General features: G+C 54.3%; 3 protein-coding genes and 1 pseudogene across 6 annotated transcripts; 1 reads left to right on the top strand and 3 right to left on the bottom strand.

Moving 5' to 3' along the window:
* Positions 1–6,361: 6,361 nt before the first annotated feature.
* EPHA2 (EPH receptor A2) lies at positions 6,362–34,679 on the bottom strand. The gene is made up of 17 exons (XM_066270346.1): positions 34,484–34,679; positions 29,963–30,030; positions 27,457–28,126; positions 18,816–18,971; positions 18,377–18,709; positions 17,178–17,293; positions 16,581–16,734; positions 15,538–15,637; positions 15,014–15,069; positions 14,621–14,746; positions 14,341–14,526; positions 14,095–14,156; positions 13,782–13,991; positions 13,399–13,548; positions 12,416–12,609; positions 11,686–11,841; positions 6,362–7,308 (listed from the first exon to the last, which is right to left on the bottom strand). The coding sequence occupies exons 1-17, from the start codon at positions 34,563–34,565 to the stop codon at positions 7,203–7,205; spliced, it is 2,925 nt and encodes a 974-aa protein (XP_066126443.1). The 5' UTR covers positions 34,566–34,679; the 3' UTR covers positions 6,362–7,202.
* Positions 34,680–34,802: 123 nt separating this feature from the next.
* LOC136331596 (keratin, type I cytoskeletal 18-like) lies at positions 34,803–38,544 on the top strand (annotated as a pseudogene).
* A 32,220-nt stretch (positions 38,545–70,764) lies between these two features.
* On the bottom strand, positions 70,765–85,524 carry ARHGEF19 (Rho guanine nucleotide exchange factor 19). 2 transcript variants are annotated; one of them, XM_066270343.1, is made up of 16 exons: positions 85,227–85,524; positions 81,463–81,906; positions 80,780–81,061; positions 80,533–80,641; positions 80,382–80,458; positions 79,787–80,049; positions 78,155–78,315; positions 77,895–78,047; positions 77,529–77,658; positions 77,309–77,383; positions 77,046–77,135; positions 76,713–76,873; positions 73,583–73,741; positions 73,198–73,277; positions 71,732–71,836; positions 70,765–71,314 (listed from the first exon to the last, which is right to left on the bottom strand). In XM_066270343.1, the coding sequence occupies exons 2-16, from the start codon at positions 81,875–81,877 to the stop codon at positions 71,157–71,159; spliced, it is 2,418 nt and encodes an 805-aa protein (XP_066126440.1). In that variant the 5' UTR covers positions 81,878–81,906; positions 85,227–85,524; the 3' UTR covers positions 70,765–71,156. The 2 variants fall into 2 exon arrangements, with proteins under 2 accessions (XP_066126440.1, XP_066126441.1); XM_066270344.1 differs by lacking the exon at positions 85,227–85,524 and adding an exon at positions 82,922–83,195.
* A 6,511-nt stretch (positions 85,525–92,035) lies between these two features.
* On the bottom strand, positions 92,036–100,158 carry CPLANE2 (ciliogenesis and planar polarity effector complex subunit 2). 3 transcript variants are annotated; one of them, XM_066270341.1, is made up of 7 exons: positions 100,003–100,158; positions 99,518–99,631; positions 98,114–98,266; positions 97,406–97,530; positions 96,935–97,071; positions 96,642–96,723; positions 92,036–92,484 (listed from the first exon to the last, which is right to left on the bottom strand). In XM_066270341.1, exons 1-7 carry the CDS (start codon positions 100,046–100,048, stop codon positions 92,353–92,355), a joined length of 789 nt encoding a protein of 262 aa, XP_066126438.1. In that variant the 5' UTR covers positions 100,049–100,158; the 3' UTR covers positions 92,036–92,352. The 3 variants fall into 3 exon arrangements, with proteins under 3 accessions (XP_066126438.1, XP_066126439.1, XP_066126437.1); XM_066270342.1 differs by lacking the exon at positions 92,036–92,484 and adding an exon at positions 95,161–95,900 and having other exon boundaries at positions 100,003–100,157; XM_066270340.1 differs by lacking the exon at positions 92,036–92,484 and having other exon boundaries at positions 95,937–96,723; positions 100,003–100,155.
* Between the last annotated feature and the right edge of the window lie 2,634 nt (positions 100,159–102,792).

Genomic DNA, 102,792 nt, shown 5'->3' with positions numbered 1-102,792 from the left:
CTTTCTCCAGGTCCCACAGTTTCTGTGCTGCTCAAATCAGAACACTTATCTTTTGAGTAATCTTGATATTTCCATGGGTCTCTCTCCCGGGCAGACTGGGGACTCTGCGAGGGCACCAGCTGGGCTCTCTTCCTCCCTACTCTTCTCTCGCACCAAGCACCATTCACCGATTCCATCATCAAATATGTGGGGGCACCCTGCGAGTCAGGTCTGGGGAACCAGGAGCCACGAAACAGGTCTGACTTTGCCCTCATGGAACTGGCCACTGGGCACCAGGTGGGTGTCAAAAAGACAGTTGTCACATCATGTGAGCCATAGCTGCAAAAAAGTCAAAAGCGTACAAAGAAAACACGGCCAGGGTCAGGGGCACCTTTAAGCTGGGTGATGGGAGGATCCTCTCTGAGGCTGTGACCCAGGAGTTGAAAGGTAGGAAGAAGCTGGTGGGCTGTGCCCAGGGTGTGGAGAAGCTCTCCAGGCGGTGGTGGCACACTGTTGGCCCTGGAGAGCGCTTAGGTTCATTAACTCTGAAACCCATCAGCATAGAAGAGGGCTCTGGGGCTGGGTACCAGGTTCGAGACCTGCCTCTACCACTTTCTATGCTTCACGGCTTTGGGGCAAGCCCTTCTCTTCTCTATGCCTCCTCGTAGGGTGACCAAATAAAATGTCATCCAAATAGGGACAGAGCATGAAAGGGGACGCTATTACTAATTATACAGAATAATAGACCTAAACTGGGTCCTGGGCAAATGGGCTGTGTGCACAGTCCCGCGACCCATGGGGTGGATGTAATCATTCCGGTTCACGGAGTTCTTGAAGACAGGAATGGGGAGGAGGGAACTTGGGCTGCTCAGGGAACAAGCCAGACAGACGGACACATCTCTGAGCGTGGTCCCTGGCCTGCTGGCTCCGTGTGCTGACAGGGGGGCGTGGGGAGGTGGGGCTGGTTTTCCCCAAACCAGCTGGCAGCAGCGATGGTTCTGGAGGTTTCTTGGAAGGTGGAGAATTTGAGCCGGGCCTGGAAGGGTGAGTATAGTTTCTACAGGGAGAAGTAAGGGGGGGGGGACGGGAGGGCTCAGACGGAAAAGTGAGGACGGGTTTTGGGGGCCTGGATGGAAAAGATTGCAATGAGGGGTGTGGAGTTTGAGGGCAGTGGGCGGCAGAGCTGTGTCCTGAGGATCTGGGGGTATAACTATGCCCAGATGCTGGGATTGGTCTGCCTGGCCCCTGAGGCCTGGTCCCTGGGGGGAGGACCCCTCCACCCAGCAGGAGATCTGGTCATGAGCTGCTTGGTTCTGCCAGACCAATGTGGAAAGTGCATCCGTCGGTCCAGGCTGCCAAGGCTGCAGGGGAATGTGATGAGGCTGCTGAAACAGGGCCCAGGCCCGGAGGGAGAGGGGCCCCCACCCCAGCAGGGCAGTACACGCCACAGCTTCCCAGAAACCTGGTCTGGTTCTGCCGACAGGGACTGGTTGACAAGGTTTGGATTGGAAAGCCAGACCCCGAGGGGCTGGAGCAGGGCCTGCTGCCTGGGGCTGCCTGGGTAGAGGGTGTCAGGGTGGGGAGCAGGCAGAGAGGCGGTGGGGGCAGGGGCCTCTCATGCCAGCCAGGATGGACTTCCTCCAGCGATCCATGTCACAGAGCGATGACCTGAGACCCAGAGACACCAAGGGTCCCACAGCAGAGTCAACAGGAGATGTCTGATGAAGCCTGTCTCCCTCTTCCAGCCCAAGCATCTTCCTGCTGCCCTGCTTCCTAAGAACCCCCAGGATTCCCAGGTGTCACAGCTGCAAGCAGTGGGACAAGAGAGCCCTTGTCTCACATTCCCCTGTCACCTCCTCACTGTGGGATCTTGGTCTGATACCAGAACCACATGTAGTTAGCCTTAGTGTCACTGTCTGTAAAAATGAGGATAAATCCATGCCTTGCAGGGTCATTGTGATCCTTCAATAAGACGCTGTGGGTGTTGGGCTTGGCACGCTGACTGGCACATAGTAGGTGTTCAGTCCTGGCCAGTTCTCAGGAGCTGGGCATTTGTGTAGCACATAACCCCACACCACCGACAGCTTGGGATACTCAGTGATCTGGTTTCATACGACCTCACTGGGCCTCCAGGTCCCAAAAGTCTGGCCCTTGTGCCCCTCATTCATTTGTTTATGAAGGGCCTACTGGGTGTAAGGCACTGTTCTGGGGAGAGGACAATGGCGAGATGAAGCCTAGCAGGGGCGAGGGCACAGAGCCGAGCTGTGAACTCAAGCACTGCACGCATGCGTCCATTCAACCTCTGCTCCAGCGGCACCTGCCGCGTGCCAGGCCTTATCCTCCGCCCTGGGCCACAGCTAGAAGTGGGGCAGGGGCAGAGATCTGGCCCATTCCTCTAGGGCAGTGGTAGTCAACCTGGTCCCTACCACCCACTAGTGGGCATTCCAGCTTTCATGGTGGGCGGTAGCGGAGCAACCAAAGTATAAATAAAAAAAATAGATTTAACTATAAATTGTTTTATAACTATAACTTTAAGTTGTTTTATAAAGATTTATTCTGCCAAACTTAGCGAAAATCCGACACAAAGTACTTGGTAAGTAATTATTATCATATGCTTTAACTTGCTGTAACTCTGCTTTATAAATTTTATAAAGTAAAGTTACTTCCCTACTTTATAAATCACCATTACTGTGGAACCGGTGGGCGGTTAGAAAATTTTACTACTAACAGAGATACAAAAAATGGGCAGTAGGTATAAAAAGGTTGACTACCCCTGCTCTAGGGTTTGTTGATTAAATGGGAAATCCAAGACCGATGCCTGGTGATATGGCTTTAACTCGCCACTCAGACCAGGAGCAGTGGAGAAAGAGGGCGACTCCCCACCAGGCACCCTCATGACTGCGGCCTTTGCCTCCTTCAGGCTTTTGCTGGTGCATCAAAGGGTTGCCAAGGCCCAGGAAGGGCTGTGGGTTACAAAGCCATTTCCCTCCTGGGATGACCGAGGTCACAGAGGAAGGTTCTTAGGGTGGGAAAGGGAGCAGGGCTGGTGTCCTCTGCTGCTCATGACATGAAGCCAGGGGCGAGTGTGGCTTTGGAGCTGCAGTATGTCTTGTCCTGGTCAAATGGGGGGGGGGCTTTATCCATAGGGGTCTGGAGTATGGAAGGCAGGGACAGGATCTTCTGGGGTCACTTCTCTCTCCACCTGGTAGAGTCCTACTTGAACTTGACCTCAGCTTGGATGGCTCTTCTTCCTACAGTAAGCCTGCCTGAACTGTCCAGGCTAAATTGGTGTTCGCCTCTGGTTCCTCTAACATGCAGCTCCTGCCGCTCTTAGCCTGGGTCCTGTTGTATTGCCACTGCTGCCCCCACCCACCTGAGGGCAGGCTCTGGGATGGCAGAGAGGCCCTTCCTCATCTCTGTGGCCCCGTTGTCCCACCTGGCACAGAGCAGGAGACGTCCACTGAGGGGAAGAGTCCAGCAGCATACCTGCTTCCTTCCTCTCCTCCCTCCTCCCCTATGGGGGTGCCTGGGTCACGGGACACTGTGGTATTTGGAGACCTTGGGCAGGTTACTTGGCCTCAGTTTCCCCAGAACCAGTGCTTCTCAGACTGTATCTACAGAGCTGTCCACAACAGAGAGGAATGTCCTATCTTGGCCGTTGAGAGTAGCAGGTGGAAGACCATTTTATCGGGGGCTCTGTGGCATGGACCAAGGCCATCTGGGCTCGACTCCGGTCCCTGCTGTGCATAAGCAGGTGGCTCTGGCAAGTCACTTAACCTCTAGGGGCCTCGGTGTTCAAATTTGTAAACTGGTAATAATGACCCACCTTGAAGGGGCGTTGGAAGGATTCAGTAAGTAAACGCAGGCAAAGCACTTAGAGCCGTGGGTGGCGCCCAGTAAACCCTATCTGCATAAGTGTTTGCTGATACCTGATCTTATATTCAAGCAACATATTTCTGCTGCTCTGGGTTTGTTTGTTTGGTGTTTCATGTTCACTTGGTTACTGTGGTGTTGGCCAGGTTTCTCCAACGTGGGAAAAAATATTTTTTTTACCCCTTTCTACGCTTTCTTTCTTTCTTTGGAAGGGTATCGCTAGGTCCAGTCCACACTTGAAGCGGTGGGGGACTAAGCTCCGCCTGCTGGAGGGGGGACTCTACATGGATTGTTTGGAAGGGAGATTTTTCTGGTTCCCCCAGTTGTTTATTTCTTCGATCATTATGACAGTATGGACTCGTGGACATTTATTTTCTACTTCGGGTTATAATCTAGTTCTAGGCTATTTGTTGTTCAATCTGGTCTAGGTTTGGCCATTTGGGGCCGCTTTCCGGTGGGCTCCTGTGTCTGACACCCACCCCTCTGTTTATTTGGTGAGCATTCCCTTCCTCTCTAGAACAACAAGAAGCTCCAGGCTCACTTTGTGCTTTCCCTGCCTCAGCCCTGGAGCCCGTCATTTCTCTAAGGAGCCCTGGCTCCTTTTATTAGAGAGTGGTGTTTAGGAACCAAAATCTGGGGGCTGGATGTGCTTATTGCTACCAGGGTGTCACTGCTTCGAGGCTCTCTAGGGGACTGTTTCCCCTCTTGGCAATTATAGGGCCTCTTTAGAAACTCCAGACAGCTACCTTCCCCCCAGCCTTTGAACACGGACCCCACAGGCCCGTGCAATCTCATGTGACCTAGGAGGGCACTTGTCTATCAGGGCTCTGAGGGAGAGAGCACGTGAAGTCGCCTCCCCCCATGCTGAGCCACTTCCTGTATCCACTCCTGCTCACTGGTGGGGCCACTGGGTGGCTGAGTTGCTTGGGGAACGGGACTCAGGCCTGGCCTCAGGTGCCCCTGCAGCCCAGATCGCCGTGGGATTGCAGGCTTGCTTCCTGCTGAAATGACAGCTTTGTCAATGGTGGTGGCAGTAGCTATAGCTCAGTAACAGAGACACAACCTCACACAGGGCAGGCCATGCACATGTTAGGTCCCAGGGAGGCCTGACTCAGCCACACACCCAGCATGCCCAGGTGGCCCAGCGCTAATGGGAGGAAGGCCTGGTGAACTGACCCCTGTATTCCCAACCCGTCCTGCATGACAGTGCACAACCCGCTGATGCCCAGGGGGCCAGGACCAAGCGCTGGTCCTCATGGAGGCACCTCTCCTGCATGGCAGGACATCATGGCAGAGTCTCAGGCCGGCCTTGGGACCTCAAGGCAAGCTGAGGGTGGGCCCTCTCATTTTTGCCAGAATGTCCCATCTCCCCACAGGCTGCGAGCCAGGAGGCCTGTAACTTGGGCCTGTCTTTCCCAGTGACTACTGTCCAGGGCACAGTAATCATGACTTACCTGTGTAGAATCTTCAGTGGCTCCCCACTGCCCTCAGCTTAAAAGCCCTGCTCCCAGATTGGCCTCGCAAGGCTCTGCGAGCTCTTCGGCTCCCACATTCCGCCCTAATAATACCAGATCGCTCTGGCTCCCCTTGCGCAATCACGTGGTTTCACGCCTCCGTGGTTTACTCTGCCTGCATTTCCCTCTTCCACGGCTTCCTTGTTGTCCCTGAGATCTGGGACCACCTCCCACAGGAAGCCTTTCTCCTGTGCCCCAGATCATGTCTGCTTACCTGGTCTTGTCCCTGTTCGCCTGTGTGCCATGCCTTTCTAAGGTGCGGATGACCTTTGGCATTTAGGACAGCAGCCTGGTATCGTAGAGAAGCCTCAGGGTTTGAAATCGGGACTCTGGCTTCTCTCAAGACCCCCACTCCTTTCCACTAGGTGACTTAAAGCAAGTCACGCTACACATCTCTTGAGCCTTAGTCTCCTCGTCTGTGAGAAAAGTATATACAATTGGGATTTCTGGCCCTGCTCTCCATTTTGCCCTGTCTCCAAACTGCTTATGTGGCTGTGGGCAAGCCTATTGGGTCCTATTGCTGGACCCAGCCTCAGTTTTCCCCTTCTGTAAAATGGGGCCACCCATAAAACGTAAGAGTGCTGAGGCTCCAACAAGCCAAAACTTGTGAAAATCTTTTGTAAACCACATAGCAACACGGACCGTCGGAGAGAGTATTTCAACAGCTCCATGGAGACGTGTAGGAGGGAAGCCTATGGCTGGTCTCACCATCCTCCCGCCTCCCAGCCCTCTAAAAGCCTGGAGATCAAAGGTGACAGAGGCCTGCTGGCATGGAGGCCGGGCCTGGCCGGGCCTGCTCCCTGGCTCCCTGCCTGCCTCCCACCCGCCCCCTCTCCCAGGGTTACATGACATGTGTGCCTTGCGAAAGAAGCTGTTTAAACACTCAGGGTGAGGGTGAGCCTTCCCCACCCCACTTTCAACACAGAAGGCCTCTCTACCCCCTCCCCTCCCTCTCCCACTCCCCCTCCCAAACTCAAACACAGGACCAGTTTGATCCATCTGCAACTTTATTCCAGAGCAGAAATAAGTCATTTCCTAACAATAAATATAAAAAAATAATAATAAATTAAGGTTCGAAAAAAAAATTTCCAACAAAACAAAATCATTAACACTGACCAAGTAATGGACGTTGTCCAGAGGCGGAGATGGATGGACCAGCCCCCAGCCTGGGAATGTCTGACACAGGCCAGCCTCTGCCCCAAGCCCTAGCCAGGCCCCCTGTCACACACACATTCTCTCCACAAAGTACAAAATATATAGTATTTAAAAAACCTCAACACAACCAAGCATCCTGCGAGGGCCCTGGGGAAACAACAGTTTGGCCCATGGGGCATGAGGACAGGGCCTAGGGTCTGTAGAAGGCACTGGAGGGTGGGGAACTACTTCCGGTCTCACCCAGCTGAGTCTGCTGTCTGTCCTCTTCTTGTGAGTGGGTGGGGCTTGAGGTACCCTGTTTCCGTGGTGACGGGGTAACCCCCCCCCCTCTGCCTCCTGAGACAGTGAAAGGGAGGTCAGTTTGGAAATGTCCCACATACGAAGACCTCAGCAGGGCTCCCACCCCAGGATGCTGGGACCATTATGGTGCCTGCTAAGTGCTTGGCTGGCTATTATTTGTGGGCAAAGAAGCCCCCCGGCCTGGGATCCCTGAGCATCTCCTCAGTTCAGGCCAAGGTGTCGTCCAAGAGCCACCCCCCTGGCTGAGGCCTTGGGGAGGTGTTTCAATAAGACACAACTAGAAATAAATAAGGTTCCTAGTGGCCAGGCACGGAGCTGGCAGGAAGGCCACTGTTTCTTCAAGTATTCTTGGCCGAGCGAGGAGCGAGGTCCTGTCAGAGCTCAGATGGGAATCCCCACTGTGTTCACCTGGTCCTTGAGTCCCAGCAGGCTATAGGCGATGCGCTTCTGGTGGCCAGGCAGCCGCACCCCGATCTTCTTGATGTCACTGAGGGTGGGAGCGAGAGAGGGAGGGTGAGGGGCTGTTGTGGGAGAGGTGGGCAGGGAGGCCGAGGTGGGGAGAAGAGGAGGGGTCCTTGGGGACCTAAGGAGCTCCAGTTAGGCAGAGGCCTGACAGGAGAGTCTATGTCCTGAAAGCTTGCTAACGTTGACAAAGTTAAGAAAATGATAGAAGTGCCAACTCCGTGAGCACTTTGTTTTTCTTTAAATCAAATCTGCAGGATTATCTGTGAAGTTGGTGTTCTCACGTTCATTTTGCAGAATGGAAAACTGAGGTTCAGAGAAGTCAAGTGACTTGCCCAGAGTCACACAGCTAGGAGGTGGAATTGCTGGGAACTAAACCAGCTGTGAACATTGCATTCCCTCCCCTTACCTTGGGTCTGTTGCCAATGTCCCTTGGCAGCCCTGACACCATCACCAGGGGCAGGTACCCTCTAAGACTGTTGCTCAAAGATCTCTTCCCGGCCCTCACCTACTTCGCCCCCCACTCTCCTCCAGGTTCCCACCGCTGCTAACTGAACAATGACTCAGAAAATACTTGCTGAGGGACCATCAAGGTTAAAGCTCAGTTGTAAAAGGGGATAGTTGTACCCAACCGGAGGGTGGGAGACCCCAGAAACCAGTGGCAGAGGGGGAAGGAGGTGTGGGTACCAGATAGACAGGTGCGCCCAGGAGCCCACAGCCCCGCCCTGCGCCCCCTTCCGTGCCCCTCCATCCCCTCGTAAAACCACTTCTGCTCCAAGAGCCCTGGAGCAGGACGGTTATTGCTCACGCTGGGAGTTTTCTCCTTCGTTGTCCTCACCCACCAGCCCAAACCCATGAAAACACCCAGGTTTTTATGGGCCGTCTCCTGGTTGTAAATGGAGCTAATTATATGGTGCAAGCTCCTATTTGCAATTCTGGAGACATGACTTTCCCACCGGCTCTGGGAGCCCTTGGAGGGATGCTGAGCAGGGAGGGCAGACCCAGGTGGGTGGGGAGGGGACCTCCAGGAGGGGCTGGCGGCTCCCACTGCAGCAGGAAGGCCAGGAGTCAGACATCTGGGAGGACTTCCTAACCCTCGCTGCAGTGCGCCTGCCCCTGAAGGTCTCGTAGTGTGGCTCGCAGAGAAGCATTTGCACCACGGGGGAAAGAGGTGGGATCCTGGGCCCCCCTCCAGACTCCCTGGCCTTAGAGTTCTGAAGGTGGGGCAGGGAGTCTGCATTGTATCAGCTCCCAAAGACTGTGATGCACGGTTTTAAGAGCCAGTGGGTGATGTGAGCTTCGGAGGGCAATGGCTGAGACCTGGTTCCCTGGGCCCATCCTCTCATCTGCATGCCCTCCCAAGGTCTAGCATAGGCCTGGTACACAGTGGGTCCTCAAGGAGTGTCTGCTGAATAAATGAAGAAATACTGAGCCGCTGCCCGGGCCTCCTGGGGCCTGTTTCCCAGACTGGTGTGGATTATGTGACAGGGTGGGAGCTCAGGTTGCTTTCGAGGCCCATCTAGGAGCCAAAAGTCCAGGGCTGGGAAGCCGGAGGACTCTAGTCTTAGACTCCATCAAAGCCTTGGCTGGCTCTTACCTGTCTTCAGGCCTCAATTTCTTTCTATGTGAAGTGGGAGGCTTTGGTCAGATGTTCTTGAGCTGCCTGCCCCCGCCCCCCACCCCCAAGATGCCCCTGCCTCATTTCCCAAGCACAGAGACACCATCGGCTCTGTTTTCCCCTCGGGGGTCCGGGGCGGTCACTGCCATCAACTCCCACCACGGTGTGGAGACACATGGCTGAGCCACCTTTTTCCTGAGCACTTGCAATGCCAGGCCTGGCCCTGGGAGATTCAAAGGCCACATGTTCCTGGGAAGCACCTACCATGTGCACAAGGAGAGGAGAGCAAGAAATGGCTTCACATGTCCGATCATTCATTCACTCAGCAAACATGCCATCAGCACCAAGCCTATGATGAGGCCATGTGGAGACCCTGAGGTCTGTCAGCCTGTGTCTCCCACCCCCTCACAGGACGCTATAGGCAGCAGCAGCCTCAGACACGGGACAGGGCCTTTTGTGAGACTGAACATTTTTCCAGGGTACAAAACTACCACTTCCGTTAGCTCCATTTAGAACCAATAGTCTCACCGGAAACTCGGGGACTTCAAAATAACAACATTATGAATGCTCAAGCTGAGAAGAAGCAGCCACTGTAGGACCACAGGGAACATGCAGCCAGCCCCTTGGGACGGGTCTAGGAAGCAGGGAGTCCCAAAGGCGGGGGAGAGGACCTTGCGGCTTAAGCCCAGACCCCATCAAGAAAGCCAAATTCTCCCGAGACCAGCTCAGAGCTGCTCACTGGGACCCACAGCCTGTTTAGACATAGCCTTCAAGTTGAAGAAATGCTTTGAGATCCCCATTTATCTCACTTATTTGAAATGAAAAAGGAGGCAGTGGTGATGTGAGTCATGCAGACCCCAGCTCCGAGCACCAACGGGTTGGTGGGAGGAGGAGGGAGCGTGAAATGACTTCCTGCCTTTATCTAGGCCTTTTCAAAACACAGCGCACACACATGCGCGCGCACACACACACACACACACACACACACACACACACAGAGCCTCCATCCATCCAAGATAGCCCTGTCCCTGCTCGTGGGAAAGGAATTGGCCGAGGAGCACCCCGGGCTATTTCGGGAAGCCTTTGAGAACATGTGTTTCCTATAAGCACTTCTCTTGCTCTTGGTACTGCTCACCCAGAAGGGAAGCTGGGCTGTCCTTGGTGGGAGCCCCTGGAGGGGCCAAGGGGGCTGTTCCCGGTTCCTAGGGAAAAAGAGGGGGGCCCAGAACCCGGGCATTTGCCCATGGACTGCAGGTAGAAAGCAAGGGTATAGAGGGTTGAGCAGCCACTGTGCACCAGGACTGCCATCTGAATTGTACCCATGCAACCCCCACATTTGGGAAATGAAACCAGGACTCAATGATGGAACCTAATTTGGTCAAGGTCACCTGTCAGGAAGTGGCAAATGTGGGCCTTAGACCCAGCTGTGACTGCAGAGGCCAAGCTTAGGGCCCTGCAGCTGGGTCCTGTCTCCTGTCCCAGACATCCTGGGATCTGTCTCCTCTCTCCACTTCCACTTCTCTGTCTCTCCCTCTGGTCAGCTCTGTCCTTGCCTGACTCTCATCCCTAGCTGTCCCTTGGGATGGGCCATCGTGGGCCTGATCTGAGAAACCGTGATTAGTAGTTGGGACGCCCCGCTGGGGGGGTTTCTGAGGCCCTGGAACATGTTCACGCACAGGCCCAGATCCCAGAACTTCTGTGACCCAGAACAGTGGGAGCCAGGGTCATCCCCTCCACTTGGTTCCCAAAACCTCCCAGCCCCAGGGCCCATTCCCACCATGGCCTTGGACCCTATACAAGTAAGGCTATTGGGACATAACACTATTTTTAGAGGCATAAAAGGCTAAGAGGATAATGTCTTCTCCCTCCCGGGATGGGAAGAGGTGTCTCTGCCAAGGGCATGCTGGGAAAGGTTCCTGCTGCTGGAGCTAGGAGGAGAGATGAGCTCCCATAGGACAGTCTGACAAGGGGCAGAACCGAGGGCTGGGCAAGGGGTAACTGGCTCTTCTTGCCAGGCTGGACCACAGGGCTGACAGTCTACCATGTGGGGAGAGGAACCTGTGCCCTTTCTCCTGGGCATCAGCCAGGATTGGCCAAGGGCTCTAACCATTGCTCTCTGGCATCCTGGAGAGGAATGCTGCCCCTAACTGGCTGTGTGACCTCAGGTAAGCTATATAACCTCTGAGCCTCAGTTTCCCCACTTGTGAAATGGGGGAGTAACAATAGCATCTATTCAAAAGGCAAACAGGAAACTTAGTCAGCCATGTCTGTGAAGGGAAGTCATTCTTTCCCCAGCTTCTTCAGCTTCTTGGTTATAAATTGTGTGGCCTGCAGTAAGCCACGTAATCTCTGAGCCTCAGTTTCTCCAATGATGACCTCCATGGTCCCTGAGCTCTGGACCCTGACTGACGGGAGCCTGGGTCACTGCACTTCTCTGCACCTGCTCCTTACCTATCCAGTGAGAACACGGCCAGCCCTCACCTGCAGAATCAGCATGAGGACACGTTCAAGGTGCTCACGCACAGAGCCGGCATGGAGCCCACCCTCGATAAATGCTACTGTTATTATGACAATTCCTATTACTTTCCCACTGTGGAAAAAAGATGCTAGAAGAGGAAGGAGCCAAGTAGAACTACTGGCTGCTGGCTTGGTTCTGCCTTTCCTGCAAAGCCGTCTCCCCCTAAATGAGAAGGAGAGAAAGAGAAAAGAGAAGAGGGCAGAGAGTAGAGCAGATGGGTGGTGGAACCAGGGGGGTGGGAGGGGCACGGGCAGAACCCAACTCACTCGTTGGTCATCTGCACCACCTTCTCGATGGCGGTGTAGCCGGCCGCCAGGAAGTGCTCCGTGTACTGCTGCATCTTGATGGACTCGAGCCACTCGGACACCGTGCGGAAGGGCACCCCCTCCGAGCCACTGGTGCTGGGCAGCCGGATGGACACCCTGCAGTGCAAACCACCAAGCCTCGGGTCAAGCGTTGCAAGCACCCAGCCCTCTCTGGGCTCTGAGCCTACAGCTCCCTAACCTGGGCAATTCAGCTAGCTGCCCCGGGCCTCAGCTTCCTTACCTGGGCAACATGAAAGCCAAATCAGGTAGGTTACTGCTGCCCTCTGTACCCTGACTGACAAGACCACCACCAAGAACCACAAAACAGCAAAATGTTAGCAGAGAGATTCAGGTTCCTAGAGTCAGAGTCTCAGCCCAGCCTCTTGCAGCTGATAAGAGACTTAATCTCCCTGTCTCAGTTCCTCATCACAAAAGGAGGATGATTACAGGACCCCTGCAGGTTGTTTAAATGAGTTAAACCATGGAAGGGCTGGGCACAGTGCCCAGCACACTTACCGTTATGTGTTGATGGCTTTTATTAGTGTTACCCGCGCCAGCCCCTGCGCCTGCCCAGTCTAAGTAAAGCCCGTGCGTAACTTCTGAGCCCACTAGCCCCGGCTGGCCCCTGCACCAAAGTGGCTCGGGTAAAACTGGTGGCCGCCACTGTAATACTGGAGAGCATGGGACTCACCGGGGGTCAAAGTCAGCCAGGGTCTTGAGGGACTCGGGAGCTCGGATGAGCTTGTCCAGGATGCTGACAATGTCGGCGAACTTAGGGCGGCGGGCCCGCTCCTGCTGCCAGCACTGCATCATGAGCTGGTAGATGGCGGAGGGGCAGTCCATGGGCGTGGGCAGCCGGAAGCCGTCATTGATCGCTTTCATCACCTGGTGGGGGGCAGGGAAGGCCAGGATGGTCAGGGTGCCTTCACAGCCCCCCAACCCATGCAGGTCCTCTGGGGAGCGCCAGTACATGGAGGTGGGCAGAGGAGGGGAGGGGGGCCCAGAAACAGACAGGATGGGCCTCCTTTCTGGAGCCAACACACCACCTTCAGAGACATATGAGGAGCAGGTGCTATGGGACTGTCCCCAGAATGCCGTGGAGGAAGGGACTCCCAGCCCTGGTCCCTCACAGGGCTCCCCAGGCAGCAGCTGTGCTATGCGCCCTGCAGCCAGCCTCCCTCTGGTCTCTGGACATCTGCCCCCTTCGGCTGGAGCACTCTTCACCTCCCTATGTTCGCCTGGCTACCTTACTGTGTTTTGTCTCAACAAAGACACAATCTCCTCTGGGAAGCCTTCCAGACCTCCAGGCCGGGTGAGGCACCAGCCATATGCACACACATGCATGCATCCACAGGTGTCCACACACATGAATGGACATGCATGCATGCACCCACAGATACACACACAAATATGCACACATGTGCACACACACACCACTAACTGGTTTCCTTGTCCTTCCATTGACCATAGACAGAGACTGGGTCTGGAACCCAGCACAAGGTCTGGCACATAGTAGGCCCTCAATAAACATTTACTGAATGAACCCAGGAATGGTCTATACCAGATGATGACTGGCTCCTCAAACCCTTCTCTGCCTAGCCCTTAGGGTTTGGGAATGAGTAAAGAGTTGAAGTTCAGGCCCAGGGCAGGTCTGGGCAGGACGAAGGGGCTTACCTCATGGTTTGACAGCTCCCAGTAGGGCCGCTCGCCATATGTCATCACCTCCCACATGACAATGCCGTAACTCCACACGTCACTGGCCGAGGTGAACTTGCGGTAGGAAATAGCCTCTGGGGCTGTCCAGCGAATGGGGATCTTGCCGCCCTACAGGGGACCATGGCCCGGTCACCACTGTCCCCTCTGAGCAGCCGCAGGATTACTGCAGCCAGACCAGACTTGGCAGTCAGGGTCTGTCCTCTGTGCTCCCTTACAGAGGTTCTTCCTTCCCAAGGGCCACATCCCAGCTGCGCAGGGGGTGCGAGAACCCCACATCAGGGCAAAGGCTGCTTCATCTTGAAGCCCCCCCCCCCGGTGGTGACAGCTCCTGTGGCACTCACACTGGTGGTGTAGGTGGCCTCAGGATCGTCCTCCAGCACGCGGGACAAGCCGAAGTCAGACACCTTGCAGACCAGGTTGCTGTTGACGAGGATGTTGCGGGCGGCCAGGTCGCGGTGGACATAGTTCATGTTGGCCAGGTACTTCATGCCAGCCGCGATGCCCCGTAGCATGCCCACCAGCTGCAGCACGCAGAACTCGCCATCCTTCTCCTGCCAAAGCACAGGCCTCAGCCACCAGCTGAGCCCGAGCCCAGCAGGGCACCCCCACGCTGGCTGCTGTGGGTCCCGGCCCACCCCCAGCCCACATCCTTACCCGAAGGAATTTGTCCAGGGCCCCATTCTCCATGTATTCGGTGATGATCATCATGGGCTTGTCTATGGGGGGTGGGGCATGGGTGTAAGGGGATGGCACAGATGGGGCGTGGGCACAGCCGTGGGTGGCGGGCACGGCTATGGACAGAGCCCTTGTTTCCTGGCTCTAGTGGGCAGCCCTTCTCCACCCCCCTGTGGGTCAGGTCCTCAAGGGTTCCCTACCCCCACCTCTAGGGACAAGACTCACATTTGGAGACGACGCCCTCCAGGCGGATGATGTTGTGGTGGCTGAACTGGCCCATGATGCTGGCCTCGCTGAGGAAGTCCACCCGCTGCTTCTCCGTGTAGCCGGCTTTCAGCGTCTTGATGGCCACAGGGACCTCCTTCTTCCCCGACGCCTTCAGCGTCCCCTTGTACACCTCCCCAAACTCTCCTGCAAGCGGGCAAGGTGAGAGGAGCACCCCAGTTAGCCCGGGCCATGAACACCCAACCCGTACCAGGCCCCCCAGCAGGCGCGCCAAGCTCACCGGCTCCAATCACTTTCTGCCGCGTGACACAGGACGGGTGGATCTCAGTGGTAAACTTGAGCACGGCCTGGTTGGGGTCCTCGTATGTGTGAGGGTCTACATACATCTTGAGGGGCTTCAGTTGCTCTGGAAGGGGGAACAGGGGCTGGGTCACAGACAGGTCAGGGAGCGTCCCTGGGAAGGGTTGCCCTGAAGGAGGAAGGGGCAGCTACATGACCAGGGGCCAGGAGACTGGGACCAGGCCGTGCGGCATGAAGCTTCCGGATGAGCCCCTCTGAGCTGCCCTGGGAAGTCCTGGGAGTGCCCTGGCTGCCGGCCGGCCCCATTCCCGCCGCAGAGCTCGGGAGGCCCTGTGGGGACAGCGGGGATGGACACGGAGGGGCTGCATCTCACCTGACTTGGAGAAATAAACGTCCTCCGAGGACTGGCGGGTCCGCAGGCTCTTCCTCCTGAGAGTCCCCCCAGAACAAACACACAGGGAGGTCAGCGGCCTGCTCCGGCCAGCAGCCTCCTGACCCTGCTCTGGGCCTGGGTGGAGACTGAGTGTGCTCAGCACCCTGCTCCGTTGGCAGAGGGCACGGGGAAGGCTGGGGCGGGGCAGAGAGGAAGTGAGCAAGCAGGCTCTCTCCTTGGGACTGGTGCCCTGTCAAGAGCCAAAATGAGGGCTTTCCTCCTTAGGGCTCCCTGCGGCTTCCTGTCTACGTGTCCAGACGCAGGACACAAGGGTAATAACAAGAGCAAAGATCATGACCGCCACGTCCCAAGCCCCCACAGCGTGCCAGGCACTGTGCTGAGCACTGGGTAGCTCGTTGCATCTTCATCTGCTCCAGAGGCAGGGACTAAATCACTATCAGTCTGTTTTCCAGAGAGGAAACTGAGCTCCCCACCCCTCTGTTTCCCACCTAGGCCCAACAAACCTGTGGTGGATGAAGAAGCCGATACCCGCCAGCACCAGGAGCAAGACCACACCGACAGCCACGCCGCCAACCAACGCCATGTTGGCAGATCCTTCCACAGCTGTTGGGGAGACCAACTGATGACAAAGGAGCCCCCCCCCCGACTCCATTCCCCCTGCTGCACCCAGGGCACTTTTGGGACCCAAGAATGTGCTGAGTGGTTTTTTTTATTATTATTTATTCATTTTAGAGAGGAGAGAGAGGGAGAGGGAGGGAGGGAGGGAGAGAGAGAGAGAGAGAGAGAGAGAGAGAGAGGAGAGACACAGGGGGGAGGAGCTGGAAGCATCAACTCCCATATGTGCCTTGACCAGGCAAGCCCAGGGTTTCGAACCGGCGACCTCAGCATTTCCAGGTCGATGCTTTATCCACTGCGCCACCACAGGTCAGGCGTGCTGGGTGTTTTTTAATTGTGATGGTTCATAAGGATCTTTATTCCCCATGTCACAGATGGGCAATAAAAGGCCTTCCCCTGGCGGCCTGACCTGTGGTGGTGCAGTGGGATAAAGCATCGACCTGGAAATGCTGAGGTCCCCGGTTCAAAACCCTGGCTTGCCTGGTCAAGGCACATATGGGAGTTGATGCTTCCAGATCCTCCCCCCTTCTCTCTCTCTGTCTCTCCTCTCTCTCTCTCCCTCTCCTCTCTAAAATGAATAAATTAAAAAAAACATTAAAAAAAAAAAAAAAGGCCTTCCCCTGTGAATACAGTAGGTATTTCCAGGTATGTGGGACTCTCTCCACGATGCAGGATTTCAACGGGGTCTGCAATGCCAGAGCCCATGCCCTTCTTGTCACAATCCTGCCCCGAATAGATGTCCCTGGGCCTCCTCCCCTAGCTCTCAATGCAGCCCTATCTGCAGGCTGGCAGCCCACACAGGGCTGTCCTAGAAGCAGGCTGGCCAGGAAAGAGGATTTCTAAGTGTTCCGATCCATTTCCTTCTTGTGGGTTGTCCCAGCTGTTCCATGTCAAGGGTTTGGCCTGGCTCATGCCCTGGTCCCCAACTTACACAGCGTCTGGAACTCGAGCACCTTGCTGCCGGCACCCTGGCCCTCCTGGGTCAGCGCCTGCACTTGGACCAGGTAGGTGGTGTCCGGAGCCAGGTCATCCAGGGTCACAGAGAAGTCCTCAGTGCGGCGCACATTGTAGCTGTTGGAGTCCCCCTGTGGGTGGCCAGCGGGTGCAGAGGCAGACAATGTGGGCAGGCAGGGGCATCAGCTCTGCCCGCCAGAGACCACCCCAGCTTAGCTCACCTATGCTGGCAAACTCAATGCTCTCCTTACAGAGGAGGAAAGCGAGGCTCAAAGAAGTCAAGTGACTCACTCAAGGTCACAGCCAGCAAATGCATGACCCGGGGCTCAAACCCAGGTCTGCTTGATCCTTAAGACCTGGCTTTTCCCCACCCCACCCCCAACAATCTCGTCTGGGAATTCCAGAACACTGTGTCTTTTCTCTCACAAATCTCTACTCTGCTGGCCTGGGAAAGGTGTCCCAGGAAGAACCCAGACCTCAGTTTCCCCATCTGCAGAGCGGAGCTTCTTCAGACGGCCGTGTCATGCGGTGAGCATTTACGTGACCAGCCGGGGCCTGCCCCTCTGTTAGTTACCTTCTTGCGGTAGGTGACCTCGTACTTCCACACGCGGCTCTGCTGCGGCAGGGGGATGCTCCAGGACACGCTCAGCGAGGTAGCGCTGCGGCCCTCCAGTTTTACCTTGGGGGGCTCTGGGCAGAACAGTGGGTGAGGGAGGGGTGTGAAGAGCTGCCCAGGGCAGGGGCTGAGTACCCCCAAACCTAGCCTCATCCACAGCCCAAGCTCTTTAATTTTTTAAAATTAATTAATTTATTTATTCTTTTTTTTTTAGAGAGGAGAGAGAGTTAGAATGAGAGAGAGAGAGAAAGAGAGAGAAAGGGGGGAGGAGCAGGAAGCATCGACTCCCATATATGCCTTGACCGGGCAAGCCCAGGGTTTTGAACCGGTGACTTCAGTATTCCAGGTCAACGCTTTATCCACTGCGCCACCACAGGTCAGGCAGCCCAAGCTCTTTAGATGCCCCCCCCCCAACCTGGGATTCTTTTATTTTTTATTTATTTATATTTTTAACAAGAACAGAGAGTCAGAGAGAGGGACAGATAGGGACAGAGAGAGATGAGAAGCATCAATCATCAGTTTTTCATTGTGACACCTTAGTTGTTCATTGATTGCTTTCTCATATATGCTTTGACCATCGGGCCTTCAGCCGACCGAGTAACCCCTTGCTCGAGCCAGTGACCTTGGGTCCAAACTGGTGCTTTTTTTTTTTTGCTCAAGCCAGATGAGCCCGCGCTCAAGCTGGCAACCTCGGGGTCTCGAACCTGGGTCTTCTGCATCCCAGTCCGACACTCTATCTACTGTGCCACCGCTTGGTCAGGCCCCTGCCTGGGAATCTTAACTTCCAACCCCAGAGCACAGAGCCCCAGGCCACAGCGGCACCCCGAGAGCATTTATGAGTGCATAAACAATAAAAAGAAAACAATAGACGACTAATGCTCTCTCCTTCATGCACCAGGCACTGCTCTGGGATCCTCATATAGAAGAATTTATTCAATCCTCTCAATAGCCCTGTTACTCCATTTTACAGGTGGGGAAACTGAGATTCAGAATGGTTCTGTAACTTGCCCATAGTCACAGAGCTTGGAAGTGACTCGAGAGACTCCTTTAACTACTTGCTGCTGCCTCTCTCTGAACACAGCTGAGCCCTGGATGGCTGCCCTCTGGAAGCCCCCCACCCCCCGCCCAGGTGACAGCCACCACCACCCGGCACTCACCTGTCTGGTTGATGCTGACGCTGGCGGAGCGGAAGCTGCGGCTGGCCACCATGTCCGAGACACCATTGCGGGCTTCTACGGCAAAGGTGTAGTTCATGTGGGGCTCCAGGTCGCTGACGGTCACGCTGGTGCCGGTCAGCGTGTTCGGTGACTCAGAGTAGCGCACGCTGTCCTCGCAGGGCCTGCACTCGCCTGTCTCGGGCAGGCACTGCTCGCAGGTGACCTTGTAGGTGATGTCTCCGCGGCCCCCATTGTCCTGGGGGGCCCCCCAGCGCAGCTCCACTTTGGCACCCATGCCCACAGCTGTGAGGTAGTGTGGGGCAGAGGGCGGGCCTGTGCAGAGGGCAGAGGGCAGAGCTCGAACCCAGGGAGCCCTGGACGTGTCCCCCACCAGACAATGCCCACCTCAGTCACCCTCTCTGACCCACAGCAAACTCACCTGTGCAAGGCATGGACAGCAGGTCCTGCGGTGCCCGGAAGTAGGCATCCTCACACTCACAGTAGGTGGCCCCCTCGGAAGATGGCAGGGTGTGGAGAGGGCACTCCAAACAGGGGCTCTCAGATGCCTCAGACTTGAAGAATCCAGACGAGCAAGCTGGTGGGCACAAACACAGACATCCATCAGTTCACTCAGTTCCCACCAGGAGCGACTTTCCCACACCCTGGCCGGGGAACCCTGGGTAAATTGCTCAACCTCTATCGGCCTGTCTTCTCATTGGTCAAATGTCTTGTGATAAGAAAATGCATGGTAAGCACCTAGCTCACACTGTGCACTCAGGAAATGCCTCATCTGCGTGCTCCAAACCTTTGCATCGCTCCCCACTGGCTCTCACAAGAAGCGCCATGCCCCTAAGCTGGGCATTCAAGGCCCATGTCTCACTCTCAGCTTCCTCAGACTCCTGTCTCCCACCTGGCTCAGCACTGGACCGAGCATGCTGTATCTCCTTTCATGTGTGTGGACCAGCCTGACGGGTCCCTACCAGGACTTCAGGATGCCCAGGGCAATAACTGTGTCTTCTTCACTGTTTGTTCTGGTGACGATCATCAGCACCTTGACTGATCAGCCTGGCACACCGGGTCAGGATGCCACCCCTACAGGTGCTCCCCAACTCCAAGATCCAACCGTTTTCCTGTTCTAGGGCTGGCCAACCAGGAAGCAGGAAAGGCCAGGCCCCCAGCCTTTTCTCTGGATCTGTTTCCAGGACCAAGTCATTTCCGCCACTCACAAAGGCAGCCCGGAAGCAGCTCTTCCTCCCCGCCGATGGTAGGTCCTGTCCTGGCTAGCCGGCTAGAGGCTCAGGCACCTGACTCCAGAGGCTCTTCCTCCCACTGCCCTATCCTGCCCCTGCCCCAAGCCCCTTCCTGACCCCACAGGGCAGGAAGCTGCTCAGACACAAGGCCCACTGTGCAAGGCTGTCTAGGATTTGAAGTGGCCAGAGTAGAGTGGGGTCACCCAAGGGACCTCTTCTGGGATCCCTATAATTTCCAACACTCTCCTTCAGCTTAATCTGTGCAAAGGGTCCTAAGATACTTCCAACCTCAAGTGCCGTGTTCATCACTCATGGAACCTCTACTCTGTGCTCAGCCCTGCCATGGACCTGGAGATGAAGCAAAGCCCCCAACTCAGGGAGCAGGAGCAGGTGACAGTGTCTACCATAAGGGAGTGGGCAGAGGGGTAGGGGGTGGAAACATCCTTGGCCGAAGGTCTGAGGAGTTACAGAGGAGACATTTCAGCTGGGGCTTAGAGGCTGAGTAGGAGTTCGGCAGGGAAGTAATACTGGCAGGAGGGGCGAGAAACAGCAAGATGTACAGAAACTATGAGTGGCTTCGTGGGCACAAATCACGGGGAGCAGCAGACAATAAAGACTGACAGGTCTCCGGGAAGCAGAATGAGAAAGGCCTTTAATGCTAGGCCAAGGAGCTGAGGCTTTAACCCGGGGGCAATGAAAGCCATGGAAGGTTTGACACAGAATGGCAATCAGATCTACCCTGCTAAGAAAAATCTTGGACGGAGTCTGCCTCCTGTCCGGTCCCCTATGTGAGCAGAGGTGGGAGGGGGACTGGGAGTCAGGACAAGATTCAAAGGACACCCATTTCTTAAGCTCTTGGACAATGACTTCCTGTTAATGATTCTTATAGGGGGCACCTGGGGACCACCCCAGCAGCCTGTCACCTCCTTCCCTGTCCTGCCAAGTCAGAACCTCAGCACAAAAGAAGAGAAAACTTGGGCACACGCTGTAGGGAAGGGGGCTTGTCCAGGACAGAGGGAGCCTGGCACCCGACTCCTGCTCTGTGCAGAGCCTGGAGCACCAGTAACAAACACTGACCATTGCCTGACCAGGCGGTGGCGCAGTGGATAGAGCATTGGACTGGGATGCGGAGGACCCAGGTTCGAGACCCCGAGGTCGCCAGCTTGAGCGCGATGTGAGCTCATCTGGTTTGAGCAAAGCTCACCAGCTTGGACCCAAGGTCACTGGCTCGAGCAAGGGGTTACTCGGTCTGCTGTAGTAGCCCTGCGGTCAAGGCACATGTGAGAAAGCAATCAATGAACTAAGGTGTTGCAACGAAAAACTGATGATTGATGCTTCTCATCTCTCTCCATTCCTGTCTGTCTGTCCCTATCTATCCCTCTCTCTGACCCTCTCTGTCTCAGTAAAAAAAAAAACAAACCACAATACTGACCATTGACTAAACAACTGCCATGCACAGCTCCCTGGCAAGCACTTGACATTCATTTGTCCTCACACTAAGCCTGTTACACGTGGGCCCTGTTACCATTCATTCCTCTCCGGAGGTGGGGAAACAAACAGGCAGAGAGGCAAAACAACCTGTCCAAGGTCAGCAAGCTCCTGAGACACACAACCAAAACCTAAATCCAAAAAGGCTCGTCTTTGGGCTCCTCTCCTATCGCACGAGCATCTCAATTTAGAGCAAAGAGGAATGGATGTTCTGGAACAAGCCCAAAGAGAGAGAGATGGAGCCTGACCTGCCTCAACAGCCAGGAAATCACAAGACTGATTTCAGAGCAGCTGAGAAAGGATATAGTGGCGCGATGGGGGGGGGGGGGGGGGGGAGATCCTAACATATAGGTCTTCTCACACTGGACATATTTGTGTTCTGTGGAAAGAAAAGAGTGGAATCAAACCTAGAAGGCTTGGTCGGGGTGGCCAAAGTGGTCTCCTTCAAGCCCCGAAAGTCCTTCAAGACTCCTAGTGTATGTGAGAAACCCACGTACAGTTTGCATTTGTCCCCATAGCTCTTATAATACAAAAATGGCTCTCTCCTCTCCCAAATCTTCGAGTAAAAATGATACGCCAGAAAGTTGGGGCCATGTTTATCCTGGGATTTCAATTCCCCCAGATGTTTTGACTTGTCTGCCCGAGGCCTACACCCTGGATAAGTGCTGGCTGCAGGAGGTCCAGTCCCAGCAGAGTTGGGGTGCTCCAGCTCTTCTAGAATCACAATCACACCTTCGGAGCCCAGGCTCTCAGGCTGGGGAGGGGACCACAAGCCCCACAGCTCAGGCTTGGTTCTGCTAACGGCTTTAGGCACCTGCAAACCCCAACAATGCTCCCACTCCACACCACGTGGCTGCTCCCCAGCCCCCCCAGCCCTATGCCAAGAGGAGGAAGTGGGGGAAGAGTCGGGTTCCATTCTCTGGCCCCAGAGCCTGGGGGTGGCCCGCCTGCTGCCAGCAGGAAAGAGGGAATTTGGAGAGATTTCCGCTGCGGATATGCCAGATAATACAGTGGAGAGGCAGCGTCAACAGAGCATGTGCTTGCCTGATGAGAATGTGCTGCCCCCTCCTCCAAACACAGAACTCCAAGGGGCCGTCCCCGGGGCCACACCAGAGTGTGCCAGTGCTCAGGGGCCTCAGAGTTCATGTGCAGGACACCCGAAAGCGCCTGTGTCTTCCTGACTTTGCCTGATTAGGTTTCCTGGCATTCTGGGCAAGCAAGTGGGGACAAGGGTCACACATGAGATGTTCACACGCACTCAAACACAGCCACATACACAAATTACTCACAGTCCCTTAGCAAACCAGCAAACTCTTATGCATCCTTCAATACCCAGCGTGGCTATTATGGAGCTCCGCTACGCAGCCTTCCCAGACTGCCCTATTTCCAGCTCCCTTCTGCCCCATTAGGGCATCTATTACCCAATCTTATATTTACCAAATAGAAATTGAGCACTTCCTACGTGTCTGGCACATTGCTGGGTGCTGGGATACAATGGCGAGATAGATAAACACTATTTCTGCTTCAGGGGAATTAGCAGCCAGGCTTTAGTGCTCCATCAGAAATTATTTCTGCGCATAGTAGGAGCCTCCGGGAGACTGGCAGCTCCTGGAGATCAGGAGTGGAGTCTGATTCATCGGTATCTGATGGCCCAGCCCAGGGTCTGGCACACAATAGGTGTTCATCAAATGTTTGCAGACTGGATGGGTGGATGAACGAATGTATAAGCGAATGGCAAAACCTACGATGTGCACATTCAACACGTGCTTAGGACCAGAGGAACGAGCAGTGTTTCCGTGCTCAGGGAGACCCAGTGGGCATGGTGCACTAGGACATCCACCTGCCTGGCACACCTGTGGAGATCTCCTCTGACCCCAGTCACCTGGCAGTCCTGGACCACTCTGCACAGGGGAACTGGGGCATGGTGCTTGCACCCTGGGCTGCACCCCGGTTTTTCCAGTTCCCAGTGCTTGCCTTTCAGGTGGCGGCGTGGGGTGACTCAGGGACAGACGCCCTCTAGTGTGACGCAAATCCAGCCCCTGGCAGAGCTCCTCCCCCCAGGCCCAAAGACCTCCCAGGCCAGTGGCAACAAGGTCATAAGGTCAGGAGGTCACCATAGCAATTCACCTTGGGCCAGTCACCTTCCCAAGCCATGCCCAGCTGGTGTGCACCACCTCTGCCCAAGGATGCAGAGTGTGGACTTTGTCTCATCCCCGGACAGGCAGCCAATGGCAACCCATAAGTTACTGACACAGCAAATGAGGGGAACTGATAACTCCAGGCCAGGGGGCTTCTTGCTCCCCAGCAGGCCCCGTGGTCCCTACAGAAGCAAGCTGCCCCATGGCCCAGATTACTGCCAGCACCTTGCCCCTTTCAACACACGCCCTGAGGAATTATCTCGGGGCACATTCCTCCACCGCTGTGATAAGCATGCCCCCCTTCTGCCCAGCTTCCTGCTCTCTCCCTACCACCAGCCTTTTATCTTCTGTTTGCTCTCCCTCGCCTCCTTCCTTCCGTTCTAGGGACCCACTCACCTCCGGTGAGGGAGGGTGGAGCCTCCCCAAGGAGCTGCCAACACCTGAATCTTCCCCCAGTGTGGGCTGAGGGCGGGGCAGACAGGGCTTGGCGGGAGGGGGGGGCTGCCACGCATGGGGCCAGATGGCACTCCCCAGGAAAGGGACAAGCCCCAGAGTCAGGAGCACACAGAACCGCCCGCCATGTCCCGCCAACGCAGGGCCCCTGACAGCACCTGCCTAAGAGCTACCTCAACCAGAGCCATCTCCTGCCCAGGGGGTCCTTCCTTTTCAGCTATGGACCCTGAGCTAGGCTTGGGCCCCTCAGACTGCCAGTGCCAGGACCCTGCTCCTTGCCACATGTGGTAAGGTCACACAGTCAACAGTCTGCCAGGGCGATCCAGGTTCTCAGACTGAGCCACAGCAGAAGGTCACAGGATGCAGACCCTGATCATGGAGGTCCAGAGGGGACTCACCAAGGTCACACAGCTGTGGGTAGAAGGACACATGCCAGGGGCAAGTGGACACAGTATACTGCTCTCCTCATGACAGGCCCCAGCTCTTTTGGTCACTGATCACTGTTGCCATTCTCTGGGCCTCAGTTTCCTCATCTGTAAAGTGGGGATAAAGCCCTCAGCCCCTCTGGGTTGTTTATGAAGATGGAAGAAAACCTTGCTTGTGAAATGCTTAGCATGGTGCCTGGAATGAGGTGTCCCTACGAACCAGAAGTAGAGAAACTAGAGAGGGGACATTCCCAAGGTGCTGGGCCCCTTAAAAGAGCAGGAGTGTCACCAAGGAAGGAATTCCCAAACCCCCACCACCCCCACCCCCAGCTCTGGCCTCCCAGCTGCTGGGCTGAGCCTCTGGCCAAAGGCGCTGGCCACCTGCTCACCTGGCCAGCAGTCTCCACGGCAGAGGCGCCAGCCAGGGGCCCACCCGCTCGGCTGCCGATGCCAGCCAGCACAGGAAGCGGAGACGAACAGGGAGACAAAGCCGCCCCAGGGGAGATGACGGTCAGCCTGAGTGACTCCACTGTCCTCGGGCAGGGATGGGGGACAGAGGGTGGGGGGGCTGGAGGGAAGCTGGCTCATTCCTGACATAGCTCACGAGAGCTCTCCCGGGCAGTGTGCCCACCTGTCCAACACCACACCTGGGAGGTGCCTCCCTTCCATTGTCCAGTTAACTCTTTCCTGAGCTTCGAGCTTCCTGGGGAAACAACCATGAGGAGAAACAAACTGTGGGGATAACCTGGACCAGGTGCTGGGTGACCTCAGGGTGCCCACACCCTCTCTCTGGGCAAGGGTTATCATCAATAGAAGCCCCAAGGGGATCTATTGTCCACGACCCTGGGGAGGGTCAGGTGGCGGGGGGTGGGGCAGGCCCTACACCTTCCTCAATTTCTTTCTCATTACGCTCAGTAACTGCCCCCCAAATCACCCCACCCCTGCATCAGGACCTGCCATCCTGGGGCTGCCCTGAGGACTGGCCCCAAGGCCAAGAGCTGAGTCAGGGATTCCAGAGGAACTGGTCATTTCCCGCCCCGTTTCCTGACCCATCATCCTCTAGCCTGGATGCCGCTGCGTTGTCTGGATGCTAATTCTGGACTCACATCGTAGCTGGGCGACTCCAGGTAAGTCTCTGAGCCTCTCTGAGCCTTAGCTCCCTGTCTGTTAAACGGGATCAAAAACAGTCTCGACCTCACAGAAAGGTGGTGCGAACCCAGCGAGAGTGTCCAGGTAAAGCGTCTGCCTCGCGCGTGCCTGCTCTTGGAGAACACTTTGCCTGTGGGTGTTACTGTTACTCTCTCCCCCAACGCCACGGTCAGGGGCTGCTGGGAAAAGTCAGGAGGGAGACAGAGGAGCCAAGCTGGAGGTTCGCAGCCACACAGAGGGCGCCTAAAGCACACTGAAGGGAATTTTGGTAGAGGGATCCCAAGGAGGGTCAAGCAGGGCAACAGGTGGCTGGCAGTCGAGAGGGTCTCACCAGCAAAGTCAAAGATTTCACTCTTAGAAACCAGTCGTCCTCCCTACCCGGGGCTTGCTAGCTCTTCACAAACAAAGCCTGCCAGAATCCTGACACCCCTCCTTCAACCTCCGGGGGAGGAAAGGCTGCCCCCCTTCCTGGAGAGACCCCCCCCCCACGGTCCACTTATCTCTGCAGGGCCTGAATTACCAGCCTGTGGAAAGTTTTCAACTGCCCCTCACCCCACCCCCGCATTCTTGTGTGAGGATGTCATGTGGGAGGAGTCTGTTCAACCCACTGGGCCGCCTGGGGCCCCCCCATCCCATAGTCATTGTCTGAAACTGGGAGTGTGCACTTGAGGTCGCCTAAATCAGGGGCCCGCTGGGGAAGGGGACTCACTCAGCAAAGGGCAACTGGGAGGACAACCAGGTGGTAAGAAGGGCCGGAACAGAGAGCCGTATACCACAGGACTTCGGCTGGAAAGACTCCTAGCGAACGTCTCATGTAGGGGTTTGCAGACTGTGTTAGCAAGGTTCTGCGGGTTTGTTTTAGGAGGGCCTAACAAAAGGGGCTTCAGTCTCCTCCAATGCTTCAACCCATTTCACAGGTTGTAGGATCCACGGCTAAAAACCAAATATAAAGTCAGCTGTTACACTTGAACTTCACATCGTACGGACGGGAAACCCGAGGCCAGAGACGATGAGAATCACCCAAGGTCACCCAGTGCGTATGTACAACTGCGGGGACTAAACCTCCAATTTTTCAACACCCTGCTCATCTCAGCAAGAAGCTCCCAGAGAAAGGGGATGAGCCAGCCTTCCAAAGGTCGGCCTGCATTCCACAAATGCCCTGCCCCGCAGCCGCTTCCAGAAAGAAAAAAAAAAATCACCCATTGAAAAAAATCCACGTTGCTGTAGAGATTTCCGCTGTCACAGGTCCTGGCTGTGCCAAGCCACAGCCTCCCAACCTGAGCTCACTCATGCCCAAGCCCTGTTCTCAGAGAGAGTCTGATTTCATTGGCCCCTCTCTGGGCCTGATTTAACATCAAGTAGAAGCCCCTATAAGAGGATCTGGGATCTGGGTCTTCCGTCCTGGGAAGGATCAGGCAGTGGGGAGAGACCAGATGTGTCTCTTCTACCTTTTCCCCCAACATAGACATTTTCCAAAAGCTCCCCAGGTGATTCTTCTGTGCAGCCCGGGAATGCGACTCCTGGGTCCAATTTAGTCACCTCCATGTACAAAAAAGGAGTTTGAGACCCAAGAGGTGAACTGACTTGCCTGACGTCACACAGTGAGTTAACAGGGATGGAACTAGCTCCTGGGATGAGACCAGGTGTTCACAGGGTAGGTATATACGGAACAGATACTCAAGATCTTCTTGTGGGGTGAATCAAAAATAACAACCCCACTTAAAGGCACTTATGTGTCAGACACTGACCTAATCACTTTATGAGAATTAAGTCATTTAATTATCATAACAACTCTACAAGATGGGTACATGTTTATCTCCACTTTACAGATGAGAAGATCGAGGCACAGAGAGGTTAAGGAACTGGCTTAAAGTCACACAGCCAAATGGAAAACTGGGATTTGAAGCCAGGCCCATCTTGTCCTAGAGTCCCTTGCTCATACCCTCCATACTAGACTCAATCCATTCATTTCTCAGTCCATTCATTCTCAGTGAATGGGTGAATCCAGTCATAAATTTAAAAACCCTGAATTCCAGGAAGGCTTTGTGATTTCCACTGCACATCAGAGCAGGATGACCTCACCGAGATGCCACTGTCCCAGAATGGAGAGCAGGGCCTGGGAACACAGTCTCCAACCCAGCACCCTCTTTCCCTGCCACCCCTGTCCCATCACTCACCCTGGCAGGCGTCCTCCACCTTCTCGTAGCCCTCCTGGCACAGGCACTGACCGATGGGCACCAGCCACTCACCATCGGCGGCACAGTGCATGCGGGGCTCGTCACCCCCAGGTGGGACCACAGCATGGTCCACACAGGTGCCAGCCACGGTGGCCAGGGAGGGTGCGTCAGAACCCGCGATGGTCTCCGGGAAGCGGGCCAGGCTCTGCAGCACCTCGGGGCATTTCTTGTAATAGACTCGGACGGAGAGCAGTGCCACACAAGCGCCAATGTCCTGGAAGGCCAGGTAGAAGCCCTTGCGGCTGAGCGGCCCCACGGAGCGCTCCTCCACGTTCAGCTTCACCTGGCGGGCCTCAAAGTCACTGCTGACCGTGATCTCGTCGGGCGCGATGGTGTCGATCTTTACGAACTGGCGCTTCTGGAAGTTGGTGCCGTAGTCCACATCCGACTGTGCGTAGTAGAGGTTGAAGGTCTCCTTGCAGGAGCTGGCGCCCCCTGGGAAGCTGTTACAGTCACGCACAGTGAACTTGAGCTCGATGAAGATGCGCTCGGCCTCGCCGCGGTACACCCAGTTGGTGCGGAGCCAGTTGTCCTGGTCCCCGGCCACCACGTTGCACACGGAGTACATGTAGATGGGCACGTCGTCCATGATGTTCTGCATCAGGTCCCACTGCATGAGGCCGACAGGTTAGTGTGGGCAGGTGCCCGGGGTGGGGGGAGCAGGGCCAGAGGCAATGCCCTGGCGGCAATGCCGGGCATCAGGAAGACGCTTTGCAGTTCTTGCTATCCTCATTCTACAGGGAAGGAAACTGAGGTCCAGAGAGGTGCTTCAGGTCACCCCTACACACTAGAAGTACAGAGCCGGGAGTGGTCCGCCTGGTGTTTCTGACCCCACTGTCAGGGTACTGAAACTCTATATTAGACTGCGAGCCGGGGGTGGAGACCGGGGCTCCCTGTGACCTCAGGTGGAGGACTGAAGTTCTCCAAGACTCAAAGTCTACATCTGCATACTGGGGACAAGGCCCAGCTCACAGAATTGCAGTGAGGATAAACGACTGAATGTCTACAACATGCTGAGCGCACTGCCTGGCGGGTAAGATGAAACAGCTGTCATCCAGGCAGCTGGCACTGTCAGCAGCAGCAGCGTCGGCATTATCGTTACTCAGAGTGTGTGAGTGTGTGTGTGTGTGTGTGTGTGTGGAGATGAGTGTGAGTGGCAGAGGCAGAGACTAAGTCTCAAGCAATGAGTGATCTCCATCATTTAGATTCTGGCTTTGGTGCAGAGGAGTGCACCTGCCCTCCTTCCTCAGAACATAGCTCAGCTTCCTCCAAGAAGACTTCCCAGGTTGAGTCCAGGTTGGGCCAAGTGCCCCTCTCTGGCTTCCAGTCTCATGTCCCCTTTGTCATAGTACTTGGCACCTATGTGGTAATACCTACATCTGGCTTCCACACTAGATTCTGAGCTCCTTGGGGCAAGGGCAGTGTCTAATTCATTTCTGCATGCCCAGGGCCTACCGGAACAGAGTGGGTACTCAGGAAGTTGTTCAGCGAATGAACAAATGAATGAAAGCAGAGCGGCCAAGGAAGGAGGCACGGGCCGCACTGTGTGACACAGGCCAAGGCTTCGAATGCCCTTGGGCCTCGGTTTCCCACTCTGTGTAATGACTGGGTTAGATTAAATGATCTGAGATCCCTCCCAGCTGGACATTCCAGGATCCTGGAAATCTACTAGGGCCATACGCCAGGCCTCCTAGAGCTAAGGTGACCAGGGACAAGCACTTAGCTCACACAGATCTGGATAGCAGTGGAAAATGTCCCAACTAGCCCCTGGAGACATATTTATCCTGGTTCAGGACCCCAGGACAAAGTCAGCAAGGGCCCACTGTACAAGAAAGGGAAACTGAGGCCTAGGGAACAGCAATATCTTCCTCAATACCACACGGTAGTGATGCACAAAGCTGGAGAAAGGACCCGAGTGTCTTGCCCTCCAGTCCTGTTCATAACGGAACAGGGCAGGGGAGGGGTATGAGGCAAAACAGACTCAGCCCCGAGCAGAAAGGGAATAAACAGCAGCTGGGGGAGCAGAGAGAAGGGTCCAGCAGGAAGGAACTTGATCCTTTCCCAGACTGGGGGCTGCATGCACCTGGGAGCCACTGCTCCCTGCCTCTCCCTCACCCCTGACCTCTGGGGCTCAGACCTGGAAGACAGCAGGAGCCTTTAATACCCCTTCCCTCCCAAGATGGTCCCCCTGACCTGCCCTTGGTGGCATCCAAGGGCCCTGCTCTACCAGGACCTTCCATTGTCTCCTAGCTCTTTCCACCTCTCAGGTCCCTGTCCTACCACTTTCTAATCCCCTGCCCACCCTGGCTGGCTGACTCTTGAGTCTGGTGGGAGAAGCAGGATGCTAAGTATGAACCCTGGCTGAGCTGTTTGATCTAGGCTGGCCCCACTCCCCCGGGTCTTGGAGTCCCCATTCCCATGCCCCCGCCCGACCCTGAAGGCTTACCCCTTTGCCGTATGGGTGTGTGAGCCAGCCAAGTTCCCCTTTAGCAGCAGCAAAGTCCAACAACACAACTGGAAGAGACAGGAGAGGAGGCCAGTAAGCTTGGGGGTATCTCCAGGGCTCAGGCCATGGTGGAAAAGGTGGGAGTCTGCCAGGAACCCCAAGAGTCTTTGCTGGCTTCCTCAGCCCTCAGAGAGAGACCCCACTATGCAGGGTCAACATCTCCAAGAGACCCGTCCCTCAACAAATAGGGGAACACGGGCTCAGGGAAGGGATGGGACCCAGTCAAAGCCACGCACAAGCTGGGTGAGGACCAGGCTTCCTGTCTCCCAGGCCATAGCTCCAGCCACACTGGCTCTCTCAGTCAGCCTCCAGCTGGGCAGAGCAGGACAGAGCTCAGCCCAGCAGGGGGACAGCAGCTGGGCAGAGAGTGGGCTGTCAGGGCTGAACTGTTAGGTGATACCACACTGCCGTCTGCTTCCTGGAACAAGGCCTCTGAGCAGCACTTCACACATACGTGGGCTTTGGGGGTCCATGCATCTGCTCCTGCCCGATCCCTCCCCCAGCATGAAACATCCTTAAAACCCATCCAGCCATGGAGCACACACATATGTGTACACATATATACACACGTGTCTTGTGGCACTCTAAAGAGAGAGGGCTGTGAACAGGTGGGAAAGACTACAGGGAGCCAGTGGGGGGTGTCTGGAAACCAATCTTCCCACAAGAGCCACAGAGCCGGCGGGATAAGGCCCTGAACCCACAGGGGCCTCCAGGAGAAGCCCAAAGATACATACAGCTAGCGAGGTCCCCTGCCTGGGGAAGCTGCTCCCGCTGCCCTGTCCCTCATTCCCTGGCCACTGCCTTGCCAGGGGTGCCCGTGGGACCAGGAATGGAAACCCTCAGAGGGGACTTCCAGGCCCAGGGGGACCAGGTTCCGGGACCATACTGTCCCCAGAGAGGCGTCTGCAGCCTGAGGAGGGCTTCACTGCTAGGGCTTCCCTAGATCTACTCTGCCTTTGGGCCGCTCCCATCCATCCACCCCACCTCTCTGCCAGGCTCAATGGCAGCAGCCAAGACCCAAGACCCCTCCCTCCATTCCCAAGTAAAGTCCCAGTAGCTGCCAACAGGTGCCACCCAGCCTGGAGGGCAAGGAGATTGGGAAAAACTGAAGCCTAGAACCTGAGCACGGTTCCCAGATTCAGAGGGTAAAGCCCCGAGGTAGAGAGGGTACAGGACCAAGGACCCCTTCCTTTGGACCCCGGAGCCTCAAGAAGCAGCATTCCTCCAGGCCAGGGCCTGGGGGAAGGACCCTAAGAGAGGGACCTGATAGGAGTCTTAGAAATCCTCCCCTAAGGTCAGACTGCCCGGCTCCCCGAACTTAAGTCTTGGGTCAGAGGCACTGCCATCTGACCGCTGACCAGGGTCAAATCTAGGAAGGGTCCGGCAGCCCAGACAGAGAAGAGGAAATCCGAGGTGGCACCTTCCCCAAAACTATGAGGCTAAGGTAAGGGGGCTGGAGGGTGGATGGGCCAGGGATTTGTTTGGACTTGCCCAGGGCCCAGGCTTGGAAAACTCACTAACTCTTCTAGCAAATGGAAAGTTCCGGCTACACAGGAAGGAATCTGGAGGTTCCAGGCTCCAGCTGGGGTGGGGGTTGGGGGGACAACAGTGAGTGCACCTCTCAGTCCTGCATACCCACCTCCCCAGACAGGTAGGAAGCTGCAGTCCGTGCCCAAGGGAGGGGGCTCATAGCTCCCAGGCTCTGAAGAGTTCATCTGACACAGAAGGACCCCCGCCGCCCCTGCCAGAACATGGCTCCCCTTCTAGCCCCCAGGCCTGCGTCTAGAAATATCATAAGGATCAATCTGAGAAGAAGAAGAAAAAAAAGCCTTCACAGAGGAAGGAGCCCCCTCCTGGGAAATTCCCTAGAACCGATCACCAGGAACAGGAGCCCAGCCCCGTCTGTCCCTCCACCCTGACTCGGGTGCGGCTCTCTCCTCAGCTCTTCCAGGGACTGAGGCACCTGCTTTCCCGAAAGGGGTGGAGAACTGGGAGCCCCTCAGCTGCCCCTGAAGGCTTCCCCCAGAACGCAGGGCTGGATAGGGCTCATCCAGGAGCCTCTGGTCCCCCACCCCACCCCAGAAAAGTCTCCTCTGCTCTAAGATACATCATCAGTGTCACCCTTGCAGGTCCAAATGCTACTACCCAGTTCCCTGGTGTCATGTCCCTGCTCATCCCTCCCTCTTTAACCAAGACTGGCTAAAAGGAGAGACAAGAGACTGAGGGGGGGGGGGGGTGAAGAAAAAAGGGAAGGAGACAGAAGGCAAACTGGGCTCCTACAGAGTCAAGAAGCCAAGGACTTCTGGCCTCCTGAGCAATCTCCAGGCCTTTTCCCATCAGCCACCTCAAGCCAGCAGCCCCTGTACTCCTGCCCAACTATTCCAGCTTCTCAGGAAAATCCACCATGAAACCACAAGGCAAGGGGCCCTGGGTTCTGGCAGCCCTAGAAGCCAGATGCTCAGATCTGATCCTTGCTGTGAAGAAGGCCCTGGCTGGTGTGGGCTTAGTCCTCCCTCAGTTTCCCCTTTCGTAAAGATTCATGTCTGTTGAGAATTTAACAAGCTCCATCTGAGTCTTCAAATACAGCCTGGCTCCTCTACCCACAGGGAGGGGGTGAGACGTGAGCAAGAAGGAAACTTAGCAGCCGCCTGGGCTAAGGGTGAAAGGGATATATGTGTCCTTCTCGCACCCCCAACCCACCTCTAGGCAGATCCACCACATCCAACCTGAATCGCAAAGAATAGAAAAACCAGCAGCTGCCAGCGGGGCCATGTCCTCCCACCCCCAAAGGCACATCTCCCTGCTAGGAGTTGTTCACAGGGACTCCTGGAGCCTACACACAAATGTTACTAAAGGTTAAGCCATCCAGAACTCTGCAATAGACACCATTTTCTTCCCCCATCCCCTGGAAGTGGGGGGCTAGTCATCTAGGCTGAGGAGGGTTCAACATAGGAGCACAGGGGACAAAGCAGCTCCAGGCTAACAGGTTGCTGGCTGGGCGGCAGGGTAACAATCACCCAGCAATGTTAGTCCAGCCTAATCTTCCCAGCCCCCACGGGCAACCTTTAAGAAAGGCCTGTAGTGATTCCAGCTGTCTCTCCCCTTCTCTCCAACCAAGTCCCCAAGGAAGGGGGACGACCAAAAGCTGAGAGGGTCGGGAGTACTGAGAGTCACAGAAATCCCAGCCACCCATTCCTCCTGCAAGTTGGGACCAGGAACCTTGACTGATTCAGAGATGGGGACAGAATGCCACCCACACTCCCCCACCCCCCACCCCTGCCCCAAGAGCTCCAGCTCTGGCCTTACCTCCCAACTTGGAAGAGCTAAACCTCCAACCTCAGTTTGGGAGGTGGAAAAAGAAGGCAAAGGCTCAAGGAAACTTCTCACGGGGCCAGGGTTTCCTCTGCGCGTCCCCCTGGTGGCGCCTGCGGAAGCCTCGATCTGCCCAGGCCAGCGGGGAAAACTTGGTCTCACTATTGGAAACTTAAGCCTGCCTCTACTGGGTGGACAGGAAGGTCCTTCGCCACAGGCAGGAGCCCCCATCCTCTCCTCGACGCTGAGGGGGCAACGCTACTACCATCCACACACCCAGGGCAGTCTGTGGCCCCTCACTCAGTGTGGCTTAGGGAGCGCCAGGGCGGGGGTAGGTGATTCAGTCCCCAGCCTCGGGTGTCCGGACTCCCTGATGGCCCTGGGGTGATCGCTCCACACCTCGAGAGGCCGCGCCCCCACCTGCCACATTTCCTCGTTCTGAGTCACCCCTTGCTAAGATCGCTTGAGTTTGGGACTTCCTGTCCGCACCGGAGACCGCGAACCTGCCCCCCGAGCCTGGGAGTGCAGGGTGGGAAGGAGGAAAGGCTGCGCGTGGGCAGATTGGCCCGAAACTCCCCTCAAGCTCTCTTCCAGGACTGGGCTCAAAAGGGGGCGTGGAGCAAATCTCAGGGAACACGGACTTCCGCAGCGTATTCCCGGCCAGGCGAAGAGCCCCCTCCCCAAAATAAGCGGCCTCCAGAGAAATGCCTTATTCGCAAACCGGAGCAAATGGGTTAGAGAATTCAGGTCACCAAGAGGCTGAGTCCACACACGGAAAGCCCTCCAGACACCCCATTCTTCAAGAGACCCCCCCCGCACCCCCGCTGGGACGCGTTCCAGAAGCCGCCGCCGGGGCTGCAACCGCGTGGTCGGCGTTGCTTTCCCTTCTCCGCGGCCTCCAAGCCCCGCGCTCCCGGGCTGCTACCCCGTAGACCCCGCAGCCCCCAAAACCCTGGGTGGGGAGTCCCAGATTCGTCCCAGACGCAGCCCGCGCGCCCTCCCAACCCCAACGCGCCGGGACTAAGAGGCGCCGTGTCGGTTTCCTAAGTTGAGCGCGTCGAGGCGCGCGGGACTCGGGGAAGCGCGGAGGTCCGGGATCGGGCTGCCCGTGTTGGGTCCGGCTGGGACGGCCGCCGCGCACACACTCACCTTCCTTGCCCTGCGCCGCGGCGGCGCCCAGCATGCAGCCCCACAGTAGGGCGAAGCAGGCACGGGGCGTTTGACGCTCCATGCCGCACTCCTCGCTCTCGGCCGGATCCGTGCCCGGATCCCGCACGCCGGCCTAGGTGTTCAGCTCCCGCCCGCTGCCCGCGCGCAACTTCTGCACCTCCTGCCCCGAATCCTTAATGGAAGTTAGGTGAGAACCGGCTCGTGTTCATTCATGCCCCGCGTTGACGTCACCAAAGCCACGCCCTCAGGAATGTCTTTAAAGGGGCCCGGCTGGCACCAAGAGAGAAAGGAGGGGGAAGTCCCAAGAGGTTTGGGTAGGACTGTGGGGCGCTCTGGACTCTCTAAAGCACCGCCCCCCACCCCGAGGCCCTCCCAAGATTGAGTGCCTCAGTTTCAGCGCCCGCACGGCTAGTCCTAGGTGATTTCCGAGCCCGGATAGTTTTATGCTGAGAGGTCCCGTCCCCACTCTCACCCTTTGCCCTCTGGGACCAAGCTGAATGTTCGCCTGAGACCTAGGCTGGTAGGAGCGGGAGAAAGGGGGTTAAGAAGCAGTTGCCTCCTTTGCAGCACGCATAGAAGGGGAATTGCAATTGCAAATAGACCCGGATGCCCTTCTTCCTGGATTTCTGAAGTTGGAGAGAGCATCCTGCTCAGGGGCCTCTAAGAATACAGTAACCTTTAGCTCAAAAATGAGTCTTGGCCTCTTGCCTTCCTCCCTGAACTACATGAGCTTCAGCACCTGCTCCAGATTCTCCACAAGCTACCGGACCCTGGGCTCCATGCAGTCACACAGCCACTGGCCTAGCCAGGCAGTAGCGCGGCCAGTGTCTATGCAGGTGCCTGAGAGTCGGGCTCTGGGATCTCCGCAACCCACTCCACCAGTGTTTGGGGTGGCCGGGGTCTGGGGGCCTGCCCATGGGGATGGCCAGGGGTCTGACAAGCATTAGGGCGCATCCAGAGCAAGAAAAAGGCTATGCAATGCCTGAATGACCACCTGGCCTCCTACCTGGAGTGGGTAGGAACCTGGAGGCTGATAACCAGAGATGGGAGAGCAAAATCTGGGAACATCTGGGGAAGAAAGGACCCCAGATCAGAGACTACAGGCATTATTTCAAGACCAGAGAGGGCCTGAGGGCTCAGATCTTTGCAAGTTCTGTGGACAATGCCCACGTCATTCTGCAGATTGACAATGCCCGTCTTGCTGCTGATGACTCCAGAGTCAGCTATGAGACAGAGCTGGTCATGTATCAGTCTGTGAAAAGTGACATCAATGGGTTCTGAAAAGTCATTGATGACTATCACATGGCTGCAGCTAGAAACAAAGAACCAGGATCTCAAGGAGGAGCTGGGTGGCACAGTAGATAGAGCATCAACCTGGGATGCTGAGGACCCAGGTTGAAAACTCCAAGGTCACCAGCTTGAGTGCTGGCTCATCCGACTTGAGTGCAGGGTCGCTGGCTTGTTGAGCGTGGGTTCATAGACATGACCCTATGGTCGCTGGCTTGAAGCCCAAGGTTGCTGACTTGAGCCCAAGGGCACTGGCTTGGGAAAGGGGTCACTGGCTCAGGTGGAGTACCCCAGTCAAGGCACATATGAAAAAGCAATCAATGAACAACTAAAGTGCTGCAACAAGTTAATGCTTCTCATCTCTTTCCTTTCCTGTCTGTCTGTCTCACTAAAAAAAGAACCACAAGGAGGAAGTAATTGGTCTATAAAACCAGACTGCCAACTCTGGATTGACTATGGAGTTGGATGCCCCCAAATCTCAAGACCTCAGCAAGATCATGACAGACATCCAGGCCCAGTATGATGAGCTGGCTCAGAAGAACTTAGAGGAGCTAGACAAGTACTGGTCCCCGCAGGTTGAGAAGAGCACCACAGTGGTCACCTCACAGACCGCTGAGAGAGGAGCTGCTGAAATGACAGTCACAGGCCTGAGATGTACCGTCCAGTCCTTGGAGATCTACTCGGACTCGATGAGAGATCTGAAGGCCAGCATGGAGACCAGATTGAGGGAGGTGGAGACCTACTATGCTATGCAGATGGAACCGCTCAATGAGATTCTGCGGCACCTGGAGTCAGAGCTGGCCCACACCCGGGGCAGAGAGGCAGTGTCAGGCCTAAGAGCATGAGGCCCTGCTGAACATCAAGGTCAAGCTAGAGCAGTGGTAGTCAACCTGGTCCCTACCGCCCACTAGTGGGCGTTCCAGCTTTCATGGTGGGTGGTAGCACAGCAACCAAAGTATAAATAAAATGATAGATTGAACTATAGTAAGTTGTTTTATAAAGATTTATTCTGCCAAACTTAGCGAAAATCCGACATAAAGTACTTGGTAAGTAATTATTATATGCTTTAACTTGCTGTAACTCTGCTTTATAAATTTTATAAAGTAAAGTTACTTCCCTACTTTATAAATCACCATTACTGTGGAACTGGTGGGAGGTTAGAAAATTTTATTACTAACAGAGATACAAAAGTGGGCGGTAGGTATAAAAAGGTTGACTACCCCTGAGGTAGAGGCTGAGATCGCCCCCTACCACCACCTGCTGGAAGAAGGGAAGGACTTCTATTTTGGTGACACCCTGGACAACAGAAACTCCATGCAATCTATCCAGAAGACAACCATTCACAGGACTGTGGACGGCAAAGTGGTATCTGAGGTCAAAGACACCAAAGTTCTGAGGCGTTAAGGCAGCAGAAGCAGATCACTCCTTTTGGGATCAGGAGGCCGATAAAAAGTACAGAGATCATTAAACATAAAAAAAAAATGAAGAATCCAGTAACTTCTAGAGAGCAGCCACCTCTAGAAATGAGTCTGACATGTGTTATCTCATTTAATTCTCAGCTGGGGTAGGTATTATTATCTCATCTGGAGGTATTATTATCCTTTGCACAGCCCAAAGGTCAGGATTTGAATCTGGGTAGTTTCTGCCTTACCAGGGAAGGGTGAGCAAGGCCCTGCAGTGCAGAGCACCTATCCCTTGACCCTGACAAGGACAGAATCAGCTGGTCTGTTTGACACTTTGGAGGACACCTGCCTCCCACCTCTCCCTAAAGGTTTCTTAGACATGAACTCATCTTCCCTCCTGACAGAAGCTGCTGGCATTAGTGAAACAAACGGGAAATGTCTTCTCCCCTGCCTGCCTGGCCACCCACAGCTGCTGTTGCCCTATTGCCTTTTGGCCAGTCCAGGAGGAGAAGCTGTTACAGGCCTGATTTCCTGGGATGGTCCAGCCCCTCTGCCTGCCTCCTCCTCTCCAATCCCATCCTTTCCTTGACTCCCCTGGACCTGCTGGCCCAACGGTTACATTGGGCTACTCTTGTACCCAGGTCCTTCCTGCCAGATGTGGACTTCTCAGCCTCTTCGCCCTCTCACCTATCCTTGGGAAGCGGGTCCAGACATCTCCCCTGGAGGGGGAAGCATTAATTACAGGTGTTGGGGTACTGTAATTAAAGCCTTTGGCCAAGATGGTGGGAGGAGAGTCTTGGTCTTCAGAGAGTATGTGAGTGTGCAAGTGTCCGTGAGAGTGAATGCATGTGTGCGTGTTTGTGGATGTATTGGTGTAGATGTGCATGAGTATGTGTGGGACGTATTGGTGTATGTGAGCATGAGTCTGTGTGAGCATGTGTGGATAGGAGAGGATTTGGGTTTGACTGTGAGTTTGCGATACTTGGCAGTGGTCAAGAACACAGACGAAGGAATCGGCCTATAGTTTCTGAACATTTCACTTCTTAGAGACTCCGTTTGCTTTTCTGGAAGATGTAGAAACCTACCTCAGAGATCAAATAAAGTCATGCAGGTAAGCTGCATAGGCCATGACTGTAGAACCCACTTGTTAAATCTCAGCTGCTATTGCAGTTACACATGGTACAGCCAGAGGAAGTAGCATCTGTGGTAGGCAGGACATGTGGTGTGCACGAGGTCCCTCAATGGCACATAGTGTGTGTGTGTGTGTGTGTGTGTACACTGTGTGGTGAGTGTAAGACTTCATGTGTGTTATATGGAAGACTGTGTCTGTACCTGTGCGTTACGTGTCATTTGCAGGCTCTCTATGTTGGATATGTCACTAAAAGACATGCTTCAAGAGGGCAGGGATGTTTTTCTGTACAAACAGACAGTGTCTGCCTAGCAGATGGTGGCTCAGTGGATACAGTATCAGCCTGGGATGCAGAAAACCAAAGTTGGAAACCCTGAGGTCGCCGGCTTGAATGCTGGCTCATCTGGCTTGAGCGCAGGGTCACTGGCGTCAGCATGGGATCATAGACATGACCTCATGGTCGCTGGCTTGAGCCCAAGGTCACTGGCTTGAGCATGGGGTCACTGGCTCGGCTGGAGTACCCTGGTGAAGGCGCACATGAGAAAGCAATCAGTGAACAACTAAGATGCCACAATGAAGAATTGATGCTTTTCATCTCTCTCCCTTCCTGTCTGTCCTTATCTGTCCCTCTCTCTGTCTCTCTCTCACACAAACACACAAAAAACAGACCATGTCTGACACCTAGCAAGTATTCAAAAAATCTTTGCCAAATGAATGAACTAATGCGTGAATAAAAGTGTTGGCAAGTTCTACATTGAACGAAAGTCTCTGAGTGTTGTGTTGGTTGGTCCTTTGTGTGTCACACGTGGGTTTCCATGCATGACTCCACAAGGTTGAATCCATGTGCCCGGGGTGCAAACAGGCTCTGCTGGCTGTGTGGGCTGTGTACCTGGCGGTATGTGCCCAGCTAGGGACTGAGAGTGCAGAGCTGGGTGTCACTCATCTGTGACACGCAATGTGGGCAGAGACCTGTGGGAAGGGGTAGTGTGTGAGGTGGCAGGAGGGTGTAGGGTAGGGGAAGCTCCTTGGTCTTTAGTCACTCACCTGATGACATGACACACTCTTCCCTCTCTTCCTGTTCCATCCCTGAGTCTTTCCTGCTCTGGGTGACTGGATGCTGAGAAGGAAAGTTCTTCGGTGAGTCTTATAAAATGGCACTGAACAGTGGTATTTATAGTGACATAATAAGCCCTAATGGAGATGGAATTACCCCATAAAGGCCCCAAAGAACCCTCAGGGCCTGAGTGCCACTGCAGCAAGCCGGGCTTCCGGTCCCGGCAGGTGGAGCTGAGTGTGTTTGTGAGTGGTTGCCTGGGCCCGCCTGTTCATCTCACCTACAGCCCACCAACCTTTCCTAGGTCTTCACTGGGACAAACGGAAGACAAAGATAAGCTTTCAAACAATAGTTTCACCCACCCCTCCTTTGGTCTGTGCCTGCCTCTGGCCAAGAACATCAGAAAAAATTATTGTAGCCAACACTTAGAAAGTGCTTCCTCTGGGCCAGGTCCATTCTAGGCATTTCACCTACACTGACTTCTTTAGTTCCCATCATATCCCCATGAGGTAGACACTGTTACTGTCCCCATTTTATGAGGAGCAAACTTGCTTGTAAAAGTTGGAACTGGACCCTGGCCAGTGGCTCAGTGGATAGAGCTTTGGCCCAGTGTATGAATGTCTTGGTTTCGATTCCCGGTCAGGGCACACAGGAGAAGTGACCAGCTGCTTTTGTCCCCTCCTTCTCCCTCATCTCTCCCTCTTCCCTTCCCCCCTCCCAGTGGCTCAATTGGTTTGAGTAGGGCCCCAGGGCTCTGAGAATGGTTTATTGGAATGCATCATTTTCAGGTGCTAAAAATAGCTCAGTACTTGAGCATTGGCCCCAGATGGGGTTGGGGGTGAATCCTAGTCAGGGCACATGCAGGAGTCTGCCTCAATACCTCCCCTCCTCTCACCTGAAAAAAAATAGTTGGAGCTGGCCTAGCCTGCAGCCTGGATCTGATGCACACCCTCACAGGACCTCTCTTGTCCACTGCCTCTCAAAGCACTAAATCCCACAGAACCCAAACAATCATCCCCCAACCTGGAATGATGTGTGCACTCTCTGATGACAGAGTCTTCAAGCCAGTCTAAGGACAGCCTCCCAGAGATCAGGCCCTCCTGTGAGCCTCTGCAGCCCCCATACTCCGTGCCCCTGGACCCTGGCCTCAGTCAGTTGAACTCTTTCTTGTCTTCTGGAGCCTCTGGACAGTCTCCCCAACAAGACTGTGAGCCTTCAAGGCAAAGAATGAATCACACACCCCTTTGCATGCCTGGCACCACCTAGAACAGTGCAAGGTTCACAGGAGTCATTCAACAAATCTCACATTTGATGATGACACCCTAAATCAGTTCTCTTCGTTTATTTCAATTCACATTTCTCAAAGACCTACTAGGTGCCAAGCCATTTTCACCATGGGGCACTCACTCCCTCTTCCCGGCTGCCCTGGAAGGAAAAGCTGATAGTGTTCCCATTTCTGCAGGTGAAGAAAGTCAGGCTCAGAGGCAAGAAGCAACCTGCCTGAAGTTACACAGCTAGTACACAGCAGACATAGAACTGAAAGGTGAGCGTGTCTCACCCCACAGCCTGGTCCACCTACTCTTTTCTGAACACACCGTGTTTTTATACCTGCATGCCTTTGTCCAAATTGTATCCTTTCCCTAGATGCCCTTTCCACCTCTGCAACCCCTACTCATTCTTCAAGACCTACCTTGGGACACATAGGTGAAGGAACACTGGAGCCCCCAAATGCAGGCGAGGGCCTGGTCTTTATAGTATGCAAAACAGATTTGGTGGGCAAATGAATGAAATGTGGGTCTAGCAGACCTGGATTCTGTCACCTAACCACCATGTGGCCTTGGATGAGCCTTGTTTATCTGTAAAATGGGCGTGGTAATAGTTTCCACCCTTCAGAACTGCTGCTGGGATTAAATGAGATTATATATATACACGGCCCCCTGAAGCCATTTATCCGGCCCCCACCGCACTTTCCGAAGGGGCACCTCTTTCATTGCACAAAGCACCTTATTGCTCACATACAGTACTACTTCCAGTGACGCAGGACACACGCGTCATGGCTCCGGAAGCACGTCATATGACACAGTCCGGTCTGCGGCTGCGGTGCCCCACATCACCAGAAGCAGTGTGAAATAATAGCAGAAGTAGGAAGAAAGGCAAAACCCTATAACCATTAATACACAGTACAATGGCCCCCATATTCCCCCAAATGTACAACAACATAATGGCCCCTATAACCTCCCTTTGCCCAAAAGTCTCCCCCCACATTACTACACACCATGTTTCCCCTATTATAAGACCCTGTCTTATATTAATTTTACCCCCAAATGATGGAGGCTGTCTTATTTTTAGTTCCCATTGAAATACTGGTCAGTTTGCTGATTTAAATTTACTTGTTCTTTATTTTAAATATTGTATTTGTTCCCGTTTTGTTTTTTTACTTTAATATAAGATGTGTGCAGTGTGCATAGGGATTTGTTCATAGTTTTTTTTATAGTCCGGCCCTCCAACGGTCTGAGGGACAGTGGACTGGTCCCTGTGTAAAAAGTTTGGGGACCCCTGGTCTGGCACATCTGTGAGTGTGTGTTAAATCCTAGCTATTGGTACTTTCACCATCAAAAGTCACATCTGAAAAGCAGGCTGGGTTCTCCCAGGTCAAATAAACCATTTCATCCTGAAAGGAACCCCAGCTCTCACACTGTGTTATAATGACTTCCTCACCGTCTGTCCCTCACCGTTAGGCAGGGAGCTCCTCCAGGGACAGAGCTCTGGGTTTATTCCCGTTTGCATACAGTTGGCGCTCAGTAAATGTCTGTGGGTTGCACGCACACGCACATGGGGGTTCTACAGCTCCATCTTTTTCAAAAGAACACATTCTCCAATTGCAGAGTGAAACTCAGTGTTCAGCTTTCTAGGTGAGGTTTTGGAGTGAACTTGCCTGAGCAGTTTTGCTGAGCTCACCTATCCCAATTGAGGCGGGCGGGGGGGGGGGGGGGGTAGGAGAAACTTAAATGTGGGTAGCGTGGGAGGAAGCCCCCCCCTATAATTGCGGGGCTTCCCCCACCCCCAGAGGTGGGTTAGAGGCTGTGCTGCTTCCTTTGGGGCTTGCTGAAGCTTCCTGGGACCCTTTGAAGTGGGTTCCGGACAAATCCTGCCCGGGGGGCCTGGATACGGGGCGGAGTCTCCGGGCGGGGCGGGGCTTCAGCCTGAGCCCGCAGCTAGGGGCTCTACTGCCGCAGTCCTTGGGGCGCTGCCATCCATCCTCCCTGGATCTGGACTGTCACTCCTCATTCCAGTCCGCCTTCCTTTCCCCATCTGGCCACATCCTCCTTCCCTTCCAAGCTCAGCTTAGATGCTCCCTCCCCTACTCCTCAAAGCCTTTCCTGACCACCCCGACTTCTGTGGCCTTTCTCCCTTCTCAGAGAGCCAGCCTCTAACCAGGTGTTTTAAAACTCAAAATCTACGCAGTGCCCCACTTGTTCAACCTCTAGCCCGATTATGAGCCTGAGCCAAAAGCTGCTCAGCACTGCCTCATCTCATGCACACAAGCACCAGGAGAAGAAGAGACCCAACCCTCATTTTACAGATGAGAACTTTGAGGTTCCAAGAAGTCAGAGTGACTTGCTCAAGGTTAGAAGCCTGAAGGTGCAAAGTGTCTCCAAAAACTGTATGCTGACCCCTAACCCCCTAGGCCACCCATGACCACTTGTGAGGGACTGGTCACAGCATGTCCTATGAAATGGAATCCTGAGAGATCAAGTCCAACCTCTGTATTTTACAAAGAAGGAAACAGGAGAGGGACTTGCTGGAAGTCGCAGAGACACTGTGGAGAATAGACCTCTAGCCCAATGCTCTGGCCTTTTCCATTGATGGCTTGTCCTCAGCGCAGCACCCAGAGGCTGTCTGCTGCGTGGAAGGAAGGTGCCTTGTCACTACCTTTGGAATAAATGAATTTAAAATACAGAAAGAGGGCAATGCTGCATCCTGGCTTTTGTACTTTCTGGCCCCTCTGCCCAGATTACTCTCTCCCCCTTCAATTTTCTGGCTGGCTCTATCACCGCCTGCAGATTTCTGCTTGAGGCTCAGTTCATCTGTAATGCTTGACCTGATCACTCCTATCTCCTTTCCTTGCTGTCTTTTTGTCCATTTCACAAGCTGCCACATTCTATATATTTTTGCTATTGTCTATTTTCTGTCCTTCCCTCCCCCCATTAGTGCATAAGCTCCAAGAAGGCTGAGTTGCTACAGGCTTTGTTCATGGTGTATTTCCCCTAACAGTCTGGCACTGGTCTTTGTTGAATGGATGAGCAGAGAGTATGGTGGCTTCCCAGCAGAGTGGTACCAGGAACTCACCTGGTATGATCTGGGCTAGTTACTTCTCCTTTCTCCCTCCCTTTCCTCAACGGTACAGTGGGGGGTAACAGTGGCCCCCCATTTTGGAGAGCTGTGATAATGGCACAAGTTATGATATGGCAAGCATCGAACTCAGCCACAAAACCCACTATGAATTCCAAGACAACAACTAATGGGACTAATCAGGGATTCCTGCTGCCACAGGAGGTGGGTTGACCAGTGCCCCACTGGCCTTACCTGACTTCCAGGATCCACTGCTGCAGCCCTGGGCTGCTCTGACCTGCCAGGTGCTTTTCTTACATTATCTTATTTCTTCTTCACAACCAGCCCCTGTGAATGGCATGTTCCCCATTCCACAGAGAAGGAAATTGAGGCTTAGACAGATGAAAGGACTGCTTTAAGTCACACAAGTAAGTGCAAAGCCTGGATTTGAATCCAAGTCTATCAGGCTCTATGGCACCCAGTGCTACTCTGCTAACTGCAGGACCTTCCTGACTTTTCTGCACCCTGGTCCCCTCCATCTCTGTGTTCTGATGGTCCAGCCTGACAAGCAGAGTCCCCTGGGAAGCTGTGGTGAGAGGGATGGGCTGTGAGTGGTCAGGGGCTGAGGGCACACTTCTGGTTCCCCAGGGTCATAACTTACTGTGAGACCCAAGGGAGGAGCTTAACCTTTCATTCAGAGCTTCTGTTTCTGCCTTTGTCAAGTGAGGATAAAAATAAAGCAATACCCACCTCATGGGGGGAGCCACGAAAGTGTGAGAAACTCCTGGCACAATGCCTGGCACATGACAAGTCCTCTTAAAAGTCAGCTGTGATTTTTATCACTGACACCCTATTTGGGGGCCCAGGCTGGCACTGTACCGGCCAGGTGTCACCCCCTTCCTGAGTCCTGGCAGGTTGGCTGCTGACCTGGTGGAGGCTCAGGAGGAAGAAGGGAGGAAGTGTAGGAAAGCTGCTCTGTTTGTTTTCTAAGACCCTCCAAGTCTGACCCGATCCCCCTCCCCTCCCTGATAGCACTGACAGGCACACAAGGCCCCATTCACCAAACCGGCCCCAGGCCTCCTTCAGGCCACGCTCCCTGAATCAACCCACCAGGACCCACCCAGCTCCCAGGGGAGGGCAGGGACCACACACTCCAGGGTCCTATTCCTTAGCCTGTCACCAGGCCTGTGCCCTCACAGTCTACGCACACACTGGGGAATGCTGAGAACACAGCCATGGCCCTGGTGTCACACATGTCTGTACACACACACACACACACCTTTCCCACATGCAGGTCTCAGGAGCTTGTAGGGACCACCCCAGGGCAGGCTGGGGGGCTCCTACCCCACCACACTCCTGTCTCCCTCCATGTGTCTGTACATCTCTATCAACCAATCCAACAGTTCCAGCGGGGCCCTGATCACTTCTTCCAGCTCCTCTTCCCCATCTATCCCCCCCCAATTGTGCATCCATCTGTCTATCTGTCTGCAGCCAGCCCAGCAGTAAGCAATCCATCCTCACCCAGTCCTATGTATCATCTCTGCCACAACCTCCCCAGCAAGACCCCTTCCCCTCCTCTCTCAGCAGGGTCTCTCATCACTCTTCCACCACCCCGTCCCATCCATTCCCACCCCCTCATCTGTCTCGCGCATCTGTCTGTCTGTCCATCTATCCATCCTTACTTCCTTCCTTCCCCCATCTGCCTGGCTCCTCTCGGCTCTCTCTCTGTCCCATCCATCACTTTCAAGACAGCCCTGCCCAACTAGGTAGTCACCTCCTGGTAGCTCCCAGCTGTCTATCTGTCAGTCTGTCCACCAGCCCATCCATCCATCTGTCTGCCATCCCATCCATCATGCCACAGCCACTTGTCCATACTTGCCACCATTCACAGGTCCCCTAATTGGGCCTCCTGAGGTGCCCCTCAGTTGGCCCTGGGTAGGGATGTGTGTGTGTGCGCGCGAATGGACACACGTGTTCACATCTGTAGATATCTCTATGACCTCTGACACACATTGTGTTGAATCCTGTACTGAGCACAGGGAGACTAAGGACTTGGACACAGCCTCGCCTTGAGCTCGTGTGTGAGCAGTGTGTGTGTTTGTGTAAACTGGGGACCTTGGTGGGGGCAGATGGGAGGGGGAAGGGAACCACTTTTCTTTCCATTCTTCTTGTATCCTGTTTGCACTTTTCGCCATGTGCATCAATGATCTAGTCAATAAATAAATAAATACATACTATGTAAAAAAAATCCAACCTCCATTTTTTTTTTCAACCTCCATTTTTATCTCCTGATCCCTTAAGAGGGCCTGATCACCACCCCGTCCCATCCATTCCCACCCCCTCATCTGTCTCCCGCATCTGTCTGTCTGTCCATCTATCCATCCTTACTTCCTTCCTTCCCCCATCTGCCTGGCTCCTTCGCCCTGAAAATCCTTGTCTGAGGCCATTCATCCCTTCCTCCTCCTGCAGAGGGACATACAGGGTGGGACAGAGATAGAAAAGTGGAAACTTTGGCGGGGAAGGGATGGGGAGGAAGCCCAAAAAAGCCCCCGAAAGACCCGGGCCACGTGGAGAGGAGAGAGCGGAGAGGTGGGAGGGGAGGGGAAGGCGAGAGAGACAATAGAGCGGGCTGAGCTGGCGGGGTGTGGAACTCCGCTGCCCTGCAGTGCTGGGCGACCTCCTGCCTGGCGAGCGGTCCAGGTGAATTATAGGGCCCGGCGGGCAACCCTTTGTGGAGGTAGGCGCGGAAGCGGGGAGTCCTGCCCCGGGGCCCCCCCTTTGCCGTCTCGCACCCTGGCCAACCCGGCTTCCGGCCCCGCAGGTGCTGCCTTTGAGGGTCGCCGCGCCTGCGGTTTACGACCCTTAGGAGCCCCTTCCCCACAGCGAGAAACCGCCTCTGCGCCCCGTAAGAGGGGTGGAGACCGGGAGAAGGGCGGCCTTCGTCTCCATGGAAACGGGGGCAGCCCTGGGGACCCCGACAGGGAACCGGGGCATTCTGATGCAGTGGGCGGGTGACACTTTGCAAACAGTTCGCTTACTCTTCCCCTCAGGTCCCAGCCTGGCCTCCTTCCCAAGTCCCATTAACTCCACACCCTCCCCCCTTAAAAATCACCTCCTCCAGAAAGCCTTCAGCCACTACCTCCCGGCCTGGAGGCCTCGGTGCTATCTCATAACAGCAATAATTAATAATAATCGCAGCTCCCATGCCGAGCCTTATCTCTGTGCCAGGCATCCGACCGCCCGTTCTGTATCCATCACCGTTTGTCCTCCTACCGGCCCTGAACTCAAGGCAAATGGAAAACGAACGCTGACCGAGTTGGCTCAAAGTCCCATAGTTAGCAGATGACCACCTTCTGGTCTCTGCTTCCCAGCTGTAAAGAGGGAAGGTTGTGCCTGGGGCTTGCCTGCGGCCCAGCCCAGGGCAGGAGCTAGATCACAGACTTGTCTGGTATGGTGGATAGAGTGTAAAATCTCAGCGTCGAAGGCCTTTGGCGGGGAGGAACACGCAGGCTCCAATGTGTCCCAGTGCCTGCTCCTCACCTCCACTCCCCCCACAGTGATCCTGAGTGGGGCGCTCCAGGCCAAGCCCCTGATGCCTCATCTCTAAGGAACCTCTCAGCTCCAACATTCTTGGGTCATCCAGAGGGTGACTTGCTGTCCTCTGACTAGCTGCTCCTGGGGAAGATGGCTGGTGCTTCTCCCATTAGACTGGGCCCTCCTAAGGGTAAGTACATCTCTGCCACCTCCCCAGTCTGTGGTTGCCAGAAATTGGAAGACCCGGGTGGTTGACCTTGTCAGTCCAGAGACCACCTCCTGGGTAGCGACCGCACAGAATCATCAACCTTCTGCTTAGTGAGCTATGCTCAGCACCTCAAAAATGTGGACAACAGCCCAGTGAGCTGGTTATGTTCATGCCCATTTTATAGAGGGGAAACTGAGTCTCAATGAGGACTAGTCACTTGATTATGATCACCCCCTGATAAATGGCCGCCCCATTCTTTCCCCTGGCACCCTGCTGCCTGCCTCTCTGTCTCCCAGCATACCCCATTCTGACTTGAAACTGGCTGTTGACTCTTCATCTCCAGGATTGGGTGAGCATTTTCAGGGAAGGAAGGAAACAGGATTTGGTTTTGCTTTGCTTTGTTTTAAATCCGAGTCCCCAGTGCCCAGCCCAAAGCCTGGAATATAACAGGTTTGTTGAATATACCTGATAATATCTGTTACCTTTTACAGTACAGGAAGGACGGCGCTGCCTCCCAGGTCAATCTAAATATCACCTATTGAGCATCTACCATGTCCCGGGCACTTGATCCCCATCACACTTCATATAGACCAGCTCATTGAATCAACCCCCTCTCCTGTGACTGTTCAATAACTATTCATGCCCCCATTGTATAGATGAGAAAACCGAGGCTCAGGGCCAGAATTGGCATATGAAGCCAGATCAACACGTCTTCCACACACAACCTCCTCCTTGCCAAACAGGCATTTCCTTAGGAGAGAGGGAAAGGGAAAGGTCCACACTGAGCCTGCCTGTGGCCTAGCTGACTTGGAGGTCCATCCCAAAGACAAAATGTTGCTGGTAGAGTGGTGAGGTTTCCCTTCGGGGGGTCCTGGGACTCCTGCCACAGCCCCTCAACTTCATATGCACGTGTGCATGCACTTCCACAAAGGTTTACAAGCAAGGATGTGTGAGCATGTTGCATGTGAAAGAGGGGGGAACCGAGCAGGGCTGCATGGACATATGTGGGTGCCCGGGTGAGCATGCAGGAATGCATATGTGCCCATGTCTGCATGGCCCAGAGGAAGGGAATGGAGCGGGGGAGGGAGGTGCTGGCATATGTTGATATTGTATATCCAGGTGTGCATGCTACTATGATCCTCATAATATCTTCAGAAACTGGGGCTTAGGGAGGTGAAAGGACTTGCTCAAAATCATACAACTAGCATGGCTGTCTGCGTGTGTGTGCAGGTGTATGTGTGTGTGGGGGGGTGGACAGTGGAGTGGGGATGGAGGGGGTGAGGAGGGAAAGCTGCAGCTCTAACCCTGTAATAGACCCTCCCTGTCTGGCCGGGCCCAGAGGAGCGGGCGGTAATAACTGTTTTGCACAGAGGATCCACCTCATGTCACAGCCTGAAATGTGCCTCTCGGCCAGTCTGACAGAGATCCCCCCTCCCCAGCCAGGGCCTGACCCCAGGCTGATCCAGGAGGGTGTGTGTACGGGGACAGGTGTGTCTCCAGACCCTGCCCTGCTTTCCTCCTCTCCAAAGCAGCCTCCCCAGGCCAGCAGCTGGAGAGCTGGGACGCTCAGCAGTCCTGCCAGCTAGCACCTGGCCTCCCTGCCTCTACCCTCAGACTGGGAGCTCTCCAAAAGGAAGGGGCAGTAACTCCCTGCAGCACACTGGGGGCTTTTCCAGGAACGGAATGTGCACCTTTACATCAGAGTAAAGATATTCCCGGGGCAGAGGCCAGGACCGCCCCCTTCAGACTGGGACCTCCCCAATCCATCAGCGCTAAGGTGCACATCTCAGAGGAAGTACCACAGACTCTTCCCCTTTCAGCCCGACCCCTCAAATCATTGTCATCTTTCTAAGTCCTCTCCCCCGAAGCCTGACAGGGGAGCCAGGGCAGGGCTGTGGGACAAAACTGCTAAGCAGACTGGGAATCAGCCCCACTGCCCGCCCCCATCCAGCCATCTTTAAAAAACCATCGAGCCTGACCTGTGGTGGCACAGTGGATGGAGTGTCAGCCTGGGACACTGCAGTCACCAGTTTGAAACTCTGGGCTTGCCTGGTCAGGGCACACATGGGAGTTGATGCTTCCTGCTCCTCCTTTTCTCTCTCTCTCTCTCTCTCTCTCTCTCTCTCTCTCTCTTTCTCTACCTGCCCCTCCCTCTAAAATGAATAAAAAAATAAAATCTTTAAAAAAATAAAAAATTAAAAAAAATAAACCATCGAAACTCCTGCCCTCCTGACCCCCCACACCCCACCCTGCCGATCCCCTTCCCCATCTTGGCACTTGGTGCCCACAATTCATCAATTCTGTTCTAAGGAAGACCCTGGAGGGCAGAACTGGCACCACAAGACCACCTTCCAAGACCCCTCCAAGTCCCCAGCCGTCTTGTTTCTCCTGAGTTACGTCCCCCGGTGCCCTCCGGATGCCAGAGCAGGGTGGGGTGGTGTGACGTGGTGCCCAGGGGCAGTGCCCATAAAGGAATCTGAAGGCGTGCCAGGCGGTCAAAGTCTGGCCGGATCAAAGTGAGACCCGTCAGGGGAAGTGACTTGTTCCTAATCAAGAGCAGATAGCGCTGAGGAAGAAGTTGTGGGCCCTTCACTTTCCCTTTCTTCTCAGGGCTTGGAGAGACCCTCAGCTGAGTGCAGCAGAGTTGGGAAACCGAGGCTAAGGGGAAGGGTGAGTCCAGGCTCACACAGCCAGACCGACCTGGTAGGACAGGGGTCCCACCTGCCCTTGGTTAGCATAGTGACCATGGACCAGAGTCACGGCCTGTCCGTGCCCTGTATCCACTAAGGACCTGGCTGCACCTCAGTTTCCCTACATGAACAGTGGAGGAAAATGATAGTGAGTCAGCTTTATTATATGAGATAAGAGACTAGGCAAAGCAGTCGGCACGGCGCCTGGCACAGAAAGGCGCTTAAGAAAGTACAGTTGCCTCCCGTTCAGTCTGAAGTTCAAACGCTGGGCCTGAACTCACTGCCCCCAGTTTCTTTCTGGGGGGTGTCTTGGCTCCCCCACACAGACTTCCTCCTGACCTCTCCTGCTCCCAGCCTGTGTCCTCAGGTGCGAGCCCCACGGCACACCCCTCCCCTTCTAAGGAAGTAGAGCTTCCTCTTCCGCTCCTGCCACCACCTTCCTGGTGATAGGGATTTCTGGGAGTGACAGGGCTGCCCAGCCTGCTGACTCAGGGCCCAGAGCCGGGGCTTGCTTAGCAACAGGCCCAGGCCCTGGGCAAACAGAGCTCCTGGCGGCAGCCGCACCCCCACCACAGGAATGTGGCGGGATTCCTGGGATCACCAGTGGCTGGGCCTGCAACTGGGAGTGGAACAGGTAGGCACCCTCCTCTACCACCTTGGCACCGAGAGGGAGGTGTTCCCAAACCAAGTCTCAGTTCCCCACAGCCACCAGGCCCTCCGGCCAGCATGCTGGGGTCCGGCCTTCAGCCAGGCCCTGGCCTCCTGGGGCAGGGGAGGGGGCCAGAGAGAAGCCATGAAGCTCTGACATCTTTACAAGCTTTCTGGCCTTGGTTTAGAGAGGCCTCTCAGCCTCAGTTTCCTCGTCCACCAAGAGGGGAGGAAACACCAGCAGCCTTCTGGTGGAATTGTGGTGAGGATTAGAAGAGAGAACGCAGGTCTTAGCACAGCCTGCCATACGTAAAGGATCAGTGAAGGAGACCCTCAGTTATCAAGCTCACATCCCAGAATGAGGGAGAGCTTTGAGTTCTGGGACCTTAAAGGGAGACAGAGGCCCAGAGAGGGATCTGTACCTCCTTGAGGACACAGCAAGGCCACACTGCACAGCCCGACTGCTCATCATGCTGCCCTTCCAATCCTCTATGCCCCCCCCCCAGCCGTCACTAGTGAGCCCCATCCTCCCTTCTGTCCTGGGGCCAGTCTCAGTCCCAGGGCTGTGTGGATCCCAGGTCCCACTCCAAACACTGCCCAGGGGCAGGCCTGGCTGCAGGAGGCTCTGGGTGGGGACCAGACCAGACATTGCCTAGGGCAGGGCCAGCGCCTCTCCAGCACTCAGCCCGGGGCCAGCTCAAGCAGTCAAGGGAAGCTTCTCACAAAGGCCCACTGCCGTCTGCGCCTGTCTCTGCCCCCGTGTGTCTTACCCTGCTTTCTCTGTCTGTCTTTGTCCTTTCCTCTGTCTCTGGAAGAAGCCACAGAACAGGGTGTCTTAAGCACAGAGGAACCTGTTTCCTGAAAAAAGCCCTGACTGGGAGCTGGTCACCTGTATTTGCACTCAGGTTCTGCCTGTGACTTGCTGTGTGACCTTGGGCAATCCCTTTCCCCTCTCTGGCCTTCCATTTTCCATCATCCCATCAGTCACCACAAAGACTGCGTAAGATTAGGAACTGCCCAGCACACAGTAGGGAGTCCCGTGTGAGTGCCCCAGCTCCCCCCCAGCCTCTCACTGTCTCTGTTAATCCCCCCAGATCTGCCCACCTTTGATACTCCTGTCAGTGGCTGAGCCAGGGTCTGAATAGGAAGCTGAGGGCTCCCAGCCACGGGGAAGCAGGCAGGAGCAGAGCCTGCCAGGCCTACCCACGGGAGGGGACTGCGGGCCCCTCACTATTCACCACTAAGCCTGGATCCGGACGCCTTTGTGCCAAGAACAAAACCCAGGGGATCAGCTGTTCTCAGACCTGCCTCTCTCAGCTCCGGAAGGGACAAGAGCCGGGGCCCGAGGGTAGACTGTGCCCTCTCCATGGGCCCTGGGATGCCCGGGTGTCCCACACCCCAGAAGCTCCCCACAACCCAGGGTGTGAGGGCTGTAAGCATGCCTGGGTTCAAATCCCACAGCTCACTTATCATGAGATTTGGCCAAGAGTGTTAACTGTTCTGAGCCTCAGTTGTATAATCTGTAAAGTGGACATTATAATGGCCTGACCTCATGGGGTATGAGGATGACCTGAGATGACGTATTCTGGGCCTGGCAGTGCCTGGAGCCCAGCAGATGCTCTATAATGTGCTGCTGCAATTAGACTCCCTTCGTTCTTGCCTGGGTACATGGGGCTTAGGGCAGATCAAATATAGGGCCTGAGTGCAAAATACAGGTGGGTGTGTATGTGTGTGTGTTTGTGTGTGTGTGTACATGTGTGTGAGGAGGGGTCTGAGCAAGCCTAGCCAGGGGTTCTGGGAGGCAGCTCATGGCCCCTACCTGCCCACCCTTTTTCCCACAACACCTTCCACAGTCCCCATGACACATAGCTCACTCCCAACCAAGTGCCCTGGGCCTGGCGCTGCAGGGACCTAGGATATGTCCCTAGAGAGGAAGGGTGGAGGGCCTCTGAGTCTCTGGGGAATGCCGGACCCTGCTGACCAGGCCCCAAGGGGAAGATGATCCCGAGCCTGTCCTTTCTCAGGCCCTCCCCTGGCCGCAGTCCTCTGCCTGATCCTCAACTCCAGGCCTCATGGTGGCTGGTCGCTGTAGCCAAATGGCCATAAGGCTTTGGCAGGGGCAGCCCCTCGAGAGGCATGCGGGAGAGGCCTCAGGCGACCTGCTCAGGGGGTCTCTCCTGGGACCCTCAGGCCCAAGCCAAGGGACAGGTTCCGTGTCAGAGGTGACGAGAGCAGGGCCCCAGGCAGCCATTACTTGAGTTTCCCAGGCAGAGGGCCAGGAGGCCTGTGGTCACACTCCGCCTGGGGCCTGGGCTCCGGCCAACCGTCAGCAGCAGAGATTATTGGGTGGGTTTTATTTTAAACAAAAAAGCACTTTGAGTGGAAACATGTGTCTCCTCTCCTCCTCTCCAGCTCTCCCTCCCTTTTTCTCTCCATTGCGTTTTCAAATAGTTCTGTCCTTTTTGTGCCTCTCTGTTTGTTTCCCTCTGTCTTGCTCTATTTCTGTCTCTTCTATCTCCCCTCTCCTCTGTTCCTCTCCATCTCTTTCTCTCTGGCTTTCAGGGGTCAGGACTGGTACCATCTCCTTCCTCGGGTGTAGCCCAGGGCTCAGGCATACCACGCTCTTTGCAGATGATGTCCCCAGTGTGTGTCACAGGGCCCAGCAGCAGTTCTGCCCTGGGAAGGGCTGAGTCCCCTCCACAGCACAGGGTGTCCGAGCAGCTGAGGCTCCAGGACCCAACGCCTGCACCCTCCTGTCCTCTCTCTCGAAGCCCCAGTCTCCCCCAGATCCACCCTCTTGCGTTTCTTTCTATACCAGCATCTAGAAATAGTTCTGCAGCTTAAAACGAGTTTTCAACCACTGATCTGATCCAAACCACCTATTCTGCAGCCAGAGAGATGGGTGCCAAAAGGGACCAGAACTTGCCTGAGACCACACCGAGAATTAGGGGGAGAGCTGGGCAGATCCAGGTCCCTGCAGGCAGCATCACCTACCCCTCAGACTCATGGCCACGCCACTCCTCGTGTCTTGGGTCTTCCAGAAGGGCGGTCTGCTTCACTGGTAGTGAGAGACCCCCTGGAAAACCGCAGGCTTGGCTGGGCACACCGACCCCAGAATAGTCATGTTGTTGGGCCCCCACCCTCTCAGCCTCTTCTGATACTTACCAGGTAGCAAAGAAGAGAGATGGGCCACCCAGGGACTGGGGACAAGCCTCAGAGTCCTTGTGTGACTGTGTACATGAACTTTCTCCTTGCCGGCCTCACTTTTCCCACTTTTGTAGCAGAAGGCTTGTCTTTGCCACTAGGTGCCTTTCTTCCTAATATTTTATTGTGTTCTCATCTCTAGAACCCCTGGCTAGAAATGCAGTCTTTCCTCCCAACATGAGAATGACCCTTTCCAACATGACCAGTTCCCCTTAACTTCCAGGGTCACTGTCCTCTGGGTACAAGCACCTTAGATACTACAACCAAGAGGAGAGAGGCAGAGGGGAGGATGTCACTATGATCCAATACCCCACTGTCAAAGGAGTGTCCCTGAGTTGCCCAGGGTCCTGCTAGCACTCATGTAGGGCTAGGAGGGGTAAGGATAGGGATCCCAGGGGGTCCGTGCCTGGGTGACAGAGGGGAATGTCTTCCTCCTCCCGTGGTGCCGGAAGCTAAGCCAGGTAAGTGAAGGGGATCAGCCAGACGGGGGCAGGTGAGCCTGTCTTTCCAGATTTGGGCAACTCTGTCATCACCACTGAGCTGCTCTGCCCTCCCTTGCCCCGCCTGCCAGGTTGGCTTCTGGAAGTGGCCCAAAGGGAAGGGCAGGGCGTACATGGTCACCTTCACTAGGCAACCCAGGAAACCTTGGGCCAGGGGTCAGAAAAGAAAGGTAGGCTGCCCAGGAGCTCAGCGCTGTTTCTTTCTGCCCTCTGGGACCCGAAAACTGGCCCCAGCCAGGGGTTCAAGGGTGTGACTTTCCACCAGTCTTGCTGCTCTCCCCACCTCTGGGTGGGAGCCTAGAAGTGATTTATTTCATCCTCACAACAGCCCTGCAGGCAGGAACCATTAGCCCCCACTTTACAGATGAGAAAAGTGAGGCCCAAAAAGAGATAGAGGCTTGCCCAGTGATGGGCTGGCCCCAGGAAAGCAGTCTGTTAGATTTTCATGAATTTTGGGAGCCATGTTTCACTGGTCCTTGAAATTAACTGTGAGCGGAAGAATTTACACCACGGCAGAATTTACACCACGGCAATCGGCAAATGATACAAACCTGGGTGTTTTGTTTTTTTGTTTTCTTTTAGAGAGCGGGTTGTTAAACATTTACCAGCTCACCACTGGCTGGAGGCCACAGCTTTTATAGTGTCTTAAAAAGGTCCCCAGTTTACAAAGTTTAAGAGCTTAGCAAGACTGCTCCCTTGTCTCAAGACCTACGACAGATCCGAGCCTGTCTGACTCCAAAGCCAAAAAAATTCTTCTTTTCCCTCCTGACGCCAAAGGTTAGCTTCTCTTTCTAATCCACCATGAAAACTTCCTGCCCAGGACAAGAAACTGTCCTGGCTGTCCTTTGGAGCAGGGATGAAAGGTACTAAAGGGTTCAGAGTGCCCGGACACCATGCAATCAATTCCATAAATATTTACCAAGCACCTCACTTAACCTCCCTGAGCCTGTAACCTCAGCTGCAAAATGAGGCTCAACCTGACAGCATCCAGCCATCCACCTGGCCATCCATCTATTCATTCAGTGAATGAGTACCATGTGCCAACCAATCCCTGCTCTGAGTCCTGGCCTGCCACTGGGTTTCTGTGTTACCATGGGCCTCAGCCTTCCTATCTATATATTGGCATCATCTATGAGGTTTCCTTGCAACTTCTCTCCGCATTCCAAGGGGTGTTGGATGCCAGAAAAGGCTGTTGGTGAAGCAGTGGTTGTCAGGCTAATGAGCCCACCTGGGGATACAAAGGATCAGCAATGGCTCAGGTCCCCAGACACGAAAAACAAAAAACGCCTGTGTGATTCACACCAGCAAGGTCCCTCTGTTTCTGTTTACTTGAATGCAGAGTTCAGAATGCAAGAAGGGGTGGGACATTCAGGCCAGACTTCCTGATGGGGTAACAATACAGTAACAGCTAATATTTGATGAGCACTTATTTTGTGCCGGAGGTGGTGCTAAACACAGGCTTTATCTCATTCAATCTTTACAGCAAACTCACAAGTATGATACTCATTCCTTCAGATAAGGAAGCTAAAGCCCTGAGCAGGAAGCGACTTGACCAAGGTCACTCATTCATTCAAAAAATATTTATTGATAGAGAGTTATTGTCTCGTGGAGTCAGGGAGTTATTGTCTCATGGGAACAGAGTTCCAGTTTGGGACGAGAAGTTCTGCAGTTAGTGGTGATTGTTGCATGACAACACAAATGTACTTAATGCCACTGAGCTGAATACTTGAAAACAGTTAAATGGTCAATTTCCAGTCTTTATTTTACCACAGTATAAAAAATTAAATTAAAAAGTCTTTATGGATCCCCAACAGCATTCCAGGCACTGCACCGTGGGCCGCAGTGACCGAAGCAGACAATTACTGCTGCCTTGGTGGAGCTGACACTCGAGAACAGTGCCGACCACGAGAGCCGTCTGTGGGCCGAATGATGGATGGATGTTCCCTCTCTGCTCTGCGCCATATGGAAGCCATTAGCCACATGTGGCTACCGAGTACTTGAAATGTGGCTAGTGTCCCTGAGGAACTGACTCCAACTTTATTTCGTTTTCATTAATTCAAACTGCAATAGCCACCTGCGGTAAGAGCCTGCTGAGATGGACAGTGCAGCTCAAGGTCAGTCACGTGACAGGTCGGTGGTGGAGCTGGCTCAGATCCCAAGTGTGTCTAAGCCAGCGTTGTCTTAGTCGAGCTTTTCCCCCCCGCTGTGGGTCAGCAGTTTGGACCACCTGCATCGGGGTCACGTGGGTGGGTGTGGGGGGTGGCTGTGAAAGATTCAGATTCCCAGGCTCCACCTCAGACCAGAAATACAGAGCATGGGCCCAGGAGTCTGTCCTTGTTCCAGATGACTCTGATGCCCAAGAGGTTACATTTGAGACTCATCACCCTAGTTGTTCAAGACTGTCAGCTGGGGATAGCTTGAATTAGGCCTGACCTGTGCTGGGCGTGCTGGGCCCGGAGCAGGGCTGTGGAAGGGAGTGTGCCCTGCCTGAGCTCAGGGCTTCCCCCACCCGGCAAAGCCAGCCTGGGAGGGTCCTGGCTACCAACCTGAGGTTCCTTACCACAGTTCCCTGAAAAGCAAAAAGAGATGGTCCCACCGTACCCCAGGCAGAGGCCTGGGGGCGCAGGGCCCCTGAGGTCTCTGTCTCATCTCCCACCAGTCTCCGGGGCTTCCCCAGGTAGTCAGCTGAAGGCCCTGGCCCCGGCTGATGGGCAGCGGGAGAGAGAGAGGCTTGGCCGGGCACCCCACCCTGCAGACCAGCCTGGTCAAGCAAGGGAAGGAAGGAAGCAAAGGCAGGCCAGGGGCCCGGTAGGGACAGGAGTGGGGGTGACGAAGACCTCAGGAATTTGAAAACAAACATTCAGCCAGCAAAGGAAGAGGCTGCTGTCGGTTGCTGGGCCAGGACCAGCCCAGTTCCCTCCCTCCCGGGGCAGGCAGGAGTGAATCCAGCCCTGCCAACCATGACCCCAGTGCCCAGGGAGTTTCTACTCCCCCAAGGGGATAGGAAGGCCTTTGGGCGGTGTGGGAGGCCCCTGGGCTCTGCCCAGACATCAGAGAATCCTGGCTGGAGTGAGGAGAGAAAGCAGCAGAAAGCAGGGAGCTTCGAGAGTGCTCAGGAGGCCCAGCGCAACAGGGTACTTCGTTAAGCATTGATTGAGCACTAACGGTATACTAAGAATTCCGTCAAAAGCACTTCCCAGTTTATAAAGGAAGCGGGCACAGGGGAAGATAATACTGAGGGAAGCCCAGGAGCCTGTGGGTCCTCTGCAGAGTAAGTCAGAGAAGGCTTCCTGAAGGAGGTGGCACCTGAGCTAAGCCCTGAAGGGCGAATTCTGCTAGGGCAAAACAGAATTTTATTAATCTTACCCCTCCCTCTCCCAGAGCCAACATTCAGTGAACAGAGAAGTGAGCCAGTGACTCGCGGATATGTGGGACGAGTGAATCAATCAAGGAATGGGTGAATGAATGAATGATTGAAAATCTGAAGTCTAAAGTCTGAAGGTCCAGGCTACAAAATCCATCTCCTCGCCCTGGCTGGATAGCTCGGTTGGGTAGAGTGTCATCCCCAAGCGCAGAGGTTGCAGGTTCAATACCTGGTCAGGGCACATACAGGAACAGATTGATGTTTCTGTCTCTCTTCCTCTCTCACTAAAATCAATCAATATAATTTTTTTTAAATCCATCTTCTCGGCCCTGGCCAGTTGGCTCAGTGGTAGAGCGTTGGCCTGGCGTGCAGAAGTCCCGGGTTCGATTCCCGACCAGGGCACACAGGAGAAGCACCCATCTGCTTCTCCACCCCTTCCCCTCTCCTTCCTCTCTGTCTCTCTCTTCCCCTCCCACAGCCAAGGCTCCATTGGAGGAAAGATGGCCCGGGCGCTGGGGATGGCTCCTTGGCCTCTGCCCCAGGTGCTAGAGTGGCTCTGGTCACGACAGAGCAATGCCCCGGAGGGGCAGAGCATCGCCCCCTGGTGGGCAGAGCATCGCCCCCTGGTGGGCGTGCCGGTTGGATCCCAGTTGGGCGCATGCAGGAGTCTGTCTGACTGTCTCTCCCCATTTCTAGCTTCAAAGAAATACAAAAAAAAAAAAAAATCCATCTTCTCATCCCTCAGTTATGAAATCTCTTCACAGCATTGGGGCTATGCTCCCGTTGGGTACCCAGAGACTCTGAAGCCAGTCTGCGTGGGTCCAGTCATTTGCCAGCTGTGTGACTTTGGGCATGTTACTTAACTTCTCTGTGCCTGGGGGGGGGCATTCTCTGCAAAATAGAGGTAATAATCCTGCCTATTCATAAAGTCTTTGTGAAGACTGACTGAGTTCAGATAAGTGAAGTGCTTAGAGCAATGTTGGGCATGTAGTGAGAGCTACATAAGTGTTTGTTAATATTGTTAGGCACCAGCTTATCCATTAGTCACTCACTGATGTACTCCCGTCTTCAGCCCGCCGTTCACACACTCCTCCCTTTCACCAGTCATTTGTTGGGCAACCCCTGTGCCCAGGCCCTCTCCTCCATGCCTTTTGAGCTCCCATGTCAGTCCTGGATGGTGCCTGCCTGCTGCTAATTTCCATAACAATTTCACTAATTCCTCCTAAACCCAACACAAACAAGAAGAAGCTGTCTGAAGCAGGGGTGACTGCTAGGAACCAGGGTGTCAGGCACTAAGCATGGGCTCCTTGGCCAGGAGCCATTACCCAGAGCTGTCGTGGAGGGCCAGGCCTCCCCAGCTGGGGGTGCCAGCCGACGCCCTCCACGGGGCAGCCTTGCCTACTCCCCTCTTTGACAGGCTAGATTCTTCCAAGTCCCAGCCTCACCCAGTGCGCAGCCCCTGCAGTGCCCACTCCCTGACCTCGCTTAAGGCTCCGTTAAGCCGGGAGCCCCAGCCTGGTACACAGGCCAGCTCTGCCCGAGCTGGAGCCCAGAGCAGGCGGAGGTGAGAACGCTAAAGCTCCACCCCATTTCCTAGTGCACAGTTAGGGCTGCGTGTTGAATGTAATGATTGCGTGCTGATTATTAGACAGGAGCAGAAGGTTCCATAGCTTCTTCCCCACAGGCCCTGGGAGAACAGGTCGTGGGAGGGAAGAGCCTGTAAACCATTTCCTGAATACCTCCTGTGTGCCGGGCACCCTTCTGGTTGCTGGCTATCCTTTTAACAGCATGGCATAGTGGGAGCAGCAACTTGAATCTCATCGATGGGGAAACTGAGGCTCAGAGAGGTCAAGGGTCTTGCCCAAGACCCCCAGCCAGTAAGTACAGTCCTGAAATTCACACCCAGATCTTCTAAGACCCCATCTGGCCCCCCAGGGACAATCAAGGTTGGCATCTAGGGAATCAGAGAGAGGCTGGATTGGGCACGAGGTGTTGTTTGGGTCGGAGGGTAGGGCAAGAGAGAAGGAGAGCAAGAGAGGCAGGGCCGGGTGCCAGGAACAAGGATGCAGGGCGGGTAGCGGGAGCCTGGCCAGGTCCAGGGTTCCTGGGCAGGCCCTGCTGGGCCCTGGAAGCAGCAGGCTCATCCTGTAGAGCTGCCAGGGTGATACCAGCCTAAATCTGCCAACTCAGCGATGGCATCGGTCTTCCTGGAAAACAGCAGGCCCTGTGCAGGCTGGGGGGTGTCCCAGAGGGAGTCACCTGCCCGGGCGGGGGGGGGGGGGAAGGGAGTGTGGGCACTCCATTCTGCCCTGCAGCTCCTCCCGCAGCCAACCCATATGTCCTTGAGCCAGCCCCCTTCTGCATGCTCAGACCCCAAACCACTGGATCCAGCTCCCAGAGCTGAGTCCAGGGTGCCACTGGGGCCCTAGTGACCAGTGCTGCCAGCCACCACCTCAGCCAGGCAGCACAGGCTCCCAGGGCGCGTCCGCACCTGCCTCCTGCAGCGCCTTGTTCTGCCCCACCCTAAGGGGGCAGGTGTAGACGGGCACTGAGGTAAGGTGAAGATGACACTTTTTGGTGTCACTCTTCTTTGGAGGATACTGTAGGTCACAGCATTAGGGATACCAAAAACCTCTCTGGGGTCAGGTCCAAGGCATCCCACTGTCCAGCTGGGAACTTCACCTGGGGTCAGAAGAGGGACTGGGTCAGGAGCTCCCCCAGTCCACAGGTGGCCGGGAGAAACAGGGGGGCTCTCAGTCACAGGCACTCGCCACACCCTGGAGGGGTTCATAGGACCAGCCTCACACCAGACAGAACATGACAAAGAAAGGGAGGGCAGAGGCATCCGGAGGGCCTAGCACAGGGCCTGTAGGCAACTCAGTTTCCCCCTCTAAGCCTCAGTGGTGTGCCCGTGAATGGTTAACAACCAGCTTGGGTGTGGGGGGAGGACCCAGCGCAGGGGGCTGACGTCTGTGGTGTAAACACTCCTTGCAAGGCCAATGCCGAGCACTAGCTTGCCATCACTGAACGCAGGGCTGGGAAGAGCTGCTCTGGAGAGCCAGTCCGAGTGGGCTTCGTCCGACAAAGGCTCGTGCTCTCTCCCTATCATGGTCTGGCCAAGTCACAGAGCTGCTGTGAGAACGAGGGGGGCTGGCTGTGGGGGACTGGCCACACACACGGGCTCTGTGAGCTGGGACCCGAGGCAGAGCTGGGGAAGGAGTTGTTACAGCCAAGGGCTTCAGAGAGTAGTGCACCCCCCACCAAGCAGGCCCGGGCTCAAAGAGGCTCTGCCTCTTAACTTGCTATGAGACGTCAGGCATGCTTGGGTTCCCTCCTTTGTAAAACATGATGATACAGATAGAAGGGTTATTACGGGGAGGGGTGTGTGTGTGTGTGTGTGTGTGTAAAGGATGCAATCAATGCTGATGAGATGGGAGGCGATGGTTAGGACCTGTTTGTTTTTTTTTACAAGAGGTGATTTTTATAAGAGGTGGTCTTCAGGGCTTCTGGGGACAAACGTCTTTTAGTCTCAGGAACCCACTTTTCCCCTTCAACCCACCTTCAGGGCCATCTCAGGAGGAAGGGGCTCTGCATCCAGTTCGGACACACCCACCCTGGATCCAGTACACCTGAAGCACCCCCAAGTGCCCAGCCCAGGCTAGGACCCCTGAAAAAAGTCAGTGGGCACTGCCCTCCACGTGCCAATTGTCCCGTGGGAACACAGAGACGCTGACGGGCCCTGTGAGGCCACTGCCCTGGAGCCTGGGGCAGCATGGACAAGCAAGGGGCTCCTGACCCAGCCCTAGAGCTAGCGGGGAGATTCTTGGAGGAGGGGCCGTGACCAACCACCATCTTGTTTGTCAGACCTTTTCCTCTCAGAGCTGAGGTCAGGACTGTGTAGGTGATCCTATTTCCCGGAGACTGCACCCTCCCTTGCCACCGCCCCACCTGCTGCCCTGTGTCCCCACCCAACCGCACAGCTAAGCCCCAAGAGGTCTCAACACCCTGGAATGTGAGGAGTGGGTAGAGCACCACCCTCAGGACCCCTGGGTCCCAGCTGTGGTTTCTGCTGCCCCCTGGTGGCAGGACTGGGAAAGCTACTGCTGTCACTAAGGAAAACCAGTTCATGAATAGCCATCACCATGAAAAATAATGACGATATTCATTACTTTAGTTTGTAAAATCCCTCCTCAGTCGATCAAAAGCTGCACGGAGTAGACTGAAATCAGATGGGGATTTAAGTCCTGATTCAGTTTCCAACTGGTTATGTGACCTTGGGCAAGTCGTGTCTCCTCCCTGAGCCTCAGACTCCTCATCTGTAGAATGGGTGACAAAAACAGGGTAGTTGTAAGGATGAAATGACCTCATGCTTGGCACATGAGTTGAACTGAAGACAATAATGCCACCACCGTTATCAGAACACTTGCCAGTCGACTGTATATCATCTCCCCTGTGCATGATGGTTTTTTGCAAAGTCCCTTCCAAAGCGTCACGTCCTTTCATCTGCATTATTGTTCCCATATGATGGGAATCGAGGCTCAGAAAGGGAAGTAACATGTCCAGAGCATCACAGCTGGAGAGCGGTAAAACTGGACTCAAAGCCAGGTCTGCCTGACCCCAACTCCAGTGCTCAGGTCCCCACACCCCACTTTGGAAATCGGATGCACCTGAGAATTCCCCAGCGTCCCTCTTGCCTCATTTAAATAAGCAGGCACAGCCTCTGCCTTCTCCAGCCTCTTCCTCAAACTTCTCCCACACCCACGCCACCATCTAGAATGCCAGCCCAGCAGCTAACCCTTCCCTTCTTCCTGACCACATCCCCTCTGGGCAGCTCATGAGCCAAGAGCTTGAAAGTGGCTTCCAAAGGTCATCCTGTCCAACCCCCTTCACTCCACCCAAGCGGTGACTGCTCGTCCTGTTCTTCACGCTGCTCCAGGAGGAGATGTCACTCCCGCACTTCCTGCACCCGCCCAGGTGTTGGTTACAGCTCCCACAGCGGGGAAGGTCTACCTTTAGTCCAACCACAGTCCCTCCTGCCAAAGCGTCAGCCTATTTCCTTTTGTTCTGTCCCCCAGGAGTGTCAGAAATACCACCTGGGGAGGACACCTGGAGGCCCAGAGATAGGGACCCTGGAATGGGGAAGGGTCACTCAGGGACAGGAAGTGAGAGCTGAGCCCAGGTTCAAATCCAGGTCGGGGTGGTAAGAGCCACTGAGCCAGACTCCTGGTGCCCAGGACAGCCTCAGCCCAGGCGGGGCCATCTCACCCACGGCCACCCTGGGTGTGCGCCACAGGGCCAGGGGTTGGGGCGGGGGGAGTTGGGCGCCTGTAGGCGGTGGGTGCGCTTGCAAGCTCCCAGCCCCCCCTGCCCCCCTCACCCCCACCCCCATGCACGCATTAGCGGTGGCTGTGGGAAGCAGAGTTCTGAGAGGTGTGAAGAGCTCAGGCTCAGGATTCATGTGGATCCGGGTTCGAATCCCTTCAGAACATCTCTGTACTGGGCACCGAGGCCACAGCCAAGGCCTCACGGACTGAGTTTCTGTCCTCACAGAGCCCACAGTCCAATGGAGGAGGTGACAATAAACAGGTTTAATAAGTGAAGAAACACAGAACCCAGAGTGGCGAGCGGGAGGATGGTGAGACCCCACATGCAACCGGTGACTGGGGAACGTCTCCTCAGGAGGTGGCATTTCAGTCAAAGCCTGAGTAACAAGAAGGAGTCAATTTCAAGGTCCAAAGGGAGAACATTCCAGAGAGATGAGCCGCCAGGGCAGGAACCTGGGATTGGAATGAGTTTGGAGTCTGCAGATGAGCTAGGTCAGCTGGGGCAGTAAGCCTGTGTGGGACTCTGGTGTATGGGCTTGCCCAGAGCATTGCTCTCCAATGTCAGTTTTCTTATCTGTAAAATGGGATCTCCAGTACCCCTTGCTATGGAGACAGACACACGGGCTTCGTCCCAGGTGGGTGTTCCGTAATACCTGGTCATTTTATCAGTGCTCTAATAGCAACTCCATCAGTGGCATCCTTCAGGGTTTCATTCCAACCCCAGCACCCCCAGCCCAAAGCCACCCCCATCACGCACACAAGGCTGCCCAACCATTTAGTCAGGTATGGAGGGTTTAGGTCTTGTCCAAGCACACTGCACTTCACAGTTTATAATGCATTTCCTCCCATCCTTCCCTTGCCCTGCAGAGCTAGGTTGACGTGGAACTCTTTAGTCCGGCCTGGTAGTCCCTGGTACCCAGCAGGTGTTCACGGTATGTCAAGTCTGGGTCCTGCCACTCACACTCCATTAATGAACTTTTAAATTCAAAAGGGCCTTTTATATTTCTTCTTTTTTCTTTTTTTCTTTAGTGAGAGGAAGGGAGGCAGAAACAGACTCCCGCATGTGCCCTGACCAGGATCCACCCAGCAAACCCACTAGGGGGCGATGCTCTGCCCCCATCTGGGGCCCTTGATCCATTGCAACAAGAACCTTTTTTATTTATTTATTTTTTTAGCACCTGAGGCAGAGGCCATGGAGCCATCCTCAGAGCCTGGGACCACTCTCTCTTATTGAGCCATGGTTGCAGGAGAAGAGAGAGAGAGAGAGAGAGAAGTGAGAGAGGGGGAGGGGTAGAGAAGCAGATGGGTGCTTCTCCTCTGTGCCCTGACTGGGAATCGAACCTGGATATCCATACAACAGGTGAATGCTCTACCACTGAGCAAACTGGCCAGGCTCCCTTTTTTTTTTTAAGAGAGAGAGAGAGACAAGAAGGGAGAGAGATGAGAAGCATCAACTCATAGTTGCAGAACTTTAGTTGTTCATTGATTGCTTCTCATATGTGCCTTGTCCGAGGGGTTTCAGCAGAGCTAGTGTCTCTCTGCTCTAGCCAGCGACCTTTGGGCTCAAGCCGGCAACCATGGGAAGCCAGCAACCATGGGATCATGTTGATGATCCCACTCTCAAGCCTGGGACCCAGGCTCAAGCTGGTGAGCCTGCGCTCAGGCTGGATGAGTCTGTACTCAAGCTGGCAACCGAAGGTTTTGAACCTGGGACCTCTGTGTCCCAGGTTGATGTTTTATCCACTGTGCCACCACTGGTCAGGCCCAAAGAGGCCTTTCTTCCCAAACTTCCTCCATCTTAATTAAGAAAGGATCATTTTCTAGCCACATAGATTCCCTAAGCCTGAAGGTTCTGGGATGTAGCTAAGCATTGTTGGGATCAGAAAACAACTCTCCATCAAAAGCCAGAAAAAGTATTGGAGAAAGAAGGGTCTTTGAGCCCCTCTCACATGCAAGCAGAGCAGAAGCAGGCCAAGGTCGAAGTCGGGTCAAGGGGTTAAGCCACTGATTCCTCTCTCCTGCCCTTCTCCTCAAGCCGCTAAAGCCTCTGGCTCCCAGAGGGCAGATCCTGGGTCTTGGCTTAGTCATATTCCTGACCTGCCACCTCCATTTCAGCTCTCAAGATGTAGCTTGAGTGACACTGCCTCCAGGAAGCCTGCCCTGCCTATGAGAGCCAGCTTCTCCTTTATTCACCCATCTACAGCCCCAGGGTTTCTACAACCAGGGTACTGAGTAGTATCTGTTGAAGTGTAACTTGCATGAAAGACCTTCAGTGTGCAGCACAATGGGTTGCCCCAAAATGAACAGCCTTTGCAAACAGCATCGAAGGGCTCCTCCCCCTCCAGCTACTACTCCTGCCTCAAGGCACTGTCTTGACCTCAAGGTACCCCATCCTAACCTCTAGCCATTAATTTGTTTTGCCTGTTTTTGTACTTTATGCAAATATAGTCATTTAAGAAGTCCTCTGGCTAGCTGGCTTCTCTCCCACTATGTCTAGATTTATCCCTGTCCTCGGGTGTATTTATAGATGGTTTATTATCATTACTGTATTGGGTTCCCCTGTGTGAACAGACAACATCCATTTTATCATTGATCCATTTAATCCTCAATGAGCATTTGGGTAGTTTCCAGTATTTTGGCAACAAATGCATAGTACTGCTAAGAACATTCTAGTCTGTGTCTTCTGGGGCACACATGCACACATTGCTGCTGGGTGTGTACCCAGAGAGACGTGAATTGCTGCGTCAGAGTGTAGGCATCTACTCAGCTTTGGCAGATGCTGCCAAACTGTTCTCCAAAGTAGTGGTGCCAATTTACACCCTGCCAACCGCACAGGAGAGTTCCTGCTAACCCACATCCTTGCCAGCTCTCAAGATTGTCTGGAAGTCCCCGTTCTGGGGATCAACAAAGAAACCAGTGAATATCTCCACGCTGCGGGGCTCCACGCTGGTTGCACCCGAGGCTAGTGCCTGCTGGGGCTCCTGGTTCACCCTGAAACCTCAGTGTGCCCTGAAAATGAACAATTGAATACAATATTCTTTTAAATTTTTTTTTTTTTTATGGATCGGTTGATTTTAGAGCGAGGGGACAGGAGAGAGAGAGAAAAACACTGGTTTGTTGTTCCACTTACTATGCATTCACTGGTTGATTCTTGTATGTACCCTGAACGGGGATCAAACCTGCAAACTTGCCGTATCAGCATGATGCTCTGACCAGGGTTTGAATAAGATTTTTAGGATAAAAGCTAAACAACAGGTCCAAAGACTGAGGACTGCAGGTAGGGAGGAACAGCAGGATGTCATCAGGCACCACAGAGAAGGGGGCAGGCCCTGGGTGGGAAGCAGGTGGCAGGAAGCCATTGAGATGGGCACCTGCAGGTACATGGTTTGGAGCAGGGGCCCCTAAACTCTTTACACAGGGGGCCAGTTCACTGTCCCTCAGACCGTTGGAGGGCCACCACATACAGTGCTCCTCTCACTGACCACCAATGAAAAAGGTGCCCCTTCCGGAAGTGACGCGAGGGGCCGGATAAATGGCCTCAGGGGGCCGCATACGGCCCGCGGGCCGTAGTTTGGGGGCACCTGGTTTGGAGACTGGCTGAGCAGACAGCCTCATGGGCCAAAACCTTTGCCACAGACATGCCCACCCCGTCGCTTGCCCTGCCCAATACCACCCCACCTTCCTCCTCCTCCTGCAACAAGCAAAGGCAGGACCCTGGTCCTCAGCCAAAGCCCAATCCCAAGGCAGGGCCCACAGGGCAGGGGCAGGTCCCTCTAGGAGAGGGGCTCTCCCAACATGCCTTGCTTGGGTCTACCTCCTGGGCAGGTGAGGCATGACGAAAGTGGGCCTGGTGCACCTTGTGCAGCCCTGCTCTCTCTCCCTGCCTGGCAGTATGACCTCAAAGTCAGCCGCCCCCCACCCAAGTTCCCCAGCCCAGATGCAGGTGTCAGCCAGAACACAGATATGCAAGGGCAGCTTGAAGGCAGGAGAGCTTGTCTCCTCTGCATCGCTAGCTCCGCCAACCTGGGCTCTCCCTGTGCAGACTCAGCACTGGAAGAAGCACAGAGGCCCCTTGGTCTTCACTCAGTGTAGGCATCCCGTTCTTGGACCTCCTGAGTTCCTTAAATCCGCTAAAGACAGAGACCTCACCTCCTTAAAAGAGCCCCAAGCTCTGGTTATGCAGCCCTGACATGGTAAAAAGCCACCATTTTTTGCAACTTCTTATGGGCCAGGCACTGTCAACCTTTCATAGTTTATTTCACAGTGGCTCCATGACATAGGCACACTTATCAGATCCCCATTTTGCAGAAATGATAACTGAGGATTAGAGCCATTGTCCTGCTTAAAATCACATACATGCACGCACACACATGCACACACACACTTCCTACCTCTGCTCAATAGGAAGGCCAAGAAGCAACCACACCTCAGTAGCAACGAGCACACCCAGTACCCAGATCTTGGTTCCTAAATACCACTCAACAATAAACAGAACCACACTCCTCAGAGAATTGGCTGATTCTACCACTGAGGCAGGGAAAATGCAAGATGAGCCTGGAGCATCTAACAGTGCCAGAAAGTAAGGAAATGCTCAGAACACAAAAGGACGGGAGGATGTCAAACAGACGCAGGAGCTAATCTGAGGAGCTCCCAATGGCCCAAACTGACAACAATTTACACACAAAAATAAATACTTTGGTATTGAACGATAATCCAAAGCAGAAGATAGATAAATGCATGGGTCCACGTCATTAGAAATAAATCATTGGTTAACTTTGGCCAGATGGCTCAGTTGATTAGAGCATTGTCCCGAAACACAAAGGTTGCGAGTTCGATCCCCAGTCAGGGCACATGCAGGAACAGATCGATGTTTCTGTCTCTCTTTCTCCCTCCTTCCCTCTCTCTCTAAAATCAATAAGTAAAATTTTTAAAAATGATTCGTGAAATAATTGAGGGGGGGGGGGAATCTTCCTTACAGAAGAATTTCAAATAATATATGCAGATACATCCTCCAGGAGAGGGAGCACGCCTCCCACCCCATTCACCACACTTGAGTGTGGGCTCCACTCGCCTCCAAAGAACAAAGCCCAGAGGACACCAGACTAACCATGTAATCAAGGTTAACATCACCAGTACTAGGTCACATGCCTCCTGGGATCATGTGATGAGAAAGGCCCTTGGCTTCTGTGGTATTCTTGCCCCAAACCCATAATTCCTGTCTAGTCATGAGAAAAACATCAGATGAACCCAAACAGAGGGACAGTCTAACAAAATATTGACCAGAACTCCCCAAAATTGTCAAGGTCATGAAAAACAAGAAAAGACGGAGAGACTGTCACAGACCAGAGGAGACTAAGGAACTGTGGTGACTACATGCAATGTGGGTTCCTGAATTGGATCCTGGAACAGAAAAAAGATGTTAGTGGAAAAATTGGTGAAATCCGAATAAAGTTTGGAGTTCAGTTAATAGTCATGTACCAATGTTGGTTTCTCAGTTTTGAAAACTGTACCATGGTAATGCAAGATGTTGACAACAGGGAAAACTCAGAGGGGTGTATGGAACTCTCTGTACAATCTTTGCAACTTTTCTGTAACTAAAAGCTTTAGTTAAAAAAAAATTACATAGGGTATAAACATCTGACCCAGAATTTAAATTCAGATGCGCCTGCTTCCTTAGCTTATACATTCCACCCTTCTGCACCATCTCGTGTTAGAGAGTCATCCCCTGCCCTGGTCGGGGAGCTCGGTTGGTTGGAGCATTGTCCTGAGGTGCAGAGGTTGCCGGTTCAATCCCCAGTGAGGGCACATACAGGAATAATTGTTCCTGTCTCTCTTCTGCTCTCTCCCTTCCTCTAAGATTAATAAAATAAACATTAAAAAAAAGTCATTCCCCGTCAGCCTGGCGTGCGGGGGACCCGGGTTCGATTCCCGGCCAGGGCACACAGGAGAAGCGCCCATTTGCTTCTCCACCCCCCACCCCCTCCTTCCTCTCTGTCTCTCTCTTCCCCTCCCGCAGCCGAGGCTCCATTGGAGCAAAGATGGCCCGGGCACTGGGGATGGCTCCTTGGCCTCTGCCCCAGGCGCTAGAGTGGCTCTGGTCGCGGCTGAGCGATGCACCGGAGGGGCAGAGCATCGCCCCCTGGTGGGCAGAGCTTCGCCCCTGGTGGGCGTGCCGGGTGGATCCCGGTCGGGTGCATGCGGGAGTCTGTCTGACTGTCTCTCCCCGTTTCCAGCTTCAGAAAAATTAAAAAAAAAAAAAAAGTCATTCCCAACGTCTTCCTCATGGGCATGAGCTTCTCTCCATTTGCCCACATTTGCCCTCTAGAACCACCCCAACTCACGTTGTCTTTGCTCCATGACCTCCTTTTGAGGGCTGAAGGATGCTCCCATCCACCCAAGTGTTCTCTATTCCCTGGTCCTTCCACTCTCTTGGGTGACTCAGATTCTAACGAACGAACTGGCCTCCCAAGCATTTACCATTCCTTTTCAACAGCCACAAATTCCTGTTGGGAATCGGTAGGATTTCAGGGCTGACAATTCCCCAGCCAGGCTCCAGGGATAGAGCACATGGCAGAGCTTAGGTCTAACAGCACACACCACCCCCTGGCCTCCATGATCAGCCCGGAGGTCCAGAGAGCATCCCAGGACTTCAAGAATGGGGGGGGGGGACACAAAGACAACTGTCTTCTTCCATTTGGATGTGAATGGAGCTCCTGGGAGCCTTAGGATGAAGCTGACACCAAGAAAAGCAGAGCAGAGAAATGTAAAGACCTGGGTCCTCAGTGACAGCAATGAGCCACTAGATCGAGCCTTGCCTGAAGCCCACCCTGACACTACACTTCTCAGTTAGAACTGTGGCAGACTGAGAAAGGGTCTCCCAAAATACATTCACATACTAATGTCTGGAATCTATAAATGTCATCTCATATAACAGAAAAAAGGGGTGAGTCTTTGTAGATGGGATTTAAATTAAGAATTATAAGATGGATTTTAGTTAAGAATTGGGTGGACCCCAAATGCAATCACATATATTCTTATAAGAGGGAGGCAAAGGAAGGTTTGACACAGACACACAGAGAAGGCAAGGTGGCCACAGAGGCAGAGACTAGAGTCCTACAAATGCCAGCCTAGGAATGCTGGCAGCCACCAGTAGCTGAGATAGGCAAGGAACAATTCTCCCCTAGAGCGTGTCTCCACTACAGGATGAAGCATGGACCTCCAGACACCTGGATTTTGGCCCAGTGATACCAAGTTCAGACTTCTGGCCTCCAGGACTGTGAGAGAATACATTTCTGTTGGTTTACATCACCTAGTTTGCCGTAATTTGTTACAGAAGCTATAAGAAACAAGTACAAGAACTAATAAATTCCCTTTAATATTTAAGACTGTTTGAACTTGCTGTTTTGTTAGCAGCAGCCCGAAGCAGTCTGATACGCAGTCCTTCCCTCACCCTCCTCTGGGGGAGAGGAAAAGTCGACAGAAGGGCAAATCCTCAGTGGGAAATGGCCTGGGACCCTCCTGATCTTTAGCTGGGAAAATGGGGCTGGGTGGGGGCAGCATCAGACGGCTCACAGACTCCAAGTAAAGGCATGATGGGAATTTATTTACAAAGTCACCACCAGGGCCCACGCAGGCTCTGGCCAGATACATATAGGTCCCAGAACCCAAATGGGTATCAGAGCCTTTCCCAGCCAAACCTCTGATAAAGGGACCAAGAGTCAGGCAGGGTCAAGGACATGGAAGACAGAGGGTCCCAGTCCTTGCCAGATATCAGAGGTCACCTGTAGTGGCCCCCAGGCCAGAGGAGAAAAACGCCCTCGGCCCTGAAGAGTGGACACTGAGAAGCATGAGGCCAGACTCCTGACGCCCAGCCACAGAGCAGAAGTCCCAGCAGTGGTGGCCTGGGGTGTGGGGACACTACAGCCCCTCCTCGGCCTGTCAGGGAGCCGGGCATGTCCCAGGCCACGGCTGTTCATCACGCAGGGGGCTCCCCCAGCTTGCTGGTGGCGCTCGTGATCCGCTTACTCTCCCGGAGGTTTCGGAGGCGGGCACTGAGGCTGCTGATCTCCTCCACGTAGGCTTGGGGCACCCACCCCTTCTCGCCATCTGCCAGGCGGACCCCCTCCAGCCAGCCTGGGGGCACACAGGCCAGGAGCAGCATCAGTGGCATCACAGGGACACCAGGGCCATGTCTGTGTAGGAATGCCTAGGCCCTGACGCAAGCCTCGCCTGCACCCCTGGGGCTGAGGTGACATCATCTCAGCATCTCCCAGCTCCCAGGAGGACCCTGCCTCTAGCAGTCTTGTGGAGGAACTTCTGACCTGTTTTTCCTGACATCCTCAAAGAAGGGTATTTTCCACTCTCCCCCATCAGTCACCTTCAAACCTACATCTTTACAAGTAGGAAGTTCCTCCTCTTGTCTAACTTCATTCCTGTTTGCTGTGGTTGATCAACGCTTGTGTAAGCTTTTCCTCTGAAGTCTTAGCCATTTAGCTACCTCCTACTCATGCAAGCCCCCTCAGGAAGGCCTTCCCAGGAGGCCCCTCTCACCGTCATTGGTCCGGGTTCTCACTGCCAGGATGTCAGTCTTCTCCAAGGTCAGTTCATCCGGCTGCAGTGCCTTGTATGTCCTGACACACTGAACCTGGGGGCGGTCTGACAGCCCAAGAGAGATTGAGGGAGTCCCCAGGGCATGTTGGGGTGAGCAAGGAGGGGCAGTAGAAGGAAGGGAGGGAGTGGGAGGGTAGCCACTGCTGCTCCCTTTCCTCTGTCCCTCCCTGCCCACTCTGGCCACTCTTCTCTGCTCTGATGCTAAACACAAGCCCCCGGTAGCCCCTGGTAGCTCTCCTCTCTCCCTGGTAGCCCCACTGGCCAAACAGCACCCAGGATGGGAGGGAAGGGGGAAAGCAATGAAGCACCCAGCCCAGGGTTGGGGGGGGGGCTTGGAGGGAGGAGGGTGGCAGGCTGCTACCTTCCCCTCGCTGATGAATCCAGTCCCGCCCAGCTTCCCTTACTGTTTCTGTGCCCAGGGCTCTTTCCTCCCCAACTCTATCCGACACCTTGCTCCTGACTCCCAGGCCTATGTCCAACTGCCCCTAGAGCTCCCCCACCACACAGCAGTAATGGCCCCTTCACATGCCTCCTAATGCTACTCTGGTGCTCCCTCCAGGCCAGCCTCCTCAACTGGGATTCAAGCCACATCACTGCCCCATTGATAACCAACCTTCTAGGGCTTCCTGCTCCTCTCAGAATAAAATCCAATGTCCTCCCTGCAGCCTACAAAGCCCTGCATGATCTAGCATTGCCCCCTTGCTAAACTCCTCTCCTTCCATTCTTTCCCTCTCTCCCTCACTTATGAAGCTGTCACACCAGTCACCCTGCTGTTCCTCAAACACTCTAAGCCCCCTCCTGCCTCAGGGCCTTTGCACTGGCTGTTTCTTGTACCAGGAGCGCTCTCCCCTAAATCTTTTCAGGGCTGCCCCTCCTCATCCTTCAGGGGTCTTCTCTGACCACCTCTTTGGAATGATCAACTCACCCACCAGTCTAAACTGGATTTCTAGCCCAAGCCAGAGAATCTGTTCCAGACCAGTCCCTCACCCCTATCACCGCACTGGGTGGGCTGGTAGTATTGGGAAAACCACAGGCTTTGGAGCCAGACCTGGCTTGAATCCCAGCTCAGCCACTCATTAGGTGGGTGAACTTGGACAAGTCACTACCTCCCTGAATCTCTGTTTTCTAACTTGTAAAATGAGCTTCCATGGGGATGAAACAGGAGGATATAAAACATTTTGTCATCACAAACGTGCACACGGGGGTCGTCCTGTGCAATGTAAATCCTGCCCGTCCTTCAAGGTTCTGTAGAGCCGACCCTGACAACCCCAGGCTGTTGACCTCTCTCCCTGGTAGCCCCACTGGCCAAACAGCACCCAGGATGGGAGGGAAGGGGGAAAGCAATGAAGCACCCAGCCCAGGGTGGGCAGGAAGGGCTTGGAGGGAGGAGGGTGGCAGGCTGCTACCTTCCCCCTCGCTGATGACCTCCTTGTCCTCCTGGGGGCTGGAGGGGCACATGGCAGAGATCCACCGCTGCTTCTCACTTCTAGGGAAGGAAGGCTGAGTTATCACAAAATGTAAGCTGCAATGTCCCAGGGCCAGGCTGGGGAAACGGCTGGGAGAATGAAGGAGGAAGTCCAGACCCGGGACCCAGGTCATGACTTCCCCACCCTTGAAGCCACCACATGGCCCTGCGCCCCACCCAGCTCTGAGCACAGGAACAGAGCAGGCCCAGCACCCCTGGGCGCTGGGTCCGCCCATGTGCTGCCTTATGCCACCATCCTGCAGCCACAGGAAAAAGGCCAGCGCCTGCCTGGGGCAGGGTTCTCCCCCATCCCCAGACCCACTCACTCTGTCCGGGCCCTCAGCAGGAACTGGTGCTTCGCGTGCTGCCCGTGGAGGAGCTGAAGGAGGAACACGTGGCCAGGGATGCCCTGGGGCTTTAGGCTCAAGTCTCTCACCTGCAGTTCAGCCATCTTGGCATGGACAAAAACGGCAAATTTCCCTAGCCTGCAGGACCAGGAGAGGAGAGGTCAGCCTGGTATATGCCTAGGCTCCCAGCCTCACCCTCAGGACCAGCCAAGTCCTAATTAAAGGGAGAAGGGGTCATCTCCCCCTCTAGCACCCCCCCCAAGGGAACTTGGCTGCACAGGGCAGTGCCAGCAAAGTCCACAAAAGGAACTGGGAGTTCCGTTCCTGCCTGATCACTGACAGGTAGAAGGTGAGAAGACCAGCCCTGACCCCTGGCATGCCATCAACTGCCCTGAGCCCATGCTAAAAACCAGCTGGGCAGCAACTTTGACGAGACCTCTACAGCAGTGGTCCTCAACCTTTTTTGGGCCACGAACTGGTTTAATGTCAGAAAATATTTTCACGGACCGGCCTTTAGGGTGGGACAGATAAATGTATCACGTGACCGAGACAAGCATCAAGAGTGAGTCTTAGATGGATGTAACAGAGGGAATCTGGTCATTTTAAAAAAATAAAACATCATGCAGACTTAAATGTAAATAAAACGGAAATAATGTAAGTTACTTATTCTTTCTCTGCAGACTGGTGCCAAATGGCCCACAGACCGGTACTGGTCCGCAGCCCGGGGGTTGGGGACCACTGCTCTACAGTGTTTAGTGTCTGACTCACTAACTGATCTAGAATCTGAACTATGTCTCCTGTTTCACACTATTTGGTCCAATAACCTCTTGCAGGAAGGATAGGTGGTGGTGGGGGGGGGAGTGAGGATTTTCCTTAGGTTCCTTCATCTCAACCCCTCTAAACAGAACTCAGTATCTCCCACTCCAAACCGGACCCCTTCACTGCTCCCCACTCCAGTGGAAGACCCCTCCAAGTTCCCAAGAGGAAACTCAGTCACCATTCTCGCTTCTCCTCCCTCTCCCCCTGCCCCTCACCGGCAGCTATGTCCTGGCTATCTCCTTACTGTCCCCAGAATCTACCTCTCCCCAAGTCCCCTTCCACTTCCGGAGCATCCACTCTCACCTTGGCAATTGCAAGAGCTTCCGGTCTCCCCTTCTAGTCCACCCTCCAAATTAGCCAAGAGTAAAATGTCACATCTCTGCTTAACTCTCCACGTTCCCTACTGTCTCAGAAAGTTCAGCATCTCTACCATGACTTTCAACATTCCAACCTCCCTCTTTTGCCCTTCCCCTCCACAAATCTGGACACATTAGGCTTCATCATATGCCAAGCATGCTCTACACTTACATCTTACTGTGACTTTGCTATATCCTTCCCCAAACTCCCCTGCTGGAAAACTCCTACTTATCCTTCAGAACCCACCTCAAATATCCCTTCCTCTGTGACACTTTACTGATTCTCACCCCACACCAAGGTATGTTACAGCGTGAGTATACCCTTCCATCAAAACTCTGACCAGGTAGTTATCAGGATGTATTTTCACTGGTCTGAGCGCTCCTGTGAGCAGAGAACAAGCCCCATTCATCTCCATGTCCCCAGCGGCCATCAGAGGGCCCAGTACAGAACAGGGGTTCAGTAGTGCTTTATTGAATGAACAAATACATCAGAAATGAACTCTTCCCATGGCAGAAGAGGTCCGTTCTTCCTTCCATCCAGCCTTCAGGCTGACCTCATTCAGGAAATATTTTCCATCAATCCAAATTTTTTTTTTTTTTTACAGAGACAGAGAGAGAGTCAGAGAGAGGGATAGACAGGGACAGAAAGACAGGAACAGAGAGATGAGAAGCATCAATCATTAGTTTTTCATTGCGCATTACGACACCTTAATTGTTCATTGATTGCCTTCTCATATGTGCCTTGACTTTGGGCCTTCAGCAGACCGAGTAACCCCTTGTTCTAGCCAGTGACCTTGGGTCCAAGCTGGTGAGCTTTTGTTCAAACCAGATGAGCCCTCGCTCAAGCTGGCGACCTCGGGGTCTCGAACCTGGGTCTTCTGCATCCCAATCCAACACTCTATCCACTGCACCACCGCCTGGTCAGGCCATCAATCCAAATTTATAATCACAGCAAATATTGAGTGACTGGGTCCTGGCCGGTTGGCTCAGTGGTAGAGCGTCAGCCTGGCGTGCAGGAGTCCCGGGTTCAATTCTCAGCCAGGGCACACAGGAGAAGCGCCCATCTGTTTCTCCACCCCTCCCCCTCTCCTTCCTCTCTGTCTCTCTCTTCCCCTCCCGCAGCCAAGGCTCCATTGGAGCAAAGTTGGCCCGGGCGCTGAGGATGGCTCTGTGGCCTCTGCCTCAGGCACTAGAATGGCTCTGGTTGCAACAGAGCGACGCCCCAGATGGGCAGAGCATCACCCCCTGGTGGGCGTGCCAGGTGGATCCCAGTAGGGCGCATGCGGGAGTCTGTCTGACTGCCTCCCCATTTCCAACTTCAGAAAAATACAAAAAAAAAAAATACTGACTGTTCGCTAAGTGCCAGGCAGATGCTATGTCTTTTTCATGTATTATTATCACATGAATCTCTATATATGGTTGTTTCTATTTTTCAGATGGAAGACAGGATAGTATAGTTAGGAGCTAGGATATGGTAGCAGACAGGCCTGGCCTCCTCCTGACTCCTTCCTGCACTTACCAGCTCTAAGACACTGAGGATAACAAGGGAGCCCACTTCCCAGGGAAATAGAAGACAAAAGGGAATCATTTACAGAGCACACCCGGCACAGAGCAGGTGCATAGTATATGCTGGCTGTTAGCATTATGACTCAGGGCAGAGGCAGGACTCCAGGGCTATGCTCTTACTCTCTGTTCTAATTGGCTGAAGCTCAGAGCAGCTTTAGTCCTCTGCAATAGTCGGCCTTTAATTCTGGAAGGAACATGCCTGGAACCTCTGTCTTTCCTGTGGGAGCCTCCCAGGCTCAGGGTGCCCTGGCAACACAGTCTGGCACAGGTTGGGGCTCCCAGGCCCAGTGATGGACGGGTTGTGAGCCCATAAGTAGGGAGGAAGGGAGCGGCAATCCACCATTCCCCCTCACCCTGCCCCCACTCACTCCTTGCGTCGGGAGAGAAGCAAGCAGTCATTGAAGAGGTGCAGGTAGACCGCCTTGCTGGACAGCTTCAGCTTGGCTGGGGGTGCCGCGGGCAGTGGTGCCAGCTCCACCAGCTCCCCGTGCCGCACCAGCCAGCGGGCCTGAGAGATCAGTGGGAAGATCTAGGAGGATGGAGGAGGCAAAGAGGAGTACAGTTCAGGGCCAGGACCACAGGGCAAAGGGCACAGGCCAGGGATGGGAGTGGTGGGCAGTAATCAACTGGCCTGCAGTCCCCAGGGAAGGAGGGAACCGAGCCGCCCTTTGTGTGCCCATCCAACCGCTAAGGGCATGCACCTTGCCCTCAAAGTGGATCTTCTTGCTCAGGTGGATGAGCTCCTCGGTCCTCTTCATGGACTGCACACTGGCGTTGCATTCCTGCACCAGCTGGGGAGGCCGGGGGTGGGTCACCTGCAGCCCCACAACCCCGGCTTCCGGAGCCCAGCCTCAGAGTCCCACCTGGAGACCAGACGCTCTGAAGGCTGGAGCTCTCTTAGAGACACACTGGGGTTGCAAGGAGGCCCTTAGGAGCCAGAAAGCCCCTGCCCTGCCGAGCTCACCTCCTTGAGCGCATTGAAGGCCTTGGTGGCCATGTCTTCGTCTTCAGAGCCCTGTGCTGTCCGCTTCAGGATATTCTGGAGGGTGGGGTCAGCTCAATGAGGCAAGCCATCATCTCCCCCCACGACCCTGCCCACCCGCAGGTGCCCAGAAGGGGCTGTCGAGGGCACCGCGGCATCGCCTCCGCCAGGCCGTCAGGGCAGCCTGGGACCCTCCAGGTACCTCCACCAGCATCTTGAGGCGGGTGATCCTCTGAAACGGCAGGATGAGGAAGGAGGTGAGGGGCAGACGCTGGCACGCAGGAGACTCCTCTAGGCGAGCCAGGATGCCCGGGAACTTGGGGTTCTCCAGGCTGGAAAATGGGGAGGGGTCTGGGGTCACATCTGGTTCTGAACTCCTGAGATCCACGACCCAGCCACCCCATTGGTTCTTCAGGTGCTTTCTCAGCACATCCTTCCTGCATTCTGGTCACATAGCCCTTTTTAGGGACCCTTCCCCCTCACGTCACCCTTCCTCACCCAGTCCTCTGCTCCTACTCCCACATGAGAAGCCCTCTTTCCTCCCCCCTTTCAGAGTCCCCAGCCCTACAGCAGGCGCTGGTAGGTGCGCTCCTGGTAGGCCTGGTTGGTGACATAGGGCAGGTAGACACGGCGGAAGGCTGGGCAGTGGCGCAACACAACATCGCACACACTGAAGCGCAGGACATCTGCCTCCAGTCGCTGCTCCAGGTCCTGCAGAAACCTGAGGGGTCAGCAAGGGATCAGGGCCAGGGTGAGACCCCAGACATGGGAGCCCAGCCAATCGCAGGCTCAGTCCCCTCCCCCAGCCAGGCACAGCCAGTCCCTCACCTCTCGCTGGTGCTCTTGACCTCGGGCAGTTTGGAGAACAGCCACTGCTTGTCCTGCACCCCCAGACACTCACTCAGCTCAGCTGAGCCTAAGAAATGGCCCACGGCCACTGACAGGCTGTGGATGTATGAGGCCTCGGACGTGATCAGCTCAAACTTGGCCTGAGCAAGGGCAGACGCGGGGTTGAACCCTGAGACCAGCCAACCCACTCCTTCTCCTTGTATAGATCCCCACTCCTTCTCTAGCCTCACACTTGATCTGGTGCCTGGTGGGGTTTGGGATCCATCTCCTGCCTCACGCAATTGTTCAAACCAATCTGGAGCCCTTGATTTAGCCCCTAGCCGCGCTTCAAAACAAGCTACCTGGCAGTGGTAGTCAACCTGGTCTCTACTGCCCACTAGTGGGCATTCCAGCTTTCATGGTGGGCGGTAGCAGAGCAACCAAAGTATAAATAAAAAGATAGATTTAACTATAGTAAGTTGTTTTATAAAGATTTATTCTGCCAAACAGCAAAAATCCGACATAAAGTACTTGGTAAGTAATTATTATTATATGCTTTAACTTGCTGTAACTCTGCTTTATAAATTTTATAAAGTAAAGTTACTTCCCGGCCCTGGCCGGTTGGCTCAGCGGTAGAGCGTCGGCCTAGCGTGCGGAGGACCCGGGTTCGATTCCCGGCCAGGGCACACAGGAGAAGCGCCCATTTGCTTCTCCACCCCTCCGCCGCACCTTCCTTTCTGTCTCTCTCTTCCCCTCCCGCAGCCGAGGCTCCATTGGAGCAAAGATGGCCCGGGCGCTGGGGATGGCTCTGTGGCCTCTGCCTCAGGCGCTAGAGTGGCTCTGGTCGCAACATGGCGACGCCCAAGATGGGCAGAGCATCGCCCCCTGGTGGGCAGAGCGTCGCCCCATGGTGGGCGTGCCGGGTGGATCCCGGTCGGCGCATGCGGGAGTCTGTCTGACTGTCTCTCCCTGTTTCCAGCTTCAGAAAAATGGAAAAAGAAAAAAAAGAAAAAGAAAAAAAAAGTTACTTCCCTACTTTATAAATCACCATTACTGTGGAACCGGTGAGCGGTTAGAAAATTTTACTTCTAACAGAGATACAAAAGTGGGCGGTAGGTATAAAAAGGTTGACTACCCCAGCTACAGCCATCGGATGACCCCGCCCTTCCACGGACCCTGCCCTTGCTCTTGGCCCGGCCTGGTCCCCTGCCCACCACGAGGTTTTGCTCAGGATGGTTCCGGGATTTCGCTTCCCAGTCCCTGCTTTCAGAGATCTCATCTCCACCAGCCCAGCCTGAATCTGCCCCTCCTCTGGCCCTGCCCTATCCTAGGCCTCACCCCATGGCCCCGCCCCTTCTCCCAGCTTCTCCACCCGCCTTCGGTTCCAAGGCTCCTTCGTCTTAGCTAGCAACCAGCTCCGCCTTGTCAGTTCCTAGCAACCTTGGCATTAACCATCCCATCGGTCCCGTCCTCTTGTGGCCCCCCGTTCCCCACCTTCTGCAGTTTTCAGTCCCGCGGGCCCGGTACCCCTAGCCCCGCTCCTTCTGTTGCTCCACACCCCCTGTGGGTCTCAGCACCACCTCCCGCGACTGGCAGCTCTGCTGGCCCCGCCCCCCGGGTCTCCGGGCGCACCTCCTGCAATTTGCAGTCGCGCAGGCTCAGCGTGGCCAGGACGCCGCTGCCGCGCACGTCGGGGATGTCCTGCCACAGCGAGAAGGTGGAGCCTCGCGCCGAGCGCTGCGCCCGGAAAGAGCTGCTTGGAGAGAGGTTGGCGCGCGGCGGCCCGGGCCCCTCCTCCGCGCCCTCGGCCTCGTCCCCAGGGCCCTCCTCCTCACGCTGCTGCCGCCGCAGTTCGCGGGCGCTGGCCACGTCGCTGTATTCCTGGTAGAGGACGGCTGGGCAGAGAGAGGGGCAGGGGAGGGCTGTGCAGCGCCCGCCAGCCGCGGCCCGGCTCCTCCCCGGCTTCCCCGAGAGCCTGCCTCCCTCAACAAGCCTTTCCAAAAGTTTGGATAACGGGACATAGTGAATTCATTCATTCATTCATTCATTCATTCACTCACTCATTTCATAAACACTGCTTGAGCACCAACTGCGTGCTATTTCCTGTGTTGGATACTGAGATTCAATTCTCTTCTTCACAGGATCCCTACCTCTTAACTCTCAGAACCCCACTTTCCCAGTTTCCCCAAAACCCCAGCCCCTTCCTCCATGACCCCCTCCCACGTACAGTTAAGGAGGAACCGCGACTGTCGACGCTCGCTGGCGCCTCTGGAACCCAGAGCCGGCTCTTCCTGCGATTCCAGCCTATAAATGAGAGAATGTCAGAGCTCTTTGCCTGCACCCCGCGTCAGATTTGATCCTGCAGTGGGAGGTGGTACCTGGACTCAGGCCAGCTGCCATGGCCCCCGCTCGGGTCCACAGGAGGGGCCATCGCCACACCGTCCAGCCTCATCTCTACACTGCGCGACTCCCTTCCAGATGCTTTCCCTAGAGAAAGCGAGAGCTGAGGGGGGGTGGCCCTGGTCAGCGAGACAGCACCCAGTCTCAACTCCAGTGAGTGAGCCTTGCACCACTCTACATCTGGCTCATGGGCTGCTTCTTAGGGCCAAGGGGAGAAGCAGGTACCTTCCCGGGCTGCTCCAGTGCCTGACACTTGGGTCAATGCTTTGGCTGCAGAATTCCGCCCCAAGCGCAGGGAAGAGTGCAGCCGGGTCATCAGCTCAGAGGCAGAGAAGCGCCTCCGCTCAGGACCCTCAAGACCCACTCGGGTGGGCCCAGACAGTTCCAGTGGCCTGGGCTCCTCTGTGCTCAGGGACTGCTCTGCCATCTGGCCAGGTTCGAGGAAGACAGCATGGGCCTCAGGGTTGCCAAGGGCTTCTTCACGCTGGTACACACGCATCTTGCGCCCTGCAAGTGGGATGAGAGCGCAGGCTGGCATCCCCTGGGGTCTCTCCCCACCTCCTCTCTACTTCTGCCTGGTGGCCCTGAACATCTGGGCAACATGCCCAAGTGAAAGGCAAAGTTTTTGCTGAGATCTGGTCCCCAGAGAAATGAAATCCACAAGAGGGGAATAGAGAGCAATGGGCAAAGAGTGGACAAAGGACCAGGGAGCCCAAGATAGCCACTCACTTTCTATGTGACCTTGGACAAGTCATTAGTCTTCCCTGAGTTCCAGTTCCCTAGCACTAAAATCTACCACTTGTCCTTCCTATTTGGGGAACTCTGGGGCTTACAAGTCCTAAAAAGCTACCCAAACCCTCTCCTATTTGCCCCACTGGGCCACCACCCCCTCACCCAGAGTGACTCACAGGCTGACTTCTTCTCAGAGCCATGGCTGGCCCGGCGCTGTGGCTGGGGGTTCTTGGGGCTCCAGGGTCCCTCCAGAGCTGGGGGCTGGGCGCTAGGACAGTGTGGCCAGCTGCCAGCCCTGCTGGGCCGCATCCCTCCACTGGTAGAGATATCGGTGTCTGGACCGGCTGGGGATGGCGGCCATAGCAGCCCTTGGAGAGGAGCAGGGGTCCCCAGGGACCAGCGGCTGCCAGGAGCCTGCAACTCCTCTGGAGTGACAGGGAAGAGATCCAGGCACACAGGGCTTGGGGGATGCAGGGTGGGCAACTCCGCAAAGGACAGACTCTCCTGCTGGCACACAGCTATTGGGTGGCGGGCAGTACCAGGTGGCCCAGCCAGGTGGGGCTGGAGGGTAGCAGGTGACCCACAGTCCATTCCTCCTTTGCTCTGCCACTCACCTGGGCCTGTAGGGGAGAAAGTATCAGAGCCAGACACAGGACAGCCGGGCTGGCCACTACGTCCTGGAGGCCTGGACAAACCTTTGTGTAGACAAATGTACACACATCTAGACAAGTACACACACACACCTAATTACATAGGAATAGCTGATACTTACTTGGCATTTAATGAATGATAAGCCAAGTGCTTTACACATCTTATCTCACTTAATTCTCATAACAACGCTGAGTTGATGCTACTATTATCCCTATCCTATAGGTGAGGAAAGTGAGGCGCTGAGGTTATTTGATGAATGGTGGAACCAGGATTCAAACCCAGGCAGTCTAGCTTCTGAGTCTGCTTTTAACCACCTTGTACATTTTCTGTCACTGACATATGATCAGATGTACATATCCATACACTGTCACACAAATCTAGGAATGTTTCACGTACATCCACACATGTTTTCTCCCAAGTACACACATTGACATACACACTTTCACAGTTACACTCAGACATTTTACATTCAAAGGTTCATACTTTCACACACTTTTTCATACACACTGACCCGTCAGTTATATACATATCCACTCAAGCTTTCTCGCACTCCTGTTTCATCCACACTTGAACACAAGGATGCAGACACAAACACCCAGGCCCAGAAGTCCTGGCTTTGGTGTTACCCAACCTCCCTTCCCATGCCCAGAGCTACAGCCTTCAGTGCCCACACCCATGCCAAGCTGGCTGGGAGGGTCACAGACTGGCAGGCGCTCCACCACGCAGATCAAGCTGGGCCCTCCCAGGAGAAAGACAGGGAGGTGTCTAACCCCCCCCCTCCCCAGCTTGGAATGAGGAGGGGTTCTTCCCTACCCCAGCTCCCAGCCCCAGGATCAGGCCAGGCTAAATGGGTCCTCTCTGCGTAGGAAGTCACCCCAGAGAGGCTGTTGGAACCTCAGGACAGGTCTGGTGATCCAGGGGTCCAAGCCCCCTACAGCCCTTGCCCTGGGGCTCTCCACTGACTGCCCTCCGGCAGCCCCTCACCTCTCTAGCCGAGGCCCTCTGCTGATGTTCGGCTGCTCCGGCAGGGGAAGCCCTCTCTCTGCCCAGCTGGCTGGGGGAGATCCCACCCAGACAAAGAGTTTGATTCATCAAACCCTGTGGTGAGGCAAGCGGTAGGGAGGGAGGGAGCAGGCAGCGGCTGGGCGGGGGCCTACCCTAGCCTGGCCTCGCTGTGGGCAGGCGGGGCAGCAAAGACCCCCCCACCCCAGAGGCCTCTCAGGCCAAAAGGGCAGTGCCCAGCCTGGCAGGCCCAGAAAGCCTAGGAGACAGAGGCTGAGATAGTGACCTGGAGAAACGAAGACCCTTTAGACAGCAAACTAGAAACTGACTCAAAATGGCAAAAACCAGAAATTACAGACACTGAGACATTCAGAAACACAGCGTTAGAGACAGAGACACTGACAATTTCAGACTGACCGGACACTCAGAGACAAATGTGAAACCCAGAAAAACCCAGGGAGACAGATGGACAGATATTTCGTGCCCTGAGGGGTTGCCAGTCCAATGCGAGAGCCAAAAACGAAACAGTTACAATCCAGGTTGGCAAGAGCAGAGCCAGAGGAACCATCATCAGAGCAGGGTGCTGGGCTTGACCTGAGCATTCCAGAAAGGCTTCCTGGAGGAAGTAATAGCTAACTGTTCTGGCTGAAATACCTAGAGACCCAGTACACATAGATAGTGAGAGAGCCTTGGCCTGAGAAACAGTGACAGCTTCAGTGACCCTGGGAGAGAAGGAGGGAGGACCCAGTGGGGACAGCTCTCTGCACAGCCTGCAACTCTTCCCCTGCCTACTCCATCCCCTGCCTGGGTGGGGGTGGGGCTCTTAAGGGGCAGTTACTATCCCCCACAGAAACAGCTTTAGCTTGTACCTTAAACTTCTGTTCCTCTAAACAAGTCTCAGTAGTCACGCCAACTTCAAAATACTAATATGAGAATTAAGGATAACAGAGTGGGAGCTTTGTCACTGACAGTCATTCTTCTGAGTGTTACTGTTAGTCTTTCCCCAGTCAGAGGGAGGGCTTGGGCTATCACCTAGGTGGGAAAACTGAGGCATACCCTAGTATGTTTGTAGAAGCATCTGGCAGGAGACCTGGGCCCACTCACCACCAGACACGTCTCTTTCTCTCCAGGAACCAGAAGTCCCACTTGCTTCTGTGGGCACACACGTGACACGTGCAAGAACACACACATGCAAGAATGCAGATGTGCCCCTGCTCCCTTGTATTATGGGAGATTTTCTCCACTTGGGCTCTGGAAGCCCCTGAAGGGCAGGGAGGAACCCCCCCACTCCTGTCAGTTACAGAGATAAATGAGCAAAACATGGAGCCCTTGGGACAGGAACACCCCCTCCCAAAGCCTCAGGGAGAAGGCTGGGTGAATGTTGTGAGTGATGGTGGAAAGCTTTGTAGGGAGACGGGGCTGGGGGAGGCAGGTCTCTAGTAGGGAAACCAGGGTTCGGGCCAAGAGGCGATGAGAATGACCCATCTAGCTGGGCTACCTTCCAGGGATGGGGCCCTCTGAACCTCAATGCTAGGGATCCAGGAGGGGCAGAGCTGTGTTTCTATTGTGTGTAGCTCATCTCTGCTAGAAAAGAAAAGAAAAACCTTGAGAACTGGCCAAGGCAGCAGGGACATTACCTACCCAAGACATGATCTCAGGATACTCTAATGTCCACTAGGCCAGAGTCATTCTGGAACCCACAGGGGAAAAGCCCTGCCAAGGGTTAAGGCCCAGTGTGGACATGGACAAGCTGTGTGGCCTTAGGCAAGTCATAGTCTGTCCCTGGGCCTCAGTGTCCCCAACCCATAAAATATCCCTTAAGGCCACTCCTGGCTGCCTCTTCTAGGAAACCTGTGTCATTAAGAATGTCTGCAGGCTGAGAAGGATGGGCAGAGGCCGAAGGTCCTATCCAGCGGGCACTGCTAATCACGAAGACAATGGATCCATCTGGCAAGGCTGGCAGAGAGGGTGGCTGGATACTACCATGGTCCAGGGAAAGCACCTCTGGCTTCCTGTGCCCAGCTTTCCCCTGCTCCTTCCCTGGTGCCCCTTGCCCTGTAGCCCTGAGTTGTAGGAATCCTACCAAGGCCTCTCAGCCTCTAAAGGGACAAAGCCAAGCAGAAGGTCATGGCTGAAGAGGGGAGCCAGGCCAAGCAGGCTGAGGAACCCCAGGAGGCCACAAGTAAGTGCAGACCAGGATCAGAGGCCAGTCGGGCAGCACAAAGGACTCACTCTGGAAGACTGGTGGGAGGAGGATGGGGCTGCTGGCAGCCGGGTGGGGCCCTACCTCAGCCAGGGAGCTCCGTCCAGCCTCCAGCACGGTCCGGGGCTCCAGGCCACCCTGGGGGCTCTGGGGTTGCAGCCAGGTCCTCAGGGGGCGATGTCAGCATGGCCCCTGAGCCCAGGCAATGCAAGCTTCTGGGTATTGTGTGGGGCAGGGAGGGGGGAGGTGAAGGCGGAGGGAACCTCGCAGGCGGGCAGGCGGCTGTCTCAACGTGCCTGCTCCCCGCCCCCCTTCCCCAGAACCGGTTTGGCCAGTCTGGGGTACAAGAGAGGGCTGGAACAATGGGATCCCTATGCCCAGGAGAGGCTCTGAAGGACCCCAGACCGATGTCCTAAAGATGGGGAGGCACTGCTTTTCTTCCCAGGAGACAGGCTACCCTCCTCTAGAGCTTCCCAAATGTGAGATGTGCCTAGGGGGTTCCCTGGGGCAGGGGAACATCCCGGGAGCTCTGCAGGCAATCTCTCAAGCCTTGGACTCCTCAGGGACCTTAAGGCCTCAGTGTGCTGACCCTCTCTCTCTGAGCCAGCTACAGCACCTATGGAATGGGGATGCTCATCTCTATCTATGGTTGGGAGACAGAAGTCATGAAGGTAGGTGATATGACACATCTGGTGTCGTCCTGGCCGGCCCTTCCAGCATCACTGCTACTCATGAATGACCCATCTCACCATCTCTAAAGGCCTCCTCCACCAGGAAGCCTTCCACACTCTAGTCCACACCACTGAGCCCTCAGTAAACCAATTCAAATAGCCCAAGCAGAGCCAGCATCAGGTAAAGAGGGCATATGCTGTGCCTGGCATGCAGTCTTACCAAGCCTGTGAAAGAGGAGGCTGCTGTAGCCCTAATACTACCTGCCATTTATTTGAGGACTCAGTAATTGCCAGGTACTTAGCATTAACATGAATATGTGCACAAATACTAACATTCATGTTGCTAATGACTCTTATTGTGCACTCTCTATGTGCCAGGCATTGTTCTGGACACTGTTACAGCTCCACTTTTCAGATGGGGATGCAACCTTGTCCAGGTTGTAATGGGCACTATCCTGTTTAAATCTCTCATCAGCTCTAGGAAGTTCCTATCTCACAGATGATAAAACTGAGGTTCCAGGGATGAAATAACTTGCTTAAGGGCACACAGCTAATAAAGTCAGAACTAATATTCAAATCCAGGTCTGTCTGACTCCACCGCCAACCTGTGCCCTTAATCTCTGCGCTGTACTGCCTGCCTCACCAGGGTTTGGGAAAATCTGGTGAAAAGTGTGAGTCTACTGGGAGGTGCCCAGCTGACCTAACTAAATCCTTTTATTATTATTATTCATACACTACAGGTCTTGATTAACAAACGTAGGAGGCAGGGCGTCCAGGATCCAGACCTCGATGATCTCTCCCCTACCAACTGGTGACAATTCAGTTCAAAGTGATTCAGCCCCTTCACTCCTTCATATTCCCCTTGCACTACATCCCCCAGAGAGCATCGTCATATAATGAAGAGACTGCACACAGGGGGGATGGGGATCAGGTATCCAGAGAGAGGCAGCAAGCTGGGGCGCAGAGAGAGGTTTATTGTCAGCATTGTGGGTAGGGCAGGAGACAGGGAACAGGGTGAGGGAAGCAAGGCAGGACTAGAGGGTCTCCTTCCCAGCTTAGGCGCGACCTTGAGGACGCTGGCCAAGGTACTGCCCAGACCCCTAGCCGGAAGCAGCGAACCATAATCAAAGAAGCACCCTTGGGACTCAGGGTCCTGGAATGGCAGTCCCGCCTCACTCGCTCCTGCATCTTAGCCTCTGGGGACAGAGCCTCTGCTGTAGCAAACAAAAAGCAGTACTTGGTCAGGCTGAGCAGGGGGACCAGCCCCTCGATTCCGGATGTTTAAAAGGGGGCGTGCCGTGGGAGGAGTTTGGTGAAGGGAGTGGCTAGGAGATAATTAGAGGTAATCCAGCCAGCACTCGCAGGGGCAAAGAAAAAAACAGGGTATGGTATAGAAAACTGAGCTAAAGCCTGGGGGCAGACAGAGGGGCCGTGGTCAGCAGGGGTGGGGGCAGGGTCCGCAGGTCCTCTGACAGAAAGCCTCTCCTCGAGGTTGTCCGCCAGCGCGCCTGCTTAGCCAAGTAGCGGTCGCCCTTAATCTTGGTAGCCAGGGCTGCTGGCACGTCGGGCACCAGCCAGGCGATGAGACGCTGGAAGAATACCACGTGCTGGGAAGAAGGGGAGCCAAAGAGAGAATGAATGATTGCCTTAGCAATCTTAATTTATGGAGTTGCTTACCAAGTGCAAGGCACTATTCTGAGGGTTTATCGGGTCTTAATTCATTTAATTCTCACAACTCTAGGAGGTAAATACAATTACTACTCCTGTTTTACAAGTGAAGAAACCGAAGCATAAACAAGTTGTCATTTGTCCAAAGACACAGAGATATAATTATAAGGTGACCAACTTTTTTAAATGAAAAGGACAAAAATAAATGGAAGAAAACAATATTCTAAATAAAAGAAACATTTTATTCATTGCAGCAATACACTATAACATGATAAATGCATAATGAAAACATTTGTAAAAAAAACTTTTGTAATATTTTATATTGTAATTATGCTTACATGCCTATTCATTTTTAATAATAATTGTAAGAAAAAAGTACTTATTTAGATACAAATACATCATATCACACGCAATGGATCGACTCTGCATCAATCAAATATGGACATTTACAGATTAGTCTTCCAATATCAAAAAGGAGGACATGTAGGAGGACGTTTCTCGAAGGAGGACGGAACTTACAAAAGAAGGGCTGTCCTCCCTAAAGGAAGACGATTGATCACCTTAATAATTAGAATCTCTCAACCCTGGGACCCTGTTAGAGGCAGGGCCAGAAAAAGGGGATTTTGAGCAAAGCCGGAGGGAACATGCTTCCTCCCTTCCTCCAGGTCTACTGCCAAGAGATAATAGTAGTTGCAGTGCTACTAAATCACTGAGCACCTACGATGTGCTAGGCACTGTTCAAGTGCTTGACATTGAATCTTCATAACGATCCTATAAAATAGACCCTAGTCTGTAATATATCCCCAGATACAGCCAGTCGGCGGCGAACCTGAACTTGAACCCAGGTCTGTTCGACGCTGAGCCTACCTCGAAGGTGATGATGAAGCCCAGACGCACAGCCAGCAGCTTCCAGAAAGAGGTTCCCCTTGTACCTGGGCTGCGCACAGCGCGGTGTCCTTGTCCTGCGACGCTCTGGATTCTACTCCGAGCACTCGCGCCTCTCCCCGCTGGAGCCTGGCCCTGAGCCTCCAACTCTGTCCACGAATCCTTCACCCTAGACTCAGATTCCAGCCCTCCCAGCTAGGCCCCACCCCACTCCTCCCACAGGCTCAGCGTCCCGCCCCTCCCAGGCAGGCCCCGCCCCTCCCCTCGTCTCCCACAGGCCCGGCGCGTGTTTGTCCTGTGCCGACGTGCTGGTAGGCTGGAGGCGCTGGCGCCAGCGTTGAAGGGCACATAGCCGCGCAGCTAGCTATGCTGTTCGTACTGGTACAAGAGACGTGGTAGTTTGTGGTGAAAGTACCGGGATGGAGGGTCTTCAGGGCCCAGTCTCCTAACTCACCTCCACCTGGGTCCAAACCCACTCCTGCAGTCAGGATGAACCCAAGCCTCAGTCCTAGCCCTCTGCCCGTATTTCCCAATCTCTGGCCCTGATTTCCAGTCCCAGACTTCATTTCCCTTCTCCGGAGCCTCCTTCCGAGTTTCTAATTTCCATTACTCCTGATCCCATGTTCCCCTCCTTTGCCCCACGCTCATATCTACTGCAACTGAATGGTGGGCTATGGTCTGGGCTATGGCCTGGACAAGGAGCAGCCAGATCCTTGTGCCCGGTGCCTGCTCAGCCACTGGCAGCTGGTACTCACACACGAACTTGTGGGTGTCCAGCAGGGTCTCCACCCAGTTGGTGAGGAGGACAAACAGCAGTGCTCAGGGGTAGTCAACCTTTTTATGGCTACCGCCCATTTTTGTATCTCTGTTAGTAGTAAAATTTTCTAACCGCCCACCGGTTCCACAGTAATGGTGATTTATAAAGTAGGGAAGTAACTTTACTTTAAAAAATTTATAAAGCACAGTTACAGCAATCATAATAATTACCAAGTACTTTATGTTGGATTTTCGCTAAGTTTGGCAGAATAAATCTTTATAAAACAACTTACTATAGTTAAATCTATCTTTTTATTTATACTTTGGTTGCTCCGCTACCGCCCACCATGAAAGCTGGAATGCCCACTTGTGGGCGGTAGGGACCAGGTTGACTAACCACTGGCAGTGCCAGTGGGAAGGCCACCACAAAAATGGTGATAAAACCAAACTGCAGCCCTGGGAGAGGGCAGTGTAGGGGTCACCACCTCAAAGATATCTGAGAGCAGGTGGTCTAAATCACCTTAGGTCAAGGAGATAGATTAGAAAACAAACAACAATCAGATTAATCCAAAATAAAGGTGAAACTAACCGGAGAATGACCCCTGATTCCACCATACGTTCATTTTGATATATCAGCATACTAAACAACACAACTAGAAATCTAATGAAGAGTCTTTTGAGATCCTCTGCTGGAACCTCCCCTAAAATTCCTGCCTATGGAAAATAGAAAATAGATAAGATCCCCCCCCAAGAAAAGAAAATAGATAAGACCCTCAAGACAATGAATGCCAACGGATGGTCTTCTCTGAGCATGGCCTCGCCCCCCCCCCTTCCTCAGGAATGTACTTTGCTTCTACCCTAAGCTCTAAGGGTCCCAACAAGATTTGCACCCAGGGGAGCAATAGGCAGTGGCAGCTCATCCCTGGCAAACCCTCGATCCTGTCTCCGGGGGCCCTTCCTTTGCCTCACAGTCCCAAGCTTTAATAAACTTACCCTCACTTTCACCTGGACTGGGGTCTTGACATTTTTCCTGCACAAGTCAAGAACCTGGAGGTCGCCTGACATGAAAGGTCCTGTACTCCGCTGGGGCAGCACCAGCCCCTGGCTTGGAAGCAGTCTGGTAACAACCCTTCTCCAAGTACTCATCAAACAGGCTCTCACATTCTGAGTCCAAAATCTTCCTCCAAGCCCCTCTGCTCCTGTCCGGTCTGGGGGTCCCACAGCCCTGCCAGCTGCCCTTCTGCCTGCAGCTTTCTGGGGCCAGGGACAAGGGAAAGTAGGCAATGCCATTTCTGTCCTCCCAACGTTCCTTAGAGGTAGGCCCCATGATCATTCTCACTCTACAGATGAGCAAACAGAGGCCCAGAGACCTTGCCCAGGGCTGCCCCAGTTGTAAGTGGTGGAGTCAGGGCCCCCACCCCACTAGCCCCAAAGGGCTATGTTCCCAAGGGCCTTTGGCGCCATGACCCATATTGACAGCTCAAAACCATGAGAAGTGAATGGGGTGTTTTTAGCCCAGGAAGAGGGTGTCGTGCTGCTGGGGACAAGCTCAAACTTTTTTGTTTTTTTAATTTTTAAAAATTTATTTGAGAGAAACATTGATCTCTTTCTGTATGTGTCCTAATCGGGGATTGAACCTGCAACCTCTGCATATTGGGACAATGTTCTAACCATCTGAGCTATCTGTCCAGCGCTGGTGACAAGTGTTTTCTGACGAGTCTCTCTCCCATTTCCACCAAATAACAAGGGCAATTCATTACACAGTAACACCACCTCCTGGGAGCCTGATCCTTTTAGGACTCCTAACCAGTCCTCGTTAAAAACTGGAAGCTCCCCGAGTGAATGAAAAGCTCTAGTTTATTTCTGTGTCTTCAGGACTATGCTCACCGAACGGTCACCACAGAGATGACAATGACTCCAAACTGCAGTGATAGGTCAGGGCCACCCAGGGAGGCAGGATTAAATGAATGCAGGTGTCAGAGTTTCACATCTGCCCAATGAGATGTTGGCAGGTTCCAGCTGAGAAAACCGAAACCCAAGGAAATCAAGGCAGTAACACTGATAGAGACAAGTCTGGAGGCTCAAGGATGCTGCTGCTCTGCTTGGCCACTTCCTTCAGGGGCAACAGCTTCAGAGGATGGGGTTCCCCACCTGCCTTTGAAGAATGCGACAGAGAAGGGAGAGAAGCAGCCTGACCTGTGGTGGCGCAGTGGGTAGAGCGTCGACCTGTAATGCTGAGGTTGCCAGCCCAAAAGTCTGGGCTTGCCTGGTCAAGGCACAGACAACAAGCAAGCAATGAGCAACTAAAGTAAAGCAACTATGACTTGATACTTCTCGCTCCCCACCTCTATAAAATCTTAATAAAAAAAAGAAAAAGAAAAAGGGTCCCTGGCCGGTTGGCATAGCCGTACAGTATCAGGCCAGTGTGTGGAAGTTCTTGGTTTGATTCCCGGCCAGGGCACAGCACAACCCATCAAATCAGCCCATGTGCTCTGTCCCCAACCCACCTTCCCCTAATGCCAACCATGTGCCCCTGGCCACCCGCACTTGAGGATGACTGAGCAGGTGGGAGCCGCAGGCTCTGAGGAGCAGGGAGCCCTTCCTCAGGACTCTCAGTTCCCAATCGATGCCAGGACACCACTGCGACCCCCTGCCCTCACTCCCCCACCAGCTTCTCAGCCAGTGAGAGGGTAGACCTGGCCCAAGAGAAGCGTCAGTAGCAGGTTGAGCACAGTGCTCTTGTTGGCAATGTTGCCAGCCTAGGCAGAGCGCCAGCCATCACCTGAGGCCCAGCCATGTGATGGGAGAAACCTAAGGCTCCCACTGGGCCTGGGGCTGGAACACTGCCCCCGCTCCGATTCCCCAAGGGGCACTCACTTGGGTCATGAGCACGGGTTGCCCATCTGGAACATTGTAGCACTTACAATATCACGATAAATGACAAAAATCATTACCACACGGAGCTGGGATTGGCAGGGGGCGCTGTCAGAGCAGAAGGGCAGGCCACCAGGGTCCCAGCTGCCCCTCGAGGGAACTGTCTTTCCAGAGGAAGGGCCCAAAGCCCCCTCACCATGATGAGGACAGCTGCAGAGCCCCCTTGAATAGGTGGCCAAGGTGAGTGTGGGGTGGGAAGTAGGGTTCCTTCAGGCCTGTCACTGGGTGACAGCAAACTGTGGATGTGAGCACTCCTGTCACAGGGGTAACAAATGTTCATCCCAGGCCCCAAGAAGCTAGGTGTCATGGCCCTGGGGTAGGGGATGCCCTCCACCTTGTCCTGCCTGCACAGTAAGCTCTGGAAGTGCAGAATGCGGTCTGATTCGTTTTTGTTTCTGCAAGGCCTTCCCCAGGGCCTGGCCGGGAACCTGTGGATGGATGGATGGATGGATGGATAGATTGATGGATGGATGGACAGGTAGTTAGACAGAGAAGTTAACAAATGGACGCACAGCCTGACCAGGCGGTGGCGCAGGGGATAGAGCATTGGACTGGGATGCAGAGGATCCAGGTTTGAGACCTCGAGGTCGCCAGCTTGAGCGCGGGCTTATCTGGTTTGAGCAAAGCTCACCAGCTTGGACCCAAAGTCGCTGGCTCAAGCAAGGGGTTACTCGGTCTGCTGTAGCCCCACGGTCAAGGCACATATGAGAAAGCAATCAATGAACAACTATGGTGTCGCAACGAAAAACTAATGATTGATGCTTCTCATCTCTCTCCGTTCCTGTCTGTCTCTCCCTATCTATCTCTCTCCCTTCTCTATCTCTAAACAAACAAACAAACAAATGGATGCACATGTGGGAGAGGACTGGACAGAGAATGGGTGAGCAGCAGATAGACAGATGGGTGAGAAAACTAGACAGGAAAACAACTGACAAATCTCTATAAGTGGGTGTACACGTGGAGGTAGACGGGCAGACTGGTGGGTGGGAGAACATGGCTAGGTGGGGGAGCAGATGGGAGCATGGGTGATGGACATGAGAATGGATGGGTAGGTGGGTGGGCGGATGAATGAGTAAATAACACCTAAGTTTATCCAGTGACCACTGACAGCATACTGTGCTATGCAGTGCAGTAGATACTGGCTATGCTGTGGTGATCAAACTGGATGGTGGGTGGCCGGGCTCCAAGTCCCAGCCCCATCTTCCTCCCTGCTTTGTTCCTTCCCAGGGAGACGGTGATGGGAAGTGTTTGCCCTTGACTTGGGGTGAAGTTGGGTGACGGGTGATTCTCTGACTGGAGCAGTGCTAACCAGGATGACTGGCCTGCCCTGTTGTGGGGAGGATCCAGGTTATCTCTCCAGAGCAACCCTCTGACTCTAGCAGAGCTGGTACCCAGGGACGATTCGAAAGCTTCCTTTCTGGGAGAGTTTTAAGCCCGGAGATAACTGGTTGGGATGCAGGGTAGCTGGTGCCCATAAGACAGGTACCTATAGCTGGAGGGTCATATTCAGGCCCAGAGGCCTTTTTTTTTTTTTTTTTTTTTTTTTTTTTCATCTTTAGCAGTTTTTTTATTTTTATTTTATTTTTTATTTTTTTTACAGAGACGAAGAGAGAGTCAGAGGGATAGACAGGGACAGACAGACAGGAATGGAGACAGATGAGAAGCATCAATCATTAGTTTTTCTTCGCGCGTTGAGACTTCTTAGTTGTTCATTGATTGCTTTCTCATATGTGCCTTGACTGCGGGCCTTCAGCAGACTGAGTAACCCCTTGCTGGAGCCAGTGACCCTGGGTCCAAGCTGGTGAGCTTTTGCTCAAGCCAGATGAGCCCGTGCTCAAGCTGGCGACCTTGGGGTCTCGAACCTGGGTCCTTCCACATCCCAGTCCAACACTCAATCCACTGCGCCACCGCCTGGTCAGGCCCCAGAGGCTATCTTCACGGGTCCTCCTCCCACAGTTTGCTGCTCCCCTGGGGGGTCCAAGTCAACTGGAGCTAAGAACCGAGGGAACTGGGCTGAATGCCAGCTGCCTAGAAGCAGAGGTAGAGGCCACAGTGGGGAGGTCTGTCGTCTACAGGCTGTGCTGCTGGGGGTCTTGGCGTCCTGCTCAGGGATATTCTTTCTCTAGGGTATGGGCTAAGCTCTGGTATCAGCTGTGAACCAGCATTGGAGGTAAGAAGGCGCTGGTCGGTCTATTAGGCCCTGGAAGGGTTGACAAGCCTATGTAGTGCCCAAGGTAGACAGACGTGACAAGTGCCATGAAGGCAATCAGTGTGAGCTCAGGAGTGTGAGCTGGGGGCTATGCCAGGAGGGGAGAATTTTAGGACAGTGCTGGTGTGTGCACACATGATCATGTGTGTGAGTATGGGGCGTACAGAGCTGCCCGTGCTGACTTCTCAAGAGGCAACTCCAAGGGCCAGTTGACTTTGGGAATCAACACAGAAACGGGCAAGTTCACTCCCCTTCCTGCTCCTGTCCTTACTGGCTTCCCACAGGGCAGAGCTGCCAACAGGCACCTCACTTCTTGACCCCCACTTGGCCCAGTGATGCTTTCTGATGCCCCCAGGCTGGCAGGGCCCTTGTCCTAAGCCTAGCTTGACAGCTTCACAATCAAGGAACTGTACACTGAGGCGCTTGCTTCCTGGACACACAGGTGGACTGTGGGAGACTGCAAGTGGCAAAGCTCTTTGTACGAGGCTTAGCCAAAGGCTAAGTTCCCCCCCACCTCCATAGTGGCTAAGAAGCTGAGTATTTGCATTCATCCCATCCCCCCACTTCACTTGCTTGCTTAAGTTGCTAGAAGCAATTTACATGCCCTTCCTCTCACTCTTTGTTTGTTCAGATGTTGGTTGATTTCACTTATGCATGGTGGTCGTGGGGATTCCTGTTTATGCCTTAAGAGCAGGGGTCTTCAAACTTTTTACACAGGGGGCCAGTTCACCGGCCCTTAGACCGTTGGAGGGCCGGACTATAGAAAAAACTATGAACAAATCCCTATGCACACTGCACATATCTTATTTTAAAGTAAAAAAACAAAACGGGAACAAATACAATATTTAAAATAAAGAACAAGTAAATTTAAATCAACAAACTGACCAGTATTTCAATGTGGAGCGCCACAGCCCCAGACCAGATGTGCATGCGTCATATGACGCGCTTCCCGAGCCATGACGCATGCGTCCACGTCACCGGAAGTAGTACGTACGTGAGCGACGTCGCGATTTGCGGCGCTGCCACATACAGTACTCCTCTCACTGACCACCAATGAAAGAGGTGCCCCTTCCGGAAGTGTGGTGGGGGCTGGATAAATGGCCTCAGGGGGCCAGATGCAGCCCACGGGCCATAGTTTGGGGACCCCTGCTTAAGAGAATTCCTGTTTTTGCCTCACATGTGTAACTTTGTATTGGAGACTTCCTTATTTGCATATGGCTATATAATAAAGCAAACCAGGGGCTGTTTTGCTGAGTTGCCATGGCTTGCAGAGGCCTCCTGATCCCATCCTTTTTCTCTTTAAGTCTATTTTCTTTCCGCATTGTTCTCACTCAGGACCTGGAATTACCAGCCGCCCTGGTTCGTGGCAGTGGACTACACCTCTCAGCCTCCCCTGCAGCTCCATGTGGCCATGTGACTAGGTACTGGCCAAAGGAATGCGGACAGAAATGAGGGGCACTGCCCTGGGCCAGACCCAAAGAAACCTCCTGGGTGACCTCTCACTTGCACTCATTGATCTGCTCATGGGATGGTGCAGCCCAGGACAAACTGGGAAGCCACATGTTGAAGATCTCAGAGCCTGGGTCTCTGAATGAACGCATGGAGCAGAGACCCCAGAGCCACCTTCACCTCCACCTGAGGAGAGACATAACCGAGAAAAACACTTCTATAGCGTTAAACCACAGAGACTTAAGGGTTTTCTGGTATAGCAGATGGTATTACTTCAGCGACAGGGTGGGGGAAAAGGTTTACAGTTGTGAGTGTTCAAAACACAGTTTATTCTCATATTATTATTTCTTTTGATTGAAGTCACTTGAGGTCCAGGGCCCAGGTGAGGGTCCCCTCTCCCCAGTCACCCTCCCTGTGTACTGCAGGAGGAAGGGACAGCAGGAGGCTGGGGGAGATGCTTGAGTCAAGGGGCCCTGTCCATGGAGTTCTTCCGTTTCCAGAGCCTAGACCCCCCCAGGGCTCAGGGAGGCCAGAGGGCCTCACACCACTGCCCCTGCCCCACACAGCACTGTGTCCCCACCTCGCTGCCGTGAATTCTGCAAGGGAAGTGCTGCTGGGGCAAGTCTTCGCAGGCCAACGTCCTCCCTGACTACTCCTTAGTATGGGATCAATACTCCTGCCCCAGCACTAGGTTCTGGGTCCAGTTTCCTGCTCTGGGTCAGCTGGGTCAATAGTAGGGATCATAGGTGCCCATTCATGTCAGCCAGGGGTGTTCTCTGGGGGGTTGGGGAGCAGGCCAGCTGCCACCTGGTCCTGGTGCCACAGCTGCTCCGCCAGGCCATTGAGCACGTGGGCGACGTCGGCCAGCCCTGCCCACCCATCCAGTGTGCGCCCATCAGCCAGCCGCCGCCCCGGCACACTCTTTACCCGCAGGAGGGGCAATTCCCAGGTCTGCCGAAAGGTTGTGAGGTCACGCTCAGGCACATCCGTGTGCATGTACTGGTCAAATCTGGAGGAGGGTTAAGGAGCCTCTGCTAACCACCCCATCAAACCCAGCCTTCTGCCTCTTCCCTGGAGCCTCACACCCACGGTCTGGGGGAGACCCTGCTGCAGCCTTTAAAATAAAGTCCATGGGGCAGGACCCCATGGCTGGGCAGAGGTAGGGTCTACATCTTGCCAAATGTGGCCTCTGACAGTCCTAGGGTCTACCCAAAGGATACTTGGAGCCCACGACCATCCTGACAACAGCAGGGGCCTCGCCTGCGATACGGGTCAGCTGTCCAGGGAGGTCTTCGAAGGAGGCCCGGTCAGTGAAAGAGAAGAGGAAGAGGACAGCGTCTGTTTTCTCTGTGCAGGCCTGGGGGTACAGAGGCTGACTCAAGGCTGTGACCACGGGACGGCACCCTTCTATCCCTGCAGGGCCTCGAGAAGTCGCAGCACAATCCCTCCCTTTACAAACTGGAAAACTAAGGCCCAGAGCAGTGGGTGGCTGGTCCCAGGGCAAACCTTGGCTGGGATCTAGTCCCCAAGGCTAGCTCAGAGCTCTCCCAGCTAGAGCAGTACCCTTAGCCCATTTGTGCCCAATTCTGGCTCCTGCAAGCCAGGCAGGCTGGGCTCAGACACCCGAACTCAACAGCCCACCCCAGACAACTGGCCCCTCCGGGACCCACCCAGCCCACCTGCATGCTCACCGGCAGCATGTGGTCGAACTTTTTGAGCGCAGACTCCCCACAGTCCCAGAACTCAAAGCGGAACATGACGACACGGTCACTGACCTGCAGCTTGGCCGGCCAATATACCACGGTGGTCTGGATGCCTGGGGAGCCGGGGTCAGCCACTTAGCACTTAGAGGTGGGGAGAGGTAGGGGGCCAGGAAGGGACAGGAAAAATACGCCCTTGCCCTCACGGGTCCGAGTCTGATAGGGAAAACTCCCTGATCTGGGAGAATCCTGTCTGGTGAGGGAAACCAACCTGCCCTGGAGGAGCCCCCAGTCTACCAGGGAGACACTGCCCTAGCACCAGCCATGACAACAAAGTTTCACTCATATGTACAAGAACACCCAAAGGTCCCAGGATACTGGAGGATGTTGCAACATGATGGTCCATCAGCATCCAGTGGAAGGAAACAAGGAAAGAAGATTATAGTGTTTCCTGAGCACCAACCTTGTGCCAGCTCAATGCTAAGCATGTTACCACCACTATCACTAGCACCAACCTCCCAACAACTCCATAAGATTGGTACCATTATCGCTGTTAGACAGAGGAGCCAATAGGCTCAGAGAAGCGAAATGACTTCCCAAAGCTGCAGAGTAAACGGTGGGGCGGCTGGTTCAAATCCCAGATTGTGTGGCCCAGAGTCTTTTCTCCACCCTAGGAAAGGCCTCCAAAGATGGACTCACCAGTGGTCTCATGGTGTACCACGGGCACCTCCAGACCAGCTAGCTTGGCCACCAGCGCCGTCTTGCCCACGCCACTCTTTCCAGACACAAAGATCTTGTAGCTGGCTGTGTCAATGGCCACAGCTGGGGGCAGCACTGGTCGCTCAAGTAGTCCTGGGGCAAGGAGGGAGTCGTGTGGGGTTAGGCTGTTCCACCCAGAGTCTTGACCCATCAGACCCCGGGTGGGATAACCTCACCTCTATGGGCTTTTCACTGCCAACCATCTGTGGTTCTCTACACGCACTACCGAGGCCTGGGACACAGGCAGCACCCCTGGATGAATCTCTGCTGAGAACACATGCTCTGTGAGCTGGGCCAACGCCCACTCCAAACAACACCAAATTATTTAAGTTTGATGCACGAGATGGTTATCACATGTTCCAGATTTCTCACATGTAAAAGCAAGGTGTTTCATAACTCCTCAGCAGAGAAATATCATCAGAAGTATTCTTACTATAAATAAACTCCTTACAGTTAATATATCAAGATCTTTTTTTTTAAGATTTTTTTTTTAATTTTAGAGAGAGGAGAGAGAGAGAGAGAGAGAGAGAGAGAGAGAGAGAGAGAAAGGCAGGGGGAGAGGAGTGGGAAGCATCAACTCGCAGTTACTTCCCTTATGTGCCCTGACCTGACAAGGTGGGGGTTTGGAACCAGCAACCTCAGCATTCCAGGTTGACGCCCTATCCACTGCGCCACCACAGGTCAGGTTCAAGATCTTTATGAATGTTTTTAATTTAAAACTTGCACACAAAAAAAGTTTAGATTATGATATATCGGTAGACAGAGGACCCAAAGTCCTAAGTTATGGGTTGCCCTTTCATTCTCTGGCTTTAAGCCCTCTAGGGCTTCATCTCTCTTAGTCAGAGGTGGACTCTCATGGCCAATGCCAGGTCCTTCTGCTGGCCTGTCAGCCCGGCCCTGCCTGCAGGAGCTGGCTTCATCCTGGGGAACAGGAGTGTCTTATCCTGGAGACAGCAGAATAAGAAAGAGGCTTGTGTCTCCTCACTAGTCTTAACAAGACTGTAAGATGTGCTATGGAGGTGAAATGGGAGTCTGTGGTGTAAAGTGCCCAGCAGAGGGCCCTGGCACCGGGTGAGGGCTCAATCAACAGCCTCTCTGGTGACAGTAGTTCCTGGCAGGGTTTCACCTGTTTCCATGTTTGTGGCTCTGATGATGGAATTGGCTCTAAGAAGATTTTGGGGTGGGGGCGGGCCCCAGGGATAGCCCAGGGGTCCCCAAGGCTGACGAGTGCAGTGCCGCGGGCCCTCACTGCTTTGCTTCTCTGTTCCCCTCAGGGAGCAATAGGTGTGACTGTTCTCCCTAAGGAATGGCAGGTGACAAGCTTGGGGGAGGGAGGGTACTTACCAAACACCCGCCGGCGGTTCTTGCGCAGGATGTAGGCCAGGTACTCCTTGCCCTCGGTGCTTTCGTGCCAGTCCAGAACAATCACCGAGCCCGGGGCGGGTGGTTTGGCCATGGCTGTGCACCCCAACGGGGGAAGGAGATGGCAGAATGTTGAGTGCGGGGGAAGGGAGAGGGGAACTGTTCCAAGCTGGAGCTGTAAGTCCTCTTACCTGCAGTCTGGCTCGCTGGCAGAGCCTACCCTCCTTCTTGGGTGGTAGAGCAGTATGGAGCCCCACCCTTATTATCCCGATTACACTTTTGGAGTCCCCGCTCCCTCTCACTGCCCGAGGGTGTTACTCATTCCCATCTACCTCTATTACCCAGAAGGTGTCATTCCATACTCTTTTCTACCCCGTATTGCCCCCCACCCCCGGTGTGTGTGTGGGGGTGTCATTCCCATTACTGCCCCGAGGGTATTTACAGGGTTTTTTTCTCTCCCTTGTTACCTCTGGGAGGGGTCACACAGCCTTGTTTCTCCTCTACTTCTCCCATACCGACTGCCGGGTGGACAAGGTTCCTTTAAAAGTGCTTCCCGCGCTCCCACCTCCCAGCCCGCCGGGCCTACTTCCGCCCGGCCCGCGATCGGCTTCGGCGCGCGCGCCGCCAGGCCAGGCGCCGGTGCAGGAGGCGCATGAGCCGAGGGTGTGGTCATGAAGCCGCCAGGGGGCGGGGTTAGGTTGCCAGGTTGGGGCGGGATTGGTCTCTCCTACGTCAGCCCTTAACAGAGCGCAGTGACACCTTGGACAGGGCTTTTCTCTCTGAAGATATCTTCTTTTCCCTATCGCTTTGTCAGAGCCCCCGTTTTTCCTCCGAAACTCAGATTCCCTTGTCCAGGAGCACAGGATACACTGCCTCTATGTGCCGGTTCCTTCTTCCATAAAGGAGAAGTGAAATACTATTGTCTCCTAGGCTTCTTTACAACAGTGCCCTGTCCACAGCAGTGCTCAATGATTTATTAAAATAATAAATTATTATTCCATTAATGGAATAATTACAGAGATGAGTTAAACACCTCTGCCTTCACAGATGAGCGGAAAGCAGCTCAGAGAGATAAACTTGCTCAAGTTCTTAAAAATGAGCCAGAGGCCCACTGGATTGTACCTTGCAGTCATTTATTGACTGATTTATCCCATTCATTCAACAAATAATTACTGAGTACCTACTATGTGCTCAGCTTGGTCTAGCTACTGGCGATACATTGGTGAGTAAGAGCTCCCTGCCCTCCTGGAGCTGTCATTGTGGCACTGAGACCATGACCCCGTCTCCACTGTTTCAACACTGGGCACTGGGCCTGTTACTCGAAGGTGGATGCTTAGTAAACGCCTGTTAGCTGGACAGGGTGCAGGTGGGTCATTACTGAGAAGTTGTCTGTTACATTTCACTTTTACCCGTTTCCTCTTGCAATGCCTTCAGGTAGGGCAAACCACTGTTGTGTAAGGAATAACTGAACACCAACTAGGTGCTAGACAGTAGGGGCTTTACAGAGGCTACCTCAATTCTATAAAGAAACCTGTGTAGGAAATATGATTTCTCTTTCACAGATGAGGAAGCTCAGCGACAATGTGATTGTGTGACGCCACATCAAACAGGTGGTCAGTGGGGAAACTAGACCTAGAAACCAGTTTCTAGACTATGAAATATGTATCTGTTCATCTAGACTGGATCTTGTGGGGATTTTTTGTTTTGTTTTTTGTTTGTATTTTTCTGAAGCTAGAAACGGGGAGAGACAAACAGACTCCCGCATGCGCCCCACCGGGATCCACCCGGCACGCCCACCAGGGGGCGACGCTCTGCCCCTCCCGGGCGTCGCTCTGCCGCACCCAGAGCCACTTTAGCGCCTGGGGCAGAGGCCAAGGAGCCATCCCCATCGCCCAGGCCATCTTTGCTCCAATGGAGCCTCGGCTGCAGGAGGGGAAGAGAGAGACAGAGAGGAAGGAGAGGGGGAGGGGTGGAGAAGCAGATGGGCGCCTCTCCTGTGTGCCCTGGCCGGGGAATCGAACCCGGGACTTCCACACGCCAGGCCAACGCTCTACTACTGAGCCAACCGGCCAGGGCTGGATCTTGTGTTTTTAAAACTTTGCCCCAGCCACGAGAAGAGCTGTCCCTAGTAAAGCTGGAAGCAGCCAGAGGACCACAAACCCACAGATCATGGAGGCCCATTATGTCCATGGGGGTGGAGGGGACGAGGATGTGTTAGGGCATCCAACTAACTTGCTTCCACTGCAGCTAGGCAGAGACACAACAAATGAATAACCACTGCTGCAGGGGTCTGTGCTTGAGACTGGCTCACACTCCCAGGTAGCTCCGTTTCCCTCCTGCTGTCCTTCCCCAATCTGCCCGGAGTCAGGGTGGTGCACAACTGTGGTCTCTCCATGGACTAGGAGTGCCTCCATGGCAGAGCCCAGATCTGACTTACCTTTGGGTTTCCAGACTTCACATCTGGCCCTGAGCTGGCTTGCCTCATCACAGGCTCAGGAAGAAGGTGAGAAAATGAAGCAACTTGGCAGAATGAGTTTACTTGTTAACCTGGAGGCCAGAGATACGGAGTCCTCTCAGGCACAGAGCACAGAGCTGGAGGCTGGTGGCCAGAGGAGCTGGTGGCCAGGGGGCTAGTCTTTAGGAATCAGTCTTCACTGCCCTCAGGAGCTCGCTTCAGACCAGAGGACACTTCAGACCAGTTCAAAACATGGATTCTTGGGCTCAAAACATGGTTTCTTGGGCTCCATCTCCCAGGGATTCTGCTTCAGGGTGTCAGGTGAATCTGTGTCAGATGGGTGTCAGGTGGGCAGTTCAGAAAGTTGAGCTCTGTGTCAGTCTGCTGGGGCTGCCCTAACAGATTACCACAGACCGGGTGGCTTAATCAACAGAAATGGATTTTCTCACAGTTCTGACAGCTAAAACTCCAAAATCAAGGTTCCTGCAGGGTTGGTTTCTGGTGAGGCCTTTCTCCCAGGCTTGCAGGAGGCTGCCTTCTCACTGTGTCCTCACATGGCCTTTTCTCTGTGCACACACTCTTAGTGTCTCTTCCTCTTGTTATACGGGTACCAGTGATGTTGGATTAGGACGCCACAATTATGACCTCATTTAACCTTAATGATCTCCTTGAAGGCCCTATTTCCACATAAGACATATTGGGGGTTAGAGCTTTGACATATAGATTTAGTGGGGGGTGGGCATATAATTCAGTCCATAATAGGGTCCACAGACCTAATTTAGATAAACACTGTTGCTGGGGA

Source organism: Saccopteryx bilineata, chromosome 3, assembly GCF_036850765.1.
Source record: "Saccopteryx bilineata isolate mSacBil1 chromosome 3, mSacBil1_pri_phased_curated, whole genome shotgun sequence".
Taxonomy (NCBI): Eukaryota; Metazoa; Chordata; class Mammalia; order Chiroptera; family Emballonuridae; genus Saccopteryx; species Saccopteryx bilineata.
This window is presented reverse-complemented; position numbering and strand designations above follow the sequence as displayed.

Excerpts from the sequence above, each read along its gene's own strand:
- EPHA2 (XM_066270346.1), bottom strand. The coding sequence starts at position 34,565 with ATGGAGCGTCAAACGCCCCGTGCCTGCTTCGCCCTACTGTGGGGCTGC. Across the intron at positions 18,972-27,456 it reads GGTGGAGGACGCCTGCCAGG|CTTGCTCGTCTGGATTCTTC; the intron begins GTGAGTGATGGG and ends TGTGCCCACCAG. Across the intron at positions 17,294-18,376 it reads CGTCAGCATCAACCAGACAG|AGCCCCCCAAGGTAAAACTG; the intron begins GTGAGTGCCGGG and ends TGTTCTGCCCAG.
- ARHGEF19 (XM_066270343.1), bottom strand. The coding sequence starts at position 81,877 with ATGGACTGTGGGTCACCTGCTACCCTCCAGCCCCACCTGGCTGGGCCA. Across the intron at positions 77,659-77,894 it reads CGCACCTACCAGCGCCTGCT|CCTGGAGAACCCCAAGTTCC; the intron begins GTAGGGCTGGGG and ends CCCATTTTCCAG. Across the intron at positions 76,874-77,045 it reads AGATCCACTTTGAGGGCAAG|ATCTTCCCACTGATCTCTCA; the intron begins GTGCATGCCCTT and ends CCATCCTCCTAG.
- CPLANE2 (XM_066270340.1), bottom strand. The coding sequence starts at position 100,048 with ATGGGAGAAGTAGAGGAGAAACAAGGCTGTGTGACCCCTCCCAGAG. Across the intron at positions 97,531-98,113 it reads GGTACACCATGAGACCACTG|GCATCCAGACCACCGTGGTA; the intron begins GTGAGTCCATCT and ends CCGGCTCCCCAG. Across the intron at positions 96,724-96,934 it reads AGGATGGTCGTGGGCTCCAA|ATTTGACCAGTACATGCACA; the intron begins GTATCCTTTGGG and ends ACCCTCCTCCAG.